Source organism: Pantherophis guttatus, chromosome 7 (genome assembly GCF_059756535.1).
Source record: "Pantherophis guttatus breed Tessera chromosome 7, ASM5975653v1, whole genome shotgun sequence".
Taxonomy (NCBI): Eukaryota; Metazoa; Chordata; class Lepidosauria; order Squamata; family Colubridae; genus Pantherophis; species Pantherophis guttatus.
The window spans coordinates 51,255,443-51,363,286 of NC_142069.1; the positions used below are offsets into that span (position 1 = coordinate 51,255,443).

At 41.3% G+C, this 107,844-nt stretch overlaps 1 long non-coding RNA gene across 3 annotated transcripts; it reads left to right on the forward strand.

Moving 5' to 3' along the window:
* Positions 1 to 3,895: 3,895 nt before the first annotated feature.
* Positions 3,896 to 94,492, forward strand: LOC117655697 (uncharacterized). 3 transcript variants are annotated; one of them, XR_004588767.2, is made up of 4 exons: positions 3,896 to 3,989; positions 4,269 to 4,370; positions 26,995 to 27,106; positions 94,196 to 94,492. It is a non-coding gene; the product is annotated as an uncharacterized LOC117655697 (long non-coding RNA). The 3 variants fall into 3 exon arrangements; XR_004588768.2 differs by having other exon boundaries at positions 94,202 to 94,492; XR_009623291.2 differs by lacking the exon at positions 94,196 to 94,492 and adding an exon at positions 58,870 to 58,959.
* The last annotated feature ends 13,352 nt before the right edge of the window (positions 94,493 to 107,844 follow it).

The following is a 107,844-nucleotide window of genomic DNA, read 5'->3' on the forward strand; positions in this document are numbered from 1 at the left end:
TGGAAGCCACAGCCACTCAGTCTTGGAAGGGTTGAGTCGAAGCCTGTTACTCCCCATCCAGATCCGCATGGCCTCCAGGCACTAGGACATCACTTCAAGGGCATCGTTGGGATGGCCTGGGATGGAGATGTATAGCTGAGTATCATCAGCGTACTGATGGAACTCCACCCCAAAGCCACAGATGATCTCACCCAGCGGCTTCACATAAATGTTGAACAGAAGGGGCGAGAGGACTGACCCCTGAAGCACCCCACAAACAAGATGCCTCGGGGTCGATCTCTGCCCCCGCCAACACCAACTGCGACCAGTCGGAGATATAGGAGGAGAACCACCGCAGAACGGTGCCCCCCACTCCCAACCCCTCCAACCGGCGCAGCAGGATACCATGGTCAATGGTATCAAAAGCCGCTGAGAGATCTAACAGGACCAGGATAGAGAAGCAACCCCTATCCCGAGCCCTCCAGAGATCATCCACCAACGCGACCAATGCCGTTTCCGTGCTGTGCCCAGGCCTGAAGCCGGACTGGAGCGGATCCAGATAGACAGCTTCATCCAGGTACCCAAGAAGCTGTCGCGCCACCATACTCTCAACAACCTTCGCCAAGAAGGGAAGGTTGGAGACCGGATGGTAGTTAGGCAAAACAGCCGGATCCAGAGCAGGTTTCTTGAGGAGGGGCCTCACCACCGCCTCTTTCAAGGCAGATGGCAAGACACCCTCACTCAAGGAAGCATTGATAATCCCCTGGAGCCAGCCTTGCGTAACCTGCCAGGAGGCCAGCACCAGCCAGGAGAGACACGGGTCCAATGTAACTATTTTCTATGTGGTCGCGTTCAGCCACCTCAGTATCCTGTCCACGTCCTTGGGAGCAACAGGGTCGAACTCCTCCCAAATGGCAGTCTCAAGACTGGCACCCATCATCCCATCTGTACCTACCCAGTCAGAGACCAAGCCTTCCCGAATCTGAGTGATTTTATCATGCAGATACTGGACAAAATCCTCAGCACGACCCTGCAAAGGATCCTCCTGCGCTCCCAGATGGAGGAGGGAGCGGGTCACCCTAAACAGGGTGGCCGGGCAATTATCTGCCGATGTGATAAAAGCGGAAAAATAGTTACATTTTGCCACTTTTATCGCCACTAGGTAAGTCTTAATATGAGATCTTACCAGTGTTCAGTTGGATTCGGAGCGACTAGATCTCCAACTGCTCTCTAAGCATCTTTTCTGGCGCTTCATCTCCCTCAGCTCCTCGGAGAACCAAGGAGCCAGGTAGACTTGGCGACAGGTTAGAGGCCACACAGGCACGACTCGGTCCAAAGCATCAGCGGCCACCCTATCCCAGGCGGCCACCAGCTCCTCAGCCAAGCCATGAGTCAGAGCCTCAGGAAGTGGCCCAAGCTCCATCTGGAACCTATCAGGATCCATCAGGCGCCTGGGGCGGAACCATTTGGTCTGTTCCACCTCCCTGCAACAGGGTGTGGTGGTTTGAAAGTCAAGCCTAAGAAGGGAATGATCCGACCATGACAAGGGCTCAATCACTAACTCCCCTATCTCGAGATCATTCATCCACTGTCCAGAGACAAAAATCAAGTCCAGAGTGTGTCCTCCCATGTGAGTGGGTCCATGAATTAATTGGGTCAGGTCCATGGCCGTCATGGAAGCCATGAACTCCCGAGCCGCCTCAGATGCTTCGCCGACAGATGGCAGGTTAAAGTCCTCCATGACCATAAGCCTGGGGGTCTCCACCACCACCTTGGCAATCATGTTGAGGAGCTCGGGCAGGGCCGCCGACACATAACTAGAGCAGGGAGAGGAGTGAAGAAACTTTGCTGCCATGAACTTTCTGAAAGTTACTATTTTAGGATCTAAGCTACTTAAATGTAGAATTTTTATATAAAGGAGAGGATACTAATAACATAGATAACAATTGTAGGATAAACTGCATTCCAAGTTCACTGAAACTGCAATTCCAATTTCCTTTATTCAGAGATAAACTTCATTTAATTGTTTGGAACTTATTTTGATGTGGAACTAGTTGGTTGTAATACAAAGCATTTCCCCCCCTTCTATTTAATTGTGTTGGATTCTCAGATACTGCATGGATAAGTCCTTGTAGTTTTTTTGGCAAGGTTTTTCAGAAGTGGCCTGTCACTCCTCCTTCCTAGGGCTGAAAGAAAGTGACCGACCAAGGTCACTCAATTGGCTTTGTGCCTAGAGTTTATGGGCTCCCGGTTTCTAGTCTGATGCCTTAACCATTGCACCAAAGTGGCTTTCCTAAAGCAAATTTACTTTGAAGTAAATCCTATTGAAATCAGTGGTATTTTCTTCTAACTAATCTAACTGTGAAATTCAGACAATAGGTAGACCCCACATGTTTTGAAACAGATAACCAAACACAGCATCACCACTGGAAATGATTTCCAGAGCATGGCATTCTCTTCATTATAGCTCTTTTTAAATAGATCTCTTTAATTGCTTTAGTGAAGTCACTACCCTACAAGTCAGTGGAAAAGTTCTATGTCATTCTTTCTCTTGATATTTGACATAACAGGCCTTACTTTGTCCATGAGAATGAAAGTATAAAGTATAAATTTTCCCCTATCTTTTCATTAACTACCTAAAGTCCTATTGCTAATATTAACATTACTGGTTCTTTTAGTGTTAAAGATAAAAATCTCTGTAGCTTTTAAATGTCTGAAGTAGGTTTTTATCATTAAAGTAAGGAATAAAGAAACACAACCTCATGAAATTCCTTGTTTTGAATTGTTGATTTCTTTTATATGTTTCCTTGATAATGATACTGCTGCAAGACATAACATGAGACATAAAAAATGATGTATAGGAATTTCTCTCCCAACTTGTGTTCCCGCCACTTTCATCACACCATTAGTGCTCCATTTTATTTAAATTTCAGCAGCATTCATTCCATGGGACAAAAGAAAAAAAGAAACAAAATCTCAAAATTGCAGGATGCTAAACAAATGTGGATGAAACTAGGAGATTTTTAGTAGAGGCAAATACTGCTAAAAACAAAATTGCACATTGCATTGTACAGAGTTGGGAAAAGGGAAGGGAGGAGTGGGATTTGGAAAATGGATTCTGCCCATACAAACCAGCATGTAAAAAATAATGATCCTAGATAGTCCTAATTTATCAGCCTTGTTTTGTACAGAGGCAAATTCACTTAAGCTCTGTGGCTTGAGTGAATCAGGACCATCCATTAGGACTCCACTTTATCAAATATGTATTAATATCAAGGCAGACTTGGAATGTAGAAGTCTGCCCTTTCCTACTGATAGCAGATAAAAGGCACTGTAGCATTTCAGTTTTATCTCCAAGGATCAGGTTATGGTAGTACTATTTGCACCAATACAATGTAAACAACTGAACATATCACCTCATTTCAAGAATCCACCACAGATTTGCTATAACATAGAGGAAGAAAAAGTTTATCTCAATCAGTATAGCAGAAAACACATATAAATGCAATTTACTGGTAGAAATCAGCACTTTCCTTGCTTGCTTGCTTGCTTGCTTGCTTTTATACTTACAGTATCAATGCAAAATTTCTTATATTAGAAGTAGGTTTCTGAAGTCTTGCATTGAGTAAGAGGCCCTTAAAATATTTTTTTATGGCAGAGAAAGTGGGGTGGTAGAATTTTATTAACACTTCATAAACTATTTATAAATAGACATCACAAGGGGCAACGGAATCTTGGGAGAAATACTGCACTGATTCCATTACCAATTGTGATGTCATTTTTAAACATTTACTACAAAGAAGATACTATGTTAAATTACCATACTCTTCCTTTATTTCTGATGTACTAAACTGACAAGCAGAAATAATCTGATGCTATAATACTATTACTGTCAGTAATAGTCTGTAAGATCATTACATTTCCCTCCTCAAGTCTTGTTTTGAATTCTTCCAAATTTCTCCCATTGAGTGTAATCCTTATCTGATGTGAGACATCATAGGCATATTACGGTATTTCTGTTTTTCGTCTTTTGATTATATTCCATCCTTGATCTTCCGTCTAGCCCCTTTGAACTGCCTAGTTGTCTATCCAATTATTTGGGGGCAGGAAAAGAAAATCCTATATTGCCAGCTGTCCAAAAAAATTGAGAGTAAGGTACCAGGGGGTTGGACTAGAAGACCTCCAAGGTCCCTTCCTGTTATTCTGTTAAATCACTATGAATGAAAACAGACCAACTGCACAATGCTCCTTGCAAAAATCAATCTTTTTTTCTCTTACTTTGAGTATAGCTTCCATAGCACCACTATTTCTTCATGGGGAACTCTGCAATGACCAGTTAGGAATGAAGTTTTTGGGAGCTTCTAAATCAAGATCCAGGGTTAATGGTTTAGGTAAGTAAAAATAATTCTCACATTGACTTGATTTGTCCCAGATTTGGAATTTGTATAATACATGTCTTGCATCCAAAAATAACAAAATACTATCTCAACAGTAATCTTTCTGAGCCATAAGAATTATGTAAAGTTCTACATAGAATATCTTCTCTTTTCAGTGCTAGTTTGATAACCACACAGTATATAGAAGCAAATTTTTATATTAATATCCTTCATAGTGTAGGATACTTTCCCTTTAAAGAAGGTCTGGTACCAATGCTTGCAGCGTTTAAGTATAATGAACCAGTTTTTGTTGGTTTGGTTTGGATTGGATATCTTTTACTCTTTTTTTGTACTGTCATTTTAAAATTATGCTGTTATATACTTTGGTTTTATTTTTAGCTATCTGTATTAGCCATTTTGACTGTATTTTGATAGAAAAGCAGTGTGTTAACTTCATAGAAGACATGCTAACACTATAAGTGTTTTAACATTTAATAGAGCATGAATTTATTTGAATTAATTCATTTAGGCATGAATTTGTCAATTCTCTATTCTTTGCATAAGACTATTGCTGTTAGCAATGAAAAGAGGATAAGTGAGCTATAGTAGAAGCAAAGATATGTAGGTTAGATTACTGCAGTGCATTCTACAAAAACCATTTGAAAGCTTCATTTGGTCAAAAATGTAGCAATCTTCATATTACCTAGCACCCACCATTGAGAAAACATTAAAATTGTCATATAGGCCCTGTGCTGATTTCCTATAACATTCTAAGTGCATGCTAGTAACACATACTGTGTTAATGTTAAACTATAAAGCACTGTATGGCTTGATTCCATGTTACTTTCAGGAGTGCGATACTTACTAAAATTGGCTTGATCTTGGTAACAAGAAAATGAGAGGCAGGGGCTGATACATGGAGGCACTTATTTTTCTATAACAGTATCAGCCCTCTAGAAAGGTGTCCCATTGGAATGTATATTGGTCCAACTTTACCTGTCTTCTAGAAGCAATTGAAGATGGAAGTCTTCTGGTAAGCACTTGAGATCTGATACCTATTTTTCTGGCTTGTTTATCAGATTTTCAAATTTCTCTATTATATAGGATTTTTGTTGTTGCTTTAACATATGTATTCCTTTAAAGCCTTCAAGAATCCTATAGGATTACAGTGGGCTTTAAATATAATTAATAAATAACATATAATATTATAATATAACTAATACATAAACCTTTGTTTATTCACATTGTCAGATGTAAATGCCTTATTCTCTAATGTGTAAATAGTATATGAACGGGGTATCAGGGGTTAACTTATTCTCCACTTCTTAATGTATTCATAATTCACCACTCCCACATATAGCTCCACCCATTGTATATATAAGGAGCTACATGCACCCTTTTCCTTGCTTCTATCTGTGAATATTCAGTGAATATAGAATGCCTATTGTAAATAAAAGAAAATATATTTAAACCTTTAACTCTTACTAATCTTATTGAGTCTGATCCTGAAAATATTGCAACAAGCTGGTAGCAGAGGATGGTTAATTGACTCAATAAAAACTTAAAAATGTCTAAGAAAGATAGGCCCAACACCAGGGCCTACAGCGAAGAAATGGAAACAGAACAAGAAATAATCAACGAATCCACAAACGCAATTTCGAGAGAATCCGAAGAATACACCACTGAAGACGAAGAAATAATAGATGAAAATGATGACCAGGAGGAAATCGAGATAGAGAATAACGAACTCAGGTCAGAGATATTAAAATTATTAAAGAGCCAGAAGAATGATGAAAGCCTCATCGCGAACCTCCAAGATATGCTGAAGAACAACGGAGCAGCGAGAGAGAAAAACATCACTAATGAAAAGTCTAAAGACCCAAAAATAGTGAGTGATATGACTGCAGAGAAAATCATTGCGAAGAAGAAAAACGGTGATCCCGCGCGAAATTTTGAATGGCAGCCATCTTGGTTTCAACAGGCCTCCAAGATGAGCGAAGCAAAGCCAATCAAAAAGCTCAATTCAAAATTTCTGGCGCGAAAAACATTACCAGACAACGAAAATGAAAAAGAAGATTCAAACACCTCAGAAGAATCAGAATCAGAAAGTGAAGGTGATTCAACAAACTACCAAGTAAAATCAGCAATGAAAACGCTTTTTGCCGCATTTGGGCCAAAACTAAAAATTACTAAAAAGCTAACGAAGAAGCGAGCGAGCAAGCCAATGCCTCAAGACCTGCCCGCTCCCATCCTGACTACGAGAGCGCTGACGCCCGAACCCAGAGAGCCCTGCCGATACCGCCCTACGCCACAGACCGAAGCAAGCACCAACGCCCTCAAAAGAAGAGGAAGAACAGCCGCCGTCGTCAGGACTCCCAAAATCGAACCAGAGACCGATTCGTCCGAGGAGGAGCAGAACGAGCGAGCCGCAATGGGGAGAACCTTCCACGACGACTCCAAAGAAGAAATGGACAACGCGCATGCGCAAGACTACGCAGACGGCCCGGGAAGACATGAACTGACGAGAAGACCGCGCAGACTCGTTGCGAGCATCCCCACGCCGTTTTGCAATTTTCTGCATTTACGAGACCACAGACTACCTCAGGTTGTAAGTAATGGACCCAATAATGTCGGAAATTTACCCAGTGACTTCCCGAAGCTAAGGGTTGATGGCATTAACTTGCAAGAATGGTATCAACAGCTCCAGGTTGTCTTTATGAGGGAAAGCTTACTATTTTTTATCACTAGTCCCCCAAAAAGACCTTGGACTATAAAAATAGATTGTTTACACCATAGAGCATTTTTCTTAATAATATCTAGTGTGTCTCCTGCAATGTATCACAGCATTAAGCCAAATCTGACTGTTTCAGAAATTATTCAATGCATGTTTAATTTGTTTCACAGTGATAGTGTAGCTACCACCACAAGGATGTCTAAAGATTTCTTTTCATCTAGAATAAAACCAGGGGTTTCCATAAGTGAGCATTTAATATCTTTAAACAAAATAAGAGCTGAGCTGCATTTGAGGGGGGAGGTGATTTCAGACCAAACAATGAAAAGTGTTATTATCAACTCACTTGATCCATCATGGGACAATTTTATGTCACATTTAGACACAATCAATCTAGGATACTTATCCATAGAAAGTCTATCCAATAAATTGATAGCAGAAGACAATTCAAGAAGAAATCGTTCTAACAATCACACAGAACACAAACCATATAGGAAAGTAGCTTTCCAAGAAAAATATAATGAAACATTTAAATGTCACAATTGTGGATCCAGGGAACACAATAGAAGAGATTGCCCCAAGATTTCAAAGGAAAGACATAGGTCAGAATATAGAGACAAATACAATTATAGACAGTCTTCCATAGATAGACATAGATATAGAAGCCCACCAAATTACAAAGAGAATAGAGGGGGCAGAGATAATTCAAAGGATAGAAAATCTGGTTCACTGAATGGGTTAAATAAACAAGACAACACTAACATACAGCAAAATGAGAACAATAATTGGCTTATTGATTCTGGAGCAACCAATCACACCACTAATAACAAAAATATATTGTCTTCATTTACAGAAGATAAATTTGTAATAAAGGTAGCTAACCAAGAAAAGGTTCAAGTATTAGGTAGAGGGAATGTAACCCTGCCTGGTCTAGGAAAAATAGAGGGGGTATTGCTAATACCTGAAATACCTCATAACATACTAAGTGCCATAAAACTAAGTAGAGATTCTGACATTAACATTGTTTTTTCAAAAGGAAAAGCGACTTTAGAGAAGAATAAAATAAATATAGGCACTGTGATGATTAAAGGAGGCCTACCTTATCTGATAACAAAGGAAAAATGGCTGCATAACATTGATTCAAATATGGGAGATTGTATTGAAGTAGATGATGAAAATATTAGCAACAGTGATAATGATGAATGTAAAATATCTCATGATCACATAGATGCACACAATGAAAGAAAACCAAAAATAGGTAAGCCAATTCATGATGAGTGTGCTCACATCTTACATAGGAAGTTAGGACATGCCAGTTTTCCTGTAGTACAAAAAATGACTGAACACGCAGAAGGTGTTAAAATAAAAAATTGTGAAAACTATTTGGAATGCTCAGTATGTAAATCTACAAAACTAAAAACTAGTCCCAGGCCAAGAAAATCTACTAGATCAACTAACAAAATTTTTGATTTAGTACACATGGACTTAGTTGGTCCATTAACTCCATCAATCACTTATAGAAAACGTTACTTCTTGACAATAGTAGACGATTATAGCCGCTATGGATTTGTTTATACATTAAAACACAAAGATGAAACCTTTCAAAAATTTAAAGAATTTTACAAACGCATAGAAACACAACACAATATCAAAATAAAACAAATCATGACAGATAGGGGATGTGAATTCATGTCTAAAGAATTCTCCCAATGGTTAAAAGACAAAGGAATGTTACATTACACATCTAGTCCATTTTCTGCGTTCCAGAACGGGATTGCAGAGAGGAAGAATTCAACATTACAAACCATGATTAGATGCACATTGGAAGATGCTGGCTTAAGCAAACAATTCTGGTCAGAAGCCTTACATTATTCAAATTACACACAAAATAGAACCTGGTCCAGCATTGTAAATAAGACACCATATGAAGTGATGTATAATAGGAAACCAAAATTAGCACACATGCACATATTCGGAGTCACTGCAGACGTACACATACCTAAGCAATTAACAAGAAAGGGAGAAAACGTATCCAGAAGACTCAGATTTATGGGATATGAGACTGGCACTAAAGGGTACAGATTCATTGATAATAATAACAAATTTATAGTCTCCAGAACAGCTGTGTTCCATGAACAGGCCAACTGGTCTAAATTACATCTTAATGAAATATTTCCAAATAAATACAAAGATACAAAATCTCATGAGAAAGGGACCATAGAAAAGCAAAATATCAACAAATATAAAAACAAAACCAAAACTTGGACAAATAGCCAACACAAAATAAAGACAGACACACTAACAAAAAAGGAAGCAAGATATTTGCATGATAACGATAGTAAACCTGAAAAAACTATTAGAAACACCAGAAATCAAATGCCAAATAAATACAAGGATTATATAATGCACATGGATGGTGAGCCAACAACACCTAATACATATGAGGAAGTGTTAAAACTCCCTCGTGAAGAAAAAGAAAAATGGGAATTAGCGATGAAAAAGGAGATGGAAAGTTTACAAGGATTAAATGTATTTACACCTGCAATTGCACCTAAAGATAAAACAATTATTGGTACCAGGTGGATATATAAAATTAAGAACTTAGAGGGAGGCAATACTCTATACAAAGCCAGACTAGTTGCACAAGGTTATGCACAGAAATATCCGGAGGACTATACTGACACGTATTCCCCCACAGTAAGAACAGAGAGTGTCAAAACAGCTCTAGTGGTAGCATCAGCACTCAATCTTGATGTATTTCAATATGACATACAGACTGCGTATCTACACGCAAAACTAGATAAGGAAATATACGTAAGGGCTCCTCACAGTCAATACACAAACAAAAATGAGATTTGGTTGTTAAACAAGAGTTTATACGGGTTAAAACAATCTGGTAAACGATGGTATGATTGTTTAGTAAAAGTACTTAAAACCATGGACTTCAACGCTACCACTGCTGATAACTGTTTCTTTGTCAAAAAGGGTGATGATTACATTGAATTTGTATTGATTTATGTGGATGACATTTTATACATAGGAAAACATAAAGAGAGAAGAGAAACTTTTGTAACTAAGCTAAATGAACATTTCTCGTTAAAATCCCTAGGCAAAGTAAACAAATACCTTGGTGTTCAAATTAATAAGACTAGAAGGGGATTCAAACTTACTCAGAGAGATAAGATCATAGAACTTTTAAATAAATGCAATTTAAACAATGCCAAACCTTGTGATACTCCTATGCAAACTGATTTTCTAAGAAATACTGATGAATCTTCCCCCGAATTCAAGGATAACACATTTTATAGATCAATCATAGGTTCACTTCTTTATATATCTAATTGGACAAGACCAGATATCGCCTTACCACTCAATTTATTATCCAGACATGTCAGCAAACCAACAATGTATCACTGGGAAGCTGTTAAAAGAATTTTAAGATATCTGAAAAGTACACTAGACTTTTGTTTAATGTTAGAACCTAATGACAATAAAGAACCAAAGCTTACATGTTACGCAGATGCGGACTGGGCTGGAGACACCTCATGTAGAAAAAGTACATCTGGTTATATATTCCTCTTAAATGACTGTCCAGTTTACTGGTACACTGGTAAACAGGAACTAGTGGCCACTTCAACGACAGAAGCAGAATATGTTTGTTTATCCAAAGCTGCAAATAACCTTGTATGGTTTAATGATTTAATTTCAGATGTTTGGAAAAAACCTGCTTTGCCTTTTGTTATGCATGAAGACAATAAAGCAGCCATTGAAATATCTAGATCTGATGCTATTGGACAAAGGTCCAGACACATAGATATAAAATTTAAACATGTGAGACAGTTATCTCAGGATGGATTTATCAAAGCAGTGCATTGTGATACTTCAGAACAATTAGCTGACATATTGACAAAGCCTTTACCTTCTAAGCAACATAAATATTTAACTTCTAAGTTGTATGTTTTGTATTGTCCTGAATCTGAATGTAATTGGTGTTGCATAACGAATCGGCATTTAGAGGGGGATTTGTCAGATGTAAATGCCTTATTCTCTAATGTGTAAATAGTATATGAACGGGGTATCAGGGGTTAACTTATTCTCCACTTCTTAATGTATTCATAATTCACCACTCCAACATATAGCTCCACCCATTGTATATATAAGGAGCTACATGCACCCTTTTCCTTGCTTCTATCTGTGAATATTCAGTGAATATAGAATGCCTATTGTAAATAAAAGAAAATATATTTAAACTTTAACTCTTACTAATCTTATTGAGTCTGATCCTGAAAATATTGCAACACACATTAGTAAGAATTTAATCCTTTTGATAAAAGTAGAACTTAATTTACCTTGAATTAATAGAATTGAATGTGTATAATTAGCCTATTATTCACATACAAATATGTGCATGGTGATTTGAAAGCAGATATTTTTTTAGTAATGCATTCAAATCTAGGTTGCAAAAGTACAGGCAACCAATAGCAATAGCAATAGCAATAGCAACCGCACTTAGACTTATATACCACTTCATAATGCTTTACAGCCCTCCCTAAGCAGTTTAGAGAGTCAGCATATTGCTCCCAAAAATCTGGGTCCTCATTTTACTGACCTCAGGATCAGTGGTGGGATTCAGCCAGTTTGCACCACTTCGGGAGAATTGGTTGTTAACTTTCTGAGCAGTTTGGCAAACTGGTTGATGGAAGAAATCATTAGGGCAGAGAACCGGTTGTTAAATTACTTGAATGCCACCACTGCTCAGGATGGAACAGTGAATCAACCTTGAGCCAGTGAGAACTGAACAGCTGAAATGCTGGCAGTCAGCAGAATTAGCCTGCAATACTGCATTCTAACCACTGTGGCACCATGGCTCTTACATATGATCAGAAAGATTAGGAAAAGTCTTTTTGCTGCCTTGTAATGGTCAGGTGGATTTTGTGGCCCAATGGTAGCCCTACTTCTAATAATAGAAATATTAAAGTAATAGAAAGTAGCTGAAATAAGCCCAGCCATTATTTTTTTCTAGTCTGCTGATGTCCCCAACAGCATTAATAAAACGGAATATTTTTATTTAATTTCAGTAACTTGTTTTTAGTAATGAAACTAGATTGTGACAGTTATATCCAACATATAAGAACTTGTCTATGGGAAACAGAAAGAAATGAAGCCCAAACCAGGTTAATGGATATTAATTATACATATAGAATACATTACAAACACCATGTCTTAAAAAATAAGGTCAGGTTTCAAATATTCCTTCTGCCTCAATTATTTAGACCAGACCATTATTCTTTCTATTTGAAGTTTGCCTTCAGTCTTTCCAGCAGTTTGTAATCTTTTATATGGTTTTCCAAAGATATAGGATATCTGCCAAGAATATACAATGAAAAGTAAGCATAAATAAAACAATATTTATGAAGCTTGAAAGGTTTTTCTTTTTTTTTCCTGCCCTCTTATTCCCTTATGTCTACCTTTCTTCAGTTTATTTCCACAATTATCCAACTTTTTTATGCTTTCTTGTTTTTCTTTTGTTAGTCCAGTGAACCAAATATACAGATTCCCACAGGTAGTGATGGAATGTAAGAAGCTGTTAAGTACACATATTTCTTTTGCCAGAAATCAAAAAGTTTGGTATGCTTGATTATGCTATTTGCTAACTTGTTCCTTTGTTTTTCAACTTTCTTTTCCTTTTTTAGCTTAAAGCTTAAGAAATTTAGTTGCAGCTATCAAAGTGTTGTTCATGTTTATTCTTTAAGATATTTACAAACTCCCTATCAAAAATATTATCCCATGAAAATCAGATGTAAAAAGATAAAAACAAAAAAGCAAGATTAAAAACATATGACAATAAAATGTATCTATATGGTTATAATTTTCAATCCACATTACAAATGTAGTTTAATAAATGTTACGTTTATAATTGTCAAACTGAGCACTGTTTGACAACTGAATAGCATCCTATTCATGTTTCTGTTCTCTCCATGGGATTTGCTTCTGCAAAAAGAGATAAAGTTAAAGAAAATTTCTCATTTGGATTTCAGTGCCTCTATTACTGTTTTAATAGCAAAGGGTAAATTTATACTTAGAATTTAAAAGGACTGAAGAAATGTCTGCAGGCAGCTGAAACATTTACAGTGTGCATGTCCTGGTTATGATAATGCTTACATGGGGATACCATCTTATGACTGAAAGGCTTGGGAGAAAATATTACTATTTGTTAATGGCAGCAAAAGCAATGTCTGCAGCAGATAGTGTGGTGTTGCAAAGAGTTTTAAGGCATTTTAATGTTAATATATTTATTTGCTTTTCCTGAGTTACTCATTTTCATGAAATTTCTAACAATGCATGTATGAAGTATTGCTGTTTTTTTAAAAAAAAATTCTACTATAATATTTTCAATTAACTTATTTTGATGGCCATTAAATACACATATTTTAATTATCTCTACCATCTCTACTATTATTTCTATATTTCATTCTGTATCCATATCACTCTTAGTCACTCTATTGCTATTTACTTTATATGTGTGTGGATTTTCTATTCTCATAGGAACCTCCTCATATTTTCTGAAGTCCTTTTTAAAGTTTACCTTGAGCTAAAACAGGTTTTCATGTAGGAAACAAGCTTTCTGGGGTTGTAATACTTCTCCTTGCCCTCCTCTCTGCTGGGTTGGCTTTAAAAAAACAAACAAACAAACAAAAAACCATGTAAGTATAGGATGTGTGTGTGTGTGTGTGTATGTTTCTGTGTGGTTAGTTATGCCATTTAACATAATGAAGCATGCAGCAGAAATAAATTGAATTATTAACAAAGGGCATTTTAATCCTATGTATGTTTTCATGGGAGTAAATTCCTATAGTAGCACTTATTTGTAATAAAATATTCATAGGATTGTGCTATATATCAGTTAACTATTAAGTTGTAAGAAGCACATAGTTATAGGACCTACTTATTGTTGTTGCTTATCTTTATTCATAAGTAATCTTCTCTCTCTCTCTCTCTCTCTCTCCCTCCCTCCCCCCTCTCTCTCCCTCCCTCCCTCCCCCCCTCTCTCTCTCGTCACACAACAAAAAACTTTCCTCTAATAGATGTTAGCCCTTTGGGGCATATCCAATCAGGAAAGAAACTCTGTTGGAATTCTGCAACTATACTTTATTGAAATAGTCTCTTCTGAGTCTCTCCTGAATAGTGTCTTGTTGCCAAGGTCTTAAGGCATATTTGTCGTTCTTTATTTATATAGCAGTTCTTGCTTATTCCCTTCAAAGTAATCTCCCTAAGGCTCTATTACAGATAATATGATTAATCCTAATATTCATTATTGCTAATATAAATGAAGCACTAAAAGGAAAATTTTTGAGTCAAATAATCTGACTCATATAACAGCTGTGTGATACCCTAGGACTAGTGAGTCTTTGTCTGCCATGTATTACCTCCTCTATGTGATCAATGTGCTGCACTAATTAGGTGACCCCATAAACAGCTCTTTCCAGGATCAAATATTTGAAAGAAGAACCACATACATACAAAACTTGATGTTTCCTAAAAAGTTCAGTCCTATGTTCAATTTTAGTTTAGGCTGAAGGATTAGAAATACTGGAAATAAGGAAATAAGCATATGCTCCATATGCTAGGTTACTTGATTACTGTAAAAATACATATTTTTATCAGCATTTTAGCAACAGTTGAATCATGTAATAATGTTCAGACTACTTCCTATGGGAATAACTTTTTTCCTACTAATCATGCTAGTGGAAAGAAAGTGTTGTAGCGCGGGAATAACGAGAGGCACAAGCAGGCTAGTAACAACAGCTCTTTAATTCAGGGTGAGACTTCAGCAAAGGAACACAGGCAACAGCCCTCTTTATATACTTTTCAGGGGCGACCATGAACCAATCAGGATTCACTGTACATTTGAATTTCCCGCACAAAATAGATACATACATAACACCCCTCCACTCCCAGAAGGCACTTATTCTATCTATTTACATATTTACATACAAAATCACGCAGGTGACCAGGGCATGTCTTAATCCTGGTTGACCTGTGCAGTTCAGTTGTTGGTGAGGCGTCGAGCCGGTCGGAGGGACCTCCCGTCTCTCCCGGCTCCACCAATGGAACCTCCTGGATTTCTCCGGAGGTGTGGCTATCCCCAGCTGGGAGTGTCGGCTCGCTGGGGCGGCGCTGGAACTCAGGGTTGCCAGATAAGTATTCCGGCTTACTCGGGCTTGAGGTAGCTGTGTCAGGAAGATCTTGAAAGTTAGGACATGAGTTTTCATTTTGTAAACGTTTACGCAATTGATTGATATTTATTTATTTATTTATTTATTTATTTATTTATTTATTTATTTATTTATTTATTATATTTCTATACCGCCTTTCTCCCGAAGGACTCAAGGCAGTGTACAGTCAAGAAAAATATAGACACACAAACATCATAAAATTGCTAATTAAAATTATTACTTAGTTTGGTCAATTAAATAAAACCCAGAATTAGATCACATTTAAAAAATCATTCACATGTTCATATGTTTAGCCCTGCCTGTTGGAACATCAGGGTCTTGAGGGCACGGCGGAAAGCACGGAGATCAGGGATATTCCGTATCTCCGGGGGCAGTTCATTCCAAAGGGTTGGAGCCCTCACAGAGAAGGCCCTCCCCCTGGGAGTCGCCAGTCGACATAATTTGACTGACGGTACCCTGAGTAGTCCCTCCCTGTGAGAACGAACTGGTCGGTGGGAGGCTATTGGTGGCAAAAGACAGTCTCGTAGGTACCCAGGTCCTAAGCCATGGAGCGCTTTAAAGGTGATAAATAACACCTTGAATCGCACCCGGAAGACCACCAGGAGCCAGTGCAGCTCGCGTAGGAGAGGTGTTACATGGGCGTAATGAGCTGCGCCCATAATCACCCGCGCGGCTACGTTCTGGACCAGTTGGAGCCTCCGGGTGCTTTTCAAGGGGAGCCCCATGTAGAGAGCATTACAGTAGTCCATGCGGGAGGTAACTAGGGCATGAGTGACCGTGCGCAAGGCGTCCCGATCCAGAAAGGGACGCAACTGGCGGATCAGGCAAACCTGATAAAAGGCACCCCTGGCCACGGCCGTCAAATGATCTTCCAAAGATAGCCGTGAATCCAGGAGGACACCCAAGTTGCGGGCCCTCTCTGTGGGGAGCAAGATCTCATCCCCTATTGTCAGTGATGGTACCAGCTGACTATACCGGGACGCCAGAAGCCACAGCCACTCGGTCTTGGAGGGGTTGAGTCTGAGCTTGTTTCTCCCCATCCAGATCCGCACGGCCTCCAGGCAACGGGACATCACAGCAAGGGCATCATTGGGGTGGTCTGGGGTGGAGATGTATAGCTGTGTGTCATCAGCATACTGATGAACACTCACCCCGAAACCACGGATGATCTCACCTAGCGGTTTTACATAAATGTTGAACAGAAGGGGTGAGAGGACTGACCCTTGCGGCACTCCACAAATAAGGTGCCTCGAGGTCGACCTCTGCCCCCCTGCCAACACAAACTGCGAACGGTCAGAGAGGAAGGAGGAGAACCACCGAAGCACGGTGCCCCCTATTCCTAACCCCTCCAGCCGGTGCAGTAAGATACCATGGTCGATGGTATCAAAAGCCGCTGAGAGATCTAATAGGACCAGGACAGAGGAGCAACCCCTGTCCCGAGCCCTCCAGAGATCATCCACCAACGCGACCAATGCCGTTTCCATGCTGTATCGTGACCTGAAGCCTGACTGGAACGGATCCAGATAGACAACTTCATCCAGGTATCGGGGTAGTTGTCGCGCCACCACACTCTCAACAACCTTCGCAACAAAGCGAAGATTGGAGACTGGATGATAATTTGATAATATAGCCAGGTCCAGGGAAGGCTTCTTGAGGAGGGGCTTCACAACCGCCTCTTTCAAGGCAGCGGGAAAGACACCCTCACTCAGAGAAGCATTTATAATCCCCTGGAGCTAGCCTCGTGTAACCTCCCGGGAGGTCAGTACCAACCAGGAGGGACATGGGTCCAATAAACATGTGGCAGCGTTAAGCTTGCCCAGAATCCTGTCCACGTCCTCAGGAGTCACAGAGTCAAACTCTTCCCAGATAACGCTCTCAAGACCTGCCCCTGTCTCCTCCCCTGGATCTACCCAATCGGAGTCCAGGCCTTCCCGAATCTGAGCGACTTTATCATGCAGGAATTGTACAAAATCCTCAGCTTGACCCTTTAAGGGATCTTCCCATACCCCCACCTGAAGTAGGGAGCTGGTCACCCTAAACAGCGCGGCTGGGCGGTTCTCTGCAGATGCAATAAGAGCGGAGAAGTAGCTAGACTTCGCCGCTCTTATCACCACTAGGTAGGTCTTAATATAAGATCTCACCTGTGTTCGGTCAGATTCAGATCGGCTTGTCCTCCAATCGCTCTCCAGGCGTCTTTTCCGATACTTCATCTCTCTCAGCTCCTCGGAAAACCAAGGAGCTAGACAAGATCGGCATTGGGTCAGAGGCCGAAAAGGCATGACACGATCCAAGGCCGCAGTAGCCGCCCTGTCCCAGGCGGCCACCAGGTCCTCAGTCGAGTCGTGAGCCAGAGTCCCAGGAAATGGCCCAAGCTCCATCAGGAACCTTTCAGGGTCCATCAGGCGCCTGGGACGGAACCATTTGGTTGGTTCCGTCTCCCTGCGGTGGGTAGAAGTGACTTGAAAGTCCATGTGAAGGAGAGAATGATCAGACCATGACAAGGGCTTGATGTCTATATCCCCTATTCTTAGATCATTCAGCCACTGATCAGAGACAAAAATCAAGTCCAGAGTGTGATTCCCCAAGTGGGTGGGGCCTTGAACTACCTGGGTCAGGTCCATGGCCGACATGGAAGCCATGAACTCCCGAGCCGTCTCCGACATCTCACCAGCGGATGGCAGGTTAAAATCCCCCGCCACCCCGGCTATAATGTCGAGCAGCTCAGGCAGGACTGCTGTTACGTGGCAGGGAGCCAGGTACGCAATCAGTAGGCCCATCTGAATCCCCTGACCCCACTTCACAAGGAGGGACTCACATCCGGCTATCTGAGGAACAGTGGCCTCCCTTGGGCAAAGACTTTCTCTAATGATTGCTGCCACTCCCCCACCCCTTCCCTGAGTCCTTGGCTGATGGAATGCACGGAAACCTGGCGGGCACATTTCCACAAGGGGAACTCCTCCCTCCTGGCCTAACCAGGTCTCTGTAATCCCTGCCAGGTCAGCACCTCCCTCTGAAATAAGATCATGAATGAGGGGGGCTTTATTTACCACTGACCTGGCATTACATAACATCAGCCGTAGACCCAGGGTCTGAGACTCTGAACAACCCGGGAAACGAGCAGTGCTTTGGGGGTCGGAGTGGGCAATCGCTTATAAACAACGAGTGTGGACTCCCGAAACATAATATGGCCCCCTGCAGCCGTCATATCTGCCCCTCCCACTTACTATACTAATGCCCATCGCTTCATCCCCTTGCATCCTTGTCAGATTTCTGTCCCCATCCTCCCCACCGTGATCATCAGACCCATTACCCCTTTCAGTGGATTTATGGATCCCCCCAGATCCATTCCCACAATCCCTCCCAGAACCCCTTAAAATAGAATTTAAAGATTTATCTAAAAAACCCCAAAGCCGTCGGTTTTTTGCAAACCAGCTCTCGGGGTTCCAAAACCCGTCCTCAAGGGCGGCCCTTGATAACTGAGAGGGCCAGACATGCAAGAGGGGGGAATCTCGCAGTGCAAGGAGCTCCGCAGTTGAATACATCAAAGATAGGAGCGAGTTGAAGGAGATGAAGGATCATTTTCTTCTAAGAGTGTTAGAGATGGTTAAGACAGGTAATTTAAAATAAGGGAGGAAATAGATGTTAAAGGAAGACCAGTATGTTACAAATGTCAATACATTGGAACATCATCGCCCTCTCACAACGATGGGAAGTCTTGTGGTTGTAGTAAGTCCATCCAAAGGAGGTGGGGGTAGAGGTCTCAAAGGGTCGTCCTCTCACAGCGACCAAACCATTTGAAACAAACAAAGAGAAGGTGGTCTATCTCCCCATAATCCAAGACTCTTGATGTCTGTATCTCCTCCAGTCCTGATACCAGCGATGGCCGAGGATTAGATCAAAAAAGTAAGGCAGAGCCACTGGACAAAGTATTTAGGGTTAAATAATCAGGGTAATCTTGGGGAATAGGTGGTAAATAAAGCTGCAGATCGATCTAAGATTGCAAGTTAACGCTGAGTGATCATAATAGACCTAGATCTGATAAAGGGACAGAGAGGGACAGTTGAGGGGGAGAGTAAGTCATCATCTCCAGTTCATAATCCTCAGTCCCTATCCATCACCTTGCTCAGGTTACTTAGTTCAATTAGTTTAATAAGTCCTCAGAGTTTCAAGAAAGAGGAGTGCAACAGATCCCTAGAGGTTGAAGGGATCCAAACATTTATAGCCTTTGCAGCATTGCCCTCTCCTCTATTAACAACGAGGGCTTCCTTGCAGCCTCCTGGTGTTGCCGTCGCTGCAATTAGCGCCATTCCCCTCGCCATTGTGGTAACCCCCCTTGCCATAGACATCATCGCCGCCGTGTTGCTACATGCAGCGCCTATTAGCCCAGGCATCATTATCAACACCCTATCCTGAGTTGATGTTGCCACCGTCTCGCCAACCATTTCATCAGCTGTATTAGACTCAGTGGTTGACCCGGTCGTGACAGCCAGGCTTTGATGTTGACATCCTCCGCACCGCCCTCAGTCTTTTTACCAACAAACAGCTGGTCTTCGGGTTCGGCTCGGGTTTTATCCTTGGGCTCCATCCACAGCTCTATTGAGCCAAAAATACCTCAGCTTGCTGGGAGGGGGGGGTCTGTGGATGGTTAATTGACCCCCACACTCTTGAAAATGTCGAAACATCTCCCTCCTAGCCTCGGAGTTTCAGCTCTGAGCTGCCATTTTGATATGCCTCCTCCAAATTTTACCATGCCCTATATCGACTGTGTATGACTTTGGGCCGGTAATTCCTACGATGGTTCCCTCCACCCATAAGGGCCCATTGGTGTAACTTCTAGCAAAAACTGGTGTTCCTATTTGGAATTGTCTTAATCCTCCCTCTTCCCCTTTGAAGCTATCGGGGGAGTAATTGGGATGCAGTCGGTCGAGAATGCATCGTAGCTTTCGGCCCATTAAGAGCTCGGCTGGGTTGCGGCCCGAGGTGGGGCACGGGGTGGCATGCTGTACCACTAAGAACTCATCTATTCTAGCCTGCCAGTCCCCTGTATCAAGCCGGGACAGAGCTTCTTTGGCCGTTCTTACAAATCTCTCTGCAAGGCCATTAGAAGCCGGATGAAAAGGAGTGGATAAAGCATGTCTTATGCCTAATTCGGCTAGGTAGCCTTCAAATTGAGTAGCCGTGAATTGGGGCCCATTGTTGGATACCAGGGTGTCCGGCAACCCGTGTGTTGCGAATAGTTTTCTGAGTACCTAGAGTATCTAGAAGTGGTAGATGGCATTAGGGCAATTTCGAGCCACTTAGAATATGCATCTACAATAATAAGAAAGTTCTGGCTGTGGAACGGGCCAGCGAAATCAATGTGAATCCTCCCCCAGGGCCCTTTTGGTTTTACCCATTCACGAACGGGAGCTATGGGCGGATCTGGGCGGGACTCCTGGCAGGGTCTACACTTCCCCACCCACTCAGTGACATCTTGGTCGAGATGTGGCCACCAAACATAACTACGAGCTAGGCCTTTCATGCGAACAATACCAGGGTGTCCCTCATGCAACATTTCCAAAACTCTGTGCCTTAACCATGAAGGGATGACCACTCTGTCTCCCCACAACAAGCAACCCCCCAACATTGACAGTTCATTTTTTTTTAAAGTACAATTGAAAATCACCACTGTCCACCTTGGTAGGCCAACCCCTCATTACCCAGCCCATTACAGTGTGCAAAACAGAGTCTCTGGCAGAAACCCTTGCCACCTCATTTGAAGAAATGGGGCCCGGGGAAACAATGTCAAGCAGTAAAACCGGGGCTTCCGGGGTCGGGTTGTCCAACAATTTGGGCAAGGGGCATCGGCTGAAGGCGTCAGCATGTCCTAAAGTTTTGCCCAGCCGGTGGAGCAGTCTGTACGAGTACGCGGCTAAGAAAATGGACCATCTGGTCATCCGGGGGAAAGAGCAGCTGGGGTCGGTTTATCTCCAGCCAAAAGTCCCAAAAGCAGCTGGTGGTCCGTAACAAGTTCAAAAGCGCGGCCAAACAAATACTCGTGAAACTTTTTGACCCCGCTAGTGCCTCCCTATCTAGCTGGCTATAGTTCCTTTCAGCACTGGACAAAGTGCGAGAGTAATAGGCGATGGGCGCCTCTAACCCGTTCGGCAGTCTATGGCTTAAAACTGCGCCTACACCAAAGGGGGAAGCGTCGCAGACCAATACTAGAGGTAGTTCGGAATTGGATTGTATGAGGAAACTGTCCTCAGACAAAAGTCTCTTTACTGCGTTGAATGCGGCCGCTTCTCGCTTGCCTCAAACCCACGGAACGTTTTTTCCAAGGAGCCTGTGCAGAGGCTCCGCAACAGTGGCTTTGTGTTTCAGGAACATCGTATAGAAATTGAGAAGGCCCAGGAAAGCCTGCAATTCGGATTTTGATTTGGGGGTGGGCGCGCTTTGGATGGCCCTAACTTTGCTTTCTGTGGGGTGAATGCCCGTGCCGTCGATTCTGTAGCCTAAGAATTCCACTGATGGAACCACTATCTTGCATTTTGTTCGTTTGAGTTTAAGTCCCGCTTCTCTGAACCGCGATAGGACTAGTCGAACCCTCTGGCCTAACTGAGTCTCATCTTGGACACTAATCAAAACGTCGTCGAAATACGGGACGACACCTGGGAGGCCTTGTAAAAGGCGCTCCATTGTGCTTTGAAAGAGTCCTGGGGCGATGGTGACCCCAAACTGAAGCCTGGTGCATTTAAAGGCACCTCTGTGAGTTACTATTGTCTGTGATTCTGCCATAGCGTCATCTACTGGCAGTTGCTGGTACGCCTGCGCAAGGTCTAGTTTAGCGAATAGCTTGCCAGGCCCCAGGGAATGTAGTAGATGGTGGACTATCGGAACCGGATAGGCACTCTGCTGCAACGCCTTGTTTAACGAACATTTATAGTCGGCGCAAATTCTAATTGAGCCATCCGATTTGACTGGCGTGACTATAGGGGTTTCCCATTTAGTGTGATCTACGGGAACGAGCACCCCTTGCTTAATGAGCTTGTCGAGCTCCACATCGATTTTGGGCTTTAAAGCAAATGGAACTCGTCTTGCTTTCAGTCTGATTGGCGCTACGTTGGGGTCTAAATTAAAGGATATAGGGGTCCCCACGTACTTGCCTAGAGTCTCTTCGAAAATGTCCCGAAACTCGTGGAGCAGGGTTTCTTTAAGTGATGATCCGCTGATGCTGTGAACGCCTGTGAAGCCCATGCCGAGGGCCCGGAACCATTTCATGCCCAGTAGACTTGGTAGGGGCTTGCTAACGACGGTCAGGGGAAGCTCTTTCTGGAACTCGCCGTAGGTGACCCGGAACGTGCCCACGCCTTTAACGGGAACTCGGTTTCCCTGGTAGTCGAGTAGGCGGATTTTCTGACGGGACAGCTGGTTCTTCTGAAACTTGGGCAGGAGTGCCTTGAGTGTTGACCAGGACATGATCGATAACGTAGACCCGGTGTCGATCTCCATTTCGCACGATTTGCCATCGATTTCTACTTTCGTGTAGACTTTCTCATCGTCGGTTGTGCTGGCTTGGCCGATTCTTGTGCTGTAGGTCTCCCGCTTTTGAGGTTCATGCTGTTTTCTCGCACCATCATCTTTGATTGGCTGTTTTGAACGAGCCGGTTCTGGTTGGTCACGGTAGTCACCTGACTTTCGACTATGTGGAAATTGAGTTCTGCAAACTCGTGCCAGGTGGCCTTTCCCTGTCGCAACGCCTGCAAATGGCTTCTTTGTATTTACACGACTGTCTCTCGTGATCCCCGCCACAGCTAGGGAAGTTCTCGTGGCGGCGGCTTTGTTCGCTCGATTTCTTTTCTGTATGGAAGACGTCCTCATCCGACTCTTCCTCTGTGCTGGTTCGCACCTCTTCTCTGTGGACGGGGGCTGTTTTTGGCCCGTCCTTGCTTGAACTGGGACGCTGCAGCGCTTCCGAAGCTTTCATTGATGCCTTGTGTGCTTGGGCTTCATCTAGCGTGCTGGCTAGCGTTAGGTCTGGCTTGGCTAGAAGACACCTTTGTAACCGGGTATCTCGAACCCTGCAAATCAGTTGTTCAAGCAATGCATTGTCTAAGTCTCTGTAGTCACAATGCGTTGCGGCTTTTCGAAGCACGGCCACATAAGCACTGACTGGCTCTCCTTCTTTTTGAACTCTTTGCCGGAGTTCGTAGCGCTGAACGAATTTAGACGGAACTGGAGCATAGTGGGCTTTCAGGTTGGCCTGCAGGACATCCCAGGGGACCGTCTGGACTGGGGTTGGCTCGCAGAGGGATTCGGCTATCTCGAATACGTCTGGCCCGCAGTGGCTTAAGAACAGAGCCCTTTTTCTGTTCGCAGAGAGCCCTTGCATTTCGCTTGCTTCCAGGGAGCACTCGAACCTGGTCAGATACGATCCCCACTTCTCTCGGGTCGGGTCGAAGGGTTTTGGCGGAACGTAGGCAGACATGCCATGTCTCCGTGTTCGCTAGTCACCCTGGCTGAAACTCTAAACTCTTTTTGGATTGCCTCTTGTGTCCTCTATCCCACCTTTGTCGCCAATGTTGTAGCGCGGGAATAACGAGAGGCACAAGCAGGCTAGTAACAACAGCTCTTTAATTCAGGGTGAGACTTCAGCAAAGGAACACAGGCAACAGCCCTCTTTATATACTTTTCAGGGGCGACCATGAACCAATCAGGATTCACTGTACATTTGAATTTCCTGCACAAAATAGATACATACATAACAGAAAGCACCCTGTTTCCTCCAAAATAAGACATCCCCTGATAATAAGCCCAATCAGGCTTTTCAGCACATGGCAATAAGGCCAAGCTGTCAGGTATGCCTCCTTTCAACACTCAAGAAAGAAAAACCCCAATTCCATTTTCATAGAGAAAGGTACTTTTACTGAGTATGAACTGAATGCAACCAAAGAAAAGCAAGGTCTGAGGCAATAGGCGCGAAAATCACATATAGAAAGCATCCTTAAAAACCTCCCCCCAATTGTCCAGTCAGGATTATCCAATCCACATCCCCCCAAGGGGTCATGTGGGGTGCAGCTTCCGATGGCTCCATCCTCCTGGTATGCCATGATGGTTGACCTTGAGTGGTTATCAGCGCTTCCCAGCTGCAGAGAAACGCTGAGGAAAACTTTCTCCCATTTACTCCACCAGCTCACTTCCCCCCCCCAGACATCCAGACAGCTCCCCCCTCCCCCCATTAAAATGGCAGCCGAGCAAGCAAGCAATATAAAGGCGGAGGCACTTATTTCAGGGTTCAAAAAAAATATAAGACAGTCTTATTTTTGGGGAAACACAGTATTTATGCTATCTTGTGATTTTAGTGTATGTTGAGTAAATTCATCAGTTTTTCAAGCAAACTTACAGATTGGTGGGGTAACAGCCTTTGCAACATTTATATTTTTCCCCTTTTCCCAGGTAGAATATGGAGAAAATGAAATGCATTTCACCATTCTAAATATCCCCTGCTTTTAGGACAATTGAACTATAGAATTGTTCTGCCCATCTTTGTTATAATTTCCACAGTTGCTTTCACTTTTAGGTGATCATTTAGTCTGAAGGACAAATTTGTTATACAGAAAAGATAACAATTGTTTCAAAGAATTGCATTATGCTAGCTGTGTAGTCTGAATTGAGCATTTGTCATTTATGATTCATATGAATCTAAACAAGCTGACCATTTTGTTTACCTCCACCCAGGGGTGAAATCTAAATTTTTTTGCTACCGGTTCTGTGGGCGTGGCTTAATTAGTGGACGTGGCTTGGTAGTAAGGTGACTGGGAGGGCGTGGCTTATTGGTCAGGTGGGTGTGGCCAAGTCAATGTCACTTCTTTGCCCTTTTTTAACCTACAAAACACAACACAACACAACTGGCTCACCCACAATATAAAAGCAGCTGTGCTAGACCCAAAATGGCCCCTGCAAGAAGCAGGAACCTCACACAGCCACAAAAAGCCCCCAAAAAAAACAACTTTCACACTTTACACACACACAACCCAACACAACACAACTGGCTCACCCACAATGTAAAAGCAGCTGTGCTAGACACAAAATGGCCCCTGCAAGAAGCAGGAACCTCACACAGCCACAAAAAGCCCAAAAAATCAACTTTCACACTTTACACACACAAAATTCCACATACAGCTTTGTGAGATTTTGTGTGTTTGTGTAGCTAGAGTGAAACACTACAGAAACACACTAAATCTCAGAAAGCTGCACAAATAATATTTTATTTTATTTTTATTTTTATATAAAAGCAGCTAAATTTAAAACTTCCTAAACTTTAAATGGCTAGATCTAAAAAAAGAACAACTAAAAAATACCCCAATTAACTATTTTTTTAAAGCTCCCAAAGGAGAAAAAAACTTACCCAATTGAACAGGGGTCTCCAACCTTGGCAACTTTAAGACTTGTAGACTTCAACTCCCAGAATTCCTCAGCCAGCTTTGCTGGCTGAGGAATTCTGGGAGTTGAAGTCCACAACTCCCTGCCTGCTTGATTGCAGGCAGGGAGATTCAGTTGCTTGCTGATGCAATCGATTGCAGGGATTACAGCAAGGCGTTGCGACCAGCAGCTAAAGTAAGCAAGATGAGGGGTGGGAAGGGGAGGAATTTTTGCTTCCGATTAGCAGGCAGAGCCATTTAAAAGGAAAAAAGCTTTTTTTTCTTTTACATGGCTCTGGCGATCCAAGCTCAGTTGCCTGATTAGCAGGCAACTCAGCTGGGATTGTCAGAGTTTGGCTAGTCAGAGCCATTTAAAAGAAAAAAAAGGCTCTGATGATCAAGCGGCTCAGCTGGGCAAGGGGGGGCGGGGGCAGGGATTTTTGCTACCGGTTCTCCGAACTGCCCGCCACCATCGCTACCTACTCGCCTGAGCCGGTCCGAACCAGGAACATTTCACCCCTGCCTCCACCGCTATTAATCAACAGTTAAACCATAGACCAGCAACTGTTTATTGCGCATACTGGTTTGAAAAGATATTTTTCTATATTTATTGGTTCGATTTATATGCCGCCCTTTTCCGGAGACTGAGGGCGGCTTACAATGCGTTAAGCAATAGCCTTCATACTTTTGTATATACCTGCTTAGTAGGGCTTTCGGGCCCCCCTAAGCGGTGTTCTTTTTTTTTTTTATACAAAGTCAGCTTATTGCCCCCACAATCTGGGTCCTCATTTTACCTACCTCGAAAGGATGGAAGGCTGAGTCAACCTTGAGCCTGGTGAGATTCGAACTTGCAGTAATTGCAGGCAGCTGGTGTTACTTAACAACACTTTAATCTGCTGCGCCACCAAGGCTCATATATGAAAGATAAGAAGAAAATCTATACTTTCTCATAAGCTAATAGAGTCCTGTTTTTCTCAGAAATGTGACCTACCTTACTTACAATGCCTTGTTAGTCCTTATTGCTGATCTGGTTTATGCTCTTTCATCTAAGCAGGAAAAAAAGAATCAGATAGGATAATGCTTCATAAACTAGAAAGAATTGCTATTGCTAGAGTGGAAACATGTTTAATGTGATTGCTTGGAAATCATTTCATTTTCAATGGCTCTTCATTTCATTTTCAATGACCCTTCAATGACCCTAGAAAAAGAGCTATATTTCTTTATTTGATATTTAATGTAAGTGAAAAATTATTGGATACATGTCCACACAGATGTTTTTCCAAGATGAATCCTACAGCATGCTGAAAACAGACTGGAGAAGGAGCAAATAATGAAAGAACAAAGAGCAGCTTCAGAAGAGGCATTTTCTCAGAAGCAAAATGGGTATGGAGAATTTTAATTTTTCTTTAAAAATTGTGTAATATTTGGTTTAGTTCTTAGATGAGCTTGGCCATTATGTTTCTCTTTAAACATAATTAAGAATTGGTGTAAAATAAAATTTACTGAATAATGAGATTTCAAAAATACCTAGATTTTAAAGAATTAATCTTCTGTATATTTTATATTAAGATTCTACTGTATGTATTAATTATAAGCATTTATGTCCTACTTGTCAAAATACGTGGAGCATGCTGATGTTACAAGGAAAAACAAAGATATCCAGCTCTGAGCTTGGGAAAAATAAGTTCTCAATATATGCTGTACATAACTCTTTTTATTTCTAAGTTAAAGTCTAACATACCAATTTGCAACTCTGCTTCCTCATACTGATTATCTGATTAACTATCAAATTGATTGAACACTATTGTTATTACCTGATTCATGGAAAACAAGAATAAATTATTCTCTAATAAGTAAAGGTTAAAAATTCAACAAGTCATTTTGCCAAATTAATTTCAATATCTCTTGATACAGGACAGTTGCTAAGAGAATAAAGCAGAAGATATATTCCTATGTCAAAGTATTGTACACCAGTGTGAAAAGGCAGGATATAATAAGTATACCGTATATACCGTATTTATCGGCGTATAACGCGCACTGGCGTATAACACGCACCTTAATTTTAAGAGGGAAGTTTCAGGAAAAAAAGTAAATTTGTCACTTCCCCAAACCCTCAGTCACATGGTCCAATCAGCATACAGTCCAGTTGCTAGATGACCTCAGTCTCTTCCTTCTGAACACCTGCGGCAATGTCCTTGGTTCCCATTTTCTTTTGGCTACAGCACCCCAGCTATCTCTATTCCTCCCTCTCTATCCCTCAGCTCCAGTATGTGTCAGCACTGAAATGGAAAAATTAAAAATGGCCTCAGTTCAGCCAACTTCAGGGTTGACAGACTGCCACCCTTGGTTGAAGAGAACTTCCTCCATGGGAGAAAAAACGAAGTACAGAGCGGTTAATTGAAACTCAGCCTAACCTCCTCTCTCTCCCCCTGGAGGCCCCTTTGGCTTCTGGGGGTTCTTGTCATGAAACTGTTTGACTAATCTATCTGCCTTCACTTTCCAACTCTTTACCCACATAGCTTCAGAGAGGGCTACGCTTTCCATTGCACTAATTACTGCAGTACTGCAACCTACCCCTATACAGCCTCAAGTCCAAAATCCTTTTTATCTCATAATGTGTCTCCCCTTCCAGCACAATTACCTTTGGAAGCACCCAATCTACTGGCCTGATCTGGGAGCCTATAGCCGGCTTCAGCAAGCTACTGTGAAAGACCGGATGCACTTTCCCTAGCAAGCTGGGGAGTTTAAGTTCCACTGTTATGGGGTTGATCACTTTCACTGTAGGGAAAAGTCCTATAAACTTCAGCCCTAGCTTCCTGCAGGGTAACTTTAATTTTAAGTACTTAGTGGAGAGATAGACCCTGTTTCCCACCTAAAATGGTGGCTGGGGGGAGTGGTGTTTGTCGGTCTGAGTCTTATAGGTCTTCATCGCATCCTGCAGTGCTCATTTGGTATTTTCCCATGCTACCTTCAATGAGTCCATCCACTCATTTAGTGACATGGATGAGGGGGGTTCCCTAGGTAGCTCAGGCATGGGGATAACTCCATGCCACTAGTGATTTGGAAAGGGGTGAGCCCAGTGCTGCTATGCACCACATTGTTGTATGCCACTTCAGCAAATGGCAGTAGCTCTGCCCAGTTAGACTGCTGGTAATTGACATAGCATCTCAAGTACTGTTGTACCATGGCATTAGTCTGTTCCACCGCCCCGTTCATATTCAGATGAAAAGCCAAGCTGAGCCCCTGGAAAGACCCAATGGACAGCACGAACTCCCTCCAAAACATAGATCTGAACTGGACCCCTCTGTCAGAGATAATTCTGTGGGGGACCCTGTGCAGCCTATAAATCTGTTTTATGAATAGCTTCGCTAATTTTTTAGTGGATGGGAGTCCTGAGCAAGCAGTGAAATGGGCTTGCTTAGAGAACAAATCTACTATGGTCCAGGGGTGAAATGCTACTGGTTCGTGCCAGTTCACCTGAACTGGTAGTAAAAAAGGCTACTGGTTTGCCAAGCCGGTAGTAAAAAATAAGTTCCGATGATCGCACATTACTCAGCTGATCTTTGGAACTTTTTTTTTTTTACCTTTTTAGCATTTTTTTACTTTTTTACTAATTTTTTACTAAAAATGCTTTTAAAAGGTAAAAGAAAGGGAAAGGAAGAAATGCACTTAGAAATACTCATAAACCGCTTTTGGAAAATAACTTAAAACGTGTTCTAGATGGAAACAGCAGTATGGTTATTGATCTGAAAGCTGCTTTCTGAAATCCTACTATCACTTACAAAATACCATTATCAAGCAAAACTGGAAAAGTGAGAGAGTTGCTTTAATTTCTTGCATAACTCTCCCTCTGGTCTTTTCCTGCTATTGGTTACAAGCCTGCAACTTCCCCCTTTCTGGTGCAATTGATTTGCTCCTGGTGATTCCCCCCCCCACTAAGGTTAGAAAAGGAGGTGGATTGGAAGATGTGGTTTCTTCCGATCTGAAACGTATGGTAAAAGCCTGAAAGCCCCAAACTTCTGTTGTTGCTCTTTCTTTGGGAAACATCATAATGAAGCCGCTTCTCAGCAGCCTCCTGCAGCTCTGGCCATGAGGATCTGTTTCAGTGAGTGTTAGCCACTTCTGCAGGACTTAATCATCTCCAGTTAGCTTTCCTTGTCAAGCAAGAATTCTTCCCCAAATGTCCCATTTGCTCCAGTTCTCTTATACACTCTTCCCAAAACTCCTGTTGTGACTCCGGCTCCCGAGCCTGTCCTCACGGAGGAAAATGACTCTGAAAGTGATGGGGAGGAACTGACAAGGCTTCCCTCTCCAGGACCCTCCTTTCTGGCAATGCCTCAGGTTCCAGCTGAAGGCCAGGAGGAAGGCATGTCGGAGCACCCAATAATAGGAGTGATGAAGATCAATCTTGGATTGATCCCAGACAGTGTTGGAGGGAGAGGCGTGTGCAGCAAAGGAAGAGGTGTGGAAGGGCCAGAGATTGCTGAGTCACTGAGCCATGCCCCACAGGTGATAAAAGTGGGTGGGGTTGCTCTGCAGGCTCTGTGACGGACAAAAACTGCATATTGTGAGTTTCGGATGGGATATCTTTTGGAATTAAGGCTTGGACTTTGTGAATGACTTCTGACTATTCTTTTGTGCCTTGTGAACTCTTGGTTGCACCAGCAACGGACTACAGATACACTGACTCCTGTTTCTAGAGGTGATAAGAAACTTGGCAGGGATTCGGAAAGTAGCTGCCAGCACTTTTAATTGCCAAAGGATTCAGGTCGGCTTGTAAAAATAAATTACTGGTAGACGTCTTTTGCTCATGTGTCTGCCTATGTGAGGTGGGGGGACAGAACAAATCCCTTCCAGATATGCAGTACAATTTTTGGGGGAAATCTTTCAAGGCAGAAGAAAACATCTCTTTTGCAACATGGATTCTTTTTCCAAGGCAGCGTTTCTCAACCTTGTCCACTTTTAAGATGTGGGGACTTCAACTCCCAGAATTTCCCAGGGACTGGGGAACTCTGGGAGTTGGAATCCACACATCTTAAAGTAGCTGAGGTTAAAGGGTCCAAATATGCCTGTAAAGCATATTTGGACCCTCCAGCAGGTTCTGAGAACCAGCAAATACCACCTTTGCCTGGCCCCAGAGTGGAGAGGGAATGGAGATTTTACATAATCCTTCCCCTGGAGTGGGGTGGGAATGGAGATTTTGCAGGATCCTTCCCTGGAGTCGGGTGGGAATGGAGATTTTGCAGGATCCTTCCCCTGGAGTGGGGTGGGAATGGAGATTTTGTAGGATCCTTCCCCTGGACTGGGGTGGGAATGGAAATTTTGCAGGATTCTTCCCCTGGACTGGGATGGGAATGGAAATTTTGCAGGATACTTCCCCTGCCATGCCCACCAAGCCACATCCACTAAGCCACACCACACTCACCAAGCCATGCCCACAGAACCGGTAGTAAAAAAAATTGGATTTTACCACTGCTACAGTCCAAATGACCGTATTCCCCCCCACTCTCAGGGAGCTCAACAATAAAATCCATGTCACTCTCTTGCTAAGGTTGGAATGGGGCTGCCACTTACTGGAGTAACCCAGGAGGTCTTTTTTCATGGCTGCACAAATGGCACTGTTTTTTACATAGTTCTCTACATCCTTTTTCATCCTTGGCCACCAGATTGCTTTCTGGCCAGGTGCAAGGTTTTCAGGTAGCTGAAGTGCCCTGCCTGTTTGGAATTATGATTCTTCTGAAGTAGTTGGAGCTGCAAACTGCTGGACCCATATATTTTGAGCCCTTCCAGTCCAGTCCATCTTTGAGGGTCAATGCATCCTTGTTGTCTTTGTCCCAGGGGTCCACTGGCATTTTGTCTCTTAGGGTTTTGGTCATACCCCCTCCAACCATGGTCCTCCATCGCTGGGCTTGCCCTCTGGTGGTGGCTTGTGAAGCAGGCTGGGAGGGGGGAATTATGGCATGGACCACTGCCTCACATTTGGCAGCTGAAGTCTTCCTCCATCCAGTAGTGGGTGGCCGGCCTCTTGGCATAGACCTTGGGCTGGGCGCCCAACTGGCACTTGACCTCTGCCACTGCCATGCACTGGGGCATCAGGGGGAATTGCAGGCTCTCCTTGATCCCCCCACAGGCTCTGCCGGCACTCGTCTTCTCCCTGGTTTCCTTCTCCATCTTCCCTGAGTCTTCCCGCTGCCCAGGTAGACTGGGTAAGTGGCTGGGGCTCAGGACCCCAGATAGCAGTTCCGATTGGAGTGTGAAAGTTTTTTTAGGAGAGGCGGTTTAATGTTAGGGTTCCAAATAATAATCCCATATCAAGAAAAACTCCTAGGCTGGTGAAATCCTCAAGGAATATCTTTATTGAAAATATCATATTGGCACAGTCCTGGTGAAAACCAACTATAAAAGTTCTCATGGTTTTCACCTTATTAAAAGTGTATGTTTGTCACTTTCCCCAAACCCTTAGTCACATGATCCAATCAGCATGCAGTCCAGTTGCTAGATGACCTCAGTCTCTTTCTTCTGAACACCTGCAGGAATGTCCTTGGTTCCCAAGGGAAAACATTTTGTTTTGGCTACAGCACCCCAGCTGTTAGATCGGCGCAGGGAAAGGAAGACGCGACCAGCGTTGGTCCACTCAGTACCTTTATTTCAGCTCTGAATAAAGACGGACGGCTGTGCTGCCAGAGCTCTTTTATATGCTCCAGCAGACTCAGCCATCCAATGACAGCTGTTTGAATTTCCCGCCGGTGGATTAGCCAATCCCCGTGGTGATGGTGGTCTCCCTCATGGGGGAGTCGTTGGCTGGCTCTGCGGGGGCGTTGTGGGCCTCCCTCCCTGGGTTGTCCCCAATCTACTACCTTGCATCGGTGGTGGTCTCCCTCGCCGGGGTGTGGCAGGTTGCCCTTGCCAGGGGGTTGCGGGTCTCCCTCTGTGCGTTGTCCCCGGTCTACTTTGTCATGGAGGTGGAGGTCTCCGTCACTGGGGTGGCGAATGGCCTCCTCGTCGGCGCGGTGCTGACTCCCCTCAGGCTGCGGGTACTGGTCTACTCCCTTGGATTGGCGATGGCTTGACTTGCTGAGGTGGTGGGGGTCTACCTCGCTGGGGGGTTGCCGTCCTTCCTCGCTGGGGTGCGGTAGGCCTACTTCATCGGGGTGTTGTAGTCCTGCCTTCCCGGGGTGTGGTAGGCCTACCTCGTCGGGGTCTTGTAGGCCTACCTCATCAGGGTGTTGTAGGCCTACCTCATTGGGGTGTTGTAGGCCTACCTTGTCAGGCTGGTTTCCTTCCGCTTCCCTCCACCTTTTCCGGAGCTGGTCGATGTGACATCTATAGACCTGTCCATCTTCCAGCTCCACTCTATAAGACTTTTGGCCGGTTGTGCTCTCAATTCTTCCTTTCAGCCATTTCGGAAACCCATGGAAATTGAGCGCGAAGACCGGGTCTCCTATGGCAAAGGCACGGGGGGGGGGGGTGGCGGCTGGCATCTGATGGCACCTCCAGGTTGTACAGGGGGTGCAGCCGGTCCAGATGTGACCTCAGTCTTCTGCCCATCAGCAGTTTGGCTGGGCTCTTGTGTGTCGTTGAGTGCGGCGTGATGTGTTGGGTGAGGAGGAACTGGTCGATCCGCTCTTGCCAGTCGCCGGTGCCCATCTTGGTGAGGGCTTCTTTGGTGAGCCTCACCATCCTTTCAACTTGCCCATTTCCAGCTGGTCTATAGGGGGCAATCAGGGCATGGCGGATGCCCAGTCCTGCCAGGAACGTTTCCATGGGCTTGGATGTGATCTGCGGCCCATTATCGGAAACGAGGACATCCAGTAGCCCGTGTGTGGCAAATAGTCTCCGGAGCGCCTTGGTGGTGGCTTTTGTTGTTGTGGATGCCATGGGTACGACCTCCAGCCACTTCGAGAAGGCATCCACAACGATGAGGAGGTATCTTCCGCTCATCGGACCCGCAAAGTCTATGTGGATTCTCGACCATGGACTGCTGGGAGCCTCCCACTCTGTAGACTGGGCACGGGGTGGCGCTGGGCGGACTTCCTGGCATGGGTCACATCTGGCCACCCAGGTCTCTATATCCTTGTCCAGGGTTGGCCACCACACGTAGCTTCGTGCCAGCCCCTTCATGCGAACGATGCCTGGGTGCCCCCTATGCAGAGTCCCTAGAATCTTATGTTGGAGTGATCTGGGAATCACGACCCTGTCGCCCCACAGGAAGCAGTCTTTCATAGTGGCTAGTTCTTGCTGCTTTCTGGCAAATGGGGCGAATTCTTCTGCCATCTTCCCTGTGGGCCACCTGCCCAGAACCCAAGATAGTACCTGCTTGAGCGTTCAGTCCTTCTGGGTCTGTGATGCCATGTCTGCGGAGGTGACTGGGCAAGTGAGGTCATTGTCAATGTGGAATAATCCGAGTGTGGGGGCAGGGTCTTCCATCGGCTCCTGGGATGGGCATCTACTCAGGGCATCGGCATTTCTGATGGTCTTGCCAGGTCTGTGGGTTAGAGTATATGAGTACCCGGCAAGGAAAATTGCCCAGCATGTCATCCTGGGTGACATGTAGCTTGGTGTGGGTTTGTCACCCGCGAATAGTCCCAACAGTGGCTTATGGTCTCTGATAACTGTAAAGTTCCGGCCATACTCATGGAAGCGCTTGATGCTCACGACGATGGCCAAGGCTTCCTTGTCCAGCTGACTATAGTTCCTTTCGGTGCTGGACATCGTTTTTGAAAAGTAAGTAATGGGTGCCTCTGTTCCATTTGGGAGTTGGTGACTGAGGACTGCTCCAATCCCGTATGGTGATGCGTCGCAGGTAAGCAGGAGGGGCAGCGTCTCATGATATTGCATTAGGACGCTGTCTGAAGAGAGCAGTGCTTTGATATTTTTGAAGGCTGTTTCCTCCTCTGTCCCCCATCTCCACGGTACCGCTTTCCCCAACAGGCGATGGAGTGGTTCAGCAGCTGTGGCTTTCTGTTTTAAAAAGACACTGTAAAAATTCAGTAGTCCCAAGAAAGCCTGAAGCTCCGCTTTGTTTTTGTGGGCTGGAGCTTCGTGGATAGCCTTAACTTTAGATTTGGTAGGGTGGATGCCAGTTCCATCAATGAGATAGCCCAGGAACTCGACCTCCTGGACCCCAATGATGCACTTATCTCTCCTGACTCTCAAACCCTTCTCCTTAAAGCGCTGTAGAACTAGCTTCAGTCGCTCAAGTAGCTGGGATTTAGAGTGGCCAGAGATTAAGACATCATCGAAGTACGGCACCACCCCTGGAATGCCTTGCAGAAGGCGTTCCATCATAGATTGAAAAATTCCTGGGGCTGCGCTGACTCCAAATTGGAGACGGTTACATTTAAATGTGCCCTGGTGGGTGACAATTGTTTGTGCCTCCGCTGTTTTTTCGTCTACTGGCAGTTGCTGGTAAGCCTGGGCCAGGTCCAGTTTGGCAAATATTGATCCACTCCCTAGTGAATACAGCAGATGTTGCACCACTGGAACTGGGTATGTGCTCTGTTGCAAAGCCTTGTTGATTGAACATTTATAGTCAGCACAGATGCGCACAGATCCATCATGTTTTGGGGGTCACAATGGGGGTCTCCCATTCTGCATGATCGATTGGCTCCAATACGCCTTGGGCAATCAGCTTATCTAGCTGAGCATCTACTTTGGGCCTCAAGGCAAACGGAACTCTGCGGGGCTTAAGCCTAATTGGTGTAATTGCCTTATCTAAATGGAAGGAAATGGGCTTCCCCACAAATTTCCCCAGCTTACCATCGAAGACTTCCTTGAACTCTTTGAGGAGGGTGTCGAGTTTGTCCTGTCGGATTTGGTGAACCCCTAGTGGCTTGAACCATTCCATACCTAGTAGGTTCGGGCGACTGTTCTGGACGATGGTGATGGGGAGATCGCCCTGGAAGTTGTGGTAGGAAATCCGAAGTGACATTCTTCCCAGGACTCCGATCAGGTTTCCTCCAAAGTCGACCAGCCTTGACCGTAAAGACTTCAGATCTCTCTTGCAGACTCCAGACTTGAGACTCTTCAGCTGCTGCCAGTCCATGATGGAGTAGATTGATCCCGAGTCTACTTCCATGGAACATGGGGTTCCTTCCATGTGCACCTTCACGTGGCACTTGGTGGTGCTGTCGTCGTCTGAGTGGTCTATAGTCGTCTGATGGACTGCTTTCCTCTGGCCGCCGTCACTTTCTCCCCATCTGGGCTGGTAGTAGCACCTTCTAGATGATCTCATGTAGTCATCGTGATTTTCACACGGCCAGTGGCTGGACAGTTCTGGGGCTGGATCCTCGGCTCTGCAGGCTTCGGCGATGTGACCCCTCTTGTTGCAGCGTCTGCAGGTCGCATCTCTCCACCTGCACTTGGCCCTGGCATGGTCTCCTCTGCAGCTGGCACAACGCTCCCCCCGATCGCCATTTTGAGCGGTTTCCCACCTTGGGGGTCTGGAGACCTTATGCACGGCCATTTCTTCCTCCGATTCCGATCCGGCAGCTGACTCCTCTGTGGAAGATTGGGGTGCCCTTTGGATCTTGTGGATTCCTTTGGCTCTTAGCATCGTGGCTGCTGCTTTTTCGGATGTTTCGGCAGCTGTGGCCTCTTCTACAACATCTTTGAGCATCAACTTCTTTCTGCTCAAAAATTTTTTCTGGAGAGCCCTGTCCCTCATGCCAAATACAATGCGGTTGCTGATGGCATTGTCCACATTGTCGAATTCGCAGTTTGCAGCGATTTGGTGCAGGGCGGCCACGAATTCTTTGATGGATTTGCCTTCACGTTGGTCCCTCTGGTGGAATGTGAACCGGTTGGCAACTGGGGTCCCCGTCGGTGCGTAGTGGTCTTGTAGCACTTGCTGCAGATCCGTCCACAACATCTCTTCGATGTCCCTCGGTGACACGAGGTCAATGGCCATCTCCAGAACTTCGATGCCGCAGTGGACCAGGAACAAGGCTCTTCTGCGGTCGTCATCCACATCTCAGATGTTGTTGCCCCTCAGGAACTGGCGAAACCGAATCATGTAGGAAGTCCATTTCTTCTTCCCTGGTTGGAAAGGGGCTAGTGTCAGCAACACGGTTTCTGGTGCTGCCATGCCTCAGGTGACTTCTAATCAGTGACTTCAGCTCAGTGACTAGCTCTTTTGCGGTGTTGGCAGGGTGCCACGAGGTTCGTCGCTTTGGTCCTTGGTACCTTCGTCGCCAGTGTTAGATCAGTGCAGGGAAAGGAAGACGCGACCAGCGTTGGTCCATTCAGTACCTTTATTTCAGCTCTGAATAAAGACGGGTGGCTGTGCTGCCGGAGCTCTTTTATACGCTCTGGCAGACTCAGCCATCCAATGACAGCTGTTTGAATTTCCCGCCGGTGGATTAGCCAATCCCCGGCGGATGTCCTTATAAGGACATAACACCAGCTATCTCTTCCCCCCTCCCTATCCCTCAGTTCCAGTATGAGTCAACACTGAAGCAGAAAAATAAAAAAAATGGCCTCAGTTCAGCCAACTTCAGGGTTGACACCTTTATTGTTTAAAATAGTGAAGTTTGGGAACTACATCATCTTAATCAGGGATCCCTCGACTGTGGCCCACCACCAAGTTGTGGCCTATTCATAACCAGACCATGTGAGCAGCGGCTGGCAGGCATGCAGAAATGATCGCTTCTCCGGTGTTGTACATGTGATAATTTTAGATTTAAGTACTTCTTCTTAGTTTATGTATCTTAGGTCTAACTGTCAGTTTGTATTCAGAAGTACATATTTAACAAGATTTACAAAGATATAGTATCAGAATTAGTAATAGTTTTTAATCTTAAGAATTATAGTACTAGCAGAAATAAATATTTTGTGTTATTCTATTATTTGACTTACTTTGTATTCAAGTCCAACATTTCTGGTTTTGAATATTTTATTCTAATCAAATTTTGGGGCTAATTGTATAATGCTATGCTGTCAATCATTTAAATAAAATATTTGGTTTACCTTAGAAATCCAAAAGGTTTCCTGCAATAGTATTCATTCAATCTTTCATGAAAAACTAAACAATGTTTCTGATAATAGAAAAATATTGACATGACCTGATGGAATTATAGCTCTATTTCAACTTTTAATCAGAATGTTTATGCTGCTTTTTTCTTGAATATCTCATTTGCCAACAGTCATATCAAGGCTAATTATGCATGAACTTTTGACAGAGATTTTGCTAAAATACAAAGCCAATGAGCTATAAACTCACATAATATTTGATGCTAATATCATATGTAATCCACTTAGGTGGGAGCAATTTAATTGGCTGCTCTGAAAAAGTTAACATCTGGTTAGCATTTGAATGGAAAACTATCAAGATGTCAAGGCAGTAGATTATATTTAAGGAAATACTGAAGAATTACTCTGTACTCTTTTGCAGAAAATTACATGAATATATCAATAAGATTGTTAGGGCATGAGCTTTTCTCAAGAGACTTTATTTTTATTACTTTATATCAATGCCTTATGTCTGATACTGTATCTCTATGTATGAATTGGTTTCAGTTTTTAATGACAGTTTTACCAGGAATCACTTAAATGCTCAGAAAGCATTAATCTGAAAATGGTTATAAAGGACATGTTTGTCTTTGTTCTTCAAAAGTTTCTCCTCTTTTATCAATTTAATTGGTCAATGGTGACTTCTCAGTAGACAGGCAGTTAAGTGAAAAGTATTCAAACACAACCAGTCAAAGAAAAAACATAAATTGGATCCCTGTAAGCCAACTTGGCAAACCAACTGTGCTTTTACTCACATCTTGACTAAAACAACAAAAGTCAGCACTTAATGAATTTATATAACATTTTATGTCTTTTTAGACTTCATCTGATGTTATTTTGTCTGCTGGCCCTTTTCAAGATTCCCTAGTTAATAATGTTTTTGTATTGCTAAATACAAAAGCCTAATTTGGCTTTAAACAAGGTCTTTGAATTTTTTATAATAAAGTAATTTACAGATGCTGGTAGTTAAATTAGCACTACAAATGAAACTAAATTGCATAATCACAAATATTAATTTTATGTTACCCTTCAAGATATATAGATACCTTGTGGCATATCTATTGGGAAGAGGCAATAAATGCTAAAACTCTTCAGTTTCTCTGGAAAACAAGGAAAAATCATATCAAGAGATGGCCTCCAGCGGTGACGGGATGGACAAATAACTAGAAATTCACCATAATCTTAGAAAGTTGAATATTCAGAGATTGATAGAAACTAGCACCACTTAAAGCAGTAACCTGAAATACATGGATATGATATGTATATTTCAAAGCCAAAGTTTTAAGAAGGTCCTTCCCTATTCTTCTTACTCTTTCCATAGTTTCTTACATTAATCTTTTTTTAAAATATAATTTTATTTATAGTTTTTTTTCTTTAACATCCATAAGTGCTTAGTGAACAGTGTATTGTCTGGGTCGATGTATTTTATACACAGTACTAATAGCAATAATAATACTATTTAGGTATAAGTACTAATAATCTTTCAACTTCTAACATGTATGTATACATAGCAATTATACTGTATTCTATTATGTAGCAGTATACATAATACTATTTTCCCAATTTCTACTTTCTACCTCTATTTTCTAACCCTTAATGAAGCAATAACCATATTAAGAAGTATTCTATATCTATCCACCATCTCTTGCCCTTTTTAGTATTTCAACTCTTATTGATTTTTTGACAAATTTCCCATGCTCATCCCCATCCCTTGGGATCTTGTATCTCCTTACATCACTCATATTTAGTCTAAGTACTTCATCTGCCTCAACATCTATCTCTTGCTGTTGCATCTCTAGAGCACCCACCAGTAACTCTTTCATCACTTCTGGGAGATCTTTCTCTTTATTCTCTCCTGTATTTAGACCTCTTAAAGATTAATCTACCTGTTCTATTTTAGAAATTATTACTATTTCTTCTGTATCTTTTATCTGTTTGTGTCATTTGTTGATTTATCTCCTCTATTCTTTCTTCAGCTCCTTCTAATTTCTCCTCTACTTTCTGAATTTTTTGTTCATCTTTCTGTATCCTATATCAATTTCATCATCTCCTTGTCATAGCTTCCTGAATACATTGAAGCATCAATAGTATTTCTTTTAGAAATGTATTTGTTTTTCCCTGTTGAGATATTTTGCATTAACTTTATTATTGAAAGGTATTCAATAAACTACCAAGATCCCAATGTCCTAATTGTCCAGAAATACCAGAAAAGTCAATATTACTAAAATTTGATCAGTCCTGGAACTGCTCCTACAAAATTTATAGTCCTCAGAATTTTCCAATTTGAACCCTCTAATTTAACCAAATTTATAAGTCTTGTTTAATTTTTCTACTTTCTTCTTTCGCCTCATAGAATGTTCTACCGGATAGTATTAATAATCCAGAATAGCCCACCAAATTTCCCCAAATCTCATTAATCCACAGAGTCAAGTATTCAGGGTAATTCTTGTTACAGTCCACACTGCCTTAGAAATCATCAAAAGGTTCACCAATTACTTCCAAGCAGCCAAAAAGCAAATAGATATGGAACCAAAATAAAAAGGCCTTCACTATTTCCTTTCTTCTTCTCCTTGTTTTTCTTCTGTTATAAATCCTAATTTTCTTTCCAAGGACTTTTCCCACCATGTAGTATCTCTTTTTCACCAGTACCCAGCACCCTCGCTGGGTTTTGCAGAGCCCCACTATCCCATGTAATATGTTAATATGGCTCTGCACTACATCCTACAACATCTTGAATCTCCAAAGACCTACGCAAGAGTCCTCTTTGTAGACTTTAGTTCAGCATTCAATACCATCATACCAGACATTCTTCTAACTAAACTAAATCAGCTAGTGGTACCTGAACACATTTGTAAGTGGATCACCAGCTTCCTAACAGACAGAAAACAGCAGGTGAAGCTAAGAAAAATCACATCAGATACCTGTACAATTAGCACAGCCCCACCCCCAAGGATGTGTGCTTTCTTCACTTCTCTTCTCTTTATATACCAATGACTGCATCTCAAATAATCTATCTGTTAAACTACTGAAGTTTGCAGATGATACAACATTGATTGGTCTCATTCGAGACAACGATGAATCTGCATACAAATGGGAGGTTAAACAACTAGCCTTGTGGTGCAACAATCTGGAACTGAACACACTCAAAACCATAGAAATGGTACTAGACTTTAGGAGAAACCCTCCCATACTACCACCTCTTACAATGCTAGACAACCCAGTATCAACAGTAGAGACCTTGAAATTTCTAGGTTCTATCATATCTCAAGACCTAAAATGGACACCTAACATCAAAAAGTCATCAAAAAAGCACAACAAAGAATGTTCTTTCTGCGCCAACTCAGGAAGCTCAAACTGCCCAAGGAGCTGCTGATACAGTTCTACAGAGGAATTATTGAGTCTGTCATCTGCACCTCTATAACTGTCTGGTTTGGCTCTGCAACCCAACAAGACAGACACAGACTTCAGAGGATAATTAGAACTGCAGAAAAAACAATTGCTACCAACCTTTGAGGACCTGTATACTGCACAAGTCAAAAAGAGGGCAGTGAAAATATTTACAGACCCTTCGCATCCTGGACATAAATTGTTTCAACTCCTACCTTCAAAACGATGCTATAGACCACTGTACACCAAGACAACTAGATACAAGAACAGTTTCCCAAACGCCATCACTCTGCTAAACAAATAATTCCCTCAAACTGTCAAACTATTCACTAAGGCTGCATTACTATTGCTATTGATCTTCTCATCGCTCCTGTCATCCATTTCATCCCACTTGTGGCTGCATGACTGTAACTTTGTTGCTTATATCCTTGCAATTTATATTTATACTTATTGTTTCCTAGTATGATTTAATTACTTATTGTACCGTATGACTGTCACTGGGTGTTGTGCCTCATGATTCTTGATGAGTGTATCTTGTCTTTTTACATACACCGAGAGCATATGCACCAAAGATAAATTCCTTGTGTGTCCAATCACACTTGGCCAATAAAGAATTCTATTCTATTCTATTCTTAAAACACCTAGGAGGACTTTTATTGGCTAAAGATGAAATGGTCATGGGAGGAGGGCTGGGGTGTGGGGAAACTTTCTGTATCATTTGAACATGGGAAATTTAGTTCTAGCCTGACTTTACTGCAGCCAGCATCTTCTAGTAAAAGAACCTATCACTTTAACCCAATGGAGTTGAGGGTATTTCTATCCTAAGGGATCAGATTGGGGTGGGTCTGGCATTTGCTTTCCCCCCTACTATTTGATAATGCCTATGCTGGCTCTCCATTCTATCCAAAAGTTATATATTTTAAAAGTTTTATATTAAAACTCTTAACTTTACATTAAATGTATACTTATACATTAATGTATAAATGGCTTCTACTGTAGTTCTAGGATCAGCTGGGAAGCCTGATAACAAGGCTTTTAACTTTGTAATGAGTAATGCTGCTGTTTACTGTAATTTAGTAAATACTGTATTATATATACTAAAATATAGTCCAACAAATTAGTCCAGAAAGATAAGAGACTACAATCCTGTTACACTCCTGAAGTACGCAAGGATTATTAAATCATTAGAGCTTTCTCTTAATAGAAATGGACCTAGCTACATGGAGGAATTTGTAGACTTTTTAAAAGTGTAGTTCAGCCGTTTCTAATGGTGGTATAATACTAAAAACATGTGGGTCTCCAGTCCCTGATCTTTTTAGAGCTGTCCAAATATCTTCCTTGAATATCACCTTTGATAAGCTATGTTCATTGCAAGAATTATAGAAAAAAATCCAGCAGTTGCCAAGGGTGAAATATAATCCTTATTTATAATAAAAACCAGATTTAATTTTTGAACCTGCAGCACAGTGAGAATTGTTATGTACTGATTGGCTAGAATCTGCATAAGGTTTCATTGCTGATTGGCTGTCCAGACCGTGGGAGATTTAACCTGCTGTCATTGGCCGGCTGGTCTGCCTGGGGCTCCTTAAAAAGGCGAGCTCCGGCAGCCCAGCTGGCAGAGCGCAGTCACACATTGCTGGAAATAAAAAGGTGCTGAATTCACTAACGACTCTCGCCTGTTGCCTTGCACCGATCTAACACTGGTGACGAAGGACAAAAGGGACCTGAGAACCTCCTCGTGAACCATGCAGCTGTCTTGAAACAAGGACCTTCGACCACCAGCACAAATGGCATCACAAGTATCGCTGGCCCCAGTGATCTTTGACCCGCAGACAGAGGACTGGCACACATACATGGGCCATTTCAGAATGTTCTTGGAGGCCAACGATTACCAGGACAGGCTGGACAACAGGAAGCGAGTGTTATTCCTGACCTACTGCGGCACCAAGATCTACAAAATGGCGCAGATGCTGATCGCCCCAGCAAATGTGGAGACCATCGCCTGGGCCACCCTGCAACATGCCCTGGAAGACCACTACACACCATCCGCTGCCCCCATGGTCAGCCGAAATGAGTTTTATCACTGGCGCCAATGAGAGGGAGAAACCGTCAATGATTTTGTGGCCAGCCTCCAGGAGATTGCTACCAGATGCAAGTTCATAAATCCTGAAGAAATGATGAAGGACCGGATCATCCTGGGGATGAGGGACCTCGCTCTACAAAAGAAATTGTTGATAAGGAGAGGGGTCTCATTCAAGGATGTTGTCGAGGAGGCCAGGGCTGCAGAATCATCAGACAACTCAGCAGCAAACATAAGGAAGACCAGCAGGGTGCACCATACATTCCGGAAGCCTGACTGGTCAACCGAAGTCCCTGAATACGAGGACAACTGGGACAACACAGATAACACCATCCACCACGTGTACCCAGAAAAGCGGCAGAACCCCAGGGACGCGGAGAGCAGGCAGCCACATTGCCCGGACTGCATGGGTTTCCACACAAGGGCGGCTTGCCATTTCCGGGACACAACATGCCGCTGATGCCAAAGAAAGGGCCACATTGCCGAAGCCTGCAAAGTGCCCCAACCCATTCCCTTTCAGCCAAAGCCTATAGCCCCATCAGGAAGACCAGGGAAACCTAGAGCAAGCCAACAACAGAGCAGATGAAGAGAGGACCAATACCAAGCTCCCAGAGAAATCCATCACACAACCGTAGGACACACAGATGCACATGAGCAGGAGAAATACCACGCAGTCGTGACCATTGAAGGGGAACCATGCAAAATGGAGCTGGACACAGGGTCATATTTTACAATAGTATCCTGGCAAACAATCAAGAAGTTGAACCCAGCTACAAGCAGGAAGTTTCTGAAGCCGCCAAATATCCGCCTGAATGACTATCAAGGGAACTGGATAGAGGTACTAGGCAGAATGGAGATCAAAGTAACGTTCCACGAGTTCCAGGGCCGGCTGCCGCTCATGGTCATTGGCAGCCACCGGCCATCACTGCTGGGAGTAGAATGGTTTAAACCCCTGGGCCTAGACATCACCGGACTGCACAGCGTAACCATCCATGAACTGGACCAGCTGTTGGCAGAGTTTGCGGACTTCTTTGACGAGGGCCTAGGTAAATATATGGGGAAACCCATTTCATTTAACCTAGACCCCTATGTAACCCCCATCAGGCTCAGACCCCGTAAGGTACCATTTGCTTTGTGGCCCAAGGTCGAGGAACAATTAGACAAGCTCATTGCCCAGGGAATCCTCGTGCCAACCGACCACGCGGTATGGGAGACTCCCATAGTCACCCCCGTGAAGCCAAATGGGTCCGTCCGCATCTGCATGGATTACAAGTTACACTGAACAAGGCCCTCCAGCAGAGTGCGTACCCAGTGCCCGTGGTGAAACATCTGTTGCATTCCCTAGGAAACAGGAAGATATTTGCCAAGCTGGACCTTGCCCAGGCCTATCAGTAGCTGCCAGTAGACGAAGCCACCACTGAAGCACAAACCATAGTGACTCACAGGGGGGCATTTAAATGTCTATTAGGCACTGGAAAAGTCCTGGGGCTACACTGACCCCAATTTGGGGTCAGTGTAGCCCCAGGACTTTTCCAGTGCCTAATAGAGCGGCTACTGCACGGAATCCCAGGGGTGGTGCCATACTTCAGTGATGTTTTTATATCAAGGGAGTCAATAGGCCAGTTGATGGAACATGTGCATGAAACCTTGGGGAGGTTCCAGAAAAAAGGACACAAAGTGAACCCTAAGAAATGAAAAATTGGTGTAAGGCAGGTAAAGTTCCTGGGCTACCTAATAGATGGATCGGGCATCCACCTGACTGACAGCAAGATGAAAGCCATTAAGAATGCCCCCACCCCAAAGAATAAGGTAGAACTGCAAGCCTTCTTGGGACTGTTAAACTTCTACAGCACATTTTTACAACAGAAGGCCACCATTGCTGAACCGCTCCACAAACTCCTGGGGAAGACGACACCGGGGACCTGGGGACGGAGGGAAGACCAAGCTTTTGCAGCAGTGAAAGACCTCCTCTCATCCAACAGTGTCCTGATCCAATATAACCACATGTTGCCAGTTCGGATCACCTGTGACGCCTCCCCTTTCGGAGTTGGGGCGGTCCTCAGCCACTGCCTACCAGACAGAACGGAAGCACCGATAGCATACTACTCCAACACCCTGTCAGCGGCCGAGTGCAACTACAGCCAAATTGATAAGGAGGCCTTGGCCGTGGTGGCAGGGATCAAGCGGTTCCTTGAGTATACGGTAGGCATTTCGAGATTGTAGCTGACCATAAGCCATAGGACTCCTCACCGGTAACCAACAAACCCCGCCATATATGTCCCTGAGGATGACCAGATGGGCCATTTTCCTCACGGTGTATGACTACGAGCTGATCCACCGCCCTGGCAAAGACATCAGCCATGCCAATGCTCTCAGCCGCTGCCCGCTGCCAGAATTGGTGGAAGACCCTGCACCCACCGCCCAAGGGTTGTTGATAGACATCGACCCGGCCAGCCCAGTGACTGCCAGAGACATCGCTGAACAAACCCAAAAAGACAAAACATTAAGAAAGGTTCTGAACTGGGTGTTGAGGGGGTGGCCACAGGAGAACCTGGGGGAGGAGTTCAAGAGTTACCACAGCAAGCCACAGCCGATGGAATCAATAATTCAGATGAAAGACATTATAGAAGAATATGGTATGGTATCAGGGTTTAGACTGAATCAGAAAAAAACCAAGATGATAGTTAAAAACATGATAGTTGATCAAAAGAAAGAACTTGAAAGGAAGGCAGGCTTTGAAATAGTATCAAAGGTGAGATATCTAGGAGTTCAAGTTGCAGATTCAAATATAAAACTGTTCCCAAACAATTATGAGGTGTTGTGGCGAAAGGTACAAAAGGATTTGGACACTTGGAAAAAACTGCAGCTGTCTTTACTTGGAAGAATAGCAGCAGTTAAAATGAATGTTCTACCTAGATTTTTATTTTTGTTTCAAATGATTCCGGTGCTTAAAAGTGATAAACAGTTGATGGAATGGCAAAAAGGAGTGAATAAGTTTGTTTGGAATGAGAAAAAGCCAAGAGTGAAATTGAAAATTATGCAAGATGTTCGTGAAAGGGGTGGTCTTAAACTTCCAAACCTGCGACTGTACTATGAAGCAGCAGCGTTGACACAAGCAAGCAATTGTTTGGAAGGACAAAGACTGGAATATTGAATATAGAGAGTTATGATCTTGAATTTGGTTGGCATGCATATTTATTCTACGAAAATAAAGTGGATAAAGTATTCAATAGCCATATGCGTAGAAACTTCTTGATGGGAGTATGGAAGAAGCACCGGTTCAAATGGGATTATAAAATACCGTTGTGGTTGGATCTTGGTCATATCATACGGAATATAAATATAAAGTCACTCGGGGGGTTTTTATACAAAGAAGTACTTTTTAATGATGGGGGCAGATGGCAACTAAAGACATTGAATACACTGTTGGAAAAAGGGATTAATTTAACTTGGTTACAGTATAATCAATTTCAACTGAGATGGAGAGAAGATCAAAAAACTGGTTTAATGTTGCATGAAGAAGAATTGGTTAGACAGATAAAAGAGAAAGGCCCAATGCATATCGAGGGTTTATAATGTTTTGTTAGAAAGAGACTCAGAAAATGAATTGGTTAAAGATTGTATGATAAAATGGGCGCAAAATTTTGCAGAACTAGTTATGATGGAAACTTGGGAAAAAATATGGGTTCAGAATGTTAAATTTACGCAGTCACAGAACTTGAGGGAAAATTTTTATAAAATGTTTTATAGGTGGCATTTAGATCCTAAGAAATTGTCATGCATGTATCCTAATGTTCAACCAAAATGTTGGAGATGTGATTGTTTGGATGCTACATATTAACATATATGTGGACTTGCAAGAAATTGAAGGCTTTCTGGATAAAAATTTGGTGGGTTATGCAAAATGTTCTGAGGAAAAAACTCCAATTTTCTTCTCAATTGTTTTTATTGGGTATAGTTAAGGGTTTTTCAATGGGTGAAACAAAATTGATATTGTATATGGTGACAGCGGCTAGGTTACTGATTGGTCAATATTGGAAAAGGGATGTTTTGCCTACTATTGAAGAATGGACTTTGAAGGTGGCCAGTTTTGCAGAAATGGCGAAGATATCAGCATACTTAAAAGACCGGACTCAAGAGACTTATGCATGGGAATGGAAGAAATGGATAGATTATGTGCAGAATAAATACCAAACTAGGAAGTATCAGATAGCTTTTAGTTGAATGTTGTGTAGAAATGTATAGTATATAGGGGGTAGAATAGTTCAATGTTATGTAGAAATGTATTGTACACAGGGGGGAGATTAGAAGGGCGGTAAAGTATGATATAATATGATGTGGATTTGGATTTCACTTTGGGGAAGTCATGGGAGGAGGGGAGGGCTAGGGAGGGTTAGGGAGGGAAAGGGGGGGAATGGGAAAATTTGTATTTGTAAAACTTTTTCAATAAAAAAAAAAAAGAGTTACCACAGCAAGCAAACTGAATGTCAACCATTAAGGGCTGTTTGCTGTAGAGAGAAAGGGTCGTTGTTCCCCAAAAGTTTTGGAGGTGCGCCATGGGCACCCTGCACATGGGCCACCCTGGGATCGTGAGGATGAAGGCGTTAGCCCGGAGCTACATCTGGTGGCCCCAGATGGACAAGGACATTACCAAGTGGGTGGCCACCTGCAAACCCTGCCAGGGGATGCAACCAGCGCCACCAAGGGCACCCATTCATGAATGGGAAGCAGCCAAGAGGCCCTGGTCCCACATACATATTAACTTTGCAAGGCCAGTAGAAGGACAGACGTTCCTGATTGTCATGGACGCATACTCCAAGTGGCTAGAAGTGATCATCATGCAGACAACCACGACAGAAGCCACCATCTGAGCCCTCCGACGGCTGTTTGCCACCCACGGTCTACCCGATGTCCTGGTTTCCAATAACGGCCCACAACTGACAGCCAAGACCATGGAGGCATTCCTCGCAGAGCAAGGGATCCGGCATGTACTCCTCTCTCCTTTCCACCCAGCAAGCAAGAGCGAATGGTGAGACTAACCAAGGAAACCCTCACCCAAATGGGCCCAGGGAATTGGCAGGAAAAAGCCGACCAGATCCTCCTCGCTCAACACATCACCCCCCATGCGACCACCAACAAAAGCCCAGCGGAGTTGCTGATGGGAAGAAGGCTGAGGTTGCAACTTGACCAATACCACCCGGACTACCTTCCTGAAACCACCCTGGACTCCGCACAGCCGACATGGGCATTCAACATACAGGACCGGGTATTTGCACACAACTATGCGGTGTACCCGACCTGGCTGGTGGGCCGAGTCCTGGCTGTCACTGGCCCCAAGTCATACCGCATTGAGCTGGAGGATGGGCGGATCTGGAGGAGGCATATCGACCAACTCAGACATCACCTGGGGGACAACGAGCTGAGGAACCAGGATGACTGGACCACAACCAGAGGGCCAGAGCAACAATAGCAGAACCTGAGGTCTCCACCCCGAGGAGCACGCTCAACTGCCGGCCGGTAAGCAGACAAGCAGGAACCAGGCCTACTCAGTGGCCCAACAGGACGACTACTTGCCAACCAGAGCCGTGACCATTCCTCGGGGATCGAGGGCATCCAGTGGGAAACGACGGTCTCAGAAGCCGAAGGAACCAGGCCGGAACTTGACTCACGGGCCAAGGAGCTCCAGAAGGTTCCTTCCCAGGCAGCCGGAGGAACACCTGACTCGACCGCTACAGCCAAGATCCTGGGGACAAGCGAACTGTGCAGGTTCAGTAGGAAGCCGGTGCGCCCCGCCTACCTAAAGGACTACGTCACATATGTAGGCAGGGGATTGGACACTGTTCATCCTAGGAGGGGAGAGGTGTTATGTACTGATTGGTTAGAATCTACATAAGTTTTCATGCTCGCCACGGATTGGCTAGAATCTGCATAAGGTTTCATGCTCATCACAGATTGGCTAGAATCGGCATAAGGTTTCATGCTCATCGCTGATTGGCTGTCTGGACCATGGGAGATTTAACCTGCTGTCATTGGCTGGCTGGTCTGCCTGGGGCTCCTTAAAAAGGCGAGCTCCGGCAGCCCAGCCGGCAGAGCGCAGTCACACATTGCTGGAAAAAAAAAGGTGCTGAATTCACTAATGACTCTCGCCTGTTGCCTTGCACCGATCTAACAAGAACAGTAGGAGAAGTGGTTACCACATGGATACTGATATTGTATCAGAGGTGTATAGTGTCAGGCTATTTGCTTCGGTCAGACCTGTGCCAAACTACAACTGTCTACAAACTACAACAACACACTCCCATTGTAAAATGAATGCTGAAATCCAAATAATCAGTTTGTTTACATATTCTAAGACCATTAGTATGCAACCTTTTCCACTAGCAATATGTCATGTTTCAATGATCCCATGGATTCCTTTACATATTTCTTTTCCTAAACCATATCACAAAGGACCTTAAAAGCAGAATGCACTAAATCTTGTAATTTACTCATCTGCATTATGATTAAACTTGGATGCAGGATGAATAGAATGCCATTATCGCATGTTCTTCTACAAATTAGCATGTAAAAAACAAAGCTATTGTCAAGGTTCCGACTAATGAACCCAAGCAAATCAGAACTCTGAGACTTGGATCTCCTCAAATCTTTTCTTTATTGAGTACATCACATTGGCACAGCTTCAAAGGAAAACTAACTCTAAATCTTTCCCGCAGTTTCAGTATAATCAAAACAGGAAATAACCCCATCCCCCAAGTGTCACAGGTCACATTGGCCAAGTGGATTAATTGGTAGGCTCTCTCCAAGCATTCCTTCCCCAACCTTATCAACTGTTGCCAGTAGAGATGACCTTCTCACAGGAAAGCTCTCTGTTGTGTCTTTTCCCCCTTCCCCCTCTGTGTGGCAACCGAGGAACAGAAAAATGGCTGCTGCCAGGTTCGGTTCAAAGTTGACAGCTATTTTTAATATAGGTACTAGATAACAATGCATTTTTAAAGACTTTAGATAATTTGGAGCAAAACTCAGGATGTTCTGAGAAACTTCATATTCCAATTAGCTTACAACTTTGCAAATGCTTTTAAAAAAAACTAGCACCTTCCGCCGCACTCTAAAGACCTTTTTATTTCACCAGGCGGGCCTGGCCTAACTTTCTCCCTCTTTTTAAACAATTTTAATAATTTTAATATTTTTTAATATTTTTAATACTCAAAGTTTAAATTTGTTTTAAATTGATTGGGGTTTTAATCTGTCTGGGCCAAACTATTTAATTCGATTTTAATTCTGCTTTTTAAATTTTGTATATATGTATTTTATTGTTGGCTGTTCACTGCCCTGAGTCTTTCGGGAGTAGGGTGGTATATAAATCAAATAAAAATAAAGTAAAGTTTATTAGCTCCACTTTCAGCCTATATTTTTTGACCTTTTCAATTTATGAGTCCAAATGTGCTAAATGCAGCATGTTCTAATATAGCTTATGAGGATTGTTCATAATTCATTTTGAGTCTTTGCAAATACTATCAGCTGCCTGAATCAGGAGGTTTTACTCTACAGCTCAAGCAAGCATATTGAACGGTTATTTTCTCCTCTGTTTCAACCTCTCTCATCCTGATCACCCCAATTCAGTAATTTTCTTGGATTGGAAGCAGTTATCCTTTTAAGCAGTTAGCCTTAAAAATACTAGTACTATTTCCCACTATATGGCAGGATACGTTTTTCACAAATAATTGAAAAAAAAAAAGATGTGATGGTGATCTGGTTAGAAGGGTCACACCATCAATTTGGCTCCCTAGGTGGATGTCCCCTTTCTTCCTTTCAAAAGCTACAGCAATGACCATCTGAGACAGAAGAAGTTTAGTGGTCTTCAACTATATATAATAGCTGCTCCTGCTAAAACCTCCAATCCAAACTTCAGTCCCCCCTGCCCTTACATACACACTATGTATGCACATTTCTTGTTACCCAAGAATGAAAATGTGACAGCATTTAACTTTGTACAAGAAGTTACATATAAACGAATTAAAAAATTCAAACTTAAGCTCAATGGCTTTGCCTAGCATTTTGTTTTTTAAACAATCTGATTTTGACAGCTTGAAAAATTAATAATTCTAATGAAGAAGATGACAGAGAAAGCATAGGTGCACGTTTTTGAATTAGACATCAGAACAGATTTGTTTTTTTTTCTGTGACAGAAATGCCATAGAACCCACATATCCTAGTCTTGCCTAAATAAGGACTAATTTAGTATTGTTCACTCAGAATTAATTAGTAGTAGGGAAATTACAGTTATAAAAGCTAATCTGTTTTGAGATTAGCTTCTCTTACAGTTTAACCTCCTTTCTTTCTTCAATCATGAGGCTGGTAGGATTTTTAAACAATTCATTGCACTGCTGTGTAGTCCTTCTCTTAGTTCTCTTTCTTGCAAGACCTCTTGAAAATTTCTTCTGAGTTTCTCTCAGAGATGTTCTGAGCTTCTTGATGACTGTGGAGGGTCTGTCCAGTAATCCTTTGTGCTGTTCCATAATTGCTCTGAAGCCGATTGGCCTTGGGGGGTGTGTCAAAAAATCAACATGATAGCCATGTCCAAAGCCCTGTTCCTTATTAAATGCCTTGCACATGCTCTATAGCCTTGCTAAAAAAATTACTCACATTCTTAGATCTGAGAAATTCAGTGGGGAATGTTCCCTCCCATTAAAATGTCCTCAGAATGAAATCAATGCATGGCTAAGAGGTTTCACTTTTGATTTCAAACTGGCAGTTTGCAGGCACCTGAGATAAGAATATCATGTGACTATCTGAGGTACTGAAGAAATGTTGAAGGAGGACAATCTTGGATACTGGACATTTGTCCCAGTGAATATTATCACTTAAGCTTTATGTTAGGTGTAACAACACATTGTTTATTTCTTTTTGCCTGTATGACTCTCTTTTAAAATTGCTTTTATCTTGGCTTTATTACACAGCTTGGATGTATATCAGTATAAATAAAAAGGAGAAGGTGGTAGTTGCATCTTCCCACTTATAAAGAAAAACTTTCCTATTTAATCTTGAAACCAGTAGAGTTTCTTACCCAACCAGTGTTTGCATAGAGCAGGGATGTCAAACTCACATCGTCACGGGGTCATCATGTGACATATCATGACTTTTCCCCCGCTTCAATAAACTGGGCGTGGGCTTGGGCAGTGTGTGATGCATCTGGTCTGCAGGCTGCAAGTTTGATACCCCTGGCATAAAGGATCACTGAAAGCCTGTAAAAGGCTGACTTGAACTTTTAAGAAAAACCAGGACAGTTGTGAACAAAACAAATGGATTTACAAATAATTCTATTGCCAAAGAAGTGAGTGTGGTGATGACGGGGGTGGGGGGGGGGACTAGCTTTAGTTATTTTATTTCATCATGACTTGTTTCAATTGTACCACCAGCTCCATGTATTTTTGGTCTATTTTTTGTAATAATGGAGTTGCATTAAAGAATGCAAATGACTAGCTGTCTGCAAGGAGTATAAATCCTTCCATTCCCCACCATCCAGCCAGAGCTGAAGAAGCTTCTTGGATGAGAAGGGAAACATCTTCAAAGAAAAACCAGAAAGTCCAGTTGCCTCTTGAAAAAAGCACCTTTGGGACTACAGGACATGATACTTCAGGACATAATAGGATTAATCCACTACCATTTAGCAGAAGACATTGAGTTCACTACATTGCACAATCTTCTAAGGGCATTTCAGACATTGCATAACCCCCCTAGCAGCATCTCTAAGAGTAAGAGCCTTGGTACTACAGTGGTTTAAAGCACCCTGTTATTAACACAGCTGCCTGCAATTTACTGCTGGTTCGAATCTCTCCAAGGCTCAAGGTTGACTCAGCCTTCCATCCTTTCTAAGGTAGGTTAAATGAGGACCCAGTTTGTGGGGGCAATAAGCTGACTTTGTATAAATATACAAAAGTATGAAGGCTATTGCTTAACGCACTGTAAGCCGCCCTGAGTCTCCGGAGAAGGGCGGCATATAAATCAAATTAAAAAAAAAAATCTCTGAAACTTAGAAAACTCCATCTACTCAAAAAACCAATTGTTCAGCTAGATCCAGAACTGCTTTTGGTCATTCAACTTTCTTTCCAATCAGCCTCCGTTTTTTTTTTTTTATTCCCAGCATAGACCTGAACCAGATGGATTTTCTTTCCAACAAGACAAAATACTATATAATATTACAGATTCGTGAATTGGGGTGGGAGTGGGTGAGAACAGAGCAAAAAGGAAGTACAGTTATAGATGAAATTCACTGACACAAGCTGTGCCAATGGGCTGCTAGCTTACTTGACCTTGAAAGAACATTAGAATAATTCATGACGGCTAGTTATCAATATATCTTAGCTTTGACAGTGTGATTAATAATAGCCAGCCATACCTTTCTCCAACGATAAAAGAAGTCACTTATTTTTGTTTTCCATTCCTTAATCAATACTCTGTGGGTTGAGCATACCTGCACTTTTATTAAAGCTTTTTACTAAAGTGCATTCTCTCTTTAAAGAGCCCTATTGACGACACATACAAAAGAAGGATCCTTGGTGCTCTCTGAGCTTGGTTGTTTTCTTGAAGACGATTCATTACCCAAACTAGGTAACATCATCATTGCTAGGCCTGTGCTAGCACCTTATAAACTAGCACTGATGATGTTACATAGTTTGGGTAATGAAATGTCTGGAAGTAAACACCAAACTCAGAGAGTACCAGGGATCTCTCATTTCAACCCTGAGCTACAAACACTCTCCTTTATTGGTAACACATACAAATATTTTCTTCTTTTCCACAATCCTTTTGACTTCAATCCCCTATGAGTCTATTTTGTCTATAGCACTGTTTCTCAAACTTGGCAACTTTAAGATGAATGGACTTCAGCTGCCAGAATTTCCGTGCTAGCAACATTTCAAGGCAATTTGGAACTCAAGTAAAGATCTGTTGCAACACACTTGCGGTTCTTGGTATCTTTGAATGACTATCTAGGTGAACAAGGAAAATTTGCTGTATCCATGAGGTTCATCTCTTTTATTTGTTGATACCAACAACTACTTACTCCAACATTTAAATCTGGACTTGTTAATAATACAGAGTTTGCATCTATGGCCCTCTAGAAATGTTTTGTACTGGAGTTTCCTGTCTCTCTGCCAACAGAGCGACACTGAATCAATACTGTAGAATCACAAAGCTTTTTCTTTGGTTGTTTGTTTAAATTAAGAGAACATAGCAACTGCTGTTGATACCACCATAATTACACCCTGCTGCAATGTAAAAACAATGGAAGAAGTGGTTCAACAGTGCTATATTTTAAAACAAAGATAATGTCACTTTAAAGCAAAGTTTTAATTTGCTGTGGAAAAAATACCATTGTCTGACATTTAGAAAATGAGAAGCTACAATGTTCTGACAATTTTCCCTTTGACCCACTCTAAACAGTTAGTCTAAATGACTGTCTAATGATATAGGTGACATTGATTCCCTGCATTTACAATGAGAGGCTGCAGATACTTAAGCTAAAAATTTCTCTCCCAGAAATGAAACACAATATAGGGGAAGAGAAGGCAGAGCTGGAGTTAAATGTGCCATCAATTTAGACTCCTTTTATTTCTACAAGAAATCCAAATCCAGCCCTCGTGCCTCTGTGAATACCATTGACCTTTATTGAGTGTCAATTTAAGGCTGACTGTTAGTTGACCAGATTCCTGTGAATAAGCATGAATAAATCTATGCTGCAACTTTATGAATGGTCCTGATTCTTTGTGCCTGACACATAGCTATGACCTTTTATATTTTTGGTGGGAGCCATCCGTAAAAAGAATTGTACTCATTGCACAAATATAGATATTGGTCTGGATCCAGTGAAGTTGTTCTCTTACATTCTGGAAGTGAGCCAAAAGTTTGATATACATTGATATACATATTGTTTCTATTTTCATTACAATAACTGCTTGGTCAGATCTAGCTCTAAAGTTTTGGTAATTTTGTTTAGGTAATACATCCTCTCACTTTGTGATTTAAATTTGTTATCCTTAGCTGTCTGCAAAAGTGAACAGTCCAGACACTTGCACTTTGCTAGGTTAGCACAAATCTCAAAAACATTTAGCAATATGTTGCAGAGCCTGGGTTTTTTCCTACATTTATTTTTCTGTATTGCAGCAGTATGTTTCAGTGTTATATTGATTTCCATTCTGTGGGTTGATTAATGTTTTAGGAAGAAGGCAGGTGCATTAGTGCAAAGCTGAATAGAAATATATATCTGTTTTTCATTTTTTTAAAAAAAACACTGATATTTATTTCATTCTATATATGCACAATAAACTATAGTATAGACTGGTTATCAAAATGGTTTGTAGTCTTCTTCAACAATTTTTATTAAAAGAACAATGAAAAACCAGGACAAGCTAATAAACCAGTGCCCTTTTGGGAATGGAATTAATAGGCTCTTTCTTTAAAAAAAAAAAGAAGAAAAAAAAATAAACTGGTTTCCAGGTTAAGTATTTTCACCTTATAAACTTGCTGCCCGGAATGAACATTCTTCAGTAATTGGTTTTCATGGTAAGAAACTCCTTATTCATTTCTACATAATATGAGAAGGCCAGAACGTTAAGAAAAGTCTGCACCATAGAAGCATTTTTCATTCACATCCCATTGGACCTATTTTTCTCCTAGCTGTGAGGCTCTCTCCTGTTTTAATATCTCAATTTTAAACTTCTGCCCATAACCATCAAATTTCCCTCCCATTTATATGGGAAATCTTTTTATTTTAATTTTTTCCCCCTATAATACCATGCACTGTGATCAGGCCTGAGTTAGCATACTGGTCAATCATTATGGGGGAGAACTATCAAGTTAACATATGGCAAGATGTCAGGGGGGCATGACCTCTTTAAAACAAGCAGCTGCTAGGAGGTAGCTCTCTATGAAAATAAACTGATAGGTCTGTAGTTTCCTGGATCTATTTTTTTTTCTTTTTTGAAAATGGAAACTACAACAGCTCTTTTCCAGTCCTCTGGTAGTTCCTGGGTGCTCCAGGATCTTTGAAAAATATAGTTCAGTGGTTCTGAGACAAGGCCAAAAATAGTTTAAAACTGATTTTTTAAAAAAATGAAGTAGTTTTTCATTTCAAAATCAGGAAATAAAGCACCATATATAAGGTGACCAGACGTCCCGCTTTTGGCGGGACAGTCCCGCTTTTGAGCAATTTGTCCCGCGTCCCGCGGCGTTTTAAAAAAGTCCCGATTTTTCATTCTGCCTCCTGGTTCCCGGCTGCCTCCTGAATCCCCGCTGATGGCTAGAGGGAAAAAACCTGTTTAAACTCTTGCCGCGGGGCTTCAAAGGGCCGCCCTACGTTAATTAGCTCGGCTTCCCCCTCTCAGCTGATTTGCACAGGGCTCTGCTCTTGCTAAATTGCTCAGTTTTTTTTTCCTCTTTGTGCAAACCAAGCTCAAAACGAAACTGAAAGTAAAACAGGCTGTTGGCTTTGCGGTTTGCTTGCAACGTTGGAAAATTAGGCAGCAGATTTATTTTCCTTTTCCTCACCAAAAAAGGTAAGTGCAAACAATGGAAAATTATTTAGGGCAAAAGAGGAGAGTTCAAGATTTTAAAACACAAAAGAAAAAAAAGCTCTTTTTAACTAGGGAATTGTAATAATTGAGATATTATTAATTGTATACTGTGTTGAAAGCAGAAATGGTTAAGTTGTGGTTTGGAGGAATATATGGGGGAAATTATTTGGTTTATTATTATTGGTAAGTATAATTAATTGATTTGTAAGAAATTGGATTGCATGGAAATAATTGGAATATTCATGTTCATATTGATTAATATACAAAAAAGATAGATATAACTAATTGATTTATATTAAAATGTTGAATTTGTATTAAACAACTGTATTACATAATTACATAATTAACCAATGTGAGGATGGATATAAAAATAGATGACAATGGGAAGGGGTATAAAATAGAATAGAAGGGAAAAATTGAATTTGATTAAGATTAGAGATGAGAATGAAGGGTAATATTGTTTTTTTAAAAAAATAGATGAGGAATAAATATGGCAAAAAGGAAATATAGAAATTGTAAATTTAATTGAAATGACTAAACACTGTTTAAATTTGTGAACCAGCCAAATATTCTGTTCAAAGAAAATACATTGTATGTATGTGTGTTTCTAATTATTGCTATTTATTCATATTTGTTCTCTTTTATTCTTTAAAGTTTAACAATTCATTCTTTATCTTAATATCTTTATATTTGTTTGGGGTTGGCTTTCTTCCCTTTCATCTTTTTTATTGAACAGCAATCTTTCTCCTCAAACCTACCACCTCTCTTTTCTTTCCTTCTTACTTTCTCTTGCCCCCCTCTTCTTCTCCTCCCTACTTCCTCTTCCTTTCTCCTTCTCCTCCTCTCTTCCTCCCTCTCTTAACCGTCACTCCTACTCTAATTTCCCTTCCCTTCCTTCATCCCTCTCAATTACTGTATCCTTTTATGCATATGGACTACTCAGAGGGCTGAAAAAGTTATTTTTGACTGGTCCTCGCACTTTTGACCAGTCCTCGAACTTACGACTGTCCTCACATTTTACATTTTTGCCCTATCTTGTCATCATGGTGAAGAGAAGCAGTTGTGAAATGAGTGACATGGTTGTTAAGAATGCTGCATGGGCATAAATATGAGGATGGTCATAAGTGTGAGGACCAGTCAAAAGTGCGAGGACCTGTCAGAAATGACTTTTTTCAGCCCTCTGGTTAGTCCTTTTGTGCATATGGACTACTCAGAGTGCTGAAAAAGTTATTTTTGACTGGTCCTCGCACTTTTGACCAGTCCTCGAACTTACGACTGTCCTCACATTTTACATTTTTGCCCTATCTTGTCATCATGGTGAAGAGAAGCAGTTGTGAAATGAGTGACATGGTTGTTAAGAATGCTGCACGGGCATAAATGTGAGGATGGTCATAAGTGTGAGGACCAGTCAAAAGTGTGAGGACCTGTCAGAAATGACTTTCCAGCCCTCTGAGTAGTCCCTATACACATAGCCATGGCCACCCGGTCACATGACCAGCTAGCCACGCCCACCCAGTCACATGGCCTCCAAGCCACGCCCACACAATAAGCCACGCCCACAATGGTGTCCCTCTTACCAATGTTAAAATCTGTTCACCTTACCCTATACACATAGCCATGGCCACCCGGTCACATGACCAGCTAGCCACACCCACCCAGTCACATGACCAGCTAGCCACGCCCACAAAATAAGCCACGCCCACAATGTCCCTCTTTACCAATGTTAAAATCTGGTCACCTTAACCATATATATAAGTAATAGGTTAATGTTTCATGGCTTAAACATGGCTTAAACATTACGGTGGTCCTCAACTTACAACAGTTCATTTAGTGAACAGTTCAAAGTTACAACAGACTTATGATCACTTTTCACATTTGCAATTGTTACAGCACCATGGTCACATGATCAGAATTTAGATGCTTGGCAACTGTCTCATATTTATGTCAGTTACACTGTCCCGGGGTCATGTGATCCCTTTTTGTGACCTTCTGACAAGTAATGTGGGCAGGCAGGCATGCAAAAGTGGGGCTCTCCTGAATAATCTATTTAAAAGCTTTTTTTAAAAAAACTATTAACATGCATAGAATTGCACCCACAGAAAAAAGAGTGAATGAAAGGAAAAGACTGGACTTGGAGAGAAGAGAAAACTTGGAATTAAAACATTTATTTGGATGCAAAGTTTATTCTGGTGAGTTCTGGTGAGTTCTGTCTACAGCTTCCTTTGTTTTTGCTGAACAAATTATGCATCTTAGCATGGATATAATTAGTTACAGATCTGGTTTTCTTCTTTTTTCTTCTTTTCTTCTTTTTCTTCTACATATTTATAAGGATTACAGTCTTTGCTAACTAAATAATCATGAATGAATTGAATATGATATTTTGTATATATTGAATGTTCTTGAGAAAACTGAGTGATCATTTTAAAAAGTTGAACAATTATCACCGGAAGATTTTAAACCTTTACTGCTTAGACTGTAAACTTTATTGCCCTGATAGTAAATTTTATTTCCCTGGCCTGCAATTATCACTCTACCCTCTTTTGTGGATTACAAATGATCAGAGATTTTTTAAAAATACAATATTTATAATTTTTAAAAATATTTTAAATATGCTTGTGGATTTTTGTGGACTATCTTTATATTATCTATCTATCATCTATCTATCTATCTATCTATCTATCTATCTATCTATCTATCTATCTATCTATCTATCACCTTTTTTACACTAACAAGCTGACATTTCATTTTTTACTCTCAGCTGAAATACTAATTTTTTTTTTTAATTTCAGCTGGGATTTTATTTTCTTTTTCAAATTTTATTCACCGGTCATTTTTTAATACAACTGTAGATTACAAACTATATCAAGAGGGCAATATAAACATTAGCCACAGAAGGGACCAAAAGGAGAACTCAGAACTCCCAGAACTCCTGACAGTGTAAACAATCAATGGAATAGCCTGACTTCAGAGGTATAGGTGTTCTACCACTGGAGGTTTTTGAGAGGAGATTGGACAGCCATGTGTCCAAAATACTATAGGTCCCTTCAACTCTGTTACTCTATTATTCTAAAGACTAACATCTAAGAATAGAAACTTCAGTTCAAATTTTCTTTTTAAAAAATCTTCTAAATTTTGAAAAATCCCTTAATGATATGGCCTGGTGCTCCAACTGAGAGAAAGCACAGCTGAGAGGTGATCCAACTGTGAGGCATCCCAGTGTCCCAGCTGAGAGATGGAGAGGCAGCCCAGCAATCCAGGCTGGCAGCTGAGTGGAAGCAGTGAAGTGCAAAATGAGGCCACTGAACAAAGGTGAAACAGAGCTAGGTGACAGCAGACCAGTGGCTGAAAGCAGCATGTTGGGCAGCAGTTGTGCAGAGTTAAGTTGCAGAGGAGCAGAGTGTCGAGAGTAGCAACTGAGAGCAGTGTGGCAGACCAATTGAGCAGTGGCCATGCAAAGCTAAGAATGACAGCTGGATGGAGTGCCCACAGCAGTAGCTGAGAGCAGTGTGGCAGAGCAGCTCTGCAGCAGTTAAGCACCGAGATCAGCACATTGTACCTGAAAACACCAGCAGTGGCCAGGCAACTGAAGGGCAAGAAGGCAGGGAGGAAAAGGATAAGTACATAACACTTATGGACAGATATGAAAGGGATAAACTTTCAAGGCAGGGTGTAGAGGGTTAAGAGCTTAGCATTTCTTAGAAAAAAGCCTAAGATTTACAACATAAAGAAGTGCATAACACATCATAAAAGGCCAATAACTTTTGTAAATTCTTTATATATGTATGTATGTATGTATGTATGTATATATATATATATATATGTTTTCTCAGGTTTTCGCGGGTGTTTGTATGTAGGTCTTTGGTTATTCGGGTCTTCTCCCACGTAAAATTGGAAGTGTCTTGGCGACATTTCGACGAAGTCTCATTCGTCATCTTCAGGCTGGTGTTCTCGGCTTCGTGCTTCCAGGAGCAATGTGAGATCGCAGCTGTCTCTTCCTTTTAACTGCTAGTGGGGGTGTGAGCTGATTGGGTGGGAACTTGGCTGTGTTCTGATTGGGTGGAGGTGTGTTCTGATTGGTTAGGGGCTTGGCTGTGCTCTGATTGGATGGGGGGTTGGTTGTGCTCTGATTGGCTGGGGGTGTGTTCTGTTTGGGTGGGGGCTTGGTTGTGCTCAGCTTAGTCTGAGTTGCAGGGGGATTTGAGCTGGTGAGCTGCGTTGATGTTGTTTGGCTTCGTGTTTGTGGCCGTGCGAGCTCTTCATGGTGGGTGTCAGTCTGCTTCATGTATGGATTGGAAGGGTTTAAAGTGGCTAATGGTGCAGCTGCGGTCTGGCTTCTGGTCCTTGGTCGTGGCTCATTATCAGTGTGGGCTTGAGTCTGCTTTCTGCGTGGATGTGTGGTGGTGACATCCTGTGTGGCTCTCGTGAGTGTGGGTCTGGTGTCATTCGTCATGTTAGGGACTCGTTTGTCAATAAGGGCGGGTTTCCAAATGGCTGGTAGGCGGGAGGTATCGTCTCGTTTGTTCATGCTGTGTGGGCGTTTTTCTATCTCGATGGCTTCTCTGATTATTCTGTTGTTAAAGTGTTCAGTTTTGGCGATAGTTCTGGTCTTTTTAAAGTCAATATCATGTCCTGTGGCTTTAAGGTGTTGGACCAGGGAAGAAGTTGGTTCCTCTTTTCTGACTGAGTTCTGTGTTCTTCTATGCGTGCACTTATTCGTCTGTTGGTTTGTCCGATGTATGTGGTGGGGCAGGCGGTGCATGGGATTTCATATACTCCTTGATTTTCTAACTCAATTTTGTCTTTGGGGTTCCTTAGGATGGTGGATATTTTTCGGTTTGTGCAGAATGCTGTCTTGATGTTATGTTTGTGGAGGATTTTGCTTATTCTGTCTGTGGTGCCTTTTATGTATGGGAGGAGGGCTTTGCCGTTTTCTTGTTTTCTGTCTTGGATTTTAGTGGGAGTTTCTTTTTGGATTAGGTTGGTGATCTTATTTCTTTGGAATCCATTGGATGTTAGTACGTTAGTGAGAGTGTGTAGTTCGGTTTTTAGGTGTTGTTCGTCAGCTAAGCGTTTTGTTCTGGAAATGAGTGTCTTGGCTACAGAGTTGATCTGGGCAGGGTGGTGGTGTGAGAGTGCGTGCAGATAGCGGTTTGTGTGTGTTTTCTTCTGGTAGATAGTGTGTCCTAGGGAGCCATTGGATTTTCTGTAGACTAAGACATCCAGGAAGGGAAGTTGGTTGTTCGCTTCTGTTTCCATGGTGAACTGTATTTTGGGGTGTAGGCTGTTGAGGTGTGTGAGGAAGTTGTCCAGTTTTTCTTTCCCATGTGGCCAGATTATGAAGGTGTCATCTACATATCTGAGCCAGAGTTTGGGTTTGTGATCAGATTTTTCTAGAGCTTGGGTTTCAAAGTATTCCATATAGAGGTTGGCAATGACAGGTGAGAGGGGTGATCCCATGGGTGCTCCTTCTATTTGTTTGTATTTCTGTCCATTATAGATGAAGTATGTGTTGGATAGGCAGTGGTTGGTCAGATCTAAGATGTGCTTGGGGGGGTTATATTTGTTTTGCATAACTGTCAAGGCTTCTTTGATTGGTACTTGGGTGAAGAGGGATATGACATCGAAGCTCACGAGTAGGTCACTGGGCTGTAAGTTTTGTTGCTTTATGATGTCTATGAACTGGAATGAGTTTTTTACGTATGAGGTGATGGATTCTGCATAGGGCTGTAGTTGTTTGGCGAGAAATTTGGCTAGGTTTTGTAGAGGTGAGTCTATGGAGCTGACTATGAGTCTAAGTGGGGTTCCTTCTTTGTGTATCTTGGGGAGACCATAAAGCTTAGGGCATTTGGATGATTTCTCTCTGGGAATGATTCTTTGCTGAATCTCTTCGCTGATGGGGGAGGCTTTTATTTTGGATCTGGTGGTTTTTTCCAGGTAGGTGGTGGGGTCTGTGTTTAGGGGTTTGTATATGGAGTCTTGGAGTAGGTTGGTTAATTTGGTTTGGTAGTCAGATGTGTTCATAACCACCGTGGCATTGCCCTTGTCTGCTGGTAGGATTATTATTCTTTACACCATGTATTTGTTATCCCCTACTAAATTACTATTATTTAATATTTTAAGAATTACTCATTATTCCACCATAACTTAAAGCTTCCAAATGTGTAGGATTACTAATAACACCAAATATTAACAATATTTAATCAATCCCAGGAGTGTATCTCAAAATCCCCACAATTTCTAATCCTTAATATTTTAAATTCACAATATACTTTAACACACTATTAATATTAATAATATAATTAAATTACCTAATCCTACATTTCCATCAATTTATTTTTAGTTATAATAAGTTATATTATCTCTTAATATATATACTACTATTTTCCCTATTTGTATTTCCCCATTTTATTAATATATTTTCTCATTATCCATCATCTTTAACCTTTTTAAAAGTCTATCATTTATTGACTTTTTAGTCACTATTTTATCTCTCTCTCTTGGAATCTTGTATCTCTTTTTGATATTTTTGGGCCTACTGAACATTCCCTTCTGGATACCCTTTGTCTCTTTCTGCTGTATTATTTGAACACCCATCAACAAGACTTCCTTTTTTTTTTTTAAGAGAATTTTCTTTTTCTTCTTTTTTTTGAAGAGATTTTTCTCTTTTTTCTTTGTTCTACTATAGGCTTTTAAGGGGTTATCTAATTGATTCCTACTTACTAATCCTTTCTCTTCTTTTTTTTTTAGCTTCTTGCGTCTCATTTTGTTTTTTCCCTTCCACTGCTTCTTCTAATTTCTCATCTATTTCTTGAATATCATGTTCCTCTTTTCACCCCAATTTTTGAGTGACTTCTACATTCATTTCTGTGTCTTTAAACAATCCCCTCCTTATTGTTCTTTATAGATTCACACATACTTTTTAGCATTAAAAATATTTCTTCATATGCCTCTATTATCCCCTGTAAATCCATTTTATAACAATTTAATAAAAATTACTCAGTATGTTTCTATAGTTCCAACGTCTCAATATTTAAAAACTCCTGCTTAATAAAATTTCATCAATCCCATAATTATACCTCCAAAACCCCTAAATTTATGATCTTTAAAATTCTTTAATAATTTATAGCCTTATAGTTTTCCAATTATATATCTTCCCAATTGTCCAAATTTTAAAGTCTTATTTAACTTTCCTTCTTTTCTCCTTTCTTTTGTCTCCTTTTCTTTTGTTTCATGGAATGTTCTGTTGAATAACATTAATAGTCCAAATCCAAGTTAATCCACTAGATTCCGCCAATCTTTCAGATCCATAATCCAATAACCAATTTTAATAAAGTTCAGTTATTTGCAAATTAATTCATTTAAAAAATCTTCAAAAGGGGGAAAAAAACCCTCATTAAATATTCTCAAATTATCCAAGTTGTCTTCTAACAGTAAGGTCAAGGTCAGGCCATTTTACAGATGTTATTACTTCTATTTTGTGTATTAAACTGTGTGTATTGAATTGACTTTTACTGTGTACTGCGGCTATAGTCCTGTAGTACTTCTCTTCTTCCAGTAGTTGGCACTCTTATTCCCATATCCAACATTAAACAGCCTGTCAAAAACAGCTGATTATCCAATAAATCCAGGGGGTTTAAAAATACAAATAAACAAGATAGTTTCTCCCGAAAATCACCTTTCAAATTGTTTAAGCTTTTTTCAAGCCTTCTGTTTTTTTCCCCTCTATGTATAGTTGCCACTTTCTTAGGCTAGGAAGTTGTCTTTTAAAATTCTTGTACTTAAATCAGGTCTTTAGAGTTGTTGTTGTTAGTTGCAAAGTCGTGTCTGACCCATCGTGACCCCGTGGACAATGTTCCTCCAGGCTTTCCTTTCCTCTACCATCCTCTGCAGTCCATTTAAGCTCACGCCTACTGCTTCAGTGACTCCATCCATCCACCTCATTCTCTGTCATCCCCTTCTTCTTTCACCCTCAATCTTTCCCAGCATTAGGCTCTTCTCCAGTGAGTCCTTCCTTCTCATTAGGTGGCCAAAATATTTGAGTTTCTCTTCAGGATCTGGTCTTCTAAAAAGCAGTCAAGGTTGATTTCCTGTAGGACTGACTGGTTTGTTCGCCTTGCAGTCCAAGGGACACGCAGGAGTCTTTTCCAGCACCATAGTTCAAAGGCCTCAATTCTTTGGCGCTCAGCCTTTCTTATGTTCCAACTTTCACAGCCATACATTGCAACTGGGAAAACCATAGCCTTGACTATACACACTTTTGTTGGCAGGGTGATGTCTCTGCTTTTTAGTATGCTGTCTAGATTTGCCAGAGCTTTCTTCCCCAGGAGCAAGCGTCTTTTAATTTCGTGGCTGTAGTCCCCATCTGTGGTGATTTTGGAGCCCAGGAAAATAAAATCTGTCACTACCTCCATTTCTTCCCCATCCATTTGCCAGGAATTGAGAGGGCCAGATGCCATGATCTAAGTTTTCTTAATATTGAGTTTCAAGCCAACTTTTGCACTCTCCTTCTTCACCCGCATCAAGAGGCTCTTCAGTTCCTTTTCACTTTCTGCCATTAGAGTGGTATCATCTGCATATCTGAGGTTGTTGATATTTCTCCAGGCAATCTTAATTCCAACTTTTGATTCATCTAGCCCCGTCTTTCTCATTAACTGCATATAAGTTAAATAGGCAGGGCGACAGTATACAGCCTTGCTGGACTCCTTTCCCAATTTTGAATCAATCAGTGGTTCCGTGTCCAGTTCTCCCTGTTGCTTCTTGACCTGCATATAGGTTTCTCAAGAGACAAATAAGATGGTCTGGTACTCCCATCTGTTTAAGAACTTGCCACAATTTGTTGTGATCCACACAATCAAAGGCTTTAGCATAGTCAATGAAACAGAAGTAGATGTTTCTCTGGAACTCCCTAGCTTTCTCTATGATCCAGTGTATGTTGGCAATTTCATCTCTAGTTCCTCTGCCTCTTCAAAATCCTGCCTGCACTTCTGGTAGTTCTGGTAGATCCACATACTGCTGTAGCCTAGCTTGTAGGATTTTAAGCATAACCTTACTAGCATGTGAAATGAGTGCAATGGTGTGATAGTTTGAACATTCTTTGGCATTGCCTTTCTTTGGAATTGGAATGTAAACTGACCTTTTACATCCTGTGGCCACTGTTGAGTTTTCTAAATTTGCTGGCAAATTGAGTATAGCACTTTTACTGCATTGTCTTTTAAGATTTTAAATAGCTCAGCTTGAATTCTGTCATCGCCACTAGCTTTGTTGTTGCTCAGATTTCCTAATGCCCATTTGACTTCACATTCTAAGATGTCTGGCTCGAGGTCAGTGACCACCCCATCATGGTTATCAGGGATGTTAAGCTCGTTCTTGTATAGTTCTTCTGTGTAATTTTGCCATTTCTTCTTAATCTCTTCTGCCTCTGTTAGGTCCCTGCTATTTGGTCCTTTATCATGCCCATCTTTGCATGAAACATTCCCTTCATATCTCCAATTTTCTTGAAGAGATCTCTGGTCCTACCTAGTCTATTGTTTTCTTCTATTTCTTTGCACTGTTCATTTAAGAAGGCATTCTTATCTCTTCTAGCTATTCTCTGGAATTCTGCATTCAATTGGGTGTATCTTTATCTTTCTCCCTTGCCTGTTGCTTCCCTTCTTTCCTCAGCTATTTGCAAAGCTTCCTCAGACAGCCATTTTGCTTTCTTGCATTTCTTTTTCTTTGGGATGGTTTTAGTTGCTACCTCTTGTACAATGTTGCGAACTTCCTTCCATAGTTCTTCAGGCACTCTGTCTATCAGATCTAATTCCTTAAATCTATTTGCCTGTTATTCCGGTTATCTTTTGGCTTCCTACTTTAGCATTTCAATCCCACATGATGATAAGGACATTGTTTTTTGGTGTTAATTCTATAAGGTGCTGCAGAGCTTCATAGAACCAGTCAATTTCATCCTCTTCAGCATCAATGGTTGGGGCATAGACTTGGACAACTGTGATATTGAATAGTTTGCCTTGGATTCGAACTGAGATCATTCTGTCATTTTGGGGATTATATCCGAGTATTGCTTTTCCTACTCTTTTATTGATTATGAAGGCTACTCCATTTCTTCTGAGGGATTCTTGCTCGCAGTAGTATAGCTGATGGTCATCTGAATTAAATTCACCCATTCCTGTCCATTTTAGTTCACTGCTTCCTAAGATGTCAATGTTCAGTCTTATCATCTCTTGTTTGACCATGTCCAGCTTGCCTTGATTCATGGATCTTACATTCCAGATTCCTGTGGAGAATAGACCTTCTGATCTGAGGGGCTCATCTTCCAGCATCATATTTTTTTTTCCTTTTGGTACTCTCCATGGGGTTTTCATGGCAAAGATAATGGAATGGGTTGCCATTTCCTTCTCCAGTGGATCACATTTTGTCAGAGCTCTCTGCTATGACCTGTCCATCTTGGGTGGCCCTGCACAGCATAGCTCATAGTTTCATTGAGCTACACAAGCCCCTTCACCATGAGAAGGCAGTAATCCATGAAGGAGTTTTTAGAGTAAAAGTTAGTAATTATCTCATCCAGTTTCAATGCTCTGCGAATTCTCATGGTCAGTGAAGTTCCTCTCCTTCCTTCACCACCCCTACAAGGTGGCTATGAGGGTCTCCCAACAGTAGTTACTGGCTGGATTTCGGCAGAGCCTGCTATATTCCAGCCGTTTTCACTGTGACATCAACTGCAAGTCAAATTTTTGTAAATTCTTAAATTTTTAAAATTTCTGAAGTTTTTTTTAAAAGATTTTTTAATTTTTTTCTTCTAATTTTTCAATTTCTTTTTTCAATTTTCAATTTCTATTTTTAAATTCTTTTTTCAGGTTTTTATTTTTTCAACTTTTAAATTTCTTTTTAATTTGAAATTTCATTTTCAATTTTTAAACCTATTTCAGTTTTAAAATTCTTTTCAATTTTTTAAATAAAATTCATTTTTCAATTTTTCAATTTCTTGAAAAAACAATTATTTGGAAAAAAACAGTTTACTTATTTTAATTATTTAGGAATTAATTTCCTTCAGGATTTTAAATTCCTAACAGTGAGAAAAATTAAGAAGTGAAACAGCTTGCCATCAGAAGTTGTGGATGCTTCATAACTAGGTTTTTAAGAAGAGACTGGACAGTCACTTTTCTGCAATGGTATAGGGTCTCCTGCTTGAGTAGGGGGCTGGACTAGAAGACCTCCAAAGTCCCTTTATTTTGATTGATTGATTGATTGAGTGAGTGAGTGAGTGAGTGAGTGAGTGATTGAAAGTCAACGGAGAAGCCAGATTCACTTAACAACTGTGTTACTAACTTTTGTGATTCGTTTAACAACTTTGGCAAGAAAGTTCCCAAAATGGGACGAAATTCACTTAACAACTTTCTTGCTTAGCAACAGAAATTTTGAACTCAATTGTGATCATACATTGAGGAATACCTGTAGTCTGACTGGGGTTTAGTGGACTACTGTACTATATGAATTCCTATTTAAATATCTGTGTTTGGAAATAAGGTATTTAATTCTACACATTTTATAACAATTTTTAAAAATAAAATTTCATAGGAAAACAAGATATGGATTGCCCTATATTTTTTAAGGCATGAAGTTATTAAGGGAACTTTTCTATGTTTCCTTAACACACAACAAAATACATGCTTAGGTCAACTCCAGGTTTTTAAATTTTAGAAAGGAAAGGATTCACGCCAACGACAGATCATTTTCAGCAAAGAAGGAATAGTAGTAGCTAATGCTTTTTCTAGCCTCCATTGTCCTACTATAATTTTGTTTATAGTAAAATACTCATAATTTCTCTCATTAGGTTTTGAAATATGGATTAAAAAAACTCATTAGGTTTTTAAATCCATATTTCTGATCTTTTAAAGAAGTCACTGAGACCTATAGGGCAATATTATAAAAATATTTAACTACGTAAAGATTTTCTTTGTTCAATTTCTGGACTTAAGACAACTTGCTATTTTAGTTGTACACAGATCTCAGATTTTAATAGCCATTTTCCCAATTATATATTCATCTTATTGCATGAAGAGCTAGAAGGAAGGGCTGACTGGAAGCACATGTGCACATCAACCCACATCTCTACCTTGCATTTATTCAGGTGGAAAAGAAGGTATATTTGAATTGTGCTCAGGAATGAATAGCAACAGCATTTAGACTTATATACCACTCAGTAATGCTTTAGAACACTCTCTGAAAGCCAGATATCCAGGCTGAAAATGAAGATTCCTCTTTCTGAAACTGAATCAATTTAGGGAAGAAAGGACTTCTGTCACCCCAACTAAAGGTAGATGCCTTAGACTCTTACCTTGTTATAGATAACAACTGATGAAATGAGAGGTAACACTAAGGGGCAGCAGAGAAGGAAACTGTGGTGGCAGAGACAGGGGGTGGGTGGGTGGGGAACAAGTAGGATGTAATTTCTTCGTAGCACTCCTAACACAAATTGTCTGAAATGACTCTAGAGGCTTAATGAGGTCCTTAGGGTGTGGTGTGTGTGTGAGTGGGAGAAGCAGAAAGCTAAGCAAAAGTTAAGATCAAGTCAGATATGCTTTCCAATTATAATTAAGCCGTAACCCTTTTTCCTGGGATAGCTGGCAAATTAATATTAATCCAAGAAATTTAATAGATTTTGTAAAAAGGTAAGCACCTTTTTATTCCTGGATACAACACACATGTACTTTGTGTATTATCACAGCATACTTAAATATCTTCAATGAAATTTACCCCCCACTAAATTATCATTTTTGCATAGATTCCTTTATTCCTCTCACACAAATTGATTCTTCAAACAGCAATAACTTGTTTTATCTGACTGGTCCTCTATTTCAGATTCTTGAAATATGATGAAGTACTTGATTGTAAATTCACAGTGAAGCACCCACAGGGTTTCAGCTTTTTTCTAGTAAAGTTGAATCAGGATTGATTTTATTAAAACCAATAAAATAAACAACCTGACTTTGAGAATCATAGGTTCCTTACCTCTACCTTTCATGTGTTCAGTCAGCTCCATTTTCCATGGACTGACAGGAACCAGTTCTGCTGAGTATATAGGACTGACATTTGCAACTCAGTAAAGTGTTATCTTGAAGGAAAGGAAAACTATTTTATTACATAAATATCACATTTAGTTGTATCTCAAATACCCAGCATTCATTTCAATGAATTAATCATGTTCACAATTGATTACCCTGAAAGTTAAATTGGGCATTTGCTCTTTGAAGATACTTCCTTTGAATAAATTTCTCTCCTGCCAAAGTAGACATTGGTAGTCAAATAAGCAATTATGATATACCGGTTATAAGAACTACATATATTACATATGTTCTGTAATCCAACAATTATATTTTACTGGATAGAGAAATATAATCCTTTCACACAAATTTCTTAGAGGTTTAATAAGTTTCAGGCAGAACTGAAGGATATAATTTATCAAGAGTTTCTGGAAAAGGAAACTGTTGAATGCCTCTTCATGTTGTGCATATTAGACAAAGAAAAAGGTTATTATACTAATGGAGTTGAAAAATAAAATGAAAATATTCAGTGCTCTATTGATCAAATTCCTTGGAAAAAATCATCATTTTGAGGATGCAACTTAATTTGTAATTTCATACCAATGCATCGTAGATACATAAAAATTAAACCTGTCCACTACTACTCTGTTCTTGTATGAAAAATAGCTTTGTTTAAAAAAGGCATAAAAATTGCATTTCTTTCATTTCTGAAAGTAATCAGCTCTGACATTCAGTGACATAAATCTTTGCTTTATTCATTTTTGTCTTCTACTGGAACAATAAAATGAAATGTTTTTAAAGGTGATGATTGAAGCAATTGAAATTAACATCTGCTCTCCTGGTAAACATCCTGAAGTTTAAGGTAAATGAAAGTTTGGATTGTCTTTTATGTGTTCAACACAGTAGATTTTAGTTTTTGTAAAGAAAACCAATATTGTTTACAAATTTCTTCTGCATTGAGCTTAACTGAAATTCAAAGATCTATGTACTTATAGTTGCCTCATATTTACATTTCACTGGTAAATACAACATAGGATCATGCTATATGTACCTTAGAAAATAAAGTTTTCCTTCCTACTTTTCATCCAATTAGAGTGGGTTGAATACCAGGGTGCTGGTATTTTTTTGTACAAAAATGATTTTTTGTAAAAAAAATTTTTTTTTATTTTTTAAACAAACACACATACAAACATACAATGTATTTTCTTTGAACAGAGTATTTGGCTGGTTCACAAATTTAAACAGTGTTTAGTCATTACAATTAAATTTACAATTTCTATATTTCCTTTTTGCCATATTTATTCCTCATCTATTTTTTTAAAAAAACAATATTACTCTTCATCCTCATCTCTAATCTTAATCAAATTCAATTTTTCCCTTCTATTCTATATTATACCCCTTCCCATTGTCATCTATTTTTATATCCATCCTCACATTGGTTAATTATGTAATATTTTTTTTAAAAATTTGATTTATATGCCGCCCTTCTCCGGAGACTCAGGGTGGCTTACAGTGCGTTAAGCATTAGCCTTCATACTTTTGTATATTTATACAAAGTCAGCTTATTGCCCCCACAAACTGGGTCCTCAATTTACCTACCTTAGAAAGGATGGAAGGCTGAGTCAACCTTGAGCCTGGCAAGATTCGATCTTACTTTAATTGCAGACAGCTGGTGTTAAATTACAGTGCTTCTGTCTGTTGAGCTAAACCAGGCTCCTTTTACAGTTGTTTAATACAAATTCAACATTTTAATATAAATCAATTAGTTATATAACTATCTTTTTTGTATATTAATCAATATGAACATGAATATTCCAATTATTTCCATGCAATCCAATTTCTTACAAATCAATTAATTATATTTACCAATAATAATAAACCAAATAATTTTCCCTATATACAGTATTCCTCCAAACCATATATAGTCAGTTGGTGCCATCACTGACTATTGGGGGCGAATCATTGGCCCCCACGGAGAGGGCGCGCAACTTGGGCGTCCTCCTGGATTCTCGGCTGTCTTTAGAAGAGCACTTGACGGCCGTGACTGGGAGGATTTTTCATCAGGTCCGCCTGATTCGCCAGTTGCGTCCCTTTCTGGATTGGGACTCCTTACTCACGGTCACTCATGCCCTCGTCACCTCCCGCCTGGACTATTGTAACGCTCTCTACATGGGGCTCCCCTTGAGGAGCACCCGGAGGCTCCAACTGGTGCAGAGTGCGGCCGTGCGGGTGGTAATGGGAGCAACATGGTGTTCGCATGTAACACCCCTCCTGTGTGAGTTGCACTGGCTCCCGGTGGTCTTCCGGGTGCGCTTCAAGGTTTTGGTTACCACCTTTAAAGCGCTTCATGGCTCAGGACCTGGCTACTTGCGGAACCGCCTACTACCACCAATAGCCTCCCACCGGCCGGTACGCTCTCATAGAGAGGGGCTCCTCCGGGTGCCGTCGGCCAAACAATGTCGACTGGCAGCCCCCAGGGGGAGAGCCTTCTCTGTGGGAACACCTACTATCTGGAACAAGCTCCCCCCAGAGATACGGAGGATCCCGGATCTGCGCACCTTCCACCGCGCTCTAAAGACCTTTTTATTTCACCAGGCGGGCCTGGCCTAACTTTCTCCCTCTTTTTAAACAATTTTTAATATTTTTTAATATTTTTAATATTCAAAGTTTAAATTTGTTTTAAATTGATTTGGGTTTTAATCTGTCTGGGCCAAACTACTTAATTCGATTTTATTTCTGCTTTTTAAATTTTGTATGTATGTATTTTATTGTTGGCTGTTCACCGCCCTGAGTCCTTCGGGAGTAGGGCATTATATAAATCAAATAAAAGTAAAGTAAAGTAAAGTAAAACCACAACTTAACCATTTCTGCTTTCACCACAATATACAATTAATAGTCTCTCAATTATTACAATTCCCTTGTTAAATAGAGCTTTCCCCTTATGTTACTCATTTTCACATCTTAAACTCTCCCAATAACCCAAAGTTTTGCCCATATAGAAAAATATTCCAATTATTATTCATTTCATTTTTACAATCATGATTTCCTATTTATTTCTTACTACTATTCAGATTTCAATTCTACATATGTATAACATCTTTCTCTTTCATTTCTTTTTCTTTTTCTCTCTTCCCATTTTTATTTTTGCCTTTTTTCTTTTGTATTTTAAAATCTTGAACTCTTCTTTTTTGCCCTAAATTTCCCATTGTTTGCACCTACCTTTTTTGGTGAGGAAAAAGAAAAAGAAATCTCCCTCTGCCTCATTTTGCCACGTTGCAGCAAACAGCCTGCTTTACTTTCAGTTTCGTTTTTCAGCATAGCTTGATTAGCACAAGGGGAAAAAAATCTGCTCCAGCACTCTTTGCAGCAAGCAGCAGAGCCCTGTGCAAAACAGCTGATAGCAAATCAGCTGAGAGTTGGGAGGCCGATCTAATCAACTTGTGCTTATTAGCCTATACTGAAGCTGGAAGGAGCTGTTTTTTCTTGCTGTTTGCTTGGAAGGAGGTAACTGCTGCGAGGCACAGGCCAAAGGGTGGGGGCCAGTGGGTGGGCAGGGCTACATTCTGTGTATAAGATGCACCTAAATTTTCACCCCCTTTTGGGGGGGTAAAAAGGTGCATCTTATACTCCAAAAAATATGGTACATGTCATCAAGTCAGTGTCAACACTTAGCAACTACACAGATAGATTTTCTTCATGATGATCCATCCTAACCTGGCCTTCACCTGTCACTGCGTTATTTTATTTGCCAGCTGAACTCATTATTTCAGGACTGTCAGACTCTCCGTAGCTTTGCCAACTTCTTATCAGTAAGCTACGTGTTTCCGTATCCACCCACATTCCTTCACTTGCTCTTCACACTCTTTCCTTTGTTCTCTTTCCAGCAAGGTCCGGCTGAAAGATAGCCGGACCCGAATTACTTTCAAAAATGTAACAATTAACTTTTCTTAGTTAGTGAGGTGTTTTATTTTCTTTATAACAAATAAATGAATTTTATTAGAAACCTTCCTCACATTTCTTTTCGGAATATTGCAACAAGGATAAGCCTCGATTCATCTCCTCTCCTCTAAACCAGGGTAATTAGTCCCAGAGCCAAACATGGGATTAATAAATGCCCTGACATTCTGGTAGCTCGGACGGTTTGATTTATGGCTTTTTTCCTTGTTTTGTTATTTCTGATAAGAGCGCATAGGCAATTAGTTTTTAGCTACTGAGGTATGCTAATTATATTGCTGAGATGCCGAAACAGAAGTAAAACAAATACAAAATGTATTTTGCTGAGAAGGTGGCAGAAAGGAGGTTTCCAGATTTCCAGCCCCTTACTACAGCCACACGCCTGGAACAAGAAAAAGCCGTGGGAACAGAAATGGAGACAGATAAGACAGAAGCTGTTTTTGAAGATGATGATTTACGACTGAGGTCAGTAACATTTTCTTCTGATCTTCCAAGCTCTGAAAAAGTCTTCCCAGAACCTTCTGAATTTGTAACGCTCGATGCAAGGCTAAAGTACACTGCTGAGCAAAATTCCTCCCACACAGAGAGAGAAACAATTCATTATTCATTATATACTACGCATGCGCGAGATGGCGGTTCCCCGAAGTGCCGGCTGAGATCGGGATGAAAGAGTTGCGACAGGAAACCGGGGGAAGGCCGTTTTTCCACTCATCGGCCCCCTGCCCGATATGCTGAGCCTTTGACAGTTCAAATGAGCCGTCTCCGACAGAAGACGGCTCTCGGATGACCCAGGGACGGCGATGAGAGGATTGCATCAGCTGGGCGCTGCTGGGAGGGCGGTGTCGCCCCCTGCAATCGCGCTGAGGCCGTTGGAGTTTTACCGGCCGGATCGGCGCTATTAAACGCTGCAGACACTCGGCGATTTTACATCTAATCGGGGGAGGCTACAGGCGCTATGGTTGCTGTAAGATCGTTAGCCCCCCCCCCCCCCAATGAATCTGCTGAGATTAAGGCAGCGGGTACTGTGGCAGCCTTGTTGATGGCAGTGAATGTCACACTGGAGATGAGAGGCCGGGAAGATCTGGGCTGTAACTGCCCAGCGAGGACAGGCTATGACTGCGGGGCGGGTGGTCCTGAAGAAGATCTGGGGGGCGGGGAGTTGGCCGGAGGGGAAGTGATAATTATCCATCCATCTTGCTCTTCCCTGGGGTCTCTCCCTCCCCCATTTTTTGTCCCCCCCCCGGACTGTTGCCTTCCTGGTTCGGCCTGTTTGTTTTACTCATCTTCAGTTGTCTGTTGGGACTTTTGTCATCTCCCCTATTTGAACTGCTATCTGACTCCTGGCTCCTCTCACACCATAAAGTGCTACATCTTATCTTTTCACCCCTATTACTGCCTTATTGGTCTCGTTGTATTGGTCAGAGTTATGGAGTTACAGACTGATGAACTATGAATCCTGGTGGACTGCTGCTGCATCATGTTCCTAGGAACTGCTCTATGACTCCGCCGGTGGATGTTCCCCACCTAGTCACCGTGAGAGGGTGGCTGCGGCTGGTTCTGTGGGACTCATTCGTTGCAGCCTTGGATTCTCCACCACTGTGAGAGAGCGGTGGTCATGCCGGCCTGGGTTGACTCCTATTTTACCATCATTATCCCTCTTGTTTCTCATCTTGGTTTCCTGTTGCTATTTTCCATCCACTTCTCATATTTATTATGGCTTACACTTCGGCGACCCTCCTTGCTCTGCGAGATGCCCCCCTCTCGCAGACATGGCCTTCGAATTTATCGAAGGCCTACCTCAAGGACGGGTTTTGGAACCCCGAGTGGTGGCATGCTTCTAAGCGTGGTTTGAGGGGTTTTTTAATTAATGTTTTTAATCAAATTTTAAGGGGACCCGGGAGGCGGGTGGTAAGGGTTGAGCCGGGGGTGGCTCTTACGGTTCAGCAATTGGGCCCGTCGGATGGTTGTGGGGGGAGGGAGGGAGGAAGAGGGAACAAAGAGGCTCAGCGGAGAGAGGGTCTTCCAATCCTTGTGACAGTTGGGAGATGCAGAGGTCGGGAGAGGGGGGGCTAGGAGGGCGCCGCCGCTTCGTTCAAGCGGTGGCGCCCTCCTGCCCCCTCAGCTCATCCTGCTCCCCCGACGGCGACAGAGTGCGGAGCCCTGGACTCCGACTGGTGTACTTAAATGCCAGGTCCGTGGTGAACAAGACACTCCTCGTCCGAGATCTTATAGACGAGGAGGACGCGGACCTGGCTTGTATCACTGAGACCTGGCTGGGGCCGGAGGGCGGTGTCCCTCTTGTGGATTTGTGTCCCCCAGGTTTCCGAATACTACACCAGCCACGACTCCAGGGGAGGGGCGGAGGAGTGGCGGTAGTTATTAAGGAAAGTCTTAGGCCTAGGGAGGTCACTGTTCCTCAGGTTGGCGGGTGTGAATTCCTCCTTTTGAAATGGGACCCTGGAGTTCAGTCTGGGCTGTTGATCATGTACCTCTCCCCCAGCTGCGTGGCCTCAGCCCTGCCCGCACTACTAGATGTCTTAGCCGAATTGACGGTGGAACTCCCCAACCTTTTGGTTGTGGGAGATTTCAATCTGCCATCGGCCGGTGAGTCATCTGAGTTGGTGCGGGAGTTCATGACCTCCATGATGGCCATGGACCTGACTCAGATTGTACAGGGCCCAACTCATATTGGAGGACACACACTCAACCTTATTTTTCTCTCTGGACAGTGGATAAATGATCGTGGGGAGGGGACTCTATCTATTGACCCTCTGTCATGGACCGATCATTCCCTCCTTAGACTCGACTTTTCCTCCGCCATCCCCCGTCGCAGGGGTGTGGAACCAGTAAGATGGTTCCGCCCCAGGCGCCTGATGGAACCCGAAAGTTTCCTGATGGAGCTTGGGTCATTTCCCGCCTCCTTAGCCCACGATTCATCTGAGACCCTTGTTGCGGCCTGGGAACAGGCTGCGGTGGGGGCCCTGGATCGAATCGCGCCTTTGCGGCCTCTGATCCGACGCAGATCCCGGGCGGCTCCTTGGTTTACCGCGGAGCTCAGGGAAATGAAGCGTCGGAAAAGACGCCTGGAGGGTGGTTGGAGATCCTCCCGATCCGAGTCCGACCGAACACAACTAAGAACCCATATTAGGTCTTATCTTGTGGCGATGGAAGTGGCGAAACGTAACTATTTCGCCACTCTCATTGCATCTGCAGAAAATCGCCCAGCAGCCCTGTTTAGAGTGACCCGCTCCCTCCTTAATCAGGGAGCGAGGGAGGACCCCTTACAGGGCCGTGCTGAGGACTTTGCACAGTTTCTGCAAGATAAAATCACTCAGATTCGGACCGGGTTGGACTCCGACTGGACAGAGTCCGTTGAGGTGACAGGGCCTAGTCTCGGTGGAGACATCTGGGTTGAGTTTGAGCCTGTTTCATTGGATGACGTGGACAGGATTATGGGTAGGCTGGGGTCTTCCACATGTTTACTGGACCCTTGTCCCTCCTGGCTTGTTTCGGCAGCCAGGGAGGTGACTGGAGACTGGATCCAGGCTATTGTCAACGCTTCACTAAAGGAAGGGGTCTTTCCCGCTGCGCTTAAAGAGGCGGTGGTTCGACCCCTCCTTAAGAAGCCTAACCTGGATCCAGACGTACTTAACAACTACCGTCCAGTCTCCAACCTTCGCTTTTTAGCGAAGGTTGTTGAGTCCGTGGTGGCACAGCAATTCCCTCAATTCCTGGAGGAAACTGACTACCTGGATCCTTACCAATCTGGTTTCAGGCGTGGCCACAGCACGGAAACGGCATTGGTCGCCCTAGTAAATGATCTCTGGCGGGCCAGGGATGGGGGTTGCTCCTCCATCCTGGTCCTTCTTGACCTCTCAGCGGCATTCGATACCATCGACCATGGTATCCTGCTGCAGCGGCTCAGGGGGATAGGGTTAGGAGGCACTGTTTTACAGTGGTTCTCCTCCTATCTCTCGGGCCGTCTGCAGTCTGTTTGGGCGGGGGGTCAGGGATCCTCCCAGAGGCCTCTCACTTGTGGGGTGCCTCAGGGCTCGGTTCTCTCTCCTCTGCTCTTTAATATCTATATGAAACCGCTGGGTGAGATCATCCGTGGTTTTGGGGTGAGGTATCATCAATATGCTGATGATACCCAGCTTTACATCTCCACCCCTGACCACCCTAGGGATGCCCTTTCCGTGATGTCCCACTGCCTGGAAGCGGTGCGGGTTTGGATGGGGAGGAACAGGCTTAGACTCAACCCTTCCAAGACTGAGTGGCTGTGGATGCCGGCATCCCGGGATCTGGAGGTTCCATCCTTAATGATCGGAGGTGAAACCCTTGCTCCCTCCGACAGGGTCCGCAACTTGGGTGTCCTCCTGGATTCTCGGCTGTCTTTAGATGATCATCTGACGGCCGTAACCAGGGGGGCCTTCGCACAGGTCCGTCTTGTGCGCCAGTTGCGCCCGTTCCTAGACCGGGATGCCCTCGCCACGGTCACTCACGCCCTTGTTACCTCTAGGTTGGACTACTGTAACACCCTCTACATGGGGCTGCCCTTGGGATGTGTCCGGAGGCTTCAGTTAGTCCAAAATGCAGCCGCGCGGGTAGTTACGGGGGCGTCTAGATACTCCCGTGTAACACCTCTCCTGCGTGAGCTGCACTGGCTACCGGTGGCACTCCGGATACGTTTCAAGGTGCTGGTGCTCACCTATAAAGCCCTTCATGGCTTAGGCCCGGGGTACTTGCAGGACCATCTCCAGCCGTTCTCCCATCGTCCTGTGCGCTCGCACAGAGTCGGCCTCCTCAGGGTGCCGTCGGCCAAACAATGTCGGCTGACGACCCCCAGGGGGAGGGCGTTCTCTGTGGGAGCCCCGACCCTCTGGAATGGATTGCCCACTGAGCTCAGGACAGCCCCCGACCTTCTTTCCTTCCGTCGCGAGCTGAAGACGTGGCTCTTCCGCCAATTAAACTGATCCGTTTGGGGGTACACTGATATAATTTTAAATCGTTTTTAATTGGGTTACTGATTTTAATTTGGTATTGTATTGTGATTTGTATTGAAGTTGTCTTTTTGTAAGCCGCCTTGAGTCCCTAGGGAGAAAGGCGGCATATAAATCACAATAAATAAAATAAAATAAATAAATAAATTATTCTCCTCGAAGCTCTAAGCTCACCCTGGATGAGCTGGCCATGAAAGCCTACCGTATAAAACTCTATGAACAGCAGCTATCCCAAGCAAAAATGGCTATATCTATGCTTGAGCAAGATATGGGAGATAACTTAAATTTTTCAAAAAGCGCCATATTGTCTTCTTGCTCAGAGCCAAAGACACTCCCCCTGGTGGATCCTGTGTCAGGCCAATTAAGGCAAAGAGCACTGCATATGTCACATGAAAGTCTCCCTGATCAAGTTACACATGTCTTACATAACCACTCCTACTCAAAAGCATACAATGCCCCGTATGCAAAGCTGCCCAAAGCTAAAGGTGCAGCGCCATCTGCTGGCAAAAGTAATTTACTACAGGAAGCTGAAATGCCACAAGTGTTTCCACAGGCCCAAACTCAAACACCCCCTGGCGGTGTTGGTGTCCTTTTAGATGGAACAAAGCAAAGGCAAATGACTGCATCTCCAGCAGGTCATGCCAATATTGCAGATCAAGAACAAATGGCAACTGGAACACAGCAGATTCCAGTGCATCAGCCACAGCAGCTACAAATGCCTGCATATGTGCCCCAGCCACAAGTGCAAATAGGGCCACCTCCTGGCCCACCACCAATGGCACAACCAAGACCATTTTTAGGTCCACAACAGGCACAGCAAATACCACAGGCATTTCTGCCAGCACAGCCAGCATACCAAGTGCAGGCTCCTTACCACGCATTTTCTGTCTCTCCACTAACTGGTGAGTCAAAACTAAAAATGTCAGGACACAATTACAAAGCCTGGGTCAGTGAGATTACACTATTGCTTCTTAGAGAAGGCAGTCACTGTATGGTTTTTAACCCTCCTGCACAACCATGGGACTTTGCAATAAGAGATTTAGAGATAAGGGCTCGCACAACATTATTGATGTCCATGGATACTGAACTGCAGGTCACTTTTCCACCAAATACAACAGCCCGACAAATTTGGGCTGAACTGGAAAATTGCTACAGGCCTATCTCAATTGAATCTTCATGTTTACTCATGTCTGAACTCCACGGTTCGAGATTGAAACCCGGTGAACAAATTGGAGGACAGGTTTGGTTTGGATCTAAAGGGGTGTAAGGTGTTTCTGGATTGTGCTGTATGCAAAAAGGCCAAATCCAAAGCATCAGCCATTCCCAAACACACTACACGCCTGTCAACACGCATTTTTGATTTGGTTCACATTGACATAGTTGGTCCATTCCCGCCATCATTTGGTGGTAGAAAATATTTTCTAACAATTGTTGATAATTACTCTAGATATGGATATGTATATCCTATGAAAGAAAAATCAGAGACTTTTCAGATCTTTAAAGACTTTGCAACCCTTGTTTCTACCCAACACCAAGTTCGCATCGCCAGAATCCAGAGTGATCGTGGTGCCGAATTCATGTCTCAGCGTTTCCAGGACTGGATGCGTAAGAATGGAATTATTCATCAGACGTCGGCGCCTTACACACCGGCTCATAATGGAGTCGCAGAACGAAGACAAGGGATACTGCAAACCATGATGCGTTGTCTCCTAGAAGACGCCAATCTTGATATGATATACTGGGGTGAAGCTGTCAAGTATGCAAATTACATTGTCAACCGTACTTGGAGCAGTGTAACAAATCAGACTCCTTTCTTCATGTTGTATGGCTACAAGCCCGATCTTAAAAACATTCATATTTTTGGTTCATACGCTATGGTGAACATTCCCTTAGCTCAAAGAAGAAAAGGAAGTCCAGCAGCAAAGAGACTGAGATTTATGGGTATTGATGATAATTCAAAATGGAGCAAATTTATTGACTCTAAACATGTAATTGTGATTTCCCAATCTGCTAATTTTGAGGAAGATATTGACTGGTCCAGGATTCATTCCAATGATCCTGGAGTTTATTTTCCCAGAGATGATACTGCTGATGCTACGCAGATTGATGATCAAGATTCCACTGATTCTTCTCAACCCGATGTTCCGTCTTCGCAAGCCGCGGATGCTGACACTAGCGATGAAAGTGAGGACGAGGACGAAGCAGAAGAAGACTGGACAGTTGTTCCGAGATGTTCCAAGAGGGCCACAAAAGGAATCCCTCCACAACGATATTCTTGGCAACTGACAAAAGCACCCTTTCCTTTGATTTGCAATGTCACGCTTCCACCTGATAATTTCACACAAATCAAGCAGCTCCCTGATTCAGAGCAAGACAAATGGTATGAGGCAATGCAGGTTGAAATGGACAGTCTAAAGAAACTTAAAGTATTTACACCTGCAAAACCTCCAGCAAACAAAAAGATCATTGGCACTCGATGGGTCTACAGAATCAAAAAGAAACCAAATGGTGAGTCACTGTACAAAGCCAGACTTGTAGCTCAGGGTTTCGCTCAACGTTATCCTGAGGACTACACAAATACTTACTCACCGACAGTCAGAACTGAGAGTGTAAAAATTGCTTTAGCAACTGCAACTATCCTTGGTTTAGAAGTTTTCCAGTTTGATGTTGACACAGCTTATCTACATGCAGACCTAGACGAAGAGATCTACGTGAGAAGTCCTCCAGGATTCCGACAGCAAGAAGGGGATACCTCGTTCCTAAACAAAAGTCTCTATGGTCTGAAACAATCTGGTTTAATGTGGTACTTATGTCTTACTGACAAACTAAATTCAATGGGCTTTATTAAGTCCGAAACTGATGAGTGCGTGTTCACAAAAAGATCTAACAATGCATATGAGATAGTTCTTGTTTATGTTGATGATATTGTTTATATTGGTCCAAATAAGCAAATGAGTGAAATTTTTGCCAAAGCTTTGCAGAGATACTTCACATTGAAATCATTAGGTCATATTAGCACTTATTTAGGTGTTCAGATTGAAAAGACACAGAAGGGGTTTAGTCTTTCACAAGAAGATAAAATTGAACAAATTTTGCATCATTGCAACATGAAGGATGCTAACACAACGAAGACACCCATGCAAACAGATTTTCACAACTTGACACAAGAAGAAAGTCCTGAGTTCGAGGATCAAACACTTTATCGTTCAGTCATTGGGTCACTATTGTACATTAGTAGTTGGACCAGACCCGACATTGCACTTAGTGTTAATCTCTTATCACGACACGTAGGTAAGGCAAAACAGTTTCACTGGACATGTATTAAGAAATTATTGAGATACCTAAAATACACAAAACACATGAAGTTATTGTTAGAACCAACACATACTGATTATGCAGAATTATGTTGTTATGCAGATTCTGATTGGGCAAGTGATAAGAAATCACGTAAAAGTACTTCAGGTTATATGATGTTCTTAAATGGATGTCCTGTTTATTGGCAAGTACGTAAACAGAATTTTGTTTCTTGTTCATCTACTGAAGCTGAATATGCTTGTGTTTCAGATGCATGTAATTCTCTAACTTGGTTTGATGCTTTAGTCACAGATATCTGGACACACCCGATCCGACCGATCACCGTGATGGAAGACAATGAATCGGTGGTTTATATTTCTGAATCGCATTTCACAGGTTCTAGGTCCAGACACATTGACATTCGTTATCAAAACATAAAGCATTTAGTGAAAAAAGGTTTTGTCAAAATGCAATATGTATCTACACATGATCAAATTGCTGATATGCTCAACAAACCACTTCCAGCAGCTCAACACGAGTATCTGCGTGAGAAGATGTGCCTTATTTGATGATGAACTGATATTAGCTCAACTGGCAAAGAAGGGGAATGTCACTGCGTTATTTTATTTGCCAGCTGAATTCATTATTTCAGGACTGTCAGACTCTCCGTAGCTTTGCCAACTTCTTATCAGTAAGCTACGTGTTTCCGTATCCACCCACATTCCTTCACTTGCTCTTCACACTCTTTCCTTTGTTCTCTTTCCAGCAAGGTCCGGCTGAAAGATAGCCGGCCCGAATTACTTTCAAAAATGTAACAATTAACTTTTCTTAGTTAGTGAGGTGTTTTATTTTCTTTATAACAAATAAATGAGTTTTATTAGAAACCTTCCTCGCGTTTCTTTTCGGAATATTGCAACAAGGATAAGCCTCGATTCATCTCCTCTCCTCTAAACCAGGGTAATTAGTCCCAGAGCCAAACATGGGATTAATAAATGCCCTGACATCACCAGTGTAACTGAGTCCATCCACCTTGCTGCTGGTCATCCTTTTCTTCTCTTTCCTTTCAATTTTCCCAGCATTAGAGCTTTCTCCAGAAAGATAGGTTTTCATATAATGTGTCTGAAATATGATAACTTGAGCCTTATTTGGCTAGATATTGAAACAATAAAGAAAATGCAAGGCTGAACATGTGATTGTGCTATTGCCATGTATGTTGTAGTTCTATGAAGGGATGTTATTGAGGAATAGCATCCACATTATTGCAAAAAATATTTTTAGGCAGCCTTCCTCAACTTCTGGGTAGTCAGATGTATGGTTGGCTGGGAATTTCTGGACACTTAGCCATAGATATGAAGGATCGTGGGCTGCAGAAAATTGATATATGGAAGTTCTTTACAAATTAGCTAATCAGCCAGCTTTCCCAAGAAATACCCCAGAGGTAACCAATTGTAGTTGCAGAAAAAAAAATTGTCCATGTTATAAAAATAAATATAGGAACTAAACAGAGAAATATTTTTAATTAGCACTATTTTATTTTTAATGGATAGCACTGAGATAATTCTCATTGCAAAAATGCAAAATAACATTTATGCATATTTTCTTCCAATTAGCATTATCTTCTAAGCTTTCTGCAAATTTCTTATTAAAAAGGACTGCTGCTATTTATTCCATCAATGAGCACAGTTACCTTCAACAGGGTGATAAATTGTAAACAGTAAAAAAAATATATTGCAATTTTAACTTTTTAACATTTCTGCAGTTTAACTTCTTTCTTTATGAAACTGCAGTGCTTTGCATGTGCATTTTAATAATTGATAGTGTCTAGGGAAAGAAATTACGATATTGTATTTCAACCTTGGTAAATTCAAATTAAGATGAATAATGCAATCCTGGGCACCATAAAATTTTGTAAATCAGCAACACTTCGTAGAATTTGGTAGACAAATTTTCAGTAGGTTTCATAGATCTTGACTGATTTAAAAAGTCTGTATCTTGTAGCAGAAAACCTTTTTGAAAAATCAATGCACTATTTACAGAAAATGAACTAGTGTAAGTCTAGAGGCTTACATCATCTAGTTTTCTGATGAAATGAGCATAAGTATTGACTGAATGTCTGCTAGCCCTGTGCAAATCATTCAATGAGATGCTCTCGTGAGTGAAGAACTCCACATGATCTGTGTCTCAAAGCAACAATATAGCCACCATTCTTCACAAGCTTGGACATCAGTTTCTGGACCTTCCCAATATCTTTTGGGAATGTATTATTTGCCAGAAGACACATCCACTAGGATAGCCAGAAAAGCATAACATCTTAATGGTTTTCAGGAACAGATCCAGATGAACACTCTTCAGAGGGAAACTCTGAATAATTTGCCGAGGCCTAATACTAATTAATACATATTTAATACGTTTCTATATTTCCAATAAATCACACAAAGAAAGTACCTATTAGCTTTGGAATACTGCTGAACAACTGTTTTATCGTTTCTCTGGACAATAAGATCATAGAATGTGTAAGAACATGTTACCTGTGCATTTATCTCACATCAAAAAGAATCTGAATTACTACAATTATTTTTACAAAAACTGGTCTGCCTCCATTACCATATTGTTGCTGAATATTTAGTGGGAAAATCCAATATTTCTTTAGGATTAATACAGTATATTTTCAATTTAATAATCAAAAGGCCACATTTAATTTTGCAACAGATGATTCTGTTTGCCAATTCTACCTGTTTGCCATATAGATGATAAGCATTTTCTTTCACAAAAATCAATATAATGCAGGTATGTCATCCAAATGTGTCTGTAAAACACTTAGCTGCAAATATTCAAATCCATTAGCTAAGCTATACATTAAAAGGAAAGACTGTTACCTATAGAAACACTAAACACTGGATTGTAATCTGTAGGAAAGGAAATTCTTGGCTTTGGAACACTATTAATTGAAAGCCAACCAAATATCAGGGATGGAAAAATCACATTTTAAAAATGGTTCCCTCCCTCCTCAATGCAATTTTTTAGTTGTTTTTTCTAGCAATTGTTTTGCTTTGATTTTTCCTAGGGATTTCCCTGCTTGGTTGCAACAGCATCCCCTTGCTTTCCACCACATTCACTGAAGTTCACATAACAAGGCAATCAATGTATAATGCAATAAGTTTGATTTTACTTCTGCTTTGAGATACAGATCTTGCGCCAGATCTGATTTGGGCTAAGAGTGTGTGATTCATACCATGGTCATCCAGCTGGCTTCCTTGCTTAAGAGATGAGAAGAACCTTGGTTTCCCAATCCTTGTTCATACCTAAACTAAGGTGACCAGACGTCCCGCTTTTGGCGGGACAGTCCCGCTTTTGAGCAATTTGTCCCGCGTCCCGCGGCGTTTCAAAAAAGTCCCGATTTTTCTTGAGCCCCAGCTGATGGCTAGAAGAAAAAAAAACTGTTTAAACTCTTGCCCGGGGCTTCAAAGGGCCACCCTACAGGCAATCAGTGTAAAGCAGGTTTTTTTTCCCCTAGCTAAGCTTCAGAAACGAAACCGAAACCAGAGTCTTTGGTGCAGCGTGACAAAATGAGGCAGAGAGAGATTTATTTTTATTTTTCCTCCCCAAAAAAGGTAGGTGAAAAACTGCAAACAATGGGAAATTTAGGAGGAGAGTTCAAGATTTTAAAACACAAAGGAAAAAAAGCTGTATTTAACTAGGGAATTGTAATAATTGAGATACTATTAATTGTATATTGTGTTGAAAGCAGAAATGGTTAAGTTGTGGTTCGGAGGAATATATGGGAGAAATTATTTGGTTTATTATTATTGGTAAATATAATTAATTGATTTGTAAGAAATTGGATTGCATGGAAATAATTGGAATATTCATGTTCATATTGATTAATATACAAAAAAGATAGTTTTATAACTAATTGATTTATATTAAAATGTTGAATTTGTATTAAACAACTGTATTACATAATTACATAATTAACCAATGTGAGGATGGATATAAAAATAGATGACAATGGGAAGGGGTATAATATAGAATAGAAGGGAAAAATTGAATTTGATTAAGATTAGAGATGAGGATGAAGGGTAATATTGGTTTTTTTAAAAAATAGATGAGGAATAAATATGGCAAAAAGGAAATATAGAAATTGTAAATTTAATTGAAATGACTAAACGCTGTTTAAATTTGTGAACCAGCCAAATATTCTGTTCAAAGAAAATACATTGTATGTTTGTATGTGTGTTTCTAATTATTGCTATTTATTCATATTTGTTCTCTTTTATTCTTTAAAGTTTAACAATTCATTCTTTATCTTAATATCTTTATATTTGCTTGGGGTTGGCTTTCTTCCCTTTCATCTTTTTTATTGTACAGCAATCTTTCTCCTCAAACCTACCACCTCTCTCTTTTCTTTCCTTCTTACTTTCTCTTCCCCCCACCCTCTTTTTCTCCTCCCTACTTCCTCTTTCTTTCTCCTTCTCCTCCTCTCTTCCTCCCTCTCTTACCCTCACTCCTACTCTAATTTCCATTCCTTCATCCCTCTCTATTGCTGTAATCCTTTAATGCATATGGACTACTCAGAGGGCTGAAAAAGTTATTTTTGACTGGTCCTCACACTTTTGACCAGTCCTCGAACTTACGACTGTCCTCACATTTTACATTTTTGCCCTATCTTGTCACCTTGTTGAAGAGAAGCAGTTGTGAAATGAGTGACATGGTTGTTAAGAATGCTGCACGGGCATAAATGTGAGGATGGTCATAAGTGTGAGGACCAGCCAAAAGTGTGAGGACCTGTCAGAAATGACTTTTCAGCCCTCTGAGTAGTCCCTATACACATAGCCATGGCCACCCGGTCACATGACCAGGTAGCCACGCCCACCCAGTCACATGGCCTCCAAGCCACGCCCACAATGGTGTCCTTCTTACCAATGTTAAAATCTGTTCACCTTACCCTATAGACATAGCCATGGCCACCCGGTCACATGACCAGCTAGCCACGCCCACCCAGTCACATGACCAGCTAGCCACGCCCACAAAATAAGCCACGCCCACAATGTCCCTCTTTACCAATGTTAAAATCTGATCACCTTAACCTAAACCTACCAGGATTGTGGTTAGTTTTTTTTTTTTTAAAGTACATGCATCAAAAGCTGCATTCAAATACAAATGGATACTGCTTTTTCTCTATCACTAGACAGAAAACAAAGTACTGAATATCCTGGTCTTCTCTTTATCACAATTTTACTCTAGAAATTCAGTTAAAAGGCTCCTTTAAACCAATAAAATTGGTTTACATGTTTTTAGAATATTTTTCCACCAAACAGGAAAGACTGTTGACTGTCCAGTTCAAAAAGCCTCAGATAATAGCTTTTCTTGCATCAGCTAATCAATACATGTAGAAATGTCTAGTTTACATACTTACTAGACTAGCTGGGCACTACTAATTGGTTGGGTTAAGTTTCTCTCCTATTTAAAAAATTGGGATTATTATTGATTGTTGCCTTTACTCTTGTAATTTTACTCTTGTAACTTTAGGTAACTGCAAGGACTGATCAAATATAAGTTAATTAGGTGGTGTAATCAAATTCCCAGTAAACACTTTTCCTAGTTTTGTGTTATGAGATCAATGTAATAATTGTGAGACATTTTTTTCATGACAAAGAATTTGAAATAAACTATTCTAAAACAAAGAAATGTTTCTGTTTATAAACTGTCATGCAATCTTGTATCAGAGACATTCAAATAGAACAGAGCAGGGTATTCAAGTACTTGCAAGTCTATTTTCAATATTTCACTTTGTGGAGATATCAATTTTGTGATCTCTAAATTTATGCCCAAATGAGTTGAAATGCCATGATGAGTTTTGGAAGATGTAACAGTAATTGTTTCAGCTGCTGCCAGGCTGTGCAGAGCAAAGTTGCGGAGTTTCCTGTTGTAGGCACAAGGCTTGAGGGCTCTGGAAGCAAATCAATCCAATTCTTTTTCTTTTTAACATATTTTGTATCTTTTACTGGGTGCATAATACATTTGTCCATTTGGAGCTTTGTTTACCTTTGTTAATGTTCACATGAAAAAACTATTATTTAAAATATCAGATAAAATTAGTTTTCGCGGGTGATCCCGATTCAATCTTCTTTCTGAAAGATTATCTATTAAAATAGATACAGCCAAAGATTTAACTTATTGTCAATTGAATCTCCAATCACCCTTGCCTTGAAAAGCTTTATGAAGGTTAGCAGAGTCCTTGATTTTAATCTACAGAGAGGTAGAATTAAGGCCAAAAATCATTGCAATAGAGATCTCTTTTCCAAGCTTCTCTCAGGATAGATAAATTACTTCCCTGTAGCAAGGCTTGATATCTTAACCTCTAGGGGTCTGGAGGGAAGATAAAATTGTGCCCCATTTTCAGAAAGTTTATGTTCATGCCTATCATAGCAACTGCTCATATATTGCAGCTCTATACTTTTTATGATTGCTGGAGCTCCAAGCCACTATCATCCTTCTTAGCATTTAGGTCAGTCTAAAGAAAAGGTAGTATACTTTCTATTAGACAATTGGTTTACTACTATTCCCATGAAAGTAGCTAAATTCCATTCTATTGCATTTTCCCCCAGAAAACACAGGGTTTTAACTCAGCTTTTAGTTGTTAGTTGTGAAGTCGTGTCTGACCCATCGCGACCCCATAGACAACATTCCTCCAGGCCTTCCTGTCCTCAACCATCCTCTGGAGTCCATTTAAGCTCACATTGACTGCTTCAGTGACTCCATCCAGCCACCTCATTCTCTATCGTCCCCTTCTTCTTTTGCCCTCAATCTTTCCCAGCATTAGGCTCTGCTCCAAAGAGTCCTTCCTTCTCATTAAGTGGCCAAAGTATTTCAGTTTTATCTTCAGCTTTAGGATCTCTATATTATTTTGTTTCCCTGTATGTTTTAAATAAATCTTTGTTAACTGTATCCCTTGATATTTGATTCTCCCCCTCTGTCTCTTTTGTTGGTGGGAAGGGATGCCTTTCTATAGCTCCACAAAGTAATTTGTGATAGCGGTAAAGGAAGGGAGGACAGGGAAAAATGAGCAATGACAAATCTGAACAAATGATATGTTTTAATTGGTAATATTAATATAGAAATGGCAGATAAAGAGGGAATAGTAGAGTTTTAAGGGACCTTTGAGGTCTTCTAGTCCAACCCTTTGCTCAAGCAGGAAACCCTATACTAGGAGGGTCAAACTCAATTTCATTGAGGGCTGCATCAGGGTTGTGTTTGACCTTGGGGGTGGAGTGGGTGTGGCCAGGGTGGGTGTGGCCAGCTCAACGTCACTTATGTTGGGGGTGCCTGTGGCAGCCAGAGCACCCTGCCAGCAAAAATGGGCTCCTGAACTCCGTTTTTGGCTGCGACGGCCTCCTGCAACCCTCTGCCAGCAGAAATGGAGCTGGGGAAGTCTGCATGCAGCCCTCGCATGTTCCATTTTCAGCTGCGATGGCCTCCTGCAACCCTCTGAGAGCGAAAATGGAGCTCAGGAGGGAAGGCCTTGGGCCGGTCCTTCACTGTTTCCAGGGCAGCCCCTGGGCCTTGAGTTTGACACCCTTGCCCTGTACCATTTCAGACAAATGGTTGTCCAATCTTTCTTAAAAACCTTCAATACTTCTTTAAAAAGTGTTGGAGCACCCACAATTTCTGGAGACAAGTTGTTCCATTGATTAATTTTTCCAACTGTCAGGAAATTTCTCCTTAGTTCTAGGTTGGTTCCCAGCTTGATTAGTTTCCATCATTACTTCTTGTCCTGCCTTCAGGGACTTTGGAGAATAGATTGACCCCAGTGATGAAATCCAAATATTTTTACTACTGGTTCTGTGGGCGTGGCTTGGTGGGCATGGCAGGGGAAGGATACTGCAAAATCTCCATTCCCACCTCACTCTGGGGCCAGCCAAAAGTGGTATTTGCCGGTTCTCCGAACTGTTCAAAATTTCTGCTACCGGTTCTCCAGAACCTGTCAGAACCTGCTGGATTTCACCCCTGGTTGATCCCCTTTTTATAACAGCCCCTTAGTTATTGGAATATTGCTATCATATCAGCCATAGTCCTTCTTTTCATTAACCTAGACATATCCAATTCCTGCAACTGTTCTTTGTATGTTTTAGCCTTCAGTCTCCTAATCATCTTCTTTGTTCTGAGGAAATAGAAGCTAAATGAAGGGTCAATATCTTCAGAAAAAAAGTAGCAATGGGACCAGGGAAAGAAGCTACTTTGGGGGATATTCCAGGAAGTAGTTAAGAGCCATATAAAAGAACTATGTTTGAGTGTTGTCTTCAGTATCAGAGTGAATAATAGTGAACAGTGTGAAAGCATAAGGTTATTCTCCTGAAGTATTTTCCTGCTGGGTTTCACCCTTGGGCTCTAACAAAGGGAGAAGGCCTGCTTGATTCACTGAACAATTTCTTTCCTGATAAATTGGCCACCTTCTCTTTATCCATGTTGGTTGAGATGCCAACAGTCCTTTGCATAGCCCAAATTGCTCTCTCCCTTTGTTAATCATCAGTTGTGGAAATCTACTCAGATTAAATGCTGCAGGTTTATAGAACTGCTGCAGGTCTGTAGAACCGCTGTAATAAAAACATTGGCCAGGGAATCATCCTGTGCATTGTATTGAGATAGGGGCTTATATTATTTGTGCTAATGTTAATGAAAAAGAAACCAATAAGGCAGAACAAGGCTGAGCACTCTGATAATCCTGCTAGATTGAGGAGAAAATATTCACTTTATAAGGTGTATCTATCTTAAACATGACTGCAATGAAAGAAAATGAAACTCTATTTTCAACACTTACTAAAAAGAGAAGTACAATTACATATGTATTATCATTTCTGTTGCCTTTTTGTCAATGATGTTTGAGACTTTTTTTTTTTTTTGCATTAAGCTTTGCAAGGCAGAAATGCAAAAATAAATAATTCCCAATTAAATTGTTTTCAGATACTTGGTATTGTGGCCCTCCATGTTCTATGGCAGGTGATAGCCGCAGGAGTATAAACATATTAGTTTATGCATATAACCCAAATAAATAATCAATGCTTGTCACTAGCAATTGTTTTAGGCTTTCTAAAAGATGCCACTATAATCAAGTATTATTATATATTTTCATTAAGAATTCCGGAATAAAGTCCTTCTAGCATGAATGAGAAAGGAAATTAGGATTCCCAGTTCAATACATTGCATTATTTCTTAATTTGGCTGGTTTGTGATTTGTCTTGATATTTGCACATTTTTACATGGATGGATAATCTTCTACAAAATCTAACAAAATGCACATAAGCTATTTTGTATGGGCAAAGATCTCAGAGCAAGGCAGCTTTTTCTAGAATCTAGATGAATATATTCATTTGATTCAAAAGAAAGGAGAAAAAAGTTGATATAATCTAGCCGATTGCTGTAATGAACATTGTGTGCATTGTTTGGAATATAAGATCCTTCCCCACCAAAATCTACAAAACTATTTGTTTCCTCATACAACAGTGATTTCGTCTACATATATTGGTTACTTGATTCCATAGTTGGGGGAGAGAAAGGAACTCCACTCTCTCAATAATAGTTCTTTCCTCCTTGTTTCATTTTTTTTTCTTCCTAGTGATCAATTGGCTGTACAAGGCAGACTATCAAAATTTGATCCTACAAAAGGATTTTTTTAGAAGAAGCAGTAAGGCTGGTAGAGTTCTGCAATATTAGGGTTTGAAGAATGAGAAGCATTCATTCAGATTGGGAAAGAACTAACAAATCCTTACCATGGTTTTCTGTTTATTTGAGGGGGTTGACTTTGTCTCACACTGAATTCAGATGGTTAGGATGGACCTGTATGGCTAAGAAGCAATGAAAATTCAAGAAAATGGCCAGTGTAGATATCACTAAGGGTCTAGAAAAACACACCATGGTCAACTCACCTGTCATAGCCCTTTTGGAGCCTGAATCTGTGGGGGAAGATGAGCTGGAACAGGAACCGACAGAGATCAAGGGGGCAGCTCTGTTGGCTTTGGAGGAAACTGGGGAAGGGCAGAGCCAGTCAGACTCATAAAAGAGTCAGGCTTGGTTTTGCCGCTTGAGTGTATGAACTTCCTTTTAGATATTCTTACACACTTTTTTTGGGGTGGGGGTGTCTGTGAAACAGTGTTGATTCCTGGTGACTGCCTGCGTAAGTTCCTGCAGTTTTGTTGGAAACAGTTTCCATTATCTCCTTCCTATTCAATCCTAGGGCTGAGAGAGAGTACCTGGTCCAAGGCCATCCAGCTGGTTGCAGCACCTGAATTCATAATTTTCAGATTTTTAGCCTAGTGCTTACCTAGTGCCTACCACACCAAACTGGCTTTTTCTTATGTGACAAAAGTGCTCCAAATGCTTTGCTATGTTTTTGTGTAAGTCTGTATTTTCATTAAGAATATGAAGATATGTGTAGCTTTGAACATGCAAAAGCATGCACAAATAGATAAACTAAAGGGGAGGAAATTCAAAGGGAAAGATCTAAAAATGTAAAAAGGAAAGTTCATGCTATAATTAAGTTTTTTAATGTCTCTTTTCTTGTATTGTAACTATTCATAATTTATAGTAAGATAATAAGTAAATAAACACTGTTAAGCCTGAATTTGACTGGGGTGTGGGATTGTTTGTATCACTGGGTATTCTGACATGAATTCAGTTTGACATAGTTTGAAGCTGGAGGAGGATAGAGCCTTCAGTCAATACATCATCCCTAGTCAATGAATCAACCACATTCCAATGACTGTTTGACCTCAGGGGGAGGAAAGAAGTCACCAAGCAACCAGTTCCTATCTTGGTTGGACAATGTGACAGTTTGTTTAGGAAACTGAAACTTATATTGGGGTGAAAAGCCTGGGAACTTCAATACTGGCTTTTCACCAGTAACACCAAGCTGATGTATCTAAATGAATTTGTTCTTTGAGGAAAAGCAATTCCTCAAAGTTCGATTTGTAATGGGTGCATTACTTGGAGCCTGACAAAGACACTGGACTGGAGATTAAACTTGCTACCATTATTCTTGAATTCTCTTTATTACATATTTTCTTTCATGTCCAACAACTAATGGAGAACTACTTAGTTGGTTGCCTTTGAAAATAATTATCCAATAATAGGTAACTACATGTACCAAAAAGCTATTTAATTTTTTTATTTTGTACTGTCCAGAAATCCTGAAAAAATAAACTAAACTAGTGTTTAATCCCTCTATGTTTTTTATCCTTTATCATTTTTCAATGGTGAGAGGAAAATACATGAACGTAATGACTGACTATAGACGTTTGACAAGAGTAATAGATATCTTAGCAGAGACAATGTTTTCAGGACACTAATAGGATTCACTTCTGATCATTGCCATAATGATTACAGAATGAACAACTGTTACTCACTGATTTCTGCAGGCAAACAGTCCTTGAAAGTGACAATGTGATTTTTTTTTCCAATTATACATAAAACAAATTCCGTTGAAACCAATGGAAGCTATTTTCAATCTTTATGTGGTTGGAAAAGTTGAAAAGTTAATAAATTATATATTTTCATCCTACAAACTTGGAAAGAAATGGATGGAAAGTACAAGATTATCTGAATCTTGTGGGCTATATTTGGTTTATGGGTCAAATGTTTTTATGCTTTCAGAGTTCTCATTTGCTAATTCAATTAATTTGCTAAATTGACTTTTTTATTTAATTTTTTAAAAAAATCCTAGTATAATAGACATGCTTTAAAAAGTAAAACTGGGATGTTATATCAATGTTTATTATGCATTTCAGAAGTTCCCCTGGCTAATTTACTTAGTTCTCCTGATTTAGTAGAATATTTGTTGAAAAACAATTAAATAATATTTCCCCAGGCTCTGTAAAGAAAAATGTAGAATAACACTGTAATTTTCCAATGACTGAGCATGATCTACACTGAAATGAAAAGAGCTGAATTTTTAAAGAGTAATTTGTCCTGCATGAGCAGGGGGTTGGACTAGATGACCTCCAAGGTCCCTTCCAATTCTGTTACTGTTAAAAGTCCTTATTTCTGTAAAGAGTAACTAATATAATTCATTTTGCATAAATTACTAGCTTATACCCATATTCAAGCATTTATTTGAAATTAAGTTTCACCATGTACTTTTTTACAAGCTATAGATTCAGAAAGCAAAAATGAAATTTGGACCTCTACAAGAGCAAGAACCATGGTCTATGGACCTTCAATTGTCCTAGGTACCTATCCAGTGTCATAGAGTTCTCCAAATGAATGGACATTCAGCAATACAATTAGCAAGGCCATATTGGTATGTTTATATTGAATTTAAAGCCTTTGGGATACCTTGGAAATTCTCTGTACTCTTCTTTTTTTATTTATAGTCTGCACATAAGTATGCTCTCCACCTTAGAATAGCTCTGTTGATCAAAATGTGCTTTGATGTGGGGGTAATATTTTCCACTTTATAATTTCTTATTTCCTACTCATGACTTTATCAAAGATCCTGTAACCCCCAATATAGAAACAAAGATCACTTTTTTCAAAGAAAAGTATATATGTTTGCAGTAATTCTTACCATATACAGTATAGGTAGTTCTTGTTTAGTGACCACAAGTAGGACCAGCAACTCAATTGTTAAGCAAAGTGGTCAATGTGAAATTTCAATTGTGCTTTTGATCTTGTGCTTCAACTTTCTTTTGTAATATATAGGCCTGCAAAGGTTATAAACTTTGGTTTCAAAGCTACATTTTCATCATTGTCCTAATTGTAAACTGCTACTGTACAAGGCAGTCACTAAATGAGGACCACATTTTTTTAAAATACATAAAGACAATTCAGACCTATTAATGACAAGTGTGTGGTTGTATTTCAGTGACTTGCATTCCAGATTCATACAGTGAAGTAGCATGATGCAATGAAAGATTTATCTCTTCCATCTGTCCAAATAAAGTAGCTTTCTACACTGAAGTAATGCCATATGTGTATCAGTGAAAATATTTTTTATACATTTTTATGTTTATGGCATAAGTCATCATCAGTTTTGCTAGCCTAACCAATTGTACTACACTCTGATGCTTTCTATTGGCCAGTGAAGTAACTCTGACTTATGCTATTCATTTCTCATTTACAACTGGAAATATCGGTAGAGCAAAAGGAATCCAATTCACCACAAACAGAAGCTGTGTCTGCCTTTTCTGTGTCTACCATATTTAATTGCATTCTAGGCAACACCTTCCCTCCATCTGGACATTGTGCATTGTGGGGGAAAGCACTATCTCTCTTCCCATCCATGGTAGCTATCCTGTATGTCCATTTTATCCTGGGCTGCCTAGCAGGTAGCCTGGAAATACTTAGTTTTAAAAATTAAAGGTAGACAGTACCTAAAACTGCACTGTCTGGTCTCTATTCCTTTTTACTCACAATTGTAAATACATAGTGATCCATGCCAGTTTAGAATCACAATATTATCTTCTATTTAACTTGCTTTTGGGGGGGGGATTGTCAGGGCGTTGATTAATCCCATGTTTGGCTCTGGGACAAATCACCCTGGTTAATTAGAGGATGGATCGTGGCTCCTCCTTGTTGCAATATTCTGAAAAGAAACGCAAAGAAAAGTTTCTAATAAAACTCATTTATTTGTTATAAAGAAAATAAAACACCTCACTAACTAAGAAAAGTAATTGCTACATTTTTGAAATAGCTTTTTGCCGGCTATCTCTCAACCGGACCTTGCTGCAAAGAGAACAAAGGAAAGGGTGTGTGAAGCAAGTGAAAGAATGCGGACATGCGTAGTAAAATACTGATAAGGAACTTGGCAAACTGCAGTAAGTCTATTAGTCCAAAAATAATGAAGCTCAGCTGGGAAATAAAAAAACGCAGTGACATTCCCCTTCTTTGCCAGTTGAGCGAATATCAGTACATCATCAAATAAGGCACATCTTCTTACGCAGATACTCATGTCAAGCTGCTGGAAGTGGTTTGTTGAGCATATCAGCAATTTGATCATGTGTAGATACATATTGCATTTTAACAAAACCTTTTTTCACTAAATGCTTTATGTTTTGATAACGAATGTCAATGTGTCTGGACCTAGAACCTGTAAAATGAGATTCAGAAATATAAACCACCGATTCATTGTCTTCCATCACGGTGATCGGTCGGATCAGGTGTGTCCAGATATCTGTGACTAAAGCATCAAACCAAGTTAGAGAATTACATGCATCTGAAACACAAGCATATTCAGCTTCAGTAGATGAACAAGAAACAAAATTCTGTTTACGTACTTGCCAATAAACAGGACATCCATTTAAGAACATCATATAACCTGAAGTACTTTTACGTGATTTCTTATCACTTGCCCAATCAGAATCTGCATAACAACATAATTCTGCATAATCAGTATGTGTTGGTTCTAACAATAACTTCAAATGTTTAGTGTATTTTAGGTATCTCAATAATTTCTTAATACATGTCCAATGAAACTGTTTTGCCTTACCTACGTGTCGAGATAAGAGATTAACACTAAGTGCAATGTCGGGTCTGGTCCAACTACTAATGTATAACAGTGACCCAATGACTGAACGATAAAGTGTTTGATCCTCGAACTCAGGACTTGCTTCTTGTGTCAAGTTATGAAAATCTGTTTGCATGGGTGTGTTTGTTGTGTTAGCATCCTTCATGTTGCAATGATGCAAAATTTGTTCAATTTTATCTTCTTATGAAAGACTAAACCCCTTCTGTGTTTTTTCAATCTGAACACCTAAATAAGTGCTAATGTGACCTAATGATTTCAGTGTGAAGTATCTCTGTAAAGCTTTGGCAAAAATTTCACTCATTTGCTTATTTGGACCAATATAAACAATATCATCAACATAAACAATGCATCTCATATGCATTGTTAGATCTTTTTGTGAACACGCACTCATCAGTTTCGGACTTAATAAAGCCCATTGAATTTAGTTTGTCAGTAAGACATAAATACCACATTAAACCAGATTGTTTCAGACCATAAAGACTTTTGTTTAAGAACCAGGTATCCCCTTCTTGCTGTCGGAATCCTGGAGGACTTCTCACGTAGATCTCTTCATCTAGGTCTGCATGTAGATAAGCCGTGTCAACATCGAACTGGAAAACTTCTAAACCAAGGATAGTTGCAGTTGCTAAAGCAATTTTTACACTCTCAGTTCTGACTGTCGGTGAGTAGGTATTTGTGTAGTCCTCAGGATAATGTTGAGCGAAACCCTGAGCTACAAGTCTGGCCTTGTACAATGACTCACCATTTGGCTTCTTTTTGATTCTGTAAACCCATCGAGTGTCAATGACCTTTTTGTTTGCTGGAGGTTTTGCAGGTGTAAATACTTTAAGTTTCTTTAGACTGTCCATTTCAACCTGCATTGCATCATACCATTTGTCTTGCTCTGAATCAGGGAGCTGCTTGATTTGCGTGAAATTATCAGGTGGAAGTGTAACATTGCAAATCAAAGGCAAGGGTGCTTTTGTCAGTTGCCAAGAATATCGTTGTGGAGGGATCCCTTTTGTGGCCCTCTTGGAACGTCTCGGGACAACTGTCCAATCTTCTTCTGGTTCGTCTTCGTCCTCACTTTTGTCGCTAGCGTCAGCATCCGCGGCTTGCGAAGACGGAACATCGGGTTGAGAAGAATCAGTGGAATCTTGATCATCAATCTGTGTAGGATCAGCAGTATCATCTCTAGGAAAATAAACTCCAGGATCATTGGAATGAATCCTGGACCAGTCAATATCTTCTTCAAAATTAGCAGATTGGGAAGTCACAATTGCATGTTTAGAGTCAATAAATTTGCTCCATTTTGAGTTATCATCAATACCCATAAATCTCAGTCTCTTTGCTGTTGGACCTCCTTTTCTTCTTTGAGCTAAGGGAATGTTCACCATAGCGTATGAACCAAAAATATGGATGTTTTTAAGATCGGGCTTGTAGCCATACAACATGAAGAAAGGAGTCTGATTTGTTACACTGCTCCAAGTATGGTTGACAATGTAATTTGCATACTTGATAGCTTCACCCCAGTATATCTTACCAAGGTTGGCGTCTTCTAGGAGACAACGCATCATGGTTTGCAGTACCCCTTGTCTTCGTTTTGCGACTCCATTATGAGCTGGTGTGTAAGGGGCCGAAGTCTGATGAATAATTCCATTCTTACGCATCCAGTCCTGGAAACGCTGAGACATGAATTCGGCACCACGATCACTCTGGATTCTGGCGATGCGAACTTGGTGTTGGGTAGAAACAAGGGTTGCAAAGTCTTTAAAGATCTGAAAGGTCTCTGATTTTTCTTTCATAGGATATACATATCCATATCTAGAGTACTTATCAACAATTGTTAGAAAATATTTTCTACCACCAAATGATGACGGGAATGGACCAACTATGTCAATGTGAACCAAATCAAAAATGCGTGTTGACAGGCGTGTAGCATGTTTGGGAATGGCTGATGCTTTGGATTTGGCCTTTTTGCAGACAGCACAATCCAAAAACACCTTACACCCCTTTAGATCCAAACCTTTTGCGAACTCCGGCATCTTCCTAAGAACACGGAAACTGGCATGCCCCAATCTTCTATGCCATTTGTGGATACACCTAGAATGCAAAGGTTTACCTGTTAGTGAATTCTCAACATTAACATTTTTATGCGGAACCTCAGGCTTGCTCTGAGCAACCTGTTTACCAACTCTATTTTTGTTGGCTTTAGGAGCCTTTGGAATAGCAACAGGATCTCTCTCTGGAGCATCTCTCTCTGGGCCTGTGCTCTGCCTTTTTGGAGTTTGCATACTTGCCTGTGTTTGCGTTTTAGGCTTTGGCTTTAAGTAATAAACACCACCAATTAATATGGCTCCAGCAACAATATCTCCATCTTTAACTATATAACTTGCATTTTCAAGGTGGTGAACCTGAAATTTTAACATTCTAGACAAGTGACTCTAACTAAGCAAATTACTGGTTGCTGTTGGTATGTAATAAACATCAGGAATGAATGCATCGAGCTCTTCAACATAAACAGTTCCTTTTCCTTTGACCTGACAAGGATGATTTGAAAAAGAATAAAGTTCACGTAGTTCAGGTTCAGGCTCGTGCATTTCTGTGAAAAGTTCCTTTCTGTAGGTAACATGCAATGCTGCACCACTGTCCAAAGTCCACAGGAGTAGTCTGTCGTACTCTGGTTGAGGTTGTGGATCATTGGTTAAAGCCAATGTGGCGAGTGGAGTTTGTGGATCACGCCGGGGACCACGACGACCTTGTCTTCCGCCTCTGCCTCTGCCTCTGGAATCTGTTCCTCTGGGCTGGTATGTGACAGGAGCTGGAACTCGTTGGGGACAATCCCGGGTGGCATGTCCCACACGATCGCAGGTGTAGCATCTTGGCATCCTTGGAGCATAGGTCCTTCCTCGGAAGGGGCGTCTAGCTGGAGCTTTTGATGCAGGTGGTCCTCTCAAATGTGGCGTGGCCAACATGAATGCCTCTTCTTCAATTAAAAGTCTACAGACATTGTCCACTGTGCGTTGAGCAATTGGGACTTGGTTAATTTTTGTAACAGCATCTTTCCATTCATAGTTCAAAGAGTTAATAATGATGCCGATCATTTGAATATCTTCAATGTTATGGCCTCTTTCTCTCAATTCTGTTCTCAGTCCTTTCAGTTTGGTCAAGTGTCCTCCAATTTGTTCACCAGGTTTCAATCTCGAACCGTGGAGTTCAGACATGAGTAAACATGAAGATTCAATTGAGACAGGCCTGTAGCAATTTTCCAATTCAGCCCAAATTTGTCGGGCCGTTGTATTTGGTGGAAAAGTGACCTGCAGTTCAGTATCCATGGACATCAATAATGTTGTGTGAGCCCTTATCTCTAAATCTCTTATTGCATAAGTCCAAGGTTGAGCAGGAGGATTAAATACCATGCAGTGAGTGCCTTCTCTAAGAAGCAATAGTGTAATCTCACTGACCCAGGCTTTGTAATTGTGTCCTGACATTTTTAGTTTTGACTCACCAGTTAGTGGAGAGACAGAAAATGCCTGGTAAGGAGCCTGCACTTGATATGCTGGCTGTGCTGGCAGAAATGCCTGTGGTATTTGCTGTGCCTGTTGTGAACCTAAAAATGGTCTTGATTGTGCCGTTGGAGGTGGGCCAGGAGCTGGCCCTATTTGCACTTGTGGCTGTGGCACATATGCAGGCATTTGTAGCTGCTGTGGCTGATGCACTGGAATCTGCTGTATTCCAGTTGCCATTTGTGCTTGATCTGCAATATTGGCATGACCTGCTGGAGATGCAGTCATTTGCCTTTGCTGTGTTCCATCTAAAAGGACACCAACACCACCAGGGGGTGTTTGAGTTTGGGCCTGTGGAAACACTTGTGGCATTTCAGCTTCCTGTAGTAAATTGCTTTCGCCAGCAGATGGTGCTGCACCTTTAGCTTCGGGCAGCCCAGTTACAAGGAATGATTGCGTGGCAGGTTTATATGTAACTTGATCAGGGAGACTTTCATGTGACGTATGCAGTGCCCTCTGTCTTAATTGGCCTGACACAAACTCCACCAGGGGGAGTGTCTTTGGCTCTGGAGAAGAAGGCAATATGGCGCTTTTTGAAAATCTTAAATTATCTCCCTTATCTTGCTCAAGCATAGATACAGCCATTTTTGCCTGGGATAGCTCCTGTTCATAGAATTTTATACGGTCACGAAAGGCTTTCATAGCCAGCTCATCCAGGGTGAGCTTAGAGCTTCGAGCAGAATAATGAATTGTTTCTCTCTCTGCGTGGGAGTAATTTTGCTCGGCAGTTTGCTTTGGCCTTGCATCGAGTGTTACAAATTCAGAAGGTTCTGGGAAGACAGGTTGCGAGCTGGCATAATTAGAAGAAGATGTCACTGACCTCAGTTCCAGTACGTTATCTTCAAAATCAGCTTCTGTCTTATCTCCCTCCGTTTCTGTTCCCACGGCTTCTCCTTGTTCCAGGCGTGTGGCTGTAGTAAGGGGCTGGAAATCTGAAAACCTCCTTTCTGCCACCTCTTCGTTGGAAAGATCAATCAAATCATTTATGAAGAGTGGTCTTGGTTTCATTTTGCCTTTTTTTTTCTTCTGTTTCGGCATCTTAGCAAAATAATTAGCGTACCTCAGTAGCTAAAAACTAATTGCCTATGCGCTCTTATCAGAAATAACAAAACAAGGAAAAAAAGCCATAAATCAACCGTCCGAGTGCTACCAGATGTCAGGGCGTTGATTAATCCCATGTTTGGCTCTGGGACAAATCACCCTGGTTAATTAGAGGATGGATCATGGCTCCTCCTTGTTGCAATATTCTGAAAAGAAACGCAAAGAAAAGTTTCTAATAAAACTCATTTATTTGTTATAAAGAAAATAAAACACCTCACTAACTAAGAAAAGTAATTGCTACATTTTTGAAATAGCTTTTTGCCGGCTATCTCTCAGCCAGACCTTGCTGGAAAGAGAACAAAGGAAAGGGTGTGTGAAGCAAGTGAAAGAATGTGGACATGCGTAGTAAAATACTGATAAGGAACTTGGCAAACTACAGTAAGTCTATTAGTCCAAAAATAATGAAGCTCAGCTGGGAAATAAAAAAACGCAGTGACAGGGATCACTCATACAAAAAGTTTATAAAACAGCAAAGAAAGGTAGAGAAGTATAGGGGAATAAGGGGAGAAGGAGAATAAATAGACATGCATGCCATTCCTTATCTGAATTGAACCTATGTTCTTGGGAATATGATTTAGGCATAGAAAATGAATATAGATGCTCATATCATTTAATAAATGATATCTCTTGGCTTGAACCCTATGCATTCTCTTGAATTAGGGTTGCCTCATCTTTTCCCTGAAAGGATCCAAAATAATAGATAGTCCCAATATGGTTATCTGTCCATGTTAGAGTCAGCTGTAATTCAGATGGATCAGAATGTTATTTTATTTTTATAATTAAATGTTAATAAAAATCATACATTTCTTTATAAACAAGACCAAAAGAATCGTGGAGTTGTAGTATTTTAGATTTGAATGATGGAGAAACTAAAACTGACAGCTAAGGACTATTGAAGAGAGCCAAAGGTTGATTGCTTTCTTAACAGATATAATGGAGTAGTGATCCTTCTCTTCTGTTTCTCTGCTGTGTAACCTGATGAAATAACTACCAGCTAGATAACAACTGAGGAGAATCAAAGTCAAAAGTGTCAGACAGATAAATTGTCCTTTTTTCTCTGTACCAACTGTCATATAATGTTATATAAGCTAATTTGCTTTAAAATTCCTCCACAGAAGTAAAAAAAAAAAAAAAAAGTCAGATAAATTGTCAGTGGGAAGGGTAGTGTTCCTGTACTTATTGAATAATGAAGTGGCCAAAATATGTGTGAAAGAGATTGTTCTGTCATTCATTGTTCAAATTTTTTTCCTTCTCCTTCATACATTCAAAGATATCATTCACCTACCTTCTCTGTCCACAAATTGGTTGGAGTTTTTCAAAAGGCTATCTGTACCTCTGTACCTAGTTCTAACTTAGGTACAGACAGATGACTGGGTTAAAATCTATTTGACTGCCTATGAGGAATTAGAAAAAAAAATATGCCATCATCAAATTGGCTGCTCTGATTCTTTGCTCAATAAAAATGTGAATGAGGCTTCCCTTATTTACATTTTAATCTGAAGGTAGTTAAGGATTTACATACTGAAGACTAGGTAGATAAAGAGTGATAAACAGGTTCTTCTGCCATGCCTTTCAAAAATGACAGTAGCTGCTAGTGAAGCAGATGAAGCAGGAAATCAACCCAGCAACAGATGTAGATAGTCCAGAAGGCAGGTGCTACAGAAGTAGCACAGGGAAACAAGAGAGAACTGCGTTCTGTCTAGTTAGTGTTCTTTCAGAAGAAGCTGAACCTGATTAAGAGCAGACCAGGAGTGTGAGGATGGCTGCTCAGTGTAGCAAGAGCTTTTTGTTATTTTACCTCACATCCTCACCCCTGACTTCAGCCGTTCTTTGAACTATTTTAACACCAAACAGTGATTTAGCTCAGAACTAAGAGAGATTGCAGAACATTTAGAACATCTTTGTAGCTACTAGGTCTTTGCATTCATTTCCTGATACTGTATAAAAGACAGAAGAAGTAGGGAGAGGTGGCTGTTTAACTGATAAATCTCTGATAGCAATAAGAGCAGAGAAAGGGAGGAACTAAATTTTTAATCTGTCAGTCTTTGATCCCAGTGTGCTAATTATTGTGATTGGAAATTTGTGGGAGCATCATCACTGGAAGCTTTCAAGAAGAGACTGGACTGCCATCTGTCAGAAATGGTGTAGGCAGGGTCTCCTGCTGGGCAGGGGGTTGGACTAGATGACCTACAAGGTCCCTTCAAACTTTGTTAAACTGTCTGACTGAAATCTCTTGGGAAAAGCCAACTTTTCTTGATTGGAAGGCCAGCAAGCAAGTATTATTAAGATTTATTAATATTTCATATTTGTTCTCAACAGCTTGCAGAAGTAAGGATGTTGTGGTCTAAAACACTAGAAACATACCATATTCAGTCTCTCTTACATTCCACTAATGAAATGCTGTTTGTACTGATCCAGGTCTCTGAGTTGAGAACCAGCTTCAGAATTTGAAGGATTCAGTAGGAAACTACATTTAGAAAGAACTGAACTTTTTTTCTTCTAAAACAAGATGACCTTGGAAAACATGCTCAGAGTTATGGATACAGTACAGTATAGCAAGATAAAATGACCAATGTGAGTTGGGCAGATCCCAATCCTTGACCACATTGTCAACTGTATTGCTGCCCAAGCATTCTAAATATTCAGATTGATGTTGACCATAACTCTAGTTCACTAGAAGTTTAGAGTATTCAACTAGGACAAGGGAGACACAGATTCAAAACTATGTACAGATAACAAATTTGCTGAATAACTTAGGCAGTTTCTGCTTCTCCTGCTGCATTTATCTACTTCTAATGATAAAATTGGAAAGAAGGAAATAGTTTGTCCATTCATGATTTCCTGGAGGAAAGGAAGAATAAAAATGCAGCAAATAAATTATAAATATATAGAAATTGATTTAACTTTTAGATAAGCATATCTAGCTTGCACAATCTACAGTGCTTAAGTCATCTGTCTCTTCTGATACCAAGGGAAACAAAGGAAAAAAGAAGTGTCGAATGATTGACTTAGCCATTTTTGTTCATGTGCTGTTGGAACACAAAGATAAGGCAATTGATTGGGTAAAGGAAGATTGGAACAAGAGCCAATTTGATGTAGTGGTTAAAGTACCTGGCTAGAAACTGGGAGACCATGACATCTCCCAGCATTGGGCAGAAAGTCAGCTGGGTGACTTTGAGCCAATCACTTTCTCTTCCTAGGAAGGAGGCAATGGCACCACTTCTGAAAAACCTTATAAAGAAAACTTGAGGAACTAGCCCAAGCAGTCCAGGAGTCTAAACTTACTCAAAGGTACACACACACACACACACATGCTGGATCAGCTAGGTCATCTAAATATGGCCACCATAAGATTTATGCCCACTAAATAGAATGAGACTTACTTCTAAGAAAACATAGTTGACACAGAAAATGGTTAATTACTTCTTTGCAAGGTAGTAAGCCTTGTGTTTATTGCTGCACTCCAAAATACATTTATGGGAGGGGTGGGAAGCCCACATTAAATAGAGTGGGGTTTACTAAGTGTACCCTTGTAATCAGTTTTAATTTCCCTCTGTACGAAATGCTACTTTATTTCTCTAAACTTTTTGTGTTCTTTATTTCTTGTATTTTTCAATTACTCAAATCCCCTATATTGCAAACTCTTTTGGGCCTGCAAACAATTTTTCTAATGTTCTAACCTTTTCTCTAAGGAAACATGCATTATAAATTATTTCTAAAATAATACAATTTACGTTTTAAGATATGTCAATCGCCTGAGGAAGAACTTATTTTTAAAGGCAAATTAAGCACCAAATACATCCACCAAGCTAAATAAATAAAAACTAAGAAATGCAATTGTTAAGTAAACAGTTAACTTAAATCCAGATGTGTCACAAACCTTACTGTAAAACAAGATGAGATTTTCTCCTTATAATGCAGAATAGTTCACAGTATTTAGAAGTATAAGGTAGATTTATGTTCAGTGTAGGTTGCATTAAGGTCACAATATTAATAGCAATAAAACATCCTGTCCACTTTTACAAGCAAAATATACTCACAATGGTATTTAAGAGGAAGATAAATTAGATTGCTAAAGGCAATAAGCAGTGTCTGTGTTTGCATTATTAAACATTGAATGCAAGAGATTTGTCTGGTTGTGATTACCACAGAAACATATACTCAGCCATCAGAAGATTGCCTCAATGTCTGAATCCCCCACTGCACAAAAAAGAAAAATGGTCTAAGGAAAATCATGTGGGAAGAAATGGGTTTTGGGAAGATGAATTGTCTTGCTGAATACATCACATACCCGGCTATAATTTCACTAGAGATAGATCTCACTCGCTTAATGACTGTCCTATTTAGCAGCTTTTGAAGTTATGCTGGCACTGAAAAAGTAACTTTACAACCAGTTCACTTGTACTTATGATGGTTCCTGCATCCCTGTAGTCACGTGATCGAGATTCAGATGCAGCATACACTTATGAGTGTCTCAGTGTCTCATGATCACATGATCACCATTTGCAAAGTTAAGAGAAGAATTGCAAGTCATGATCATATCATGCTTTGCTTAGTGGCCACAGATAATTTGCTTAACAGCCATGCTTGAATTGATGTTGTACATACAAGCATGTATTTGTGTCTACAGTATCATGATGATCAATGATTTCCAAGAAGAACATCTTTTTCATGTGATAGTTTGAACATGGCTTTTCCTCATTTCCATATCAGCTTTGATGGAATCTCTTCCATAATACAAATTCTTAACAATCCTTGCTGGAAAGGAAAGCGCCCATTTGAACCAATTGATTCTTTTTTTTCTTCTGCAGACAAGTAGCAACTATTTGATACATTTTCATCAGCATTGCAGCAGGCAAGAAATATTTATACTTTCTATTTGCACTGACTACTTAGAAGAGTGAGATTATTATGATACACTTTCAATACAACAAATTTGCATCTCACGTGACAAGTAGAGATATAGAAAATTCCAACCATGAACAAGATATGAATTGTGATGAAACTATTTGTGTCCCCATATATCTTACAAGGATTGAAGAGTTGGAGGGCAAAAGATAAAATGAATTGCAGGTTGATATCTCTGATTTGCTGCTATACATATTAAGCATCTGGATAGAGGTTTTACAGCTTCATTTATTCATTAAGTAACTGAAACTACATAGAGCAAATAAAAAAATATGAATCTGGTTTAAACTGAAACTAGATATTTTATTAAGATCCTAGAACCGTGATGGCGAACCTATGGCACGCGTGCCACAGGTGGCACGCGGAGCCATATTAGTGGGCACGCCAGCTCAGCTCTGGGGTGCATGCGCGCGCCGGCCAGCTGTTTTTCGGGCCTTCTGGGCCCACCAGAAGTAGGGAAACGGGTGTGTGTGGGGAAGGCCTGTTTTTTTTTTCTTACCTGGCTCCAGATCCTCTCTGTGTATCTGGGAACATCAAAAACAGCCTTTCCCACTTCCTTGGAGGCTCTATGGAGGCTCAAAGGGCCCATTTCCCCACTCCCGGTGGGACAGGAAGTGACGTTTTTTCCTGTTCCCAGCCTCCAGAGACTCCTAGAGAGGCTCCTACAGACTCCTAGAGAGGCTCCTACAGACTCCTAGAGAGGTTCTGGAGGCTGGGGACAGCAAAAAATGTCACTTCCTGTCCCACCGGGAGTTGGGAAATGGGCTTTTTCAGCCTCCGTAGGGCCTCCAAGGGAGTGGGAAAGGCTGTTTTCGCCGTTCCCAGATACACAGAGAGGATCTGGAACCAGGTAAGAAAGAAAAACGGGCCTACCAGGCCATCATGTGCCAGGAGCGGGGGGGAGGGGGAGGGGGTTGCGCACACATGCGCGTGGGCACATGAGCGCATGACCCTCCCCCGCCCCCCCTCTCCTGGCACGCGATGGCAAAAAGATTAGCCATCACTGTCCTAGAATATGAAAAATATTAACTTTTTTTTTCATTTGCTTCATTTGAACCAATCCAATCTAAAGATTATAAACCAATGTCTTATTTCCAGATGTTTTTACCCATCCAGAGTGATGGGGTAGAGAAGTGAAGACAGTAATGTACAAAAAGTATTTTCAAAATTGTGCATTCACTATTCTCTTCCTACTGTGAATTTACAGATACTTAACAGATACAAAAACAGTTTTGTTTTGGAAGTGAACCACAGATAGCTCTTTTCTAAACCCTAGAAGTGCACTCTTATTTTTCAGCTGAAGGCCCCCTTTAGCCTTGATCTAAAATGATGGTGCTCTACTCAAAAACTAGTGGGGGGAGCCAGGGCAAAAAGTGCATTTGATTTGCATTTCAAATGTAGTTAAAATTAAATGCGCTCAATTAGATGATTTTCCAGTTGGATATTTAACAATTTCACTTTAATTTTTCCATTAAAAATTATAATTTGGTAAGAACATTTTGGAGTATTTTGAGGGCTGCTTCAAGGCTTTTGGTGCCTAAAACCATGCATCTCAGTTAAGTGTATTTTGTAAGAAGGTTTAGGTTTAGGTTTAGGTTTTATTAAATTTGTATACCGCCCTTCTCCCGAAGGACTCAGGACAGTGAACAGGCACAAAATAAAACACATAAATACAAAAGTTAAAACATGATTAAAACCCAATTAAATAATTTTTGCC